Source organism: Somniosus microcephalus, chromosome 14 (assembly GCF_052327205.1).
Source record: "Somniosus microcephalus isolate GS21.2 chromosome 14, FLI_Smic_1.0, whole genome shotgun sequence".
Classification (NCBI taxonomy): Eukaryota; Metazoa; Chordata; class Chondrichthyes; order Squaliformes; family Somniosidae; genus Somniosus; species Somniosus microcephalus.
Genome location: NC_141000.1, coordinates 100,862,785 through 101,005,755, shown reverse-complemented (window position 1 = coordinate 101,005,755; position 142,971 = coordinate 100,862,785). Strand labels below are relative to the sequence as shown.

The following is a 142,971-nucleotide window of genomic DNA, read 5'->3' as shown; positions in this document are numbered from 1 at the left end:
AAGGGGCTGCTCTTTCAAAACTGAGATGAGGAGAAACTTCTTCACTCAGAGGGTGGTAGGTTTGTGGAATTTGCTGCCCCAGAAAGCTGTGGAAGCTACATCATTAAATAAATTTAAAACGGAAATAGATAGTTTCCTAGAAGTAAAGGGAATTAAGGGTTACGGGGAGCGGGCAGGAAATTGGACATGAGTCTAGGTTCGGAATGGTCATGGCCCTGTGGGTAGTGGAGTGGGCCCAGGGGCCGTGTAGCCTGGTTCTGCTCCTACTGTGTTCTAATTCTGTGTTAGATTTCAGGAGATGGTTTTATTCCTGTTCCTGGCTGGGGTGGAGATCGCCTTTACAGAAGGTAAGTACTGTAGAAAATATAGGGACAGAGTGATCTCCTGGAAGAATTTCGATCGCCTAGATGGGTCGGAGAGGAATTTCCCAGATTTTTTTCTCCCAAATTGGCCATTGGGTCTTTATCTGGTTTTTCGCCTCTCCTGGGAGATCACATGGGTTCGGGTGGATGCAGAGTGATAGAAGATTTGAGGTTAGGATCAGATCAGCCATGATCTTATTGAATGGTGGAGCAGGCTCGAGGGGCCGATTGGCCTACTCCTGCTCCTATTTCTTATGTTCTTATGTTCTTATGCTGAAGGGCTTCTGAGACGTTCCAAGATGGCCACCTAGATTTGAGGCAGGTCGGTGGTAATTGTAGACCCACCATGTAAGATATATTGGGAGATCAGTTTGAGGCCAGGTTAGGAATACAACTTTGCAGACATTTGTCAACCTGACCAAAGAAATTGTTTATGGAAAAGCATCCAACATGAACTACTATTCTGATGATACTGGACACCATGAGGACTGAAATTCTTGTTTACAGTGATTTGGTGAGAAGGTAACTGATTTGATACATTCCCAGCATTTTTTGTAAAATGTGGTAGAATACCACTTTTTATTCATTTTTTTGCTAAAATTGCTTAACAAAAACTTCAGCCTCCATGTCCCCATTGCATAAGGAAATACATATATATATAGACTCATGAGGGCTTAAAGATCTATCCTGGTGATAAGCTGGTTAGAATTAATAGAATTGCATGGTGAACAACTACAATTGTTTTCCCCTTTTCTTCCCTTCTCTACTACCTTTTGTGTGCATTTAGGAGAAGGTTGTTGGCTACTGTATGTCCTGTTTTACAGGTCAGCTATATTCTTCATATCTAGTGTGCACTCTTAATATGGATCAATTGACACAACATCTCATTTTTCTCCATTGTATGACATATCCTGTAGAAGCTATTGGACAATCAGCATGTGACTGCTATGTTGCCGCATTCCATCCCTGTCCTCGGGTTCCGTGAAGATCTAAAAAGCACATATACTGTAAATCTGAAAAGACAGAAAATGCTGGAAATGTATAGCAAGTCAGGCAGTGTCTGAATGAGAAAGAGAGAGTAATGTTTGAGCCTCCATCAGAACATGGAGGATCACACCTGAAATGTTAAATTATCTGGCCCTGAAAATCTGTGATCGTCGTGGCAGACCCGGGTTGCAAATGGGGGGCACAGTTTGGAGTGGGACTGGTTACATTCGAGTCTCCACCCCATTTGAACAACTTCAGGGTTTCCTGAGGGCGGGCTGTTCCTGCATCTGCCCCCTTTGAAACCTGGCATCACACAAGGAGGCAGGACTGGAAGGATGATGACACCTGCAAAAATTCCTGCCAGGCCCACCTCTGGTGCTCCAAACGTACACCTGCATGAAGCAAATGTGAAGAGTGAAGCCAGTGATTGCCAAGCTGTATTGCTGATGTGGCACCATGCTGTGGGTTCAATGCCTAGTGTGTGAGAGTACAGGCGCTTCTTTCTTTTGAGTCAACCCTACTTTGGCATGCTTCCTCAGTCCAGAGAACTTCTTCCTCATTTGCTCCCACAACCAATGAGCTAGCAGGCTAGCCATCTCCTGTAATGCTAGCTGTACACTAATTCAGGTGGGAGGATTCCCCTCAGCCCCTGAAAATTTGCATCTTTCTCTGCTGTCCCTCCTAGCAGGCTTTCTTTGGTGAAGTGGGCATTTCTTCCATTCGCTCTAGACACGAATTTTAATAAATGGAGCTGTTTTCATTACAACGGGAGAGATTAAGGGGCGATTTGATAGAGGTGTTTAAAATTATGAATAATGGGATAGAGTAGATAGAAACAGACCGTTTCCAGTGATTGAGCAATCTCCAGTGATTGAGCAGTCACGAGCAATGAGACATAGATATAAGATTAAATGTAAGAGATTTAGGACAGAGAGCAGGTGAAACATTTCTACAGGACTGTGTGACTTGTGATTTGGTGGCAGTAATGCACAGCCCATTCCTGGTGAGAAGTGTGAGAAATTGCATAACATTAAGCTTTATTTTCATATTTGCTCTACAGAGAGCCGGCACGGACTCGATGGGCCAAATGGCCTCCTTCTGTGCTGTTATGACTCTATATGGTAACATCTGTTTCTGGAGAGACATTACGATTAGGTTCTTCATCTAATTTTCAAACCCCCCATTGCCCATTCTGCAACAACTGCTGCCAGCAGTGGTGATTGGAAAATCTATCCTTGTGTATACAACATTTATTCTGGCATAAAATTGCTCTTGAATCCAATGACTGCTGGGATGAATTTTGGAACCAGTTTCCAATACTTCTATTTGGTTGGTTCGTTAGGTTTACATGGTAGATTTTGGCATCTTTACTGGGTCTCCCCTGAGTAGAGTTCCAAGTGTAAATGGAACTAGTGTACTAAACGTAGTCAGGAACTCAAGTGTCTGCACATTTGAAAAATAGCAATAATTATACCCATGAAGCTCTGAGTATAATCAGACCAGTTTCACTCAAACAGCTCACATAGAATAACATATTCTAGCCAAATGACAGATGACAGGATCTATTAATATATCTTCCTCCAGCACAATTTTTAAAATAAATCCAAGGCTAATATTGTCCTACAGTTCTGTTTAAATTATTTAATTTTTATGTAAATAGTATTTTCCATGGGCCAAAAGAAAAGCAAAATTTGTGTCTTTTCTCTTCATGTAATTGTCTCTTTGCTTGTCTCCCACTCCTTAATTCTTTCTGTTTTCCTGTTAAACTTTATAACTCTTTCCCCCTCACTCTTTGTTGTTTTCTGCCTCTGCCTCTATGATTCTGAAATAGTTTCTCTTGTTGTTGTCTGTGTTGTTGTATCTGTCTGTCTCTGAGACTTACTTATTATCTGGTGCTTTCTATAAATCTACCCTTCCATTTGTTTCCTTCCTCTCTGTTCTGCATGTGTCCCATTTTCTGACCTTCCCTCTTATTTTGGGCGTTTCTACCTTTTGAATTTGATATGTTTTTTTAAGGGGCAGGTTGCATTTTAGGAGCAGTTAGTATGCACGGAAGCCCAAGAGAAATCACAACAACTTTTTTGCGCATTACTGAGGAGCAAAGAAAGCACATTAAGGGGCACTGAGCTGTTAGGTTCTACATAAGTAGACCAATAAAGTAGAAGGCAAGTAAACCATGACTGTGGGACAAGGGGTAAAAAAAAAAACAACATTGAGCACAGATCATGCATGTGCAGAGATATAGAAAACATCAAAACCCAAAATCCAGCTCAAACATTAAAGCACTGGAAACAGCAGAAGGTGAGCCTGAGGCCGCTGAGAGAGGAGAGGCCTGTATGAGGTGATGTTGTTGGGAGCATTATTAAAAGGATGTCAAGGCCATAGAGAAAGTGCAGAAGAGATTTACTAAGATGATACCAGGGATGAGCGGCTTTAGTTATGAGGGGAGACTCTTTTCAATAGAACAAAGAAAGTTAAGAGAAGATCTGATAGAGGCGTTCAAGACTGTGGGGTTTAGATAGGTAAATAGGCAAAAACTGTTTCCACTGGTCAATGAGACAGTAACTAGGATGCATGAATTTAAGGTAATCACCAACAGAATGAAGGATAAGGTTCAGAGAAATTTTGTTTACACAGAGAATTATTAGAAAATGGAATGCCCTACCAGAAACAATGATGGAAACAGAATCCAGAACAGGTTTTAAAAAGGAAGTGGAAAATATTTGAAGGACAATATAAAAGGCTCTGAGGAAAAGGGGTGAGATGGGACTAGCATCAGTGCAAGGGGCCTCTTTCTGTATTGTAAAACACTATGAATGAGGTAAGAACGTTTTCCATGTCCGCTTCTGGCCTTTGCACCAGGTCTATGCTCATATCAATGGCCATATAGGTTGCTAGGTGCTTTGCAGTAAAGGTAATCAAGTGTAAAGGGCCTCGTAAGATGATTTAGCCCATTTCTGGTCTGTTTTCTTTTTTTTACATCATCGGGAACCGACATACATAAGTAAAGAAGGACCCCGCCAGCTTTGGGGCAGATGTCCTTGCCGCCTGCTGAGTGAACAGGTTAAAATTCGGAATTGCTTCCGATGGCACAAAATGTTTGCAAAAACTGTAGCCTACACAATACAGCTAGACAGAAAATCATGGCCAGAATGAATTGGGCCCAAAACATGCCTGAAGCCCGCTTGCCCAATTTTCTGATCCCCATGCACCCTCTCTGTCCTGGCACAACTGATTAGAAAATCCACGTTATGGGCAGTGGGAGCGTATTTAGTGTAAGCCCAGTGCTGATTCAATTTACTGTGAGAAGTTAGTGTGAAGAGAGTACAAACACCTCCCCCATCTCTTCTTTCTTTTCCTGGTGATAGTTTAAAGCTTTGTGTTGTAACTGATATAGTAAAATGATTTGATTTACTCCTGGCACTGCCCATAGGGTAAAGGTGATTCCTCAGATACCATCAATTTTGACTTTTACAACAGTTTAGGTTTCACATACTGCAAAGCAAGGCATTTGTGGAATTCTGCTTCTATATAATCCTGTTCAGTCCTGCATGTAATGTTTGGGAGGAAAAAAAACTAATAGAAAGTCATCTAGAATTACTTAGTATGAAATGTACCTTTACAGCAACTGTTAAAGGGGGCTTTGAAAGGGGTTTCTCCTTATTTGAAGTTGTATGTGGCTATTTCTTTGTTGTTCTTGATATTGGATCTAAACATACTGTATAAGGTTCACACTGAGCAACTGTTTTGGGTGTAGGAATGCCATGCTGAAAATATGCTTGACAAACCACACTGCCCAGATTATAGTCAGCAATTTAAAAAAAAAAAAACCCCAAAGTATTTGGGAAAAATATATTTATAATCCACATGGGCTGACTTACAAAAAATTAAAAATGATATCTTTATGAAGAACATCCCTGAAGGTTCAGTCAGTGACTACACTGCACAGAGTGTATATAACAGGAAGGCCCTGGCTTTGATATCTGGGCTGATCTCCAACAGGCAAACGCTAGGGACTCTACAGTTGGCCTCAGTGCCCCTAGGTATGGTACATAATGCGAGTGTGCATAAAACTAAAACCTAAAAACTAATATTAATAGATGACAACTTAACGCATTTTTGTGACATTCCTCTGTCTGCTGTTTTAACACAGATGTTACTCTGTTTATTTCAAATGGGCAGAAACCTCTGGTACAATAGCAGACGAAGAAATGTTATAGAAACACAGTAAACATTTGTCCACTAATATCACCAACAATAACTTCTAGCTTCACAAAACCTAGAATTCCATAGATATATAGTACATTTGATAAGTATTACAGACCAGCACAGACACAGTGGACCGAATGGCCTCTTGTGCCGTAAACAACAACAACTTGTATTTATATAGCACCTTTAACATAGTAAAACGTCCCAAGGCACTTCACAGGAGCATTATCAGACAAAAAATTTGACACACAGCCATATGAGGAGAAATTAGGGCAGGTGACCAAAAGCTTGGTCAAAGAGGTAGGTTTTAAGGAGCGTCTTAAAGGAGGAACGAGAGGTAGCGAGGTGGAGAGGTTTAGGCAGGGAATTCCAGAGCTTAGGGCCCAGGCAACAGAAGGCACAGCCACCAAAGGTTGAGCGATTATGATCAGGGGGCCTCAAGAGGGCAGAATTAGAGGTGCGCAGATATCTCGGGGGGGGGGGGGTTGTGGGGCTGAAGGAGATTACAGAGCGAGGGAGGGGCGAAGCCATGGAGGGATTTGAAAACGAGGATGAGAATTTTGTAATCGAGGCGTTGCTTAACCGGGAGCCAATGTAGGTCAGCGAGCACAGGGGCGATGGGTGAACGGGACTTGGTGCAAGTTAGGACACGGGCAGCCATGTTTTGGATGACCTCAAGTTTACGTAGGGTAGGAGGTAAGAGGCCAGCCAGGAGTGCATTGGAATAGTAAAGTCTAGAGGTAACAAAGGCATGGATGAGGGTTTCAGCAGCGGATGAGCTGAGGCAGGGGCAGAGACGGGCGATGATACAGAGGTGGAAATAGGTGGTCTTAGTTATGCCGCAGATATGTGGTCGGAAGCTCATTTCAGGGTCAAATATGACACCAAGGTTGCGAACAGTGTGGTTCAACCTCAGACAGATGTTAGGGAGAGGGATGGAGTCAATGGCTAGGGAACGGAGTTTGTGATGATTGATTAGTTCAGGAATTAATTTTCAATTGCAGTTTTGCTGCAAACTAGATCACTTGAACTGTACCATTGGGTCATGCTCATTAAATACAATAGAAGGCAGTAATGTGAGATGTTGGTGAGTGTTGTGAACAGATACACTAACAGACTGCACCACAAAGTAGTAGCGCAGAGTTTGATGTCTGCCATTCTCTTCACAAGGATTCTACCAGGCCATCTGGGAAAATCAGTGACTGCACAAGAGTTGAAGCACTTCCCCACAGGGAAGAAGCAAATCGATTGACACACACAACTCTAGCAACCAGTTAGACAGCGGAGAACCAGAGAACAGGTTGCACATTCAGCCTCTGAGCAAGACAAATGGTGCACAGTACAAGTGGGAGGGGAAAAGTAAAAATAACCACAGAGAAATGAGGAAGAGAATTGAAAAAGAAGATTTGAAAAATAAAAGATAAATATCCTGTCTGACCTTGTTGCCCTTCTGTGTCATAATAGCAGACATGGATTGGCTGTACTGTGATTAGTGACACAGCTCAGTGACTGCCTTTACAATTCCTTGCCTGTAAGTAATCAAAGCAGGTTTGTGAAAAATGTTGCCATTGCCTGAAGCTCATTGACAGCTGAGGTGCAGCCAGGGCAGCAGTACTGTTACTTTTTTTTTTACAATCCTCAAAACAAAGACAAATCCACTAATATTTAGATATTCTGCAACCCAGAACTTAATCTGTGGCTGGCTTTAGCCTGATATTTTACTAGTTTGAGCAACATCTTCAATTTATTCGTCCTTATTGTACCCAGAATTGGCAAGAAGGAGTCAATTTGACCTCAGCTTGCAAAAACAAAACCTACAACAGCTGGCCAATGTTCATTTGAAGTTTATTAACTTCAGTGTAGCCACAGGTCATTTTGACGAGGTGGGTCATACGCCAGACAACACACTGTTCGCGGTTCAGGAAATGCTTTAACTTGCAGAATTCGGAGTTCATCGAGGTCAAGTAACGAATGCAATCAGGGTATCGTTTAACATAAACCAAATTGTGTTTTGACACAGATTTTTACATTACAGGGAAAACTGTTGCCTCTACACTGTAAGGAAAAGAATGACAAAACTTGGAAAGGTCACTGGAGACCAATGTTTCAATGAAGAGCTGATCTTAACTTATGAAAAGAGGCTAATAGGCCAATTTCACTGTACAGTTTGCTTTGGCACTTTAGTTTTGACATAAACTTTGCTGTATAATGATGTCATAGAATCATCGAATGATACAGCACAGAAGGGGCCATTCGGCCTGTCACCTGAATTGCATGCAGGCAAGAGGTGCGAGACCACTGACTGCACTTTAGTCCATTTAATGGGACAGCGGGTGAGGATATTAAACGGCCTCTGCATTGACTTTAAAATCTGTAGCTTTGCGGCGATTAGTGCAGCAGAACCTTCCAACAGGATCGCTGGAGGTCAACATAGAAGCCACGCTTTTACAATCCCAGCAAAAATGGGGTTGAGCTGCACCAAAGTACAGGGGAATCTGCGCCTGTAGTTCAGGGAGCAACAGTGCCAAATTTAACGATATAAGCCAGGCCCCCTCGTTTGAACAGGATACGGGCAATGGTCATCATCATCAGCGACCACTCGAATTCAAGTATGGTATGTCCTTCATCAGTCATCTACTTGTGGGTCTTCAGGTGACTGTGGAGGCCAATCCGAGATCCACAGACTCTACTACAATGTGGGCATGTAAGACTATTGGTAGTGACTGGAGTATGGGTCTTCTTAAGTTGTTGTCTCTCCTTACGGCGCTGGCATTTATCCTCAGCGGCACGCTGGAGATTCTTTTCATGTAGTGCGGCACCGTTGTGGATGCATTTTCTCCAATTGTCTCTGTCCAGTGTGATTTCCTCCCAGTTATTAATATCGATATGGAACTTTTTAAGAATTACTTTGATGTTATCTTTGTAACGCTTCTTTTGACCACCAGGAGACCTCTGCCCTTCCTTCAACTGGGAGTACAGAACCTGTTTTGGGAGACGTGAGTCTGACATGCGAATGACATGTCCAATCCATCGGAGTTGATGCTGCATGATGAGCGTAGTGATGCTGTAGATATTGGCCTCTTCAAATATACTCCAGTTGGTACGCTTGTCCTCCCAGCTGACCCTCAAGATTTTGCGTAGAGAGCGTTGGTGGTATTGCTCTAAGGCAACGGTAAAGCTTGCTCAGACAGCTTGGCCTGCTGCACGCACGGCTGAGGATTGCAAAATTCAAAGAGAAAGTAGCTTTTAAAGGGCTTGCAGCTTGTCAAAAAAGGAGAAGTTGTGGTGGTGACAGAATACCGCCAAATCGTTCCCGGTGGCACAGCACAGAGACATGCGGGCAGCAGTGCTCCCTTTGATGCTGCCCTGCTGCAGAAGGGGTACTAAAGGCGGATGGACCTATGAATTCTTTAGCTTCTCTCTCTGGGGTAATTTATTCTGCAAGTTGTCGCTACCATTCCTTTTGGGACTTTTTCTGTTCTTGCTATGCTATCAAATAACCAGCAGTGGCCACTGTATTCATGCCCTGGAACTCAAAGCTTTGCTCTATTATTCACTCCTGTCAGCAATGTGATGCTACTTTAAAATCTTGCCCTTCCTTCTGCTGACTAATGCCAGGTCTGATTTGGAGCTCTGGACTGCCTTTACATTTGTATCCTCTCCTGTACAATTTTGCACAAGTTTCTATTGATTGGTCTTCCTGCAGCCTCTGGCACTGGCTCTGTCAAAGTTGGTGGGGTCAGGTCGGTGGGGCAGGGGCGGGGGTTCCTTAATTTAAAATGTGACGTGGGCACCCACCAGGAATCCTGGCATGGTGTGTTGCTTTGGGTGTGGGGGGGGGGTGGGCAGCAGGGGTTGGTTTAATCTCCGTTAGGAAAGAAATTATACTTGCCATCTTCGGCCAACAATCCCAGCAACTGACCATCACCCTGACCCCATCAAGCCCAGCAACTGACCATCACCCTGACCCCATCAATCCCAGTAACTGACCATCACCCTGACCCCATCAATCCCAGCAACTGACCATCACCCTGACCCCATCAATCCCAGCAACTGACCATCACCCTGACCCTATCAATCCCAGTAACTGACCATCACCCTGACCCCATCAATCCCAGCAACTGACCATCACCCTGACCCCATCAATCCCAGCAACTGACCATCACCCTGACCCCATCAATCCCAGCAACTGACCATCACCCTGACCCCATCAATCCCAGTAACTGACCATCACCCTGACCCCATCAATCCCAGCAACTGACCATTGCCCTGACCCCATCAATCCCAGTAACTGACCATCACCCTGACCCCATCAATCCCAGCAACTGACCATCACCCTGACCCCATCAATCCCAGTAACTGACCATTGCCCTGACCCCATCAATCCCAGTAACTGACCATCACCCTGACCCCATCAATCCCAGTAACTGACCATTGCCCTGACCCCATCAATCCCAGTAACTGACCATCACCCTGACCCCATCAATCCCAGCAACTGACCATCACCCTGACCCCATCAATCCCAGTAACTGACCATCACCCTGCCCCAGCAATCCCAGCAACTGACCATCACGCTGACCCCATCAATCCCAGCAACTGACCATCACCCTGCCCCAGCAACCCCAGCAACTGACCATCACCCTGACCCCATCAATCCCAGTAACTGACCATCACCCTGCCCCAGCAATCCCAGCAACTGACCATCACCCTGACCCCATCAATCCCAGTAACTGACCATCACCCTGCCCCAGCAATCCCAGCAACTGACCATCACCCTGACCCCATCAATCCCAGTAACTGACCATCACGCTGACCCCATCAATCCCAGCAACTGACCATAACCCTGACCCCATCAATCCCAGCAACTGACCATCACCCTGACCCCATCAATCCCAGTAACTGACCATCACCCTGACCCCATCAATCCCAGCAACTGACCATCACCCTGACCCTATCAATCCCAGTAACTGACCATCACCCTGACCCCATCAATCCCAGCAACTGACCATCACCCTGACCCTATCAATCCCAGTAACTGACCATCACCCTGACCCCATCAATCCCAGCAACTGACCATCACCCTGACCCCATCAATCCCAGCAACTGACCATCACCCTGACCCCATCAATCCCAGTAACTGACCATTGCCCTGACCCCATCAATCCCAGTAACTGACCATTGCCCTGACCCCATCAATCCCAGTAACTGACCATCACCCTGACCCCATCAATCCCAGCAACTGACCATCACCCTGACCCCATCAATCCCAGTAACTGACCATCACCCTGACCCCATCAATCCCAGTAACTGACCATCACGCTGACCCCATCAATCCCAGCAACTGACCATAACCCTGACCCCATCAATCCCAGCAACTGACCATCACCCTGACCCCATCAATCCCAGTAACTGACCATCACCCTGACCCCATCAATCCCAGCAACTGACCATCACCCTGACCCTATCAATCCCAGTAACTGACCATCACCCTGACCCCATCAATCCCAGCAACTGACCATCACCCTGACCCCATCAATCCCAGCAACTGACCATCACCCTGACCCCATCAATCCCAGTAACTGACCATCACCCTGACCCCATCAATCCCAGCAACTGACCATCACCCTGACCCTATCAATCCCAGTAACTGACCATCACCCTGACCCCATCAATCCCAGCAACTGACCATCACCCTGACCCCATCAATCCCAGCAACTGACCATCACCCTGACCCCATCAATCCCAGTAACTGACCATTGCCCTGACCCCATCAATCCCAGTAACTGACCATCACCCTGACCCCATCAATCCCAGTAACTGACCATTGCCCTGACCCCATCAATCCCAGTAACTGACCATTGCCCTGACCCCATCAATCCCAGTAACTGACCATCACCCTACCACAATAATCTCAGTAACTGACCATCACCCTGCCCCAGCAATCCCAGCAACTGACCATCACCCTGCCCCCATCAATCTCAGCAACTGACCATCACCCTGCCCCAGCAATCCCAGCAACTGACCATCACACTGACCCCAGCAATCCCAGCAACTGACCATCACCCTGCCCCAGCAATCCCAGCAACTGACCATCACACTGACCCCAGCAATCCCAGCAACTGACCATCACCCTGCCCCAGCAATCCCAGCAACTGACTTATCACCCTGCATTTTCACATCACCGGCCTCTCGTTCACCAGGCTGATCATCACTGAGTGAGACCAGGATTACCAGCTGTTTCAGTGGAGGAAGTGAGCCTCACCTGGAGGTCCAGGCCAGCACCCTAAGCGGGCCAAACAATTTGCTGAAAATCTGTCTCCTGGTCAGGGATCTAGACCACAATGCTGGCTTGGACCTCCAGGTGAGGCTCACTTCCTCCACTGAAACAGCTGGTAATCCTGGTCTCACTCAGTGATGATCAGCCTGGTGAATGAGAGGCCGGTGATGTGGAAATGCTCAACATTGAGTGTCCCCCACCCCACCCCTCTTATACAACTGGGCTTGACCGGGGCTGGCCCTGCGGAGATTCTGACAGAGGGACGAGACCTTCCGTATCCAGGTCACAGTCTAAATTGGGGCCCTTCTACCATACTCCAGAGTACAACAGAAGTGTGCCGCGAGGAAAATCCCCAAATAAATGATGTTAATTTGTATACTGAAACCTCTTACAAGATACCTACAATAATCCCAACCAGCATTCTACATTCACAATAGAAAATTGCTTCACTATCGATCCCTCGTCTCATGTCAGCCCAGGTGGGGGAATTACCTTGACTGAGAGTATGCTGGCTTAACTACTTTAAATAAACAATCTTTTCTATTTTTAAATAGCCCCAGGAGAGATAAATGTGAACGAATTATCAAAAGAAAACCTCAGAACTGAGTTCTAAATAAAATTTACAAGGGGGCAGATGAAATTCATACAGGCAAGTATAAGATTTTACACACTGGAAGTAAACATGGGAACATAATGTATGATGGGGAGAGGCTGAAAGATATCTGAAAGTGATAGAACACTAACCACGTCCAATCATTACAGAGTAGCGGTTAACAAAGGAAGCAGAGTGTTGAGCTATATTACCAAATCAATAGAATTTAAAACTGAAATGATCATCTTTAAATTGTGCAAGGCTCTGGTCAGGCCATACCTTTCATACTGCATTTGGTTCTGGCTATCAAGGCATAAGGCAACCATCCAAATTTTAGAAGCAGTGAAGAGAAAGGCCATAAAGCTAGTCAGAAGAACTGGTTATAAAAATTTGGACTTCTGCACCTTGAAAAGAGATGTATGAGAGGGGACATTATAGAATACATAAGATACTTGGCGGAATCCAGAGAGTTACTCCTGAACACTATTTTAAGTTGAATCATGATAAAGGTATAAATTGGGAAATGGCAAGTTCATGACTGATGTCAGGAACTAAAGGAAGAGTGATTAATAACCAGGCCTCCTTCTGTGCCGTTATGACTCTAATATGACTCTATGGGTGAAAAATGGAGTTGTGCCCCCTTTGGGGCGCTAACTTCGCCAGCCCCAAAAAATTAGCACCCCCGCAACCGAAATTGAGTGGTAGCACCCCAAGAGGGAAGCGGGGTGCTACTGGAAACGCCCCGCCTCCCTCTTGGGGCGCTGCGAGGGAATATCACGGCGCTACGTGCCGCGGTATTGCAGGCCTTCCTCCCCTTCTTAAAGGGGAGGGGCCTTGCACAGCTCGTCCCAGGGCCCATCTGGGACCGGGAGTGCCGGCAAAAGAGCCCGGCACTCAAGAGAAATGCCGGGCTCATGGAGCGCAGCTGGCACTCCGCGGGGGGGTGGGTAAGGAGGCTGTGGACAGCAGCGGAGGCAGGTGGCCAGCAACAAAAATGGCCGCCCGGCATCTCGCCTTTAAACAGAGCCGCCCCTGCCGCAGGTAGGCCCCCCTGACCCCGTCGGACATAGCGTCCAGCAGTAAGTCAGGGGGCACTACCAAAGATCGTGGCCCGGGCCCGAGTGGGGCGCTGCGCACAACAATGATGTAATCGCTGGCAGCGCAGCATTAACAGTTAGCGCCACTGCTAACCTCCCGCTGAATTTCGCGTGAGGCGCTGGCAGCGCCGCGACCGGGCGTGAGTTGCTTTGCGCCCCATTAGCGCCCTCTTAGGTAGAGTAGTGAAAACAAAAACTCATTTAAGAGGCAGTTAGATGCTGTGATTGCAGGTTTCTATGGAAGAATGAGCTAGATGGGCCAAATGGCTTCCCCCATAAGATCACAAGATAGTTACAGATGAGGAAGACCATTTAACCCATCTAAATGCATCCTTCCAGCAAGAGCTTACAGCGTCCATTTTTTTCTTAGAGACTTCCAATATTTTCACCTCTACACTCTATCTGAAAATCTATTCCACATGTTGATCGCACTCTTTTTTAAATCATCATTCACAGGATGTGGACATCGCCAGCAAAGTCTGCATTTATTGTCCTAATGAAGGTGTTGGTGAGCCATCTTCTATGAATACAACTGAGTGGCTTACGAGGGCAGTTAAGAGTCAACCACATTGCTGTGGGTCTGGAATCACATATAGGCCAGACCAGGTAAGGACGGCAGATTTCCTTCCCTAAAGGACATTAGTGAACCAGATGGGTTTTTACAACAATTTGGTAGTTTCATGGTCACCATTACTGATACCAGCTTTTTATTCCAGATTTATTTAATTAACTGAATTTAAATTCCCCAGCTGCTGTGGTGGGATTGTGAACTTATGTCTCCAGATCGTTAGTCCAGGTCTCTGGATTACTAGACCAGTAACATAACCACTATGCTACCGTACCCATATGAAGATGTCACTGAGCGGCTGCAGGACACTCTGAGGGGGGAGGGTGAACAGCCAGAGGTCATTGTCCATATTGGTACCAACGACATAGGCAGAAAGAGGGATGAGGTCCTGCAGGCAGAGTTTAGGGAGCTAGGAGAGAAATTAAAAAGCAGGATCTCAAAGGTAGTCATCTCCGGATTACTCCCAGTGCCACATGCTAGTGAGTACAGGAATAGGAGAATAGAACAGATGAATGCGTGGCTGGAGAGATGGTGCAGGAGGGAGAGCTTTAGATTCCTGAGGCATTGAGACTGTTTCTGGGGAAGGTGGGACCTGTACAAGCCAGACAGGTTACACCGCAACAGAGCCGGGACCAATATTCTCACAGAGAGGTTTGTTAGTGCTGTTGGGGAGGGTTTAAACTAGCTTGGCAGGGGGATGGGCAACAGCATATAGGAGTAGAAAAGAGGAATAAGGTGCATAAAAGAGTGAGTGTGTTGGATAGTACTAGAGAAGAAAGTAGTACTAAAGGCGGAAGTAGTACCGTATTAGATAGGAGCAGACTAAGAAAGACTACGAAAATTTCAAAAATGGGTTTAGAATGCGTGTACGTAAACGCACAAAGTGTGGTGAATAAAGTTGGTGAGCTACAAGCACAATTAGCCGTGTGGCAATATGATGTTGTGGCAATAACGGAAACGTGGCTTAAAAACGGTGAGGACTGAGCACTTAATATTCAAGGGTACAAGGTGTTCAGAAAAGATAGGGAAGGAAAAAGGGGAGGTGGGGTGGCAGTGCTGATTAAGGAAGACATTGTAGTGTTGGAAAGGGAGGATGTTCTTGAGGGGACAAGGGCAGAATCCATTTGGTTAGAGTAGAGGAGCAAAAAGGGTACGTTAACGCTATTGGGGGTATTCTACCGACCTCCAAATAGTGAGAGGGAGGTAGAGGAGCAAATCTGCAGGGAAATCGCAGAGATATGCAAGAGCTATAGAGTGGTGATATTGGGGGACTTTAAATTACTCAAATATCGATTGGGATAATGCTAGGGTAAAGGGAAAGGAGGGGGAGGAATTTCTGAAATGTGTTCAGGAGAATTTTCTTGACCAGTATGTTCTTGGCCCAACTAGGAAGGAGGCATTGCTGGATCTGGTGCTGGGGAATGAGGTAGGCCAGGTCGACCAAGTATCTGTGGGAGAATACTTGGGTACGAGTGATCATCATATCATAAGATTTAGATTAGCAATGGAGAGGAGCAAGGAACAATCTAGAATGGAACTTCTAAACTGGAATAGGGCTAACTTCAATGGGATGCGAAAGGATATAGCCAGGGTAAAATGGAACCAAAGACTGACAAGAAAAACTGCAACGGAACAATGGGTGATCTTTAAGGAGGAGATGTTCCAAGTATAGGCTAGGTACATTCCAACAAGAGGGAAGGGTAAGGGAACCAAAGCAAGGGTTCCTTGGATGACGAGGGAGATAGAGAAGATGATGAAATAAAAAAAGAGGGTGTATGATGCATGTCAGGTGAATTCTGCAAGGAAGAACTAGACCAAATACAATAATTTGAGAGGGGATGTGAAGATGAAAATAAGATTGGCAAAGAGAATATGAGAATAGAATGGCGGTTAACATAAAAGGGAGCCCAAAAAATTTCTACCGGCATGTAAACAGTAAACGGGTAATAAGAGATGGGGTGGGGCCTATTAGAGACAAAGAAGGTGATATATGCTTAGAGGCGCAGGGCAAGGCTAGAATACTCAATGAATACTTTGTATCGGTGTTTACTAAGGAGGTGGATGCTGACAAAATATCGGTAGAAGTGGAAAAGGTAGAAGCAATGGAGGGGTGAAAATTGATAGACAGGATGTACTAGAAAGGCTGGGTATGCTTAGAGTGGACAAGTCACCTGGTCCAGATGGCTTGCATCCCGGGTTGCTAAGGGAATTGGGGGAGGAGATAGCAGAAGGGCTTGCCATAATTTTCCAATCTTCCCTAGAGGCGGGATAGGTACCTGAGGATTGGAAAATGGTAAATGTGACACCATTGTTCAAGAAAGGGTGTAAGGACAATCCTAGTAACTACAGGCCGGTCAGTTTAACATCAGTGGTGGGTAAAGTTTCAGAAACAATAATCAAGAGAAAAATTAATGGGCACTTGGAGAGGTTTAAGCTAATTAAGGAGAGCCAACATGGATTTGTAAAAGGCAGATCATGTTTGACTAAGCTAATTGAATTTTTTGATGAAGTAACAGAGAGGATTGATGAAGGGAATGCAATGGATGTTGTCTACATGGATTTTCGGAAGGCGTTTGATAAAGTACCACATAGAAGGCTGGTTAACAAAATTGAGGCTCATGGAATAGGTGGGTCAATGGCAGCTTGGATAAGGAATTGACTTAAGGACAGAAAACAATGAGTTGTGGTAAATGGCTGTTTTTTAGACTGGAGGATGGTAGACAGTGGTGTTCCCCAAGGGTCAGTGCTGGGGCCACTGCTTTTTTTGATATATATAAATGACCTGGATATTGGAATACAGAGTAGAATCTCTAAATTTTCCCATGACACCAAACTTGTGGGTTTGGCAAACAGTGAGGATGATATCTATTGACTGCAACATGACATAGAAAGGCTAGCTGAATGGGCAGACAAATGGCAGATGGAATTTAATACAGAGAAGTGTGAGGTGATGCATTTTGGCAGAAGGAACAGGGAGAGGCAATATACACTTAATGGCACAGTTTTAAAGAGTGTGCAGGGACAGAGGGACCTGGGAGTTAATGTGCATAGGTCCCTGAAGGTGGCGGGACATATTGAGAGAGTGGTTAGCAAAGCATGTGGGATCTTGGGCTTCATAAATAGAGGTATTGAGTACAAAAGTAGAGAAGTTATGCTGAACCTTTATAAAGCGCTGGCTAGGCCACAACTGGAGTATTGCATCCAGTTCTGGTCACCACACTTTAGGAAGGATGTGAAGGCCCTTGAGAGGGTGCAGAGGAGATTTACCAGAATGGTTCCGGGAATGGGGGATCTTAGCTACAAGTATAGGTTGGAGAAGCTGGATTTGTTTTCATTAGAGCAAAGGAGGTTGAGGGGTGATTTGATAGAGCTGTACAAGATTATGACGGGTTTGGATAGGCTAGACGGGGAAAGGCTGTTCCCACTAGTTGATGGTACAAGGATTAGGGGACACAGATTTAAGGTTTTGGGCAAGAGATACAGGGGGATGTGAGGAAAAACTTTTTTACACAACGAGTGCTGAGGACCTGGAACTCGCTGCCGACGGAAGTGGTGGAAGCGGAAACACTCAATGTTTTCAAGGGGAGACTGGATAGGCGCTTGAGGGAAATAAACTTGCAGGGCTACGGGGATAGAGCGGGGGAATGGGACTGACTGGATTGCTCCACAGAGAGCCAGCACGGACTCAATGGGCCGAATGGCCTCCTTCCGTGCTGTTATGAATCTATGGTTCTATGAATTTCCTCATATCGGTTCTAAATTGACCTTTTACTAGCTTGAACCTGTGGCCACTTGTCCTACTCTTGCAATTTAATTTAAATTGTTAATTTGGATTTTCCTTTTTCATTTCCATAATGATCTAATATACCTCTGAGCAGTGCGCTGATTGATTTGACCAAGGCTTCCTCTATCTCTTTTGGCTACACCGTTAAACATTCTATTGGTTTTGTTGATTGCTGCTCTGCATTGGTTGGACCCGTTGAGCATCTAGTCTACTAAGACTCCGCGATCTCTTTCAGTTTCATCCTCTTTGTACTTATCTTTGCGATCTTTTGATGCAGGGTCCCACCCAAAACATTAACCTGTCTTCTACTCTTTTAGATGTTGAGCAACTTGCTGTGTGCTTCAAACGTTTTCTGTTATTAAAACCTTTAAACACGCGAGGCTACACATTACTGTTGGTAATAATAGTGGATGAATGGTTAATGTATTTGAATGACACTCCTCCATCCACTATTGAGTGGTGTTAACCATTTAAAATTAAAGCAGTTATTACCTGCATTAAAATATCAGACAGAGGAATGACATACGAACACATTACATATTCATCTATTATTATCATCAACAGTAATTTTTAGCCTATATTGCTCTTCTGAGTCTGTCAAAAAGGCTTATTTTCTTGTACTGGAAATAAAGGCACTCTGCAATCATTAAGGAAAAGTCCACAAAAAAACTGGTTTGCAGGAACATGTACAGGGAGCGGAATTTCATGCTCTGAAGTGGATGGGACTGATTGGCTCCAGTCTGGTGGCTGCAGTCTATTATATTCTGTATGGTACAAAGCACCATATGTACTCTTTAAGCTTACAACAGCTTATCAATGCTTTTCTGTTGGCTCACAGCAGGTGGGAGCAAACCTGCACTGGAGGAGGGCCTGTTAATCGAATATCTGGGGAGGCCATGCTGGACAGCCCATGCATTCAGAAACTGGAGCACGGTGAAGCTGAGGACCTCCCCTTCAGCTAGGGACTAGTACCAAGCTTCTCCTATTACGTCTTTCACTTCCTAATTGCTCACTCACTCATTTACTGTCACTCAAGCACAACGGTGTGCCAGGCAGTATTGCCATGTGAGTATTATATGAAAGAGTGTCTTGCAAGCACCAAACTAACATTTTTTTCCTTTTCTATTTCCCTGGGTGAGCTATCAGAAACAGGTATAGCTCCCACATCTGCCAAAGAAGCCAGCACATTATAACATCCTGCATTACTCACTCCACCTGCCTCGAGCATCACCCTGGGTGACTTAGATTGTGCATTTGAGGAGGATGTACTCCTGAAGTACTGAGCATGAATGAGAAGGAACAAGTAGGGATGCTGGAATCTGCTAGCTGGAGGGCCAGCTTGCATCCTTCCTCAGCTGCACCCCCTAGGGATGTGAACTTCACAGAGACTGCTTATAAAAGAACAGGATTGCCTATCGCAGTCATTTGAGTCTTGTGTGTAAAAGTCCCCGCAAGATCTGGTTGTAAGTGGTGAGCAATCCACTAGTTGAATCTGTGCAGTGGTGCAAGAAGGTTTCTTGGCCCTGCAGTCCACTGTGGAGCACACAATAACAACAGGGGCATCTGTAGCAGAGCCTCCAGTGGCAAAGGTCCTAGGGCCAGTTGGAGAATCTCTTTGTAAATGCTCTGGCTGCTGCTATAAAGTCATAAACTCCAATCTGCAACAGGCTATCTTGCCCAACATCAACATGCTAGGGAATGGGATCGAGAGAACATTAGCTCCACTAACCTCATTGCTGACCAGATTTTCTCCCATACATGCTGAAGCAGTGTCCAGCAGCAAGGACATGGCTGGAGTAAGCTTTGGTGAGGCAGATGTCTCTGAAAGTGACACCAAGTATGGAATATGCAACCCCACCTCGCCCGTTGACTACCATACAAATGACAGTAGATGTGCCAGAAAATGGGCAGGTCCAGCCATCCACTGCAGAAGGAAGTATAGATCCACCTGAATCTCCCTGAATGCTGCAACCAGCTAATGTGCTTACTGTTTCCACTGAGAAATGACTTCCAGAAACTCACAGATTAAGAGTTTGAAGTCATATTATTCCTGGCTACATTGGTGGTTCTGCAAGGACTTTGTCTTGATGACTATCCACATCCTGTTCTGGCCTTGATTGAGGTTGTTTTCCTCCTCTTCTATGATTAGGTTTCTTTACGAAACAATGTTATACAGCATGCACTAAAGAATGATGGCGACCCTGCTGGGGATGTACTGTAAGGTGCACTCAATCTTTTGAGGCATTTCAAACGTTGCTTCAACATCTCTATGGTATGCTCTATAATGATCTTGGTATGTGCCTCATTTTATCTGCACTCAACTTGTTTCTGTGGCTGATGCAAGCGGGTCATTTATCATGTCTGAAGATGGTCATCTTTGGTCTCTGAGAAGCCAGTCTTGTTGTTTGCCTTCAAATAGTGGTGACACAGATGATTGGCTTTGATTGAAAGTATTGTGACATTGAACTGCATGATCTGGTGTTGATAATCACTGACTAACTGAACATTAATGGAACAGAACCCCTTTTAGTTCATGTAGTTGGAAGAATTGTGTGCAGGGGCCTAGATGTTCACATGAATACCATCAATGCTGCATGTTGGGGAATCCAACAATGTGATGAAGTAAGGCAACCCTATCATGCTGCTATTCATGTTCAGTTGGAAAAATGATAAACAAGTTGGTCCTGCTGAACAATGCATCAGTGATCTGTTTGATATATCTGTGTACTGCAAATTGGCTTAGGTTGAAGATGTCCCCTGTAGTGACCTGGAAAACCCCAAAGGCATAGGGTGGTGTTGACCATACCTGTTACTGACAGTGTTGTCGCTGTGATTGAGTTTGTTTGCAGGTCTGCTTGCAATAGATGACATAGCTCTACATAGCTACCTCCCTACTAAACCTTAGGCCAAATTCAGTTCTCCTCAGACAATCCAGGTAGCTGTGCCTGGGACTGTAGAAATGGGTACTTAGTAATGGAAGGTGCAAGCTTGCACCTATGGTCCAATTTGACTTTCCTGGCATCCTTTGTTTGGCCTAGCAAATCAAGCAAAGGAGTAACCACTGAATGCAATCTCCAAAACTTTGAAATCAATTGCAATTCAACAGTTTGTAAGAATCCAGTCTTAAGAAATCTCTTGCATCCACACCTAAATAGAGTGGCCTTTAGCTTCTAGTTTCACTAGAAATGCTGAGCACATAGCTGGTGTACATCATGAACTCTGAGATTTTGAACGTTGATCTATTTGGTTTAAAGATCTAATGAGCCTTTTGTGACTTCAGAGTGAGAGCCAGGAGATGGACAACCAGATCCAACGTTTCTGTTGGTGCATTATTGGAGCAAGGACCTGGTGACTTCATTTGTACTCCAAATTCAAGACCCTGCTTGCCCACTTTACACCAGTAGATCCATTTCTGTCAACCAAAATTTTTACTCTTGTGACTTTCAAACAACTGATCAACTGCAGCACAGTATTAAGCATTAATACATTAGCAAATTATTAATCTCAACCAAGCAACCATTGGGCACAATAACAAGTTAATGGAAAGTATTGGATCCAAGGGAAGATGTGGGGCCTACCTATTTACTACGCAAGGTCAAGGAGACATGTTTGAGCATGGAAGGTACTGTTGAGGTGGAGGATGAAAAAATAAAAATTGTAGTAATGATATTTAGTTTCAAAATGTGTTTCTTGATATAAATCATAATGCTGCTCAGCAGAACCAGAATATGGAGCTACTTTAAAGAACAATATCAATAAACATGCATTGTGTGGCTTTGTGTCAGAAGGTGTACCAGCTCTTCTTGATTGCAAAACACCCAAACAGATTTTGCTGCACTTAATCACACTGCTGTGTAGAGGACAAATTTCATGGACCTTAGCACAGCAGTGACATTGTAAACAGCACGCCCAACAATCTGTGTGTGTTTTTGAAACAGTTTATTTTAAGGTGCTCAGAACGAAGCCATCCTGTTTATATACATGACATTTTAGCATCAAGCTATAGGCGATGGCAATACATTTAATATCAGAATAGAATATTGGCATGAGTACAGCTGATAGAGTCCAGATTGCTCAAGATTAGTTTCTGTGTCGGAACCTTGTGGACATAATTACTGGCTTGAAGACAAATTGGGTAATATTTTCGCTGCCACCTATATGTATAAATTTCAAATACAAAAACTGGACAATAACTGCTTCTTCTACATGGGAGTTATTGTAACCAAATTGAACAGTTTAATGGGCTCTATATACTGGCTTTTAAAATTAGAGAATAAATATAGTTTTATACTTATGCGATGTGGAGAAGAAGCTTACTAAATTATGCATTGAGAATTAAGTTCTTTTTCTATATATGCATCTAAACACTCCAGAGTTTGGAAGACTGTAGATTTGCAGCAGTGCTGCTATCCTCAGTACAGACCAAAAATGAATGGAGTTCACAAAAGGAGATGCCTGACTGAAAACTACAGCTGATTAATTCCAGCAGCTGCATTGTTTCCTACAAGAGACATCATTGAACATCAGCCCTCAGGCACCTCGGCTGTACATCTAAAACACACCCTCAATATAGACAAGTGGTATCTGTTCAATGCCACTGCTGGGACAGAAGGTTTTAATATTTTTATAAACCATTACTTCCCAACCTGTGTTCTGGTTACTTTAAAATGTTTTACAGAAAACGCTATTGTTTTCAGAATTAAAAAAAAAGACAGAAACATTTCAAACTGTTTCGCATACAATTATTATGAATTAATTGTTACGTCGGCAACCCCCACAATTTTGCACACAGAAAGATCTCGCCAACTTCTTCTTCTTCTTCTTAGGCAGTCCCTCGGAACCGAGGATGACTTGCTTCCACACTAAAAATGAGTTCTCAGGTGACTGCTGAGTCCAATGCGGGACCTACAGTCTCTGTCACAGGTGGGGCAGACGGTGGTTGAAGGGGCGGGTGGGTGGGGTGCTTGGGTTGACGTGCGCTCCTTCCGCTGTTTGCGCTTGGCTTCCGCTTGCTCCCGGCGAAGAGACTTGAGATGTTTGGCGCCTTCCCGGATGCTTCTCCTCCACTTTGTGCAGTCTTGGGCCGGGGGTTCCCAGGTGTCGGTGGGGATGTTGCACTTTTTCAAGGAGGTTTTGAGGGTGTCCTTGAAGCATTTCCTCTGCCCACCTGGGGCTCTCTTGCCGTGTTGGAGCTCCGAGTAGAGCGCTTGTTTTGGGAGTCTCGTATCGGGCATGCGGACGATGCGGCCCGTCCATCAGAGCTGATCGAGCGTGGTCAAAGCTTCGATGCTGGGGATGTTGGCCTGAGTGGGAACACTGACGTTGGTGCACCTAAAACAGCAATGAGATGAATGAGCTGTTCATCTGCTGTTAGAGGTCATAGTTGAGGGAGGAATATTGGCCAAGACACTGGGAGAATTCGGTGTTTTTCTTCAAATAGTGCCGTGAGTCCTTAAACATTCACCTGAACAGAGTGAGCCTTGGCTCAACCTCAAGGATGACATCTTCAACAATGCATCAGTCCCCTCACTGGTGCTGGAGAGCACTGAACCTGCAAAATGCTGACTCAGAGCGGAGCCTGTTAACAGTTGAGCCAAGTTGGCTCTTCATAAATATTGTTTTCTCTTTAAAGAAATGTAATTTCTATATGCCCACCCCCCACCCCCACCCCCAATTGCCTATGGTGATTTCAGGCCATTTCATACAATATCAAGTGTGATATTCTGCAGCCTCTCAATCTCTTCTCCCTAGGCAGTCCCTCGCAACCGAGGATGACTTGCTTCCACATTAAAAATGAGTTCTCGGGTGACTGATGAGTCCAATGAGGGACCTACAGTCTCTGTCACAGGTGGGGCAGACGGTGGTTGAAGGGGCGGGTGGGGTGCTTGGGTTGACGTGCGCTCCTTCCGCTGTTTGTGCTTGCCTCTCAATATGCCCAAATTAGTATATCATTCTAGAATCAGCAGAACACTAACAAAAAGTTACAAAGAATTACACTAATAAACAGAGGAAAAGATGGCCCTAATAACAACAGAAAATGCTGGAAAAACTCAGCAGGCCAGGCAACATCCGCGGAGAGAGAAATAGAGTCAATGTTTCAGGTCGAAACCCTTCGTCAAGACTGCCAGTCTTGACAAAGGGTTTTGACCTAAAACGTTGACTCTATTTCTCTCTCCACACCTGGCCTGCTGAGTTTTTCCAGCATTTTCTGTTGTTATTTCGGATTTCCAGCATCCGCAGTATTTTTCTATCGTAAAAGATGGCCCTAGATGGTCAGAAGTTTTGAAAAAAGGACCCAGCACTGCTGGAACTGCCTGAAATAGTAAGATTTTCCCCCAATAATTCTCCCATGCTAGTGAAATCTATTGAACTTTCTATTTTACCCAATATTACGTGATACGGACACACGAACCCCTGTCATAACGAAAACATATTTTTGTGTATGTCCACATAATGTGGTGATGAGGTCTGTTAATATTCCATGATTTTAGAAAATGTGAAAGAAGAATTCGATGGCACCCTTATGCAGCTACGAGCCAATTAAGCGGCGCTTCACCCGGGAATAAATGTTTAATCAAACGAGGCCCTTAATCAGCGTGACCGACTCAAAAGAGGTGCCCTGGTGAGCATGGCAAGAGGCAAAACAGCAGGGGGCAAGTGCCGGCGGCAGACAGAAAAGAAAGCGGCGAGGGTGAGATTAAAAAAGGGGGTAGATAGAAGAAATAAAGGGGACAAAGTAAAATGTTGGGGAACACTGAGTGTAGGCAGCTTAAAACAGAAAGGAAAATGTATAACAAAGTGAGGGGAGACTCGGAAAAACAAAGCAAGAAAAGAGCCAACAAAGTGAAGGGCAGAAAAAGAAATGGGGGGAAAAATAGAGTGACCATACAAGGCACAAACTCAAGAGAAAGGGGGAGAGACAACAGAGTGAGCAACGGCAAACCAGAAGAGAGAAACTAGAGATGAGGGCGAGAAAAAACAAAACAAAAAATCAGGAGAAAGGGGGGAGAGAATACTCACAGGGACAAAGTAAGACTTAGTAAAAAGGGACAGACACTTTAGAGGACAGCACACGTTAGATAATAGATTCGGGATACATACGGTGATAGACAAGATGAAATGCATTTAAACGCCGACAGAAAGGTAAAAAAATGATGAATGATTCCCCTCCTTCCCCCAAGAAAATTGGAGATACAGCGGCAAAAGGAGAAACCGGGGGGGGGGGGGGGGGGGGAGTTCGGCGCTGTTTTGGAAGAGGATGAGGGGGGAGAAAAAGAACAGATGATGTTGAATTGGTTCAACATAAGAAGGAAAATAAAAAGAGTTTTAAAGGTGTAATATTTGGAGGAGACTTTCTACTTCAACGAAGAAGCAGAAATCAGCAAGAGGTTTACTGGATGAAAAAGCAGAGAGATTTCAAAGGAAGCAGATTAAAGACTAGGCTGGTGGAAAGGTGCAATTAATAAAAGGTGGGCCACGGCAGGAAAGAATAATCAAATGTGAGAGAGAGAAGGCAAAAAAAACACAACTAAAAACACAACTCCGGAGAGACGAATCATTCCTCTTCTCGTTTACAAGAGGAAGAGGCCAGGATCGCTCCCGCCTTCCAGAAATCTGAGAAGTTTCAAAGATTAAATCAGCAGTCCCGTTTTTCCCCTTCCTGCAGCTCAGTGTGTGTGTGAGAGAGAGCGCGCTCCAATGACTGAAACTGACCAGAAATGTACAAGATGTTTCGCCACGCAGCGTCGCATCTGTTCCCGAAGGATCAGATGGGAATAATGGAATCGAACTGAAAAGAAAAATCCCCTAACGAGTATCTTCCTGAGACGGGAACCAGTAAATAAGTGCTGGTATCGAACTGAACGGCGAATGAGCTGGTGGGTGGGTGGGGGTGGATATCGGAAGACTTGCTGTTGTCTGAAAGTTGACTCATTACTTTGCCGACAGACTTTTGAAGCCCCCTGTGACTGCCCCGCTAACAGGAAGTACTGTAGTGCTGTCGGAATGAAGATCTGCATTTGACATGAGCTGTTAACCGCCTCAGATGTAAACATTGCAGGGACGTGGGGGAAAAAAGGAATTTGTTTGACTAAATGACTTTTTTTGCCAGTAAGTGGAAAGTGACTGGAAACTTCCCCCCAGGGCGCGTTCCATCAATTCGCTTTGTTGCGTGGATGTTGTTTTTTGCGTCTAATGCTGGATTACTGTTAGTCAGCGTTGGAAATCGGCGGTGATTATTTATCTTGTCTTGTCAGTGTTGACTTCGCTTCTCCCTTTCTGATCGCGGCTCCTTCCCGGCTGGAGGAGGGCAAGTCAAGACATTTCCCAGCCCCAGGATGCCAGCAGCCGCCGGGGAGAGCCCAGACCATCCCGCGCCGGGAGAGCTCCCCGTTCCCAACTCGGAAATTTACCTTCCACTTTCCGTGGCCCACGTTGCTCGAGAATCGATCCGGAATTTCCACCACACGAAGCGGGTGGGGAGCTATCTGATTGGGAGGAAGTTAGGAGAAGGATCTTTCGCCAAAGTTAGAGAAGGATTGCACGTCCTGACTGGTGAAAAGGTAATTTCCTTTCTCGGTTCGAATTTTTAGTTTTACGTTCACGTGGATCCTTGTTCGGCAATTGGCTGAAACACTGGGGAAAGGTTTAAAAAAGAAAAACGACGTGTGTTTCACACCAGTAAAGAAAATCCAGACAAATACCAATGTTTCTAGAATTTTAGTTTAATGGCGGGACGATTATAGTACGTGAAATAAATTCCTCTTCACGTATTTCCTCAAAAAATGTGGGAAATACAGAACATCTGTCAGCATCTGGAGGAAGACAGGTTAACGTTTGGGATGGACACCAGTGGTCAGAGGTGTGTTAACCTGGGATGGACACCCTCGGTCAGAGGTGTGTTAACCTGGGATAGACATCCTCAGTCAGAGGTGTGTTAACCTGGGATAGACACCCCCCCCCCCCCCCCCCCGGTCAGAGGTGTGTTAACCTGGAATGGACATTGGTCAGAGGTGTGTTAACCTGGGATGGACACCCCCGGTCAGAGGTGTGTTAACCTGGGATAGACACCCTCAGTCAGAGGTGTGTTAACCTAGGATGGACACCCCCGGTCAGAGGTGTGTTAACCTGGGATGGACACCCACGGTCAGAGGTGTGTTAACCTGGGATAGACACCCTCAGTCAGAGGTGTGTTAACCTGGGATGGACACCCTCGGTCAGAGGTGTGTTAACCTGGGATGGACACCCTCGGTCAGAGGTGTGTTAACCTGGGATGGACACCCTCGGTCAGAGGTGTGTTAACCTGGGATGGACACCCTCGGTCAGAGGTGTGTTAACCTGGGATGGACACCCCTGGTCAGAGGTGTGTTAACCTGGGATGGACACCCCTGGTCAGAGGTGTGTTAACCTGGGATGGACACCCTCGGTCAGCAATGTGTTAACCTGGGATGGACACCCCCGGTCAGAGGTGTGTTAACCTGGGTTGGACACCCTTGGTCAAAGGTGTGTTAACCTGGGATTGACATTGGTCAGAGGTGTGTTAACATCGGATAGACATTGGTCAGAGATGTGTTAACCTGGGGTGGACACCCTCGGTTAGAGGTGTGTTAACCTGGGATGGACATTGGTCAGAAGTGTGTTAACCTGGGATAGACACCCTCGGTCAGAGGCGTGTAAACCTGGGATGGACACCCTCGGTCAGAGGCGTGTTAACCTGGGATGGACACCCTCGGTCAGAGGCGTGTTAACCTGGGATGGACACCCTCGGTCAGAGGCGTGTTAACCTGGGATGGACACCCTCGGTCAGAGGCGTGTTAACCTGGGATGGACACCCTCGGTCAGAGGCGTGTTAACCTGGGATGGACACCCTCGGTCAGAGGCGTGTTAACCTGGGATGGACACCCTCGGTCAGAGGCGTGTTAACCTGGGATGGACACCCTCGGTCAGAGGCGTGTTAACCTGGGATGGACACACTCGGTCAGAGGCGTGTTAACCTGGGATGGACACCCTCGGTCAGAGGCGTGTTAACCTGGGATGGACACCCTCGGTCAGAAGCGTGTTAACCTGGGATGGACACCCTCGGTCAGAGGCGTGTAAACCTGGGATGGACACACTCGGTCAGAGGCGTGTTAACCTGGGATGGACACCCTCGGTCAGAAGCGTGTTAACCTGGGATGGACACCCTCGGTCAGAGGCGTGTAAACCTGGGATGGACACCCTCGGTCAGAGGCGTGTTAACCTGGGATGGACACCCTCGGTCAGAGGCGTGTTAACCTGGGATGGACACCCTCGGTCAGAGGCGTGTTAACCTGGGATGGACACCCTCGGTCAGAGGCGTGTTAACCTGGGATGGACACCCTCGGTCAGAGGCGTGTTAACCTGGGATGGACACCCTCGGTCAGAGGCGTGTTAACCTGGGATGGACACCCTCGGTCAGAGGCGTGTTAACCTGGGATGGACACCCTCGGTCAGAGGCGTGTTAACCTGAGATGGACACCCTCGGTCAGAGGAATGTTAACCTGGGATTGACATTGGTCAGAGGTGTGTTAACCTGGGATTGACATTGGTCAGAGGTGTGTTAACCTGGGATAGACATTGGTCAGAGGTGTGTTAACCTGGGGTGGACACCCTCGGTTAGAGGTGTGTTAACCTGGGATGGACATTGGTCAGAGGTGTGTTAACCTGTGATGGACACCCTCGGTCAGAGGTGTGTTAACCTGGGATGGACATTGGTCAGAAGTGTGTTAACCTGGGATGGACACCCCCGGTCAGAGGTGTGTTAACCTGGGATGGACACCCTCGGTCAGAGGTGTGTTAACCTGGGATGGACACCCTCGGTCAGAGGTGTGTTAACCTGGGATGGACACCCCTGGTCAGAGGTGTGTTAACCTGGGTTGGACACCCTTGGTCAGAGGTGTGTTAACCTGGGATTGACATTGGTCAGAGGTGTGTTAACATGGGATAGACATTGGTCAGAGATGTGTTAACCTGGGGTGGACACCCTCGGTTAGAGGCGTGTTAACCTGGGATGGACACCCTCGGTCAGAGGCGTGTAAACCTGGGATGGACACCCTCGGTCAGAGGCGTGTTAACCTGGGATGGACACCCTCGGTCAGAGGCGTGTTAACCTGGGATGGACACCCTCGGTCAGAGGCGTGTTAACCTGGGATGGACACCCTCGGTCAGAGGCGTGTTAACCTGGGATGGACACCCTCGGTCAGAGGCGTGTTAACCTGGGATGGACACCCTCGGTCAGAGGCGTGTTAACCTGGGATGGACACACTCGGTCAGAGGTGTGTTAACCTGAGATGGACACCCTCGGTCAGAGGAATGTTAACCTGGGATTGACATTGGTCAGAGGTGTGTTAACCTGGGATTGACATTGGTCAGAGGTGTGTTAACCTGGGATAGACATTGGTCAGAGGTGTGTTAACCTGGGGTGGACACCCTCGGTTAGAGGTGTGTTAACCTGGGATGGACATTGGTCAGAGGTGTGTTAACCTGTGATGGACACCCTCGGTCAGAGGTGTGTTAACCTGGGATGGACATTGGTCAGAAGTGTGTTAACCTGGGATGGACACCCCCGGTCAGAGGTGTGTTAACCTGGGATGGTCACCCTCGGTCAGAGGTGTGTTAACCTGGGATGGACACCCTCGGTCAGAGGTGTGTTAACCTGTGATGGTCACCTTCGGTCAGAGGTGTGTAAACCTGGGATGGACTTTGGTCAGAGGTGTGTTAACCTGGGATGGACACCCTCGGTCAGAGGTGTGTTAACCTGTGATGGACACCTTCGGTCAGAGATGTGTAAACATGGGATGGACACCCTTGGTCAGAGGTGTGTTAACCTGGGATGGACACCCTCAGTCAGAGGTGTGTTAACATAGGATGGACACCCTCGGTCAGAGGTGTGTTAACCTCTGATGGACACCCTCGGTCAGAGGTGTGTTAACCTGTGATGGACACCTTCGGTCAGAGGTGTGTAAACATGGGATGGACATTGGTCAGAGGTGTGTAAACATGGGATAGACATTGGTCAGGGGTGTGTTAATCTGCGATGGACATTGGTCAGAGGTGTGTAAACATAGGATGGACACCCTCGGTCAGAGGTGTGTTAACCTGGGATGGACACCCTCGGTCAGAGGTGTGTTAGCCTGGGATGGACACCCTCGGTCAGAGGTGTGTTAACCTGGGATGGACACCCTCGGTCAGAGGTGTGTTAACCTGGGATAAACATTGGTCAGGGGTGTGTTAACCTGGGATGGACACCCTCGGTCAGAGGTGTGTTAACCTGGGATGGACATTGGTCAGAGGTGTGTTAACCTGGGATGGACACCCTCGGTCAGAGGTGTGTTAACCTGGGATGGACATTGGTCAGAGGTGTGTTAACCTGGGATGGACACCCTCGGTCAGAGGTGTGTTAACCTGGGATGGACACCCTCGGTCAGAGGTGTGTTAACCTGTGATGGACACCTTCGGTCAGAGGTGTGTAAACATGGGATGGACACCCTTGGTCAGAGGTGTGTAAACATGGGATAGACATTGGTCAGAGGTGTATTAATCTGCGATGGACATTGGTCAGAGGTGTGTAAACATAGGATGGACACCCTTGGTCAGAGGTGTGTTAACCTGGGATGGACATTGGTCAGAGGTGTGTTAACCTGGGATGGACACCCTTGGTCAGAGGTGTGTTAACCTGGGATGGACATTGGTCAGAGGTGTGTTAACCTGGTATGGACATCGGTCAGAAGTGTGTAAACATGGGATAGACATTGGTCAGAGGTGTGTTAATCTGTGATGGACATTGGTCAGAGGTGTGTAAACATAGGATGGACACCCTCGGTCAGAGGTGTGTTAACCTGGGATGGACACCCCCGGTCAGAGTTGTGTTAACCTGGGATGGACACCCCCGGTCAGAGGTGTGTTAACCTGGGATGGACACCCCCGGTCAGAGGTGTGTTAGCCTGGGATGGACACCCCCGGTCAGAGGTGTGTTAGCCTGGGATGGACACCCCCGGTCAGAGGTGTGTTAGCCTGGGATGGACACCCCCGGTCAGAGGTGTGTTAGCCTGGGATGGACACCCCCGGTCAGAGGTGTGTTAGCCTGGGATGGACACCCCCGGTCAGAGGTGTGTTAGCCTGGGATGGACACCCCCGTTCAGAGGTGTGTTAGCCTGGGATGGACACCCTCGGTCAGTGGTGTGTTAACCTGGGATGGACACCCTCGGTCAGAGGTGTGTTAGCCTGGGATGGACACCCTCGGTCAGAGGTGTGTTAGCCCATCCTTTTGCTTTTAAGATAATGATGGACCTGCTGTGTACTTCCAGTCTTTTCTGATTTCCAGTATTGAGTTATTTTTTTCTTCTTATCTCAATTTCTTCCACTCCCTGTGGACCTCACGGAGGTCTGGGTCATGGATTTAGTCATCTTCTCTCTATTTGCTAACAGAAAGTGTTAAGATAATCGACTTCAGTGCTTTTTTTTAGCCTGAGAGAGGGCACTTTCTGACTCCCAAGTCCTGCACCCCCATCATTGTGGCTCAAAGCCATCAAACCTTGCCCATTGGGGCATCAATGTAATACTTAGCCATCATTCCAGGAAAGTTCCAGCTTTGATCCTGCTTCCTGCTGAGTAAGTTAATCAAAGCCAAAATACAGTGAGGGAGCAACAGTTGATTGGCTCCATGGCTCGGGAGAAGAAAAGAATTAGCCATGGTTCCTGTCCCTGATTGATATTCAGTGGCCTCTGCTGAAAAATGTGCATGTTTGGGTATTAGGAGAAGAGAAGGTCAGGATTGTGCCTGACAGTCAAATAGCTTGCCCTCAAGCAATCACTTGGTCAGGCTCACAAATGGCCATATTTTACAAGATACTAGAGGGAAATTACCACTTGTGGTACTGTACCTCGGAATGTTCCCACCTTCAGTAGAACAGGGAGGAAAACCAGGCAAAAAAGGAAGAAAATCACTGAGACAGAAAACTGAGTTTGAATGACAATCAAGGATCAATACCTTGGCTGCCAGTGTTGGAGTTCAGTACTCATTTTAGCAGCCATGCTCAACTCATTTCCACTATCTTCGTGTAATTAGCATCAAGAGATGGTTGAACTACTAATAAATTGGGTGAAACTGATTGAATTGAAAGGGCTGTTGTCACTGTGTCTAGAATTTTTAGATAGTAATTTCCTGGCACAGCCTGCTTGGAACTCAACTCAAAGGCTGTCATTTTTGGCATGTTTGCACTCCAGTGCATGCTTAATGCAGTCATTTCCCTTTATTAGTTTTGTTTGTGTTAGGTTAAAACAAAAAACAAATAACCAATTATCTCATTGTGCACACAATCTTTTTACAAATCTAATTAATTCTTTGCCACTTGATGGTGTCCCTTAGTTTGGGGTATATATAGTTCTGTATATTTTTAGTCCAAGTCTAGACTGGCATGAGTTGTAATAACAGTGTTCAGTTCGAAATATTCATTCTGCGCAAAATCCAAACATTGCCTCAACCAAGCTAACAACTTCAACTCGGCTAACATTGACCTGATTCCCCTGGTGAGCTTCACCAATCTTTACGGTCAGGTTGTTGGTGGAAAGGGAGAGGCAAACCAACTTGGGGAAGGGGCTCCTGAAACATATGAGCATGCCTTCTGAAGTACCAGCCCAGAAGCAGCATTCTCCATAGTGTAAGATCACAAGGCTGCAAAATGATCTCATCTCACTCTTCTGACGGAGGAGGATAGCACAGGCCGTGGATGGTTATAGAGGGGGAAAAACAGACTTTGGACATTTTCCCATTAAAATAGAAAATGTTACAGCAGCCTTTGTCATAGTCTAAAGAGGACATTACACTCTCAGTATCTACTTACAAAAAACACCTGCTCCCAAGCAGTGACAACAACAACAACATGCATTAACGCTGTAAAACAAGGTGCTTCACAGGAGCGTTATCAAACAAAATTTGATATGGAGCCACGTAAAGAATTACTGGGACAGATGACCAAGATTTTGCTCAAAGAGGCTGGTTTTAAGTAGCATCTTAAAGGAGGATAGAGAGGCGGGGAGATTTAAAAGAAAAAGACTTGCATTTATATAGCGCCTTTCATGACCTCAGGACATCCCAAAGTTCTTTACAGCCAATTAAGTACTTTTGAAGTGTAGTCACTGTTGTAATGTAGAAAGCACGGCAGCCAATTTGTGCACAACAAGCTCCCACAAACAGCATAAGAATATAAGGAGCAGGAGTAGGCCATTCGGCCCTGAGCCTGCTCCGCCATTCTATAAGATCATGGCTGATCTGATCCTGGCCTCAACTCCACTTTTCTGCCTGTTCTCCATAACCCTAGACTCCCCTGTAGTTCAAAATTCTGTCTATCTCAGCCTTGAACATGTCTCAGCCTCCACAGCTCTCTGGAGTAGAGAATTCCAAAGATTCACGACCCTCTGAGAGAAGAAATTCCTCCTCATCCCCATCTTAAATGGGCGAACCCTTATTCTGAAACTATGCTCCCTAGTTCTAGATTCCCCCACGAGGGGAAACATCCTTTCAGTATCTACCCTGTCAAGCCCCGTCAAAATCTTATATGTTTCAATAAGATCACCTCTCATTCTTCTAAACTCCAATGAGTATAGGCCCTACCTGCTCAAGCTTTCCTCATAAGACAACCCCTTCATCCCAGGAATCAACCTCGTGAACCTTCTCTGAACTGCCTCCAATGCAAGTATATCCCTCCTTAAATAAGGAGACCAAAACTGTACGCAGTACTCCAGGTGTGATCTCACCAATGCCCTGTACAGTTGTATCAAGACTTCTCTACTTTTATACTCCATCCCCCTTTGCAATAAAGGCCAACATTCTATTTGCCTTCCTAATTACTTGCTGTACCTGCATGCTAACTTTTTGTGTTTCATGTACAAGGACCCCCAGATCCCTCTGTACCGCAGCATTCTGTAGTCTCTTTCCATTTAAATAATATTTTGCTTTTCTATTCCTACCAAAGTGGATAACCTCACATTTTCCCATATTATACTCTATCTGCCAAATTTTTGACCACTCACTTAACCTATCTATGTTGCTTTGCAGACTCTTTTGTGTCCTCCTCATAACTTACTTTCCCACTTATCTTTGTATCATCAGCAAATTTGGCTACAGTACACTAGGTCCCTTCATCCAAGTCATTAATATAGATTGTAAATAGTTGCGGCCCCAGCACTGATCCCTGTGGCACCCTACTAGTTACAGTTTGCCAACCGGAAAATGACCCATTTATCCCGACTCTCTTTTCTGTTAGTTAGCCAATTCGCTATCCATGCTAATATATTACCTCCAACACCATGAGCTTTTATCTTGTGCAGTAACCTTTTATGTGGCACCTTATCGAATGCCTTTTGGAAATCCAAATACATGACATCTATTGGTTCCCCTTTATCCACCCTGCTCGTTACATCCTCAAAGTACTCTAGTAAATTTGTCAAACACGATTTCCCTTTCATAAAACCATGGTGACTCTGCTTGATTGTATTATGATTTTCTAAATGTCCTGCTACTACTTCCTTAATAATGGATTCCAGCATTTTCCCCAATGACAGATGTTAAGCTAACTGGTCTATAGTTTCCTGCTTTCTGTCTTGCTCCTTTCTTGAATATGGCGTTACATTTGTGGTTTTCCAATCCACTGGGACCTTTCCAAAGTCTAGGGAATTTTGGAAGATTACAACCAATGCATTCACTATCTCTGCAGCCACTTCTTTTAAGACCCTAGGATGCAGGCCATCAGATCCAGTGGACTTGTCAGCCTTTAGTCCCATTAGTTTGCCTAGTACTTTTTCTCTAGTGGTAGTGATTGTTCCCTTTTGCCCCTTGATTTTCCACTATTATTGGGATGCTTTTAGTGTCTTCTACCGTGAAGACAGATACAAAATATTTGTTCAAAGTCTCTGCCATTTCCTTGTTTCCCCATTATTAATTTCCCAGTCTCATCCTCTAAGGAACCAACGTTTACTTTATCTACTCTCTTCCTTTTTATATACTTGTAGAAGCTCTTACTGTCTGTTTTTATATTTCTTGCTAGTTTACTCTCAATCTATTTTCTCCCTCTTTATTAATTTTTTAGTCATCCTTTGCAAGTTTCTAAAAATTTCCCAATTTCTGGCCTACCACTAATCTTTGCAACATTGTATACCTTCTCTTTCAATTTGATACCCTCCTTAACTTCCTTAGTAAGCCACGGATGGTTCCTCCTTCTCGTAGAGTCTTTCTTTCTCACTGGAATATATCTTTGTTGAGAGTTATGAAATATCTTTTTAAAAGTCTGCCACTGTTTATCTATCGTCTTACCTTTTAATCTATTTTCCCAGTCCACTTTAGCCAACTCTGTCTTTATACCCTTGTAATTGCCTTTACTTAAGTTTAAGACATTAGTTTCAGACCCAAGTTTCTCACCCTCAAACTGAATGTGAAATTCTATCATGTTATGATCACTCTTCCCTAGAGGATCCTTTACTATGGATCATTAATTAATTCTGTATCATTACACATTACCAGATCTAAAATAGCCTGTTCCCTGGTTGGTTCCACAACGTATTGTTCTAAGCAATGCAATACTTACTAGATACTCTGTTTTGTGATGTAGATTAAGAGACAAATATTGGCCAGGACACCTAGGGAGGGAACTCCAATGGTGGAGCGATTAAAATCAGAGCTGTGCAAGAAGCCAGAATTGGAGGAGCGCAGAGATCTCGGAGGGTTGTAGGGCTAGAGGAAGTTATAGAGATAGGGAGGGGTGAGCCAATATCAGTCAGCAAGCACAGGGGTGATGGATGAACGGGACTTAGTGCGAGTTCGGATAAAAGCAGCATAGTTTTGGATGAGCTCCAGTTTACGGAGGATGCAAGGTGGGAAGTTGGCCAGGAGAGCATTGGAATAGCATGGTAGAATACTGGGCCTGAATCTGCAGTTGGAGGCTTCCCGCAGGTGGATGCCTCCAAACCGCAATAAATCTAATAATAATAATAATAATAATTTGCCTGCGTAGAGGTCCACGTATCCCGGGGTGCATGTGGTTCGCAAATAGACCAACTCTCCGCCAGCGGATGTCCATTTCCCGGGGATGCGGAGGATCTGTGAAGAAGGTTCTTGACAGATCGCAAGTTCCGGGTTTTTGCGCATGTACAGCCCATGCGTAAAACCCGGAACTTGCAAGGCACTTATGGCCACATACGCAATCATAGGCCACGGAAAATCCAGGCCACTGATTTGAAAGTTTCTGCTTGTGATTGGTTACCCACATGCAGAGTTTTGATCTCAACCAAGCTACCATATAATGGGGCTGAATGGAAACCAGGCACTTCGTTAGAGGGAGCAAAGAAGGAAGGGAGCCATTCTTGAAGTCTCATGTACTTTATATTTCAGAATAGCATTAGCCTTGCACCATCTCTTAATGTGTGTCAATCTCTCCTGCCTTCCATCCTATCACAGACCTTCCCTTTTGTTCTTTCATTCCCTCCCCCCTTTCCCTGTCCCTGCACTTGCTTAGAAACCTGTTCGATCTCCAGCTTTTTCCAGTTCTGACGAAGGGTCATCGACCTGAAACGTTAACTCTGTTTCTCTCTCCACAGATGCTGCTTGACCTGCTGAGATTTCCAGCATCCGCAGTATTTTGCTTTTGTACTAGCATTAGCAGGAAACTGGTACCAGCTTGCACTGCCCTTGGACACAGATGGTAGATTAAATTGCTGGGACAGGTTGCAAAAATTTAGTTTGTATCACCTCAAGTTTCGAAGGTTGAGAGGTGATCTAATCGAGATGTTTAAAATGATAAAGAGATTTGATAGGGTAGATACAGAGAAACTATTTCCTCTGGTGGAGGAACCTAAAAGAAGGGGAGGGACGTAATCTTAAAATTAGATCTAGGCCAATTAGGAGTGAAATTAGCAAGCATTTTTTTACGCAAAGTGTCATAAATCGCAACTTCTACAAGAAGTAACTCAGGAAGTACTACTGAACGGCCAGCTGAGGGCGCCGTCTGAGGAGTATAAATACTCGGGCGTGGGCCCAACTTGGCCAGAGACAATCTAGAAACAGGAAGCTAGTGACTACTAACTAGACCTCCATGTTTTGTTACAAGTCGATTAAAGCCTTGCTTTATGTACAACCAAGTGCGTAGTGAGTCTTTATTACGTCAATTTAATTGACTTGCTATCGTCTCCACGCCTTGGGTGATTCGGAACAACCAGCTGCAACTCGAACTGCAGAAAGGGACTTGGGCAAGAAACTGATCCATCATGGAAAAACTCCTTAGACCCGCTCGTCTCGACCTGGACCCGAATGCATGCACCTGCGGCAGCGAAGGTACGGAAGCATTGGTTTCGTACCTTTAGCAACTTTCTTGAAGAATGTGGGGCGGATGCCCCTAATAAGTTACGAATGCTTATTAACTACGTATCCTCTCATGTGTATGATTATATTGAGGACTGTATAGACTACGACGCTGCTATCCAAATTTTACAGCAGCTATATGTCAAGTCCCCGAATGAAATCTTTGCTCGACACCTACTGGCCACAACTCAGCAGCAGCCTGGGGAATCACTCGATGAATTCCTCCAGAAACTTCGCAGGCTCAGCAAAGATTGTAACCTTAAAGCGGTTACAGCTGAACAGTATCAAGAGGAACTAATCCGCGATTCCTTTATCAATGGGATTGCGTCCCCTTTTATACGTCAGCGCCTGCTGGAAAATAAAACCCTCAATTTACAGGCTGCTTATGACCAGGCGTGTTCCCTGGACTTGGCCAAGAAGAATGCAGACACTTATCTCCCACCACGTGCACGGGCGGCAGCTATCACCTTTAATGAGTCTTTCGATAGGTCTCGGGTGGATGCCCCTGCTGATGATGACTCTACTCTAACGGACAATGACCCTACCCTAGAGGCCTTTGCTGATGACGACCCCACCCTAGCAGCATCCTGGCAATCAGGAAGAAAGTGTTTCTTTTGTGGAGGTACGTTCCATTACAGAAAATTTTGCCCGGCTCGTAATGCGACCTGCAATCATTGCAGCAAGAAAGGACACTTTTCCAAGGTATGCCAGTCACGGGCCTCTGCTAACAAGAAAGACCGCTCCTCTAAAGTATACCGGTCGAGAGCTCCTGTTAACTTCACAGCTGCTATCTATGGAGCTGCTCCTCCCCCAAGAACCACTGCTAAGGCTACAGCTGCCGAAGGAAAAATTACCCCTCCTCCCATCACAGCTGTTTTTCTCCAAAGTTTGTCCCATGCAGCCATGAAGGTTTCAGTAAATGGGCACACTCTAAGCGCACTAATCGACTCCTGCAGCTCTGACAGCTTCATTAGTAAGCGGGCTGTCAGCAGGTTAAAACTGCGCATTTATCCCTCGGACAGGGAGATTGCAATGGCTCTGACGACTCTGACCACCAATTCTTCTGGCTTCTGTCTTGTCAACCTCATCAATGGTCGCACGTATCCCTCCACCCGGCTCGGAGTACTCGAAAATTTATGTAGCGATGTGCTTCTGGGACAGGACTTCCAGAAGCAGCACAAAAGACTCACTTTTGAGTTTGGAGGGTCGAAGCCGGAGCTTACCATTTCTAAGGTGCCGTTTTGTGCGCTCTCGGCGGCCTTACTCAGTGAGCCCTCCCTGTTTGTCAATCTCTCCCCCCGCTGTAAACCCATAGCCACCAAATCGCGGCGCTTTAGCCAAGACGACCGAGCATTTGTCGAGGCAGAAATCTCTCGCCTTTAACTGACGGGCTCAAGTCGTTGTTGTGAAAAACCCTTTAAAACAACATAAGAAACGTCTGTGTATTGATTATTCGCAGACTATTAATCAATATACCGATCTGGATGCCTACCCGCTACCACGCATAGATGACATGGTCAACAACCTTGCCAAATACAAGGTATTTTCAACCTTCGATTTAAAGAGCGCGTACCACCAGGTACCGCTGAAAGACTCTGACAAAAAGTATACGGCCTTTGAGGCCAATGGTCGGCTTTATCAGTTTCGTCGCCTTCCATTTGGGGTCACCAATGGGGTGGCCGTCTTCCAACGGGCAATGGATGGCCTAGTCTGGCAAGAGAACTTGACGGATACCTTTCCGTATTTAGACAATATCACTATTGCCGGCCATGATCAAAAGGAGCATGTCGCCAATCTTCAGAGATTTTTTGACGTTCTCCGTCGTCGCCACGTAACGTTAAACAAATCCAAATCGGTGAAATCGGTGCCATCAGTGAACATTCTCGGCTACTGGGTGGGCAACGGTGTTATTAAACCAGACCCAGAGCGACTTCGTCCACTTCAGGAGCTCCCTCCCCCTACAAATCTCGGCTCTCTTCGTCGGGCACTTGGCATGTTTGCTTATTACGCAAAGTGGCTACCTCACTTCTCTGATAAAATACAGCCCCTGCTTCATGTGAAGTCTTTTCCATTGGAAGCAACGGCTATTTCTGCCTTCAACCTCCTCAAACGACAGCTGGAGAAAGCCACGCTTCGCTCCATTGACGAAAACCTTCCTTTTGTGGTCGAATGCGATGCATCGGAGGTGCCGATCTCGGCTACCTTGAATCAAGGTGGTCGACCCGTGGCATTCCTATCCAGAACCTTACAGGGTAGCGAGCACCATTACCCCCCGTCGAGAAGGAGGCTACAGCCATCATCGAGGCTGTACACCAATGGAGTTATTTTCTTGCTCGGCGTCATTTCACGCTCATAACTGACCAGCGCTCCGTGGCCTTCATGTTGGATAACCGGAAGCGCACGAAAATCAAAAATAATAAAATTCAACTCTGGAGGATGGAGCCGGCCGCCTTTGGATATACTATCCGTTACCGACCCGGCAAACAGAATGTGGCCCCAGGTACCTTCACACGGGCATTTTGCTCTTCAATGCCAACGTCGACTCTGGTGGATATGCATATGGACTTATGCCATCCTGGCGTTACCCGTATGTTGCACTTACCATTCTCAATGGAGGATGTAAAGAAAACATGCTCCTCCTGTAGGATTTGTGCAGAATTGAAACCACAATTCTTCCGCCCATCAGATGACTTACTCATACATGCAATGCAGCCTATGCAGAGGCTCAGCATAGACTTTAAAGGGCCATTGCCTTCGTCGATGCGGAACACCTACCTACTTACGATGGTAGAATAGTATTCACGCTTTCCCTTTGCCTTCCCCTGTCCTAATATGCTTACCTCTATGGTAATTAAATGCCTTGATCAGGTCTTTTCCCTTTGTGGGACGGCCAATTTTATCCACACGGATCGGGGTCCCTCCTTTATGTCGAGTGAACTTAAAAGTTATCTCTCCCAACGGGGAATCGCCTCGAGTAAGATGACACCATATCACCCAATCGGCAATGGACAGGTTGAACGATACAATGCCATCATCTGGAACGCTGTCCGTCTGGCACTGAGGTTACGCAACCTACCAGACCAACAGTGGGAAACTGTGCTCCCTGACGTGTTACACTCTATCAGGTCTCTTCTCTCCACATCCACTAATGTCACACCTCATGAGCGATTCTTCAAGTTCCGGCGTCGCTCTACACATGGGACATCTCTAACGTCATGGTTGGTGGCTCCAGGCCCTGTGCTACTCCGGAGGTTCATCTGGTCTGCCAAGAACGACCCTCTTGTTGACGAGGTGGAGTTAACAGAGGTAAACCCCACGTATGCGCATGTGCGGTACCCTGATGGCCGGGAGTCCACCGTCTCGCTCAGAGATCTGGCTCCCTGCCCAACCGGTCACACGGGCCCGAACGATGAAGGATCCCACGACGATGATGTCAACACTCCGCACCCCTATGAAGATGACGCCCTACCTGGGACATCGAGGGATCTGCCGGCAGTGCTACCGGATCAACTCAGGGAGCCGAACACTCCCCGTAGGATGGCCACCCGAAATCAGGACGCCGGACAATCTCTGGCTACGACCCAGGATGAGGCCAGCTCTGCGCCTGTGGGGACCCGCACCCGGAGTCATGATATTCCCAGGCCTCCACAGGACGATCAAGACGACGTGGACTCTACCGACTTACCGGTACGGGCCAAGCGACCCAGGGACCAGGACACGGTCCGGGGAGATGTGCCTTCCGGTCACAAGCAGAAAGCTAAACGACTACGGCTATTTTTGGTCCGCCTAGTCCGTTAAAGGAAGACTGGACTTCCAAACCTTTTAGGGAGGAAGAATGTCATAAATCGCAACTTCTACAAGAAGTAACTCAGGAAGTACTACTGGACGGCCAGCTGAGGGCACCGTCCGAGGAGTATAAATACTCGGGCGAGGGCCCAACTTGGCCAGAGACAATCTGGAAACAGGAAGCTAGTGACTACTAACTAGACCTCCATGTTTTGTTACAAGTCAATTAAAGCCTTGCTTTATGTACAACCAAGTGTGTAGTGAGTCTTTATTACGTCACAAAGGGTAGTGGAAATCTGGAGCTCTCATCCCCAAAACGGCTGTGGATGCTAGGTTGATTGAAATTTTCTAGACTTGAGATTAATAGAGTTTTGTTAGATAAGGGTATCGAGGGATATGGAACAAAGGCGGGCAAATGGAGTTGAGATACAGATCAGCCATGCTCTAATAGAATGGCAGAACAGGATCAAGGGGCTTAATGGCTTACTCCGGTTCCTATGTTCCTTTATTCCTTTCCAAGGCTGACACCTAATGATTATTTTTCTAGAGCAGAGAAGAATCATGCTGGCGGCAAATGCGCCACGATTACTTCAGTTACAATAGGGGTAGAAAAGAGCAGGCGTGAAACAGATAAAAGCAGTTGGGTTGGCTACGAAGATATTTTTGGCTGATACTTTGCTTCTTCCTCCTGATAAAATCACTTTGTAGTCCAAAGAAGGTAGCTTTATTAACAGGAGGCAAAACTGCAAATGGACGGAATTGCTTTCAAACCTACTTCTGTCATGCAAATGAGATAAAATATCATTTTGGATGGTCTCATCCCAGCAGCAGTGGGCATGACTTTACATCAAAAAGACTTGGCATTAAAGTGGCAATCTCACTTTTGCCACTACAATGGCCCCTATAGTATCTATGAATGCAGCATTGACCTAGTAGGAGTTGCTTTTCTGAGACTGGGATGAAACGTGTTAGTAATGTTTTTGTAATTGTTCACCTTCAACAGGCTATGGCCACTGAGATACTATATCCACTGGTGACCCCTTGCACAGTTGACCTTCAACACATGTTAAATGTGCCTTCTTGCAATCAAGTTCTAGCTTGTTTTCAAATCGTGACATGATCAGATATCAGTCCAAGCCAACTGATAGCAGTACACAGCACATTCACTTCTTTGGCGAGCAGAGAACTATGAAAATCTTTAGTCAGTCAGAACTATAACTTCCTTCTATTAAATCCTATGTCCTTCAGAACTAGGTGAGTTTGGATGAAATACAAAATGGCCACCAGTGACCCTATAAACTTGTTACGATCACAGTCAAAAGTCCCAGAATCTGTAAAACATGTTTTGAGAAATGGATGCATTCAGTGTTGTTGCCAGAATTATTCAATGTGTTGGACCTGATAGACTAAAGAAAAAAATTACCGTAAGCCAATAATGCTTTAATATTGTACAATACACAACTTGTGTGATACTTTTAATTCACTACAAAATTGTTACCATCAGTCACAGATCTGTAATCACCAATACTTCACTTAGTACAACAATATATAATTCAAAGTGCACTCTCCAGACTCTGTAATTGTACTGCTGGGTGTTTTCCACAGCTCAAGTGCACATAGTACAGGAAACTCTTTGGTATCCGGCACCGACGGGACCGGCGTGTTGCTGGTTGATCAAAAACTCCGGATGACGGAGAGGGTTATCTACCGAGGCTATTTTTAAACAAAGAAAAATAAAAAAAATCAAGAAATATGCAGTATACAGTAATTGGGTACGCACCTACAGAATGTTGTGTTAAATGGATGGTGGAAGATGCTTGATTAAGTACAGTACTGCCAGTTGAGGGTAATGCAATGCAATGACTACCAGCAGCGTGGGAGACACACAGTACCCCTGTAAAATGGCGGATCAGAAGAGACTACCGGCAGCGCGGGAGAGTCAGACTCCTGTTATTGAGGTGTTCTGACTTCCGACAGCGCCAAGAAGCCGAGTAGTGGCAGTTTGGAGAACTACCCCCATTGACTAACTCGGCCACCGCGGGAGACTCGGACTCTGCAACATTGCCGGTTATTGAGGTGTTGTTTTCGGAGTGAGAATTTTGCCGGTTAATAGAGAATTCCGGATTTAGTTGCCGTTTAAATGAGAGTTTCCTGTATGAACATTTCATACACTCATAAAATCCAAGTGACAACATGGCATACTTTTTATTATCTTTCCAAAAGGAATTAACTAGTCAGTTGGCTACACACACAGGCTGGAGTGCTATCCACTGCTGAGCATTAATCATAACTTCTGTAAACTGTTAGGTGGCCGTGAAAGTCATTGATAAGAAGAAAGCCAAAAAAGACTCCTATGTAACAAAGAACCTGCGAAGAGAAGGGCAGATTCACCAAATGATCAGACATCCGAATATTACACAGCTTTTGGACATATTAGAAACAGAGAACAGCTACTACTTGGTAATGGAGCTCTGCACAGGAGGCAACTTAATGCACAAAATGTATGACAGAAAGATATTGGAAGAAGCAGAGGCACGCCGATACATCAGGCAGCTCACTCTAGCAGTGGAGCATCTACACCGGGCAGGAGTGGTCCACAGGTAGGTAGGTGAAGGTGTGTGTGTGTGTGTGTGTGTGTGTGTGTTGCACAACTGTTATTTTAATAGTTCTATGTTCTTCTATTTGGTCTCAACAACTAATTATGACCTTATAAAACAGCCCAACAAGATGGCATCATTATAGAGCGCTGAAACCATCATGATGCCTACCATGAATGCACATTTGCCTAGTGGTTCTGTACTTAACAACAAAAAGACATGCCACAACTTGAAAATATATCAACATAAATACCTTGAAACTGCCAGTGGGATGATGGAAGGGCTTTCAGTCTATTTTCTGTCATCACTGTTACAGTTGTTTAACGAAAGTAGAATATAAATGGAGATGTGATAAAGGAAATTTTGAATGCATAGCATGATAAACATCTTTACTCAACAAGTGATCATATTTGGAATAACCTGCCAAACAAGGTAATGGAAACAAAAACATTCAGGTTATTCAAAAATACATGGTGATGGTGTGATGTTGCTGTTGTGATGGGAAAGTTAATCTTCAATGGACTGAATGGCTTTTTTTCTGATATGTTTTCTTAAATGATTTGTTAAATCATTGTTTGTGCAATATGGCACTAAAATAACTTGGCAGAAGTTGTAACATCTACCTTTACTTTTTGTATATTTAAACAATTTTGTATTTTGAATGAATGATTTACATTTAGGAATATCCTCATTCTCAATTTAAAACCAATTGTAATTCCAACTTTTTTCATGATATTCTGATATGATTAATCAAATTTATTCTAGCGAGCATTCAATGTGTTTGCCATTTCCAAGAGGTGTGGTGAAATTGTTTGATATTTGTGGAAATGTAGTGTTTATTGCCTGTTCAATATTTCAAGAAGGAATTGCTACTAAATTGACGCTACAAAGATATAAAATATCTTCATTTGATTTTTCTGGAGCATTTTACAGCATTTTAGAAATCTGTTCGTAGCCTAGGGGAAAAAAAAATATTTATTGCTTTCAAATCATAGAAACACATGGAATGTACAGGACCAGAAAATAGAATTTTGGCCCATCTGACTAGTTCCAAAACAAATACTCTCAATGCAATAATAAGGCTATCAATTGTCAGTTCAAAATTTTAACTATAAAATTATAATATAGGAATGGAAAATACAGTCTATCTGGCTAGACCCAATAACCAATGCTTCTCAATAGCTCACTTCCTCAAATATCTATCGAATTCTTGCTTCAGTCTTTCCACACTTATCTGCCTCCACTGCCTCCTTCAGCAGCTCTTTGCATATTTTCATAACTCTTGGTGTAAAGAGGTTAAGTCTAAACTGTCTGTACATCTTTACTTTTCAAAGCTTGAGCAAGTATCCCCTGATTCGAGAGTTTGTGGTAATTTCATACATGTTACGGAACTAATTCTGATTATCTAGACTATAAAGCAGATGTTACTAAAAATAGCTTCTCTTCCTTTTTTTTCTCCTTTACTGAAGATCATGACACATTCTGGCTGCCGGGCGTGCTCCACTACCTCACTCGGTAGCCATTCTTTATGTGTACGTGTAGACAATGAGTGTTGATAGACTATTCAACTTTGGGGAAGGAGTAAAGGGCACAGGGGATATAACCATGAGGTGCAGTGGGGAGAAGATGGTTAGATAAGCAGCTGGGGCTAACTCAGCAACAGACAAAGGTGGAGAAGTATGACTGCAATAAGTTTCAGAACTTTGGAAACCTAAATATGCTCTTTTAACCTAAAGCTAAGTGGGCATCGCAGCCAGTCTGCATCCTGTGCTCATTCAACATCCATATTGATGCACTTTTCAGCAAGAGTCTCTGGATTGCAACCAGGAGTGGGCAACTTGGTTGATTTTTTTCCCCCTTCGCATTGAGGCAATTTATAGGCAATTTATACTAGCTTAGATTAACATGCTCGGGATAGTCATAGAGTTATACAGCACAGAAAGAGGCCCTTCAGCCCATCATGTCCGTGCCGGCCATCAAGCCCTGTCTATTCTAATCCCATTTTCCAGCACTTGGTCCGTAGCCTTGTATGCTATGGCATTTCAAGTGCTCATCTAAATGCTTCTTGAATGTTGTGAGGGTTCCTGCCTCTACCACCCTTTCAGGCAGTGAGTTCCAGATTCCAACCACCCTCTGGGTGAAAAAGTTTTTCCTCAAATCCCCTCTAAACCTCCTGCCCCTTACCTTGAAACTATGCCCCTTGGTTATTGACCCCTCTACTAAGGAGAAAAGTTCCTTTCTATCTACCCTATCTATGCCCCTCATAATTTTGTACACCTCAATCAGGTCCCCCTTCAGCCTTCTCTGCTCTAAGGAAAACAACCCCAGCCTGTCCAGTCTCTCTTCATAGCTGAAGCGCTCCAGCCCAGGTAACATCCTGGTGAATCTCCTCTGCATCCTCTCCAATGCAATCACATCCTTCCTATAGTGTGGTGACCAGAACTGCACACAGTATTCCAGCTGTGGCCTAACTAGCGTTTTGTACAGCTCCATCATAACCTCCCTGCTCTTATAATCTATGCCTCGGCTAATGAAGGCAAGTACCCCATATGCCTTTTTAACCACCTTATCTACCTGTCCTGCTGCCTTCAGGGATCTATGTACATGCACACCAAGGTCCCTCTGATCCTCTGTCCTTCCTAGGGCCCTACCATTCATTGTGTATTCCCTTGCCTTGTTAGTCCTCCCAAAATGCATCACCTCACACTTTTCAGGGTTAAATTCCATTTGCCACTGTTCTGCCCATCTAACCAACCCGTCTATATCGTCCTGTAGCCTGAGGCTTCCCTCCTCACTATTTACCACTCCACCAATTTTCATGTCATCTGCGAACTTACCGATCATACCTCCTACATTCATATCTAAATCATTAATGTACATAATAATATACATAATAAGAGTAGAAAAATCAGGGATTTGAACAATTGAAGCTCATACTTTAAAATGAGCATGAGGAAAATTACACATACTGTAGTTACTGAACAAACCATCATTATAACAAGTGCTATACTGAAGGATAAACACAACCTATCAAGTAACTATTTTTATTGTACTTTTCTCACAGACTGCTCATCTTACTTTGGCCAGTAAGAATCCATAACACTGTAATACTTTTCTACAAAGCTGATACTCACACACGGGCCAAAACAATGTCAAGCTATTTCCTAGAATCCAGTTTATATTAGGACTTAAAATAACTGCATTTTAATTTATTCTGGGATTACAATCGGAGCTTGGAAGTGACAATGGAGTAGCCATTTATTGCAGTCGCAAACCGTACATACCTGCGCTGCTCCGAAGCTGCCACACCAGAGAGTTTGCCGCACACCTGCAAGAGGAAGTTCCTCTGTGCACCAATTGGTTAATGCATTTGCATCAATTCCCTGTGTGCACTTTTTTTGTAACTAATTAATTAACTTCTGAGTTGAATAGCGCACACAAGAATTTGAAGCGAGCACATTAACCAGTACACTAAAAACAGCATACAGGGGAATTTTAACCCTTGGTCTGGTACAAAATCTCTGGACCTTCAGGCAGTACGCTGAGCCATTTTGTTCGGCCTGACTGCCTGCCTCTCTTCCGCGGCTATGTTCGCGCCCGGGTGGCCCTGGAGATGGAGCACGCAGTGTCCTACGGCACGCTTGAGGCCTTCCGCGACCGGTGGGCGCCGCAGCCAATCAAAATTTAATTTAATTTGTTAAGTTTTACTTAATGTTTTATTAAGTTACAGAATTTTTGTTTAATCACCCAAACCAGAAGAATACACTGAGCCATTGGAAGTGCATCAATGACGATTTACAATGTGTTGCTGTAAAATAGTACTTCAGAGGAATAGAATGAAGATATTTTTCATTTCTTTGTAACCAGCAATGCCTAATTTACCAAAAACAACACTAACAGTTCCCCAGAGGAACACTGCACATTTAGTAGGCAGTAAACACCCCACACAGTGTTCAACAGCTTTATTCACATTTTGTAACAGTACTGACCTTGAGCAATTACATATTTTTAGAGTAACTTCTTCACTTTGACACCAACTCTCTTCCTCTTCCAAAAGTGTGATAATTTTTTTCAATAATTCCTCACTCTCTCAGTTCAAAGTTATTTCTATGTAACAGAAGGTTTTCTGAATGAATTCTTGAATTTCTTTTTTTTTTGCAGAGATTTGAAGATTGAAAACCTTTTACTTGACGAAAAGAACAATATAAAATTAATAGGTATGCTCAGTCAACATGTGTTCCGAGCTGGGAGGAGATAGATGTTTTGCAATTTTTCTGGGTAGTTGGTTCACTGAAATAGAGATTTGGAAGGGAATACTGTGCTGTGACATTAAAAAGGTTGGAAAGGAAACCTCAAATACTAAATGTGTGAAATATGAACAGAAAATGCTGGGAAGGCAGGGCGGGTCAGTCAGTGTTTGAAGGAGAAAAGATCCATTAATGTTTTGGATGAGACCTTTGTCTTGAGAAGAAGTTCACACCCAAAATGTTAACCTGCCTTTTCTCTTTCAGATTCTGAGCACCCTGTTGTGTATTTCAGCATTTTCTGTTTTTCTTAATTTGAGTTGTTAAAGAGTAAACCGTGAAATAAGAAATCTATTCAGGGAGAATGACCAAAATTCTGAGATTAGTAACAAAATGTTGAATGGGATACTAAACATGAAAGGTAAACTGTTGGTTATGGATACAATTTTTATCTACATAACGATATTCACTGCACTACAAATGTCATTCATTCTGGGAAGTGTTTGAGATATATTGACATTGGGGAGTTATATAAATGCATGGTATTACAATGAATTCTGAAAGAGAAATAGTAAGAAACAGAAATGTTAAATTTTAGCAATACAGTCTACTGCTGTTAATTCAAAGTACTTAATTTGGAATTACTGGATAATAAATTTTAATTCAATTGCTTAATTCAAATTCTTGGATAATTCAAATTTCTGGGGCAATGACTTCAAAATAGGAATAGATTGAAACAGAAATGTTGTTGAACATGGAAATTGCATTCTCTTCATTGTAGCGGGATGTGTATAGTGCTGGACATTTAAGATGAAAGGGTGTCAACTGACAAGACTGAGAAAATGAAATATTTTTCCTTTGATGTGTGCATTTGTGAAAGACTGTTTAAATGTTATTTAGGAAAGGAAAATTCTTCCAGCATAAATCACAGTATTGTGATACTGAAAACGATTGTACAAGTTTGCCTTCATCTTGATATTCCTTCCCTTGGATTCACCAGATTTCGGATTGAGTAACTGTGCTGGTATTTTGGGTTATTCTGATCCTTTCAGCACTCAGTGTGGGAGTCCGGCCTACGCAGCTCCGGAGCTTTTAGCACGCAAGAAATACGGTCCCAAAGTGGATATATGGTCAATGTAAGTGCATTACTGGTGACTAAATCGGGTTTAAAAAATGCACATTCAATGAAAGCAAACATCTTCAACTTGTCTTATCTTGCTCTTTAATAATACTGTATCCTTATGTTGACTGACCTTTTAAAGTGCGGTCTTTTGAACTCGTTTTATTTTGAACATCACAATATCACTGCATTAGTGATTTTTTTCCCCCAGACAAATTATGTTTGCAGTAACTTTTCTGATGTATGATATTTCCCAAATCACATTTTGCACAGTGACAACAGTTAAGGCTAGCCCAGCTCAATTTGCATGGTATTCCTAGTGATCGAAATCTTCCACTTAGAAACCACAAACCAACTTCAAGGTCAAAAGATGGGGGATTTTTTATTTTGAGCTAATGTCGGAATAAAGAACTCCCGGGTTGTGTTCATGTGACTGGCTGTTGCAGTTCAGCTGCAGATTTGCAACTAATGTGAGTTTGCAGTTGCAGTATAGATGGGGGAAAGGGAGGGGGGAAAGGGAGTAATAGTTCCACCCATTATATGATGGCACATCTGCTAATACTTCATTTTTTAATTTTTTTAGTGGCGTGAATACCTATGCAATGCTGACTGGCACCTTACCGTTCACAGTGGAGCCATTCAGCCTGAGAGCTTTGCACCAGAAAATGGTGGATAAAGACCTTAATCCCCTACCCGCCCATCTCTCATCAGGTAATAACAGATCCAGGATTTTATGATATGACAGAAGATCCATGCAGCTGTTTGATGCACGTTACTAAGGGACCAATCGCCTCAGCACTTTTAAAGGGCGACCGCAACAGGAAATCCGATTACAAACTTTAGTTTCATCTACAGTCACTGTATTGGCATAATGTACATTCCTGAGCTCCGTGTATGTGCAATATATTATTTCAAAAGTGCCCGCATTCGCTTCCGTGTGCTTTATCAAGACAGTGTATGTATTTTTCAGACTTTAATTATAATTATTTCATGTGCAGTTTTTAATGCAGATGTTTCTGGGAACAATTTCCCCAGGTAGAGCGGGTGAGCAGTCAATCTGCTGCCAGGCCCCTGTCAATGATGCTCTTCAACTGATATGGAGGGAAGAGAGCAAGCTGGGCTAGAGAGGTGCTTGGGGCAAATCTAACAAAAATACAAGTATCTTCTGGAGTAATGATGACACAACATACTTTCATTTGAAAATAACATGAAAAAATGTATTTTACATTTTTTTTTGCAATGATTTTCTCCCGTCCTCTTCCCTCCTCTCTCGAAGGCAGTAGCTCCTTGCTGGGATATGATCTTGCAAGCACCAGTATCTGTTTCAGTGCCCATTAGGCCCTGAGTGTTGACAGTCTATTTAACCATGGGGGGATTGCAACCCAGCTCAATCCTGTCCTCACCTGGTGTCCACACCCACATACTTTCAGGAAGGGTCACTTGATCGTGCGCAGGTACCCTGGCTAATTTTCTTCTCCCTAATGCAGGAGGGCTGAGGCCAATTGTAGAACTTCCAAATATTGCTTGGCATAAGGCCAGGTAATTTAGCATAGACTGGGAATGAACTTGGGACCTTCCTGGTCTGAGTGGCTCAGCTACTCACTAAATATACTCGTTGAAGTATTAGGGGAGCTAACATGGTATTTTTAATAGGAAATGGCCTAACTCACTTATTGAGTCATGAGTACACTGTGCACGTTCAATGGCACAGCATTTGTGATTAATCAAGGGCTAACCATAGTAGCAATTATGGTGGCAATTATGCAGCAGGCTGATGTGAATCAATAGAAGGGCCAATGGAAAATAGGTAAGCTGCCCTTCTTTGTTGCCTGCTTGGAGCATATTTTCTGAGGAAGATAAATGTCGTGGGTCAAAAGTTGAAACTCATTTCCATACATTTCGTGATTTTCAGCACATGGAACTCCCATGTCAAGCACCTAACAATTCAAAATAATTTAATCACATCTTAGGGCAATGTAAGAGCCCCGTTTCCAAGTTGGATTGAATCCAGGAACAAGTAAACACAGAAAAGAAACACAACCCAGACAAATATCAGGACCACTGTGGTTTTGCATGTTGCAGGGGATCTCATTCTCTATCACTGTTCATTTCTACTTTGTGCATGCTTTAATCAAGGGTAGTCACTAAGCCTTTAATGAGGTCCACAATCTGAGCATTAACGTGCTTGAGAGCCACTTTCACAGACCGATCATAAACCAACTCTACATACCTACTTTACTTTGGTTTTGTGTTTTTAAACACATTGGCTTGGATTTTGCCAATGGGGAGCTTTTGGAGGCGGGACTCCCACTTGTCGGGTTTCAGTCCCACCTCCATCGACTTGTGGCCAACCCACGCTATTTTCCCTTGATTGACCTTGTTAAGCCCGCCCAGCAGGCTTAGCAGGCCAATTAAGGGAAAGCCGGTTGCAGAGAACGTCAACGTATGACGTTTCATCTGTCAATGTCATCGTTTGACAGCTCTGTGAAGCTGTCAAACAGTGACATTCTCTGTAGTTTGATGAGTTCTTGATTTCAAGACCTCATCAAAACATCTTTCTTTTGTAGAAATTAGATGGTTGTTGCATTGGAGAATGCAACGGCCATCTGTCATCTCTGCCGTGGAGGTGTGAGACTCTCCGCATACCCACCGATTGAAGCCTGCAGGAAGAAACAAAGGTAAGTACACTTTTTCTAACACTTTGCACTTAACTCAGATACTCACCTCTCCACACTTGCACCCATCACTCCCCTCCACAGCACACTTTTGGACCCCTCTGACCCCCGCAGACCCACTACTCGCCTCGGTAACCCTGGTGGGTTTTGGAGCCTTCGGGAAGCCCGCACTTGTGAGGGCAAAAAGGGGATAAGCCTATTTTCTGCCTGTTAACTACCTGTTAACAGGCAGTTAAGTGGCTTTAATCCCTTCCCGCCTCCAAGGAGACGGGACCCGGCGCAGGACGGCTACCCGCCTCCTGGCAAGATGGCATGGAGGCGGGTTGGGCACCCACCCCCAAATTCTGCCATTTTCCTGGCAGTCCTGCCTCCAAACCCGCCTCCCCAGGGCTGGCAAAATCCAGCCCGTTGCTTTATTCTCCTGCCTCTTCCTATAATTTTGGCTATAGTAACATGGCTGTAAAGCCAGCCCTACTAACACATGAAGTAGAAGGCCTGCTGAGGGCCACAGGTGACGAGAAGATATGTTGCCAATCCACTGCTTCAACTCCTACCATAGTGATGGGAAGTAATATTTTTCAATGATGGTAAAAAAAAATTTCTAAACAATTCTTGAAATTTGAAAAATATCCATTCTGATTTAGCATTTCCCCTTTTTAATATCCAGTTCAAAACATTCGTTGTCCCATAGGGTTGTACAGGTCAGGCAGCATCTATAGAGAGAGAGAATCAGAGTTAACGTTTTAGGTTGATGACCCTTCGTCAGAACTGGAAAAAGTTGGAGATGTAACAGGTGCAACACTTGCTTAAAAACCTGTTATATCTCCAACTTTTTCCAGTTCTGACGAAGGGTCATCGACCTGAAACGTTAACTCTGTTTCTCTCTGTACAGATGCTGCCTGACTGGCTAAGTATTTCCAGCATTTTCTGTTTTTATTTCAGATTTCCAGCATCTGCAGTATTTTGCTTTTGCATCACTATAATCCAATGCTGCTGTTGAATTAGCTGCTAGAAGGTGCATGGCTATGAGAAGAGCTTTTCCTTATCTTAACATTGAATCATGGCAATTACAGCACAGGAGGAGGTCATTTATGTATCGAATTGCCATCACCTCTTTCAGGTGGCCTGACTGAAATTGTGAGGTCGCCATAAGGAGAGATTTCCCTTGGTCACAAAGATTTCCCATATTTGTTATTTCTACCAAAAATTGTAAATGTGTTTATTTTTTACAATTTTACTGGTAATGGCGAACATAGGACATCTTTTCACTTTGCTTACAATTTCACTAACGTATAGTGATCAGAGGAGAGTATTTCCTAATGTGGGAAACCTTGTATGCCAACCAGGATTCTACCACTTTGTGACACAAATCATTAGAACCAGTGCCCTATACCATAGCGATGCCAGACCACTTACAAATTTAATGTTGAAATAGCACGACAAAATGTCATCCAATACTATGAAATTCATTGCAACTAATAGGCCTTATTTTATGGTAGGTGAGTCATGGCAGCTGTTATCAGTTTCAGCAACTGGTACAATGCGGAACATACTGGAGCACTGTCATAATGAGTCGTGTCAAGCCTGACTACAAATAACATGATCCCACTGTATCTGGAGTCTGTTTTAAATTTATGTCACTTTCGTTTCTCAATGTGTTAAACAAAGCAAAGTGGATCCAGATATGGAGTAATAATCCTTGTCAAACCACTTTTTTTTTAAAGGTTCATATGTTATGGATTTTTTAATGTTATCTTTTAGGAACTTTGTTATGATTTAGAAATGTAACTGCGGAAGAGGAATGAAGTACAGGTCATCATAGCAAATTTTAAAAGCTTATATTTTTAATGCGTTACTTAAGCTGTGGCTGTAATTTTACTACGATGCCAGTTGCTTTAGAGTAACTGGTTTCTTTCTCGGCAGTAGTAGACTCCCATGATGACACCCCAATTGAATGCAGCCCTCCCCACTACATTAATTTTACATGTTTGTGAACATGCAGATACACACAGGGTATTGCATTAATAAAAGTCACCCCCCTTCACCATCTCAGTGGGGGGGGGGGGGGACATTGGCAAAGAGCTATCTTCCTCCAAGATGACTTTCTGTTTTCATAGCCCAGGTTGCTCTTTGCCTTCTCTAATCTCCAAGTTAAAGGAGGATGGAGTGGAGGCAGGAAGTCAGCAGAGATGGGACTACAGAGAGGGAAACATGTTGAAAGTATTTCCTTGTACTGTGACCTTCCCCTTTAACAAAATAGTTCTCTTAAGTGGTGTTGGTGCTATTTTTAATGTTGCTAAATAAAAATATACCAAAATATATCTTTTTAAGGAATGAATCGAGCTTAGATATGCCTTCCTTAATATATAGATGCCAGCTTAATTTAGAATTTTAACTTGACTTTTTCATTTTTTTAATTTATTTGTATGCCTGATCTGTGTGTGTTCATGCACAACATTAAGAAAGCCTTAAAAATTGCGCTCTGGCATAAGGTTTAAAAAAAAATTAATGTCTGAATTGGTTTGCGTGGAAAGGCAAATCTGCAAATAGTGCAGCTAAAACAAAAGTCACAAGCAATTAAAATGGGCCACGTGTTTTAAAATAGCAGGGAAAGGCTAAAATAGCACCCGTATTTTATGTGACAGACGTGTCTGCACTGGTACTTACAAAGTTGAAAATCAAGTAATAGTTACAACACAAGAATGTAGGACCAGGACAGGGTTGTTGAAGCTCATTTGCTCATTCTACCATTTAGGGCTCTTTCAGTACTCTTACTGATAGTGTTTTAATTCCCTTCCTGTCAGAAGGCCAAATCCCTTTATTTCCTGTTGAATCGGGAATCACTTCATTTCCTTTTCATTAAAATAAGGAATATGCTTCTGTCCCATCTTTCCTTATTTTTTTTGCTATAATAATAGTCAGCTGTGGCTCAGTTGGTAGCCCACTCACCTCTGAGTCAGAAGGTCATGGGTTCAAGTCCCACTCCTTGAGCACATAAATCTAGGCTGACACTCCAGTGCAGTGCTGAGGGAGTGCTGCACTGTCGGAGGTGCCATCTATCGGATGAGACGTTAAACCGAGGCCCCGTCTGCTCTCTCGGGTGGACGTAAAAGATCCCATGGCACTATTTCGAAGAAGAGCAGGGGAGTTATCCCCGGTATCCTGGCCAATATTTATCCCTCAACCAACATAACAAAAACAGATTATCTGGTCATTATCACATTGCTGTTTGTGGGACCATGCTGTGCGCAAATTGGCTGCCACATTTCCACGTTACAACAGTGACTTCTAAAGTACTTCATTGGCTGTAAAGCGCTTTGAGACGTCTGGTGGTCATGAAAGGCGCTATATAAATGCAAGTCTTTCTTTCTTTCATAATAAGGATGGAGTGGTGGCATGGTGTATTTGCACATGAAAACGCAATTACCTCAAGCTATATAACATAGGTTTGACCCTCTGGCCTGAGCAGCGGTGCTGTGGGAGGCTACCCGAAAAGGCCAGGTTCTTTCTCACAGGGAAAGAGGAGCTATCCACAGGCATACACTGGCTTAGGGCAGCATTGATAGAGGCTTGGGAAGAAAAATTGCCTGTCTTACCTCACAGCAGCATTTAGTGAACAGCAGGGCAAAGCAGGAGAGGGGAAAAAAGGGAGGAAAAGAGAGAATTTTACTCTCAAATAAAAACACAACACTGTAATACTCAGCTTTCAAAATCTACTGAAAACTATTTTTGACAATATTGTAACTCAGGGTTAATAATGTTCAAATCTGACAAATGAACTGTGGGAAGTTTCCTTTGTATACTTTATACAATATAATATTAGTTATTATTCTTTGCTTCTTATGTGAATTTTCAGATGAAAATTGATAACCTTATATATTTAATACATTGCAGAAATAGAAATGTAACCAACTGATATATTTTTATAATTTTAACCGAAGATTAATTTGTATATTTTAGGCTGCAACACTCTGTTTAATCATAGGCTGGGTTTGGAACAAGCTTCTGTTAACATTAAATTAATGTAAACCAGGCGGCTGCTTTAAAACCCTACTGAAAACAAAATGAGGCCTCAGTTTGGAATGAAGTCCTGTCACAGATTGAGAGCAATCATTTAAAGATGTCAAATATAGGCTTCGGTGAGGTTTTTTTGTGTAAACTATACAATATCTAATACTTTAGCATTTTTTATCTGCTTAGAGAGAGATATGTATTTATATTGCACTGAGATCAATGATTGCTATAGTATAATTTTCATTATTTTTCTAGCTGCTGTTAACTTTCTGCGGTCCTTACTTGAGCCTGACCCTATTAAACGGCCCAACATCCAGCAGGTACTGGCTGATCTCTGGCTGAACGACAAACACCCGGGGACACCTACGTGCAGCAGTGTTTACCCAAACCGGTAAGGTGTAATGAGCCACTGTCGACCGGCAGGATTAGGCTTCCTTTCCCACAGCAGCAGGCGTTCTGTCGGGTGATTATGGAGCAGCATTTGAGGGCGGTCCTAACGAATCCAAGTGCTCTCCTGGCTGGAGGAGGGAACGTGCAGAAGGGGCAAAATAGCGAGAGAAATGTCCGCTCTGGATGCATCATGTACTGTTCTCCAGCTGATGCAGCAGGCAGGCCGTCTGCTCTCAGTGATCTGCCATCGTCATTCTTGAGCCAGTCACTAGAAGGTGCGCAAGAGAAATCCGTGGTGTTTCACCCTATAATTTTCCTTGTGGGGAACTGCATAGTTGCTGTTTGCCACTTCTGAAGATGGCATGGCCAAGATCAAGAACTCAGCCTATAGTGAACTGCAGATACAAGTTTATGTTCTATCATGGTTTAACAGTAAATTGGAATATTGATACCCTGCATCATCTATAGGAAGGATACATATATTCAAAGGCAGCCAACTGCATTTTCATGGGCTCTTTATTTTTTTTAGTACATCAACTGCAGATTCAATCACAAGTATAGCGAGGCACATAAATAGAGAGGGAAGTCCATGCCATGACATGAAATCAGAGGCAGGACCTTCAGCTATTTAATCACAGTTGTAATGGTTTCCCACTGGATTAGTATCTGCCGCTGGTGTAGCATTTAAGAGAGCTGAGGTGGTTTGGTTTCTAGCAATCACTACAGCAAAAGGTTAGTGTCGATACAGTGTGGCGTCCTTCATTGTGCCTATTGATGGATTTGTGTTGCACAAACAGAAAGTGCTGCAAGTAGAAATGCCCAGCCCTTCGTAGTCAGAACAGATCGTGGCCTGCAGTGGCCCTCAGTACTGAAAGCAGATATTTATGTTTGCTGGTGGCAGTGCTTTGCCTGAGGTGAGGTCCCCATGCTGCAAGAGTGTTGTCATTGTTGTATCGTAGCACTGCCACAGAGTTGGGACTGCCCCTAGTGCCAGTGCTGTGACATAAGCTACAGTCTACATGTTTCATTTCATTAGTATGTTGTGTTATCCCCTCCAGCATTTCACCTGGTTATAACTGGCAGAAAGCTGGACTGTTATAATGAGGTGAAGCATACTTCAACACTTAGTGAGGAGTTCTTGGTTGTGATATTTAATGCACCAGGTTTCCCAAAAAGTTGGTGGAGTGCTTCTGCCATTCTCCCAAGATAGGTATTTGCATAGAAGGTGGACTAAAGGTAATGCAGTGGTGAATTTTCACACTCATACTATTTATACCTGTGTCTTTAACCAGCATGTGTATTTATTTAGTTGAACAACAGGGATGAGTTATACATGAGAACAAACAATTTTATTAAAGGACGTGATTCCAGGTTCAGTCTTTCGGTCGAACCGTTCTATAATGTTCTATATGAGTGCAAGTTCGTCACTGACTTTAAAAGAAAAAATGATTAAAAAAAAAATATGTAGTGTAAGAGCTGAATTTTAATCTGCAGGAGCGGCTGGGTTTGGGTGCGGGTGGGCGGGGGGGGGGGGTTAAAACCAGGGAAATAGACAGTGTGTTGGGAAACCAACTCCAACCCGCCAACTTCCGCATTTCACTGGAGCGTGTTAGGCTGCGTGTGTGCCCAACCCCCTCAGTAGAAGGGTTGCCAATTAACATATGTTAATTGCTCAATTCGAGCGATATTGACACACTCTTTTGACTTTAACATCGGGTCCACGGGTTTCCCAGGCTTCCTGAAACTCGCCAGTGAAAGCAAGGTGAGTACACAGTGGCAATTGAGGGGGCTCAGTCAATCTCCGGGAATTATGCCAATAAATACTCAGTACTCACAGCTGCTTTCTTACCCGCTAGTGGGAAAGAGTTTGCTCACAGTACCTTTGCTGAGAGGTTGGTTACTTTCTACACTTTGGAGGTTTACTCTATCACGTCAGGATGGGGGGTCGCTTATGCTGCATTAGATTGGACCTCAGATGAGGACCAAGGTGACCAGCAACAACATCTGCAGCCTGCTGGTCGTCGACCTGTAGCTGCACACCAGCAGAGAGGTGACCAGCAGCGAGGGGACCAGCAGAGAGGGGACCAGCAGAGAGGTACAGCTCGCAGGAGGCACTACCCACGAAACAGTGTCTATAGGCAGAAGCTCAGTTTCCTTGACATATCTGGACACCAGTGTCTCAGGAGGCTCAGGATGTCACGTCAGGTGGTGGCAGACATCTGTAGCCTCCTAGAAGAAGACCTGCTGACTGCTTGATCTGGTGTCCATACATTACCAGTGTCTGTCAAAGTCACCACTGCTGTCAATTTTTTTGCCTCCGCATCCTTCCAGGGCTCTGCTGCAGACATATCCAGGATCTCCCAGTCAGCCGCCCACAAATGCATAAGACGGGTCACTGATGGGTTGTTTGCCAGAGCCGGCAATTATGTCAATTTTGCCTGCGATAATGCCAGTCAGAATGAATGGGCGCTTGGCTTTGCGGCTCTGGCTGGCTTCCTGTAGGTGCAGGGCTCCATTGACTGCACACACATGGCAATCCGGGCACCCCCAGAACAACCGGGAATATTTGTCAACCGCAAGGGCTTCCACTCCATCAATGTGCAGCTGGTGTGCAACCACAAAAAGATGTTTATTCAGGTGTGCATGAGATTCCCGGACAGTTGCCATGATGCTTTTGTCCAAGCTCCCTGATCTCTTTGGACCTGGACGCAGACTTAAGGGGTGGCTGTTAGGCAACAAGGGATACCACTGCAAACTTGGCTCATGACACTCGTCAGAAACCCGACCACTGAAGCCCAATAGTGCGACAGTGAATTCCATAACACCACCAGATGCATGACTGAACAGGCCATCGGCATGCTGAAGATGCGCTTCAGGTGCCTCGACCGATCTGGAGCTGCCCTTCAGTACGTGCCGGCCAGGGTCTCTAGAATGGTCGTGGTTTGCCATGCACTGAACAACATTGCGCAACAGCGAGGCTTGGACCTGCAGGAGGAACAAGGAGAAAAGCTCAGATCCTCCTCGGATGATTTGGAGGGGGAGGAGGAGGAAGAAGAGCAGGGTGATGAGGGCAGTGCACCCCCAGCTGCCAGGGATGCCCTTATTAATGCACGGTTCACTAGGTTGCACTAGTGGACCCATGTCACCAGAAAATGCAATGGCCACTCTTCCCCCTTCCCACCCAATGCCACTGACACAAAGCAGTCCTGCAACCAAGCAACCACTCCTTGAACAATCCCCCATTGGTCCCCATCAATTCACGTCTTCACATTCATCGTCAAACAAGTTACCACGCTCCTGCTGCTTACCTCCTTCGCAACCTCCAACCACGCCTTCTTTGTCTCAGCAGCTGTCTTCTTCCCCCCATTGCTGGGGAAGAGTGTCTTTCTCTTACTCCTCACAGCCCCCAGCAGCACATCCGGGGAGATGTCAGTGAAACAGGGCGCAGCCTTTGCCCGTCTGGACTCCATTCTGACACTTGCTTTTCTTTTCTTTCCTTGCCAACTCCAAACTCCTTCAACTTGCAGGCTTGGATTGTCCCTTTAAGCACTGGAGTTGAGATCACGTCCTGCGGGTCCACAATACGCCCGCTGCCATTGATTGGATAGGAACCCCGGAAGTAAAATCATAATGAGGTGGCTGAGTTAAAAAGTCGCTGAACTTAATTCCGGGTTTCCCACGCGCTATCGTTACCACCTGCTCCCCACTCCCAGCGCGTCACAAAATTTAAATTGGGGCCTAAATCTTTCTTGACATCTGTGGGCTTTAGTAGGGGACCGTGGTAGTTCACTAGAGTCAGAGGCTTTATTGAACTGCTCTATGGCCTGCTGTAAGATTTTAATATAAGCAGTTATGGAAAACTACTAGTTCACATCACTAACTGTACACTGTTGGTAGGGAGTCATGAGTTTGTGCCTCAAAGTGTAGAACTCCTTCTACGGAAGTGATTCTGCAATGTATTAAACCCGCTAGTGCACCAAATTTGCCCTCTTTTGTTAAAAAAGAAAACAGGCTTGCATTCCTATAGCACCTTTCATGACATCAGGATGCCCCAAAGTGAATTACTGTCAATTAAGTACTTTTTGAAGTGTAGTCACTGTTCTAATGTAGAATACAGGGCAGCCAATTTGCACACAGCAAGGTCCCACAAACAGCAATGTGATGATGACCAGATAAATCTCTTTTTTAGTGATGTTGGTTGGTGGATAAATATTATCTAGGAAACCGGGGAGAACTCCCCTTCTCTTCAAAATAGTACCATGGGATCTTTTATGTCCACCTGAGAGGGCAGATGGGGCCTCGGTTTAACGTCTCATCCGAAGGACGCCAACTCCGATGGTGTGGCACTTCCTCAGCACTGCAATGGAGTGTCGACCTAGATTTTTGTGCTCAAGTCTCTGGAGTGGAGCTTAACCCCACAACCTTCTAACTTAGAGGCGAGAGTGCTCCCACTGCGCCATGGCTGAGACCCAATTGAGAGGACAGGCTATAAGACAATATTCAGTTCTTTCTAAGTCAGGTACTCATCCATAATTTGCTGCCCGTGGACCTTCCCCATTGTCAGTAGAAGACCTGTAAAGCCAACAGTAGAAGACCCACAAGAAGATCCGTGGCATCTGGAGGCACTGGTGTTGTCTCATTTATATTGCAGCGCTGCTGTCAGAGGCTGTAATCTAAATGGAGCATCTGTTTGTGCTTAACATATTTTTAATTAAAAACAAATAGAAGAATTCAAGACGGACACCTTTCTGTAATTGAATAACAAGCCCAACCTTGTTGCTCATATGTATTGCAGCACAGAAGGTGTGTGGGAGTTAGATCTGAGAATTCAAATCAAGTCGCTCTGGAGGTGGGAGTATTCACTTTAAATTAAGATCAGAGAGGATTAACAGCAGACTGCATGATGGAACAATGTATTAGACGTCCAATACACTGTGGCAGGATAGAGAGCCACAGGGAAAATTGGATTCTGAGCCACACTTGCACATTGACTCAAGAGCAGATTTTGGCAGAGGTCTGGGAGCAGGTCATTGTTATCGCACTCAGGGAACGTTGCATAGTGCAAAAAAGTACTAGAAAGGGAGTGGGGAGCATAAAAATACTGTAACAGTGGAAAAATATATGCAGACAATTTTCAACTGTTCAGTTAGAACCAATCCAAATATACCACTGTCCGATTATGATGATGACAGGCAGTGACATCAACCTGCCATCAGCAATGGAAACATTCTAACCTCAGTCAATGTAGTGAAAGGAATGACTGAAATCTAACAACAACCTTGTGCAAAATGCTTAGTATAGTTAGGGGCAGAGCTACTATTTATAGACAGTGTTAAAATGTATCAGCCAGATTTAAAGGTGATCAATCAGCCGTTATAGATGAAGATGCTGTCACAAGAATTTTATAGAATTATTTATCAAACAAAAGAATGATTATGCCATAAAAAGCTGGTATTACCAGCTCCTACCAGCACTTTCAAAAATAAGATAGTGTTATTATTGCATACCCATACAGTGATGTCTAACAACATATTCTGCATCAGTCAAAGATCAAACGCTATAAATTGCTGTTAGCAATTAAAGTGGATATTGGGAAGACCGAACCCATTATTTTCGGTCCCCACCACAAACTCCGTTCCCTAGCCACTGACTCCATCCCTCTCCCTAGCAACTGTCTGAGGCTGAACCAGACTGTGCGCAACCTTGGTGTCATATTTGACCCCGAGATGAGCTTCTGACCACGTATCTGCACCATCACTAAGACCGTCTATTTCCACCTCCGTAATATCGCCCGACTCCGCCCCTGCCTCAGTTCATCTGCTGCTGAAACCCTCATCCATGCCTTTGTTACCTCTAGATTTGACTATTCCAATGCACTCCTGGCCAGCCTCCCACGTTCTACCCTCCCTAAACTTGAAGTCATCCAAAACTCTGCTGCCGTGTCCTAACTCGCACCATGTCCCGTTCACCATCACCCCTGTGCTCACTGACCTACATTAGCTCCCGGTTAAGCAACGCCTCGAATGTGAAATTCTCATCCTTGTATTCAACTCTCTCCATAGCCTTGCCCCTCCCTATCACTGTAATCTTCTCCAACCCTCCGAGATATCTGCGCTCCTTCAATTCGTGCCTCTTGAGCGTCCCCGATTTTAATCGCTCCACCATTGGCGGCTGTACCGTCAGCTGCCAAGGCCCTACGCTCTGGAATTCCCTCCCATAACCTCCCCACCTCTCATTCTTCCTTTAAGACTCCCTCTTTGACCAAGCTTTTGGTCATCTGCCCTAATATCTCTTTGTGGCTCGGAGTCAAATTTTGTTTGATAATCGCTCCTGTGAAGCGTCTTGGGTTGTCTTACTATGTTAAAGGTGCTACGTAAATGCAAGTTGTTGTTGTTGGATGAATGTTTAATCTGTTCATCCGACGTTGTCTATCAGAGATATTAACCAATTTAAAACAATTGGATTAATGCTTCTGTTACAATGTTATACAACAATGAAGAGCCAAGAATAAATTCTGACCTGATGAAACAGAGCCTCGTTGACGTACGCTATATTCTAAATCCCAGTTATTATAGATATATTTTTAACTTTAATATCCAGTTTGTTACTAATGAGGAGGACAAGTGGTTTCTTGTGGCAAAGTAATTTGCTATTGATCAGATCTGGTAGAATTTTTGCAGCCTCTAGGTTTTTTGATGCAAGATTGTAGTATCCAGGCAGCAAACTGTGTTACACACAATTTAATTCACAGGACTTTGTTTGTGAGATGTCACAGTGCACCACATCAAATGCTTTAGTATTGAGCAATGTCTGTCGACAATCCCAATAATTACTTCACTGACTGACAGTCTGGTTGTTCAATACTTTGCTGCCCTAACCCACTTGCGTTATGGAATGTACGGTGCAGGTTTTCACACTCGTCGTTGTTTACACAGTCAGTTTCAGGTTTCTACTGGAATTCTTGGGGAAGGGGGAAAAAAACCGCAGTGAGGAGGCGGATCATCACCTAGTGCCCAGCTCATGAGCACGAAAGGCAGAAATCTACGCTCGCAGTTGGGAATTCAGGGAGAGAGTAACAACAAATATAGTGGGGTATCGGGGAGAAGGGTGTGGAATATAAGAATCAATGCTGAAGACCTTCTCAAATGAAAATGATTCAGTTTATTCATGCTTCATTCATTTCCGTATTATTTGTATTTGGGTGCTGCAGAGTTTTTGAACTGAGATCCATTCTGCCTGTCTGTGCGTACTTTCTGTTTACAAAATCTTCGACCCGTCGTCATGTTTTTGTCACACATTTTAGTCAACTTTTCCATTATAAACCTCTATGTCCACATTTATAATGAAAACTGCTGGTACAAACTTGTCATGTGGTAATTACTGTTCAGGAATGGGTGTTTTTACTTATACATTGAAATGTTATTCCACAAGATAAATAGGATTCAAAGGCATTTAGTGGCTTTCATAGGAATTAAGCAAAAAATGATAACTATTATTACCAACAATTACACATGGACAATGATAATAATTACACATGTACGCAGGGTCACACTTAGGATACCAGAGAATTCACCGCGTCACAGATTTTGAGCTCCAGGGGATTGGCTGGCCAAGCCTTTTGGAATTCTGAAGTATCTATTCTAACACCCCTTTCTTGTATTTCGGCTACATGAGAATCCTCATGTTTCAAAGTATTACCTCATGCAGTTAGCTGCAATAACTCCAGTTTTAACAGAAATCACTGCCCACACTCTATCATGGTGTCCTTGGAGGAGTTAATCCCCAGGAGGACAGCTGAAATATCTGAGACGGGGAAAAAGAAAGCTTGTAGCTGAATACTTATCAGCCAAAGTCTCTGTCTGGCAGCATTTACTTCCTGCTGAACATTTCACTAGAAATGAAACTGATATTTATAACCTTCTAACAGAAACTCACTTAAAAGCAAAAGTTAATGGCCTGTAATTTGTGGTCAGTGGCGAAGCAAATCTGTTTGCCGCTGGCCCGAAGTAAGTTTTTTTAAATTCGTTTATGGGATGTGGGCATCGCTGGCGAGGCCAGCATTTATTGCCCATCCCTAATCGCCCTTGAGAAGGTGGTGGTGAGCCTCCTTCTTGAACCGCTGCAGTCCGTGTGGTGAAGACACTCCCACAGTGCTGTTAGGTAGGGAGTTCCAGGATTTTGACCCTGTGACGATGAAGGAACGGCGATATACTTCTAAGTCAGGATGGTGTGTGACTTGGAGGGGAACTTGGAGGTGGTGGTGTTCCCATGCGCCTGCTGCTCTTGTCCTTCTAGGTGGAAGAGGTTGCGGGTTTGGGAGGTGCTGCCGAAGAAGCCTTGGCGAGTTGCTGCAGGGCATCTTGTAGATGGTGCACACTGCAGCCACGGTGCGCCGGTGGTGGAGGGAGTGAATGTTTAAGGGGGTGGATGGGGTGCCAATCAAGCGGGCTGCTTTGTCCTGGATGGTGTTGAGCTTCCTGAGTGTTGTTGGAGCTGCACTCATCCAGGCAAGTGGAGAGTATTCCATCACACTCCTGACTTGTGCCTTGTAGATAGTGGAAAGGCTTTGGGGAGTCAGGAGGTGAGACACTCGCCACAGAATTCCCAGCCTCTGACCTGCTCTTGTTCCCACAAAGATCTGGCGAGCTCTGTGGTGAGAAGTTCGGCTTTTCCGACCTGCAGCTGAAATCAACGTAGTACAGTGGGTATCCCATAGTGCAAGCTGCTGTGATGTTAACAAGCTGTCTAAGCAACCAATCACAATGTAGAATTCTCACATACCTAGTTCCAGGAAATAGAAAGCACTAATAATAAATCACTTTAAAAAATTTTTACAGAGAGCAAAATAACTTTTTTTTACCTACACTGGGTTAAGGTAGAAGCTGAAATACCATGAATAATCATTAAAAAATATTATTTTATTAATTTTAAAATCTATTAATTTTTAACTTAATGGAGAAATTTGACGTTGCACCAATATAAAATTAGATTTCAGGACCAGAACAGTTATTTATCAGTAGTTATTACTCACATCACCGTTAAAAGCCCAGTTATACCTCATTTGAATGGGTCTAACTTTCTATGGGGTTTCTAACAGCGATATTTGTTCGGAAAAGGGGAAGTTTTCGTCAGATCAGTGATTTCACTGATTGCCAGCTTGGGGGGCGGGGGGGGGTGGTCCTGTGGAGGAACAGTGAACGACAGACCGCAACTTCAGGATTTCAGCATTAGACTGCTCATGCGCTAAATCCTGAAGTTGCGGTCAGTTTCAAAGACGAAACGACGGCGAATGCTACCAGTTAACTGTCATCGGGACTGCAAGTTCTGGCCAATATAAAAAATGTGACTGTTGCCTTACAATTACACCCTCTCAGCAGTGGTGGCGCTGTAGAGCTTCAGATTTGCATCTTCCAGCTGCACACCTGTACTGCAGAGAAACTCCTACTCTCCAACCATCTGCTTTCCAAATTGCTCTAAGTTGTGGTCTGAAATCAAATGAAATCAGAGCACTATATAAAAGTAAGGACAGAAGGTATGATGCTAAAATAGAGTCTGCATGACATGTGCGCACCATGGTTCAATATCTTCCAGCCAGAAACCACACTTCACCTGAAGACCACACACTGGGTCCTGACTCCTGTGCGCAATGCCATTGGAGATCAACTAATATGTGTCTACATTTACAAGTTAGCACTCCTGATGTAGAGCCTTGCTTGTGGGAGGGCAGATTTGACAATCGAGTACGGAGATCAGCATGCTCAATTTGTGCCCAACTGTCTGATTTATCCTTCTCTCAAGCAAAACTCTCTGTTGCGAATGCTGACTTGTAGAATTCACCCAATTAAAGTTTGCGGTTTAGCCGTTTGTCCATCACATTTTGTTACAGATGCAAAACAATCTTCAAACAAAGAGAAACAAAATCAGTCTTAGCATGGAGCCTGATATCTAGAGTTACAACTGCCCTCTGACCTCAACAGTTTATAAGTAGCTACAATTCCTGGATTCGCCAACTTACAGCAGTGGCCTTAGAGGAACAGGCCAGGTGAGCAGTTACATGTCACAACCGTGCCTCCGACTTGTGGCCTGTGAGCAATGCCACGGGCGATCCATTTGTGAATTGGAAAAAAAAGTTGAAACCGTGCAAATAGAAAAGTAAAATCATTTAAATCTGAAATTGGATTCAGAGAGCCAAAAATATTGAGTTAGAAATCAAAATCTAAATAATCGTCTCAATCCTATTACAATGGGCAGACCAATCAATTAGGTGACAATTAGATAACGTAGGAACACACTGTTGGTACAGCCTGCTGCTTACGTTGCCCTGTAAGAACGATATGTTGTGGCAATTGTTAGATCCGTGATTCTGAGAGTATGCTGTTTTTCAATAACCACACGGCTGCTGTAACTTAACAATAAACAGGTATTTACTGGAGGAGGGTAGTCTCAAGACTGGGGGTACAGAGGCATGCGCAAGGCTTATATACAGGTGTGGTCACTGCCGGTACTACAGTATACAGGAGCTGTAAAAGTAGTTCTGTCTTAAAGGTACATACACTACAATTCCTCCCCTTTTAGATTAGTAGTACCCCTAATATTCAAATGACAATTAACACTTTAACATGTACATTAAACAACAATAGTCCATTTATAGATTCAGTCTTTGGGGTGGCTTCCTGACCCTTTCGGGATAGCGCCTTTCCTGAGGTTCTTGTTCTTGGTGCAGAGGCAATTCTGGCCCCTTTTCATCGGGTAGTTCATCGGGTTCCACTGCTACTGGTTCTGAGGTAGATGCTACCGGTATGTCGGGTTCATCCTCAGGTACTCGAGACATGGGGTTGACTCGTTCCTGTGACGCTAAGATCTGATCGACGTGGCGTCTCACAATGTTCTCCCTGACATCCACTGTGTACATTAATGGCCCCTGCCTTGTGCATATCGTTCCGGGTTGCCATTTCTCTGTTCGATAGTCACGGGCCAAGACTGGTTGTCCTACATTGAAGCTCCTTGTCGGCTTCTCGTTGATGTGCTGGAATTGTTTGTCCTCAACATTTCTTCGCACATTTGGTCTGAGCAAGTCCAGACGAGATCTCAACCTTCGGTTAAAGAACATCATGGCCGGGGTCTGGTTGGTAACTGCATGTGTCGCGTTTCGGTAGGCTAATAAGAAATTGTCCACCTTATGCTGTAGTGGAATTTCATCGTTGCACATGGCCTTTACCACCTTCTTAAAGGTTTGTATGAACCTCTCAGCCAATCCATTTGTGGCTGGATGATACGGGGCGGATGTGTAATGCCTTACCCCATTCCTTCTCAGAAATTTTCGAAACTCTTCGGACACAAACTGTGGTCCATTATCAGACCAAATCTGCTCTGGCAAACCGTTTCTGGCAAATATGGTCCGTAGGACTGCAATCGTTTTCTCTGTAGTGGTTGAGGACATTTTTATCACCTCAGGCCACTTCGAATGAGCATCCACTGCTATTAAGAACATTGAGTCCATGAATGGACCAGCGAAATCAATATGCACCCGTTGCCATGGAGAGGAGGGCCACTCCCATGGGTGTAGAGGGGCATGTGGTGGTGCATTTTGGACCTTCTGGCATCCTGAGCAGCTCTTAGTAAGGTCTTCGATTTGTTGATCGATTCCCGGCCACCACACATAAGCCCTAGCAAGGCTTTTCATTTTCACTCCCCCCAGATGACCTTCATGTAGCTCATTTAGCACTCTCTCCCTTAACTTGGGTGGAATCACCACCACACATCATTGTCCCCTGGCATACTGACAGCTGTTCTCTTCTGGATGAGAATGCTGGCAACAGTGAGTTGCCATGTGTTGGCCATCCCCTCACCGTCAAATCATATACCCGAGACAGCGTCGGATCATTGCGGGTCTCCTTCTCTATATCCGCATTCGTTACTGGCAATCGTTCAATTATTGACGAATAAAATATCTCGATAGGGTCCACTGCTGGTGCTTCCTCCACAGTAGGCAGTGGCAGGCGTGATAGCCCATCAGCGTTCCCATGCTGTTTCGTGCCTTTATATTCTATTTCATATTGATTCGCCCCTAGAAACAGTGACCATCTTTGTAACCGTTGTGCAGTCATCACTGGAACGCCCTTCTTAGGATTAAAGATGGAGACAAGTGGTTGGTGGTCAGTCAGCAAGATGAACTTCTGCCCATGCAGATAGTGGTTGAATTTTTTTACTCCCCATACTAGGCTGAGGGCCTCCCTGTCAATCTGGGCATAGTTGCGCTCGGCTGAGGTTAGTGACCGAGACGCAAAGGCTACTGGCCTCTCCGACCCGTCTGGGAATTTGTCCAATACCATAGGGTGATGCATCACATGCCAAACGAATTGGTAGTGCTGGGTTGAAATGGGCCAACACCTCTTTTGATGTGATCAATTCTTTACACTTCTGGAAAGCTCGTCTACGTTCGTCATTCCACTTCCATGGTACCCCTGTTTGCAGTAGGGTGTTCAGTGGGTGTAATACCGTGGACAAATTTGGTATGAACTTGTGGTAGTAGTTTACCAGCCCGAGGAACGACCTCAGTTGTGACACATTTTCCGGTGCTGGAGCCTTGACTACTGCCTCAATCCTTTCAGGGGACTTATGTAACCCCTCTTCATCGATGACGTGGCCACAATACGAGATCTGTTTCTGGAAAAACTCGCACTTGTGGCGATTAGCTCGTAGCCCATACTCCTTTAATCTGGTGAGCACCTTCTCCAAGTTGGCGAGGTGATCACTGTCATTTTCGCCCGTGACCAGGATGTCGTCCAAATAACACTGGGTCCCTGGAATCCCTTGCAGGACTTGATCCATTGCCCTTTGCCAGATAGCCGGAGCTGAGGCTACCCCGAACACCAGCTGGTTGTATTGATAGAGACCTTTATGAGTGTTAATCGTAAGGTATTGTTTTGAAGCTTCTTCTACCTCCATTTGCAAGTACGCCTGTGCTAGATCAATTTTGGTGAAGCGTTTACCTCCAGATAGCGAGGCGAAAATATCCTCAATTCGTGGAAGCAGATATTGTACCGTGTGAAGGACTGGGTTCACTGTCACCTTAAAATCCCCACAGATGCGGACCTTCTTTGGTTCCCCAGGCGTATTACTCAACGACCTCTTCATTACAGGAACGATGGGTGTAGCCCACTCGCTCCAGTCCACTTTGGACAGTACTCCTGAACGTTCCAACCCTTCCAGCTCTGCTTCGACAGCTGGTCTGATCGCATAAGGCACTGGTCTGGCCTTAAGAAACTTTGGGCTTGCATTTTCCTCTATTTTAATCATTGCTGTTATGCCTTTTAGTGTTCCGAGTCCCTCCTGGAACACTTCTTTTGCGTCAGTTAACATTTTTGACAGTCGTCCAGGTGTGACGTCGTCATCCTTTTTGGCCTCACCCTTCAGTGCCTGTATGGAATGCCAATTTAATTGTATCTTCCGGATCCATTCACGTCCTAGCAGTGGTGGTCCTCCATCTGGCAATACATATATATCCATTTTAGGTATTTCCTGGCCTTTATATATCACTTTCACCCTTATTTTTCCTTTGGGGTAGACTTTTTGCCCCGTGTACGTCTTCAAGACAATCTCTGAAGCTTTCAAGGGTATATGTGAAAATAGCCGCTTGTAGTCCCTTTGGTTTATGACTGTTAGGGCTGATCCTGTGTCCAATTCCATTTTCACTTGGACTCCATCTATCTTGAGTGTAACGCAGATAGTCTGGTGATCCTCCATTTTGGTTACCTTATGTAGTTTCAGACAACCCAGCTCCTTGCTTCCGGAGTCTGTGTCACTTTTCTGTTCGTCTGAACCACTGTCCATCACCTGGTGTACCTTTTTGTACTTCTCCTGTGGAGATTTCTTACTGTTGGTTTTCTTCCCAGACCTGCAGACTCTTGCTATGTGTCCTGCTTTTCCACACTGTCTGCACACTTGGTCCTTGAACCAACAATCCTTCTGGTCATGTGTTGTTCTGCCGCAGCAATAGCACTTCCCTGTTCCATAGGACATTTCATTGGTGCCATATTCTTGCGGTCTCCGTTGTATCTCTGCAGCGCCCCTTGCGGCTGCTTCGTGTGATACTGCCATACTGAAAGCCTTGTCCAGCGTAAGATCCTTTTCTGATAGAAGCCGTTTCTGGGTTCCTTCACTTTGTAGCCCACACACAAACTTGTCCCTTAACGTATCTGCTAGTCCCGCTCCAAACTGGCAGTGTTTCGATAGCTTGCGCAGTTCCGTTAGGTTCTCAGCATTGCTTTCGTCTTTGTGTTGGTTCCTTTTATGGAACTTAAATCGTTCTGCTATCAGCAGCGGTGTGGGGTTTAAGTGGTCCTGTAGGATTTCTACTATGCTTTCGAAATTCTTGTTCACCGGCTTCTCTGGGGTTATTAGATTTCGCAGTAACCCATAAGTTTTTGCACCCATGGAATTTAACAAAACCAGTGCCTTCCTAGCATCTGGCACTTCATTCGCCCTGCAGTACACCTCAATACGTTCCACATATGTCGCCCAATCTTCGACTTCATTGTCGAACGTAGAGATACTACCACTCTTCGGCATCCCTGGGTGTGATTTAACTGTCAAAAATGGCATCTCCCGCGCTTCCCCTTCTTCTCCGCTGGCACAAAATGGCGTCTCCCGCACTTTCCTTTCTTCCTGTGCTCGCCCTTCTTCTCCGCTGTGGCTTCTAAAAATGGCGTCTCCCGCGCTCTTCCTTCTCCGCGGCTCAATGGCGTCTCCTGCACTCTCCCTTCTTCTCCCCGCGGACACTGTTCAGCCCTTGAGCCCTGGCTGTACTCTGCGCGTTCTTTTTTTCTCTCGACGCCGCTCGGTCCTGAACCCGGCTGTTGCTTTACCCTCTCTCGCTCCGGTTTGTTTTTTTTTCTCGATGCCGCTCGGTTTTCAACCCCCGGCTGCGCCCTGTGCGCTTCACCCTCTGTTTTACCCCGTCGACACTGCTTGGCTTTCTCTCCGCCGTCGGTCGGCTCCAGCCACCGCTGTCCGGGAAGGGTCTGCGCTGGACCTGTCATCAGTCTCTTGCTGATCGTTGTGGCTGGGGAACCAAGCCCGGCTCTCCACAGCCTCCCCTGCGATGTTCACTCTCTGCCGGACAACTGGGCGGTTGCTCGTGGTCGACGCCCGTGTTCCTGGCCTCGACTTTCTTACACCGCCCTCCCGGAGCGAATCCTCGAAGGGAAATGCGGAGTTGCAGGTAGATTCGAATCGACACTCATCGCCACTGTTAGATCCGTGATTCTGAGAGTATGATGTTTTTCAATAACCACACGGATGCTGTAACTTAACAATAAACAGGTATTTACTGGAGGAGGGTAGTCTCAAGACCGGGGGTACAGAGGCATGCGCAAGGCTTATATACAGGTGTGGTCACTGCCAGTACTACAGTATGCAGGAGCTGTAAAAGTAGTTCTGTCTTAAAGGTACATACACTACAGCAATGATTAATTCTTAGCTATAGATGTCTATCTAAAATGTTGACCATTAACGATATTGTTTACCATTGCTGCAAATGTTAGTCAAAAGCATTCGGCAATTAGTTCTAAAATGTGTTTACTCTCCCCTTCTGATATGTTGCAAAGATAGTTGGTAAACGCCCGATGATTTCTACTTATCTAGGCTTCGTCCAGAGGACTTGAATCGGAATGTGCTGCTTCATATGACTGAGAAGCTGGGATACAAACATACTGAGGTGGTAAACACGGTGCTGTCAAACCGGGCCTCCCACACTCTTTCCATCTACTTTCTGCTGAACAGGAAGTTGGATCACTATTTTAAAAGCATTGCGGTAAGTAATGGGCTGAGCAGTGATGTTTTTAGAAAGAATGTTTAAGCTAAGGAATATAAACTGGCAAGAAGTATCTCACAATTATTGTAGTGTATGAACTACTGTAGCTAGTTAAAGCAATAAGTAGCTGAATCATAGAGACCACAAAGGTCCCATTTTTGAACCCCAGTCTGTGCTGAGTCAGCCGATCTCAGATGGGGCATCACAGTTAGCCTTAGAATTTCAGGGCTAATGAAGGGAAAATCAGCCAGCGTTCCTGCTCTTGATTGTTGTCCAGTGATCTCTACTGGAAGTGCAAGTGGTCGGATGCTGGGTAGATAAGGTTGGGCTATGATGCCTCAGCAATACATGTTCTCTAGGCTCGTGCGAACGAAAGAAAGGACATCCCAAAGGGCTTTACAGCCAATCAAGTACTTTTTGAAGTGTAGTCACTGTTGTAATGTAGGAAATGCGGCAGCCAAATTGCGCACAGCAAGGTCTCACGAACAGCAATGTGATAATGACCGGATCGTCTGTTTTAGTGATGTTGGTTGAGGGATAAATATTGCCCACGACACCGGGGAGAACTCCCCTGCCCTTCTTTAGAATAATGCCATGGGATCTTTTACGTCCACCTGAGAGAGCAGCCGTCTCATCCAAAAGACGGCACCTCTGATCAATGTTCCCTCTAATTTTCTTTTGGGTGCGCGACCCATTCAAATTTCCGCGCATGCGCTGCTTTACCATTGTGAAGCCGGCAAGCGGCAAGCACAGGACCTCCAAATCACGCAGCTTAACAGGAGCATTGCCTCTGGCAGTGCAGCACTCCCTCAGTAATGCACTTGAGTGTCAGCCTAGATTTTGTGCTCAAGTATCTGGAGTGAGACTAATGTGAGATAAAAGGTGCTGAGTGCCTGTGGAGGAAGAGGGGGGAAGAAAATTGGTAGAAAAAGGCAGAGAGAAAATAGAATGATACACAAATAAAGAGCAGATGTGTTTTGTAGATGATTTACCACTCGCCATGTGAATTTTTTTTTCTTCCCCTCCGGTTAAGTTTATGTTAAAGTAATAACAATTTGATGGATCCTCTGTGGAGCCCTGTTAGTGTTTCATTTGTTGAGTCAAGCAGACATACTTCAATAAAGTCATCTGTGGAATCCTGTTTGTGCTTTTCCACTTCCAATTATTAATGTCAATATGTTCAGTTTGTTTTCAGACTGATTCTGAGTTGCTTCTTTTCATAGTCATGTTTTTCCTCATAATAGAGTTTTGCAATGCACTATACTTTGATGTTATTTTTAGTGAACCTTTAGATATGGTAAAATGATGTTAGTGACCACGAGACTGTGATATCATTCTACATGTCTTTCGGATGAGACGTTAAACCAAGGCTCCATCTATTCTCTCAGGCAGACATAAAGATCCCATGGCATTATTTTGCAGAAGAGTAGGGGGGTTATCCTGGTGTCCTGACCAATATGTATCCCTTAATCAACATCACAAACAGATTTTCTGATCATTATCACATTGTTGTTTGTGGGAGCTTGCTGTGCGCAAATTTGCTGCTGCGTTTCCTACATTACAACAGTGACTACACTTCAAAAAAGTACTTCATTGGCTGTATAGTGCTTTGGAACATCCGGTGGTTGTGAAAGGTGCTATATAAATGCAAGTCTTTCTTTTCTCTCTATGTAAATCCTTGTTCAAACAGCAACTGTTGACCACACCTTTGAGGGAACTGGCTGGGAGGAACTACCGACACACTAAGCCTGACAGTACAAAAGTTGACTTAACATGCACACTGTTGAAGATCTAAGTTTGCAGAGGTGTTAACATTGGCCCAGAAATTCGGGTCGGGGGCTTCCCGCGGGTGCAAGCCCCCGACCTGCACGTACCTTGCGCGCCGACCGTTGAGCTGTGGGCCCCCGTGGATTTCCGATCCTGGGCCTGCTCCAACTGCCGGCGCGCAGTGCTTGCGTATCCCAGGGACGCAGTTAGTTCAATGCGTCCCCTGGGATGACGTGGGCCATGGGGAGCCAATCGGAGCAGGGAATGCTCCATTCATAAGTTTGACAGGAAGAGCTGTCAAAACTTAGAAATACTACGGGCCCCAAAACATCACTAAATCTTCAAATAATTTTTTTTTTAAATCACATTTTTTAAATAAACTATAAATTACATGAAATAACTATTTTAAACAATAATTTAAATTTTTGAAAAAAATAATTTTATTTTCTAACGGGGTTAAAAATAAACTTACCTTTCTTTAAAGTATTTAAAAATAATAAACCTGTGGAAAAAATGTTTTAATTTTAATTAATTCACCACTTACCTTGTAAAAAGCAGGCCTTATGCCTGCTTTTTAAATGTGTAACTTCTGGAGACTTACCCTCCCGGAGAAACCTGGGAAAAAAACGTAAGTTCGATGCGCACGCGCTGCCTCTCCTGCGCACGCGTTCGACCTCTTAACCCCTGCTTTCAGGGGAACGGAAGTGCCGGTTACCCGCGCATGCGCTGTGCATGCAGGAAACTGGCACTTCCATTGGGCTTACGGGTGAGTACCCCGTGCGTATTCACCCGTGGAGACCCGAAGTTCTGGATTAACTCTGTGTAAATAATTGCATCTCCACTCACACCACTGAGTTCAATGACTCCTCCAATCCAGTTCCTCTACCATCAGCAGTCACTGTTTAAACCAAAAATCAACAGAAGGACAGAATAAAGAAAACTGTTAAAATCATTCTAAGTTCTTTGCAACTTTTTTTTAAACAGGATACTGAGAGTGACGGTCACTATTTAATAGCACCCAATTACTTTGTTGATCTGATACACAGGGCGTGTTTTAAAATAAAAAACCCTTTGAAAGCAATATTAATTCAATTTAAAAAATCACAACCATTTGTAAGAATGTATGGGGATATTTTCCTGGGCTGTTGCCCAGGCGATCAGTGCACCTTGGCACAGACCCAGGAAGATCACCTCTGTATTGTAAATTTTTAAGTAAACAGATAGTGGAGGAAGACTTCCTCTGTGTGTTAAAAAAACTGTCAATGCATTCCTTCTAAACGTGTTCACCATTTCACTACACCAAGTGCACAGAGGAACTCTTCCTCCAATTTTCTCCTGTTAACTCTGTCTTTCCTCTTTTGTAGAAACCAGACTTTGTAGATGGTATTTGCTATAAGAATCTACTGCATCAGTTTGATAAATACAGACTCAAGGAAATACAGGAGGTACAGTGTCTACAGTTTTATCTGATTATATCCTCTGTCGGTGTTTATTTGTACTGGTATTTACATTCTATTACTAATGTTACGTCTAACAGACGGTCACTTTTGGCCAAAGGTGCTACTCTGGTCTAATCCACTCTGAACAGCAAACATCTGTTTCTGTTTCGATTTAAAGTAATCTACTACCTGACGGTCATCAAGTTTAGAATTCCTCTTACTGTTACTTTCAGTTGTTGGAAGCTTAATGCTTCATTTATATTGGAAAACCTCTTCTGCTTGAAGTGGGTCTGTATCTGCTGAGGCTGCCAGTGCTCTGAAATACTGCAGGACAGGTTCGGAACACTGACAGCAATGGAAAACACTCAGCCTGCATGGAGCCAGAGAAAGGGGCAGCCTTTAGCATCCAGGGCTGACTGAGTTGGGTTGCCACCTGAAGCGACTCAATGCTACAAATGTAGATGGCATCAGCAATTCTCTCAAATGTGATGTGATTATCCCCTAGACCAGCCATTTTTACAATCAAATCAGTAAAAAAATAAGTCTGTTTGAGATCATTACTGCAGTGTTTTTTTTCTTCAGATTTTGATTTATATTGTCCATTTGGAGGACGTGTGCCGTGCTTGGGTCTGACCAGTGTGATGAGGAAATAACAATATAATTTAGTTTTTTTTAAAGGTGGCTATTATAAAAAGTGACATTACCACATGAAAAATAAATGTAGTGATAGTGAAAAGAATAAGAAAAGTAACAATAAAAGGCATTATAAGTCAGAGTGAGTGGATCAGTCAGATCACTGCACCCAGAAACATGATATTGGTATAAATCCAGATGGCATAGAGTAAGATAAACTAATTTGATCAGTGACATTTGTTAAGCACTTGCAATATGTACATAAAGCTGTGGCGCACTCAACTTGGGACAGTCTAATGTGCCTGTTGCAGGTGGAGATTCAATATAAGCGGGTTTGATGTAAGCAGTGTCGCCTGTTCATGTTGTGCGTATGACAATGGGGCATTAACTGCCTTGGTGAATGGCTTTTACAACAAAGCCAGATCTGATAAGAACTAGTGTACAGACCTCCAATGTATCTTATAGGTTTGATTTTATTGAAGCTGTGTTCATGTCTAGGACTCGACTTTCTAAAATTCTTGCATTTTTCAGAACACATGGGCTCAAAATGCACTTGTGCCCCAACAGTTTGGTCAGAATTGATTATTTTTGGCTTCATTTGTAGGACATGTTTTATGAACCACTGGTCAGGCTGCTCAGCACCTGGTACTAGTGAGCAGAGCATGCCCAGTATCACTCTCTGACCATTGGTACCTCACAATTGTGTCGGGGTCCTGTGTGGTATATTACAGATAGGCTCTCGCTAGGGTTGTCAACTCTGCTTGAACATATTCCTGGATGTTTCATCACATGACCTCCAACCGGCCCGCCCCCACGCTCCCGCCATTGGTCGCCCAGCATGACCATTCTTTCAGCACCAATTGGAAAGCGAACAGACTCTTCGTTACCCGATTGGATGATGCTTGACTGTCAGTCAAACAGCCTTTTTCTCCCATCTCCAATCTTTTTATAACCAATAAATGAAAGTGTTCAAAGAAAATGAAAAAAAACACAATGGCCTAGAAATTCAGTATAGCCACTTTTGGGGCGGTAAAGTCGGGCGGGCGCTAAAGTTAGCGCCCGCCGGAAAGTGGAGGCCACTTCGCCGAAATTCAGTAGCTTTGGCCAAGGAGTTTGGGCGAGCGCTGAAACTTGTGTTGCACTCCTATCTTTAGGCGCTAAGCCGGCGGTGCGGACTGATAACGCCGAGGCCGGGCGCAGCGCAGGTGCGGTCATGTTTTGATTGACAGCAGACACCCTGACGCCGGCCAGCTCTTAAAGGGGGAAGGGTCGACTTTGTCTGCAGCCACGCCCTGGATAGTGGAGCCCTGCAGCTAGGCCTGAACACTGCTGGTGGACCCAAATAGCGCCTGAAGCCATGCAGAAGGCCCGTGAACGAGCGCAGCGCTTCTCAGAGCATGCTTTGAGGGTGCTGCTTAGGGGGTTGGAAAAGAACAGAGAGATCTTGTGCCCGGACAGTGGCAAGAAGGCTCCCAGGAGGCAGTACAGGAGAGCCTGGAGGGAAATCGCCCTGAGGGTGTCAGCCAACAGCGATGTCCCCAGGACTGCTGACCAATGCCGCAAGAAGTTCAACGACCTCAGTCGGTTGGTCAGGGTGAGTACCCTTTCCAGTGTCCTCCTCATCCTTGCATGTGCACCTCACATTATGGGCAAAGGGACCTCAAAGGCCTAATGGCCAGCCCTCCTCCCGCAGCTATGGCACTGGCATGATCATCAATAGCACTCTCTGCACTTAACACACTGGCCAAGCTATTCGACCCTGGGAGGCAGTGCACACAACAACAGGGCACCACACTGTACTTAGAGGCCGTCCTTTCTCTTGCAGGCCAAGCTGGCGCGTAATTTGAAGAGCCAGACTGTCACCGAGGGAGGCCATCCCCAGTTCCAGCAGCTCAGTCAGCTGGAGGAGAGCGTGGCTCGACTCATGCGTGGCCGGGTGACTGGCCCCGTTGCTATTGGAGATGCCGACCCTGTGCTGGGACCCAATGGTAAGGACATGACTGTTTGGACCTCTCTGGTTCCCCTTGCGCTTCAGATCTACATCCTTTGCCACTGTCCCACCAGTGCGCATAATGGCACCACTCATGCCTCCCTCGCTGATGCCCTGTCCTCACTCTAAAGCTACTCTTGTGCCTTCCTGCTTTCAGCTGGTGAGGAGGAGGTCCCTGAAGCTGAGAGTGCCAGTCCCTCGGAAGAGGAGGACGACGAGGACCAAGAGGAAGGCGGCACATCGGGGGAACCCTCATCCGCGCCAGGGGATGGCAATGGAGGGGACACGTCTTGCCTGGAGGAGAGCCAGGGGGAAGTGTTGCAGGGGGGTGTAGCTCCTGGGCCCAGTGGCATCCAGGCACGCGGGAAGGGTCGGGCAGCACGGCTGCCTTCTCCCCAGAGGGGGGAAGTGTTGCAGGGGAGGGCAGTTGCTGGGCCCAGTGGCGTCCAGGCACGCGGGAAGGGTCAGGCAGCTCGGCGGCCTTCTCCCCAGAGGGAGAGTCCGCCCTCCAGTCCGGAGACGGTCCTCGCCCAGGATGAAATGTCCGCGGCCTCGGAGCGGCGCCACAACGAGTTCATGGGGGTTGTGGGACAGTTGCCTCAGGCCATTGAGTCCCTGGCTCATAGTGTGGCCAATTTCAGGGACTCACAGGCCAGGGGTGTCGAGCAACTCGTGGCAGCACAGGCCAGGGGTGTCAAGCAACTCGCGGCAGCACAGGCCAGGGGTGTCGACCAACTCGCAGCAGCACAGGACGCGAGTCGCGAGTTCATGAGTGGTGCCGTCCAGACACTGATGCGGGCACAGACCAGGGCAGTTCGCACACTCACTTCTGCCACACTCGCTGTGTCACAGAAGCATCGCCAGGGCACCCGCCGCCCTGCTGCAGCACAGCGGTCTGGCCTTCACCAGATTGCTGCGCTTGCTGCAGTGCCAGGCCGGCCGAGTGCCAGTGTCTCTGGCGACCAGCGAGCGCCTGGCATCAGCCAGCTTGCCCCCATTGCTGCAGCTGCCACTGCCACTCTCCCAGCCAAGGTGCGACGAGCTGCTGGAGAGACTGATGCTGGCCAGCCACAGCTGCAGCAGTCAGCAGCCGGCCCCTCCAGGTCCGGACCTCGTCTAGGCCGACCCCCAAGGGCATCTGCCGTCACGCATTGTGCCCCTCAGGAGCCTTCCCCCAGCCTTGCAACACCCACAGGGCCCAGGTTGAGGCGGAGCAACAGGTCGGGCAGGGGCCGGAGAAGCCTGCACAAGGACTCGCCCTCTCGGCACACCAAGTAGAGTGTGTTGCCAACTGTTTTTTTTATATGGGGGTGTTTGTGTTCTGGAGGGGGGGGGCTTATTTTGGTAAGGCCGAGGATGAAGGCCAATTGGAAGGACAATTTTTGTTATTCCTCCCCAGGTTGTGGGAGTGAGATATGTTTTTGACTGTTTTTTGGGGGTCTTGTCTGTTTTTCTGTTTCATGTGGGAAGGGCCCTGAGTTTGTTAAATAAAGCTTTTTATTTATTCAGCTTGTCCAGGTGTCATGTTTCAAGTGGTTGTTGCGTTAACCGGCTGAGGGCTTGCGGAGCGGCTGCATTCAGGTGCGTTCATTGCCTCAAGCCATTCCCTGACAGGGGGCCTAGAAGTGTCGTTCAATAAGCCGCCGGCGGACGGCCCTTGGACCTTGTGGCTCCCTCCTGGGCTGGTATTCCTCCTCCTCCTCCTCATGGTCCTCCTGCTCGTCCTCCTGAGGTGGTGGTCCAACGCGAGATGGCAGTGCCTGAGTCTTGCGGATAGCCAGGTTGTGCAGCATGCAGCAAACGACGACGAGCTGGGAGACTCTATCCGGCGAATACTGTAGAGATCCGCCGGAACGATCCAGGCAGCGGAACCGTTGCTTGAGGACGCCAATCATTTGCTCTATGATGTTCCTTGTGGCTTGATGGCTTTCGTTGTATGCCTCCTCCGCAGGGGTCCTGGGCACGCGGAGCGGGGTCATGAGCCATGTACACAAAGGGTAGCCCTTGTTCCCAATAAGCCATCCCCTTGGTGGAGGCTGTGCCTCGAACATGTCAGCCACAGTAGTCTGGCGCAGGATAAATGCATCGTGGCTGCTTCCTGGAAAGCGGGCATTGACAGCTAGGATGCGCTGCCTGTGGTCACACACCAGCTGTACATTGAGGGAATGGTAGCCCTTCCGGTTGCGGTAATCCTCGGCATTGTCGATAGGTACCCGCATAGCCACATGCGTGCAGTCAATGGCGCCCTGCACCATGGGGAAGTCGGCGATCCTGGCAAATCCGACTGCACGCTGCTCCTGCCTCTCTAGGGTCATGGGGAAGGAGATGAATTGGTGTCTCCTTGCGAAAAGGGCATCGGTGACCTGCTGGATGCAGCGATGCACGGCGAACTGGGAGATGTTCGCTATGTCCCCAGCAGCGGCTTGGAAGTAGCCGCTTGCATAAAAGTTCAGAGCCACCGTGACCTTCACTTCCACCGACAGAGACGTCCTGCACATCAGCTGTGGACGCAGATCTCTGTGAAGCAGCTGGCAGATCTCTGCAACCACCTCCCTTCTGAAGCGCAGCCTCTTAACACAATGCGCGGCAGTCATGGTGAGATAGGACACCTGCTGCCGGTATTCCCTGAGTGGGTAAGGCCTACGTTGCCGACGCCTGATGGCCCCTCTGCGTCTAGGCATGGCTGGCCCTCTCACACAGCGTCTGCGAGCCCTTCGCACATAACGCTGGAACTGAGGGTTGGAACCCCATGCAGCCCCCATAATAAACTTGCAAACAGTGAAATCACAATGAGTCTAATTTCCAAGCTCTGGCCAGAAGCCAAAAATACCTCTCCTATGTTGTCCCAAATCAGTAAGGTCTGTTCCTTGGTCTCTGTCCAGAAATCCAAAGCACTAAAGTTATTGCAGCAAAATGGCTGGCCTTTATAGTTCAGTCTAAGTGCCCTTTAATTAGCGCACCCCGAGGCCCGCAGGGCCTCTGCTGCGTTCCAGTTCACAGTTCTTAACAGCGCCACGCCCACATTGGGCGGGCGCCACTGAATTTCCGGTTTGGGGCGCACAAACAGCGTTGCACGACAAAATGACGTCATAAGCTGCGCGCGCAGCTGAGCGGGCGCAAACACTTTGCGCCGGTGCTAAATGTCAACTGAAGTTGGGCGTAGGCGCAGATCGGACTGCGCCCGGGCGCTAAGTGCCTAGCACTGGAAATCTACCCCTCTTAAGGCGTTAACGGCTGGCGAACGCTACTGGATTTCTAGGCCATAGTTTTTAGTGCTCCTTTGATTTTTCTCCTGGGTTGTTCAGAAGTGGTGTTCAGGAGATTCATTGTTAATTCATGGAGACACCAGGACAACCCTGGAGGGTTGGCAACCCTAGTTCCCTTCTGTAAGTGCCTGGCGCCTGGGTTGCCCATTGTGGCGGCAACAACCAAAATTGCAGCGGAATGATGCAGGAACAGGGAGGTAAGGGTATAGCTGCAATTTTCGGGGTATTACTGCCAGGATGAGGGAGTGAAAATCAGGGCTGACTACCTTACAACATGCTTTTTGAAAAAGGCTCTTGCACATCACATAATTAATGGGCCATATTTTGCGACCCCTATGGGTGCATACGAGGTGCGCACACGCCCATAGGGGATGCGCAAGTTCCAGGTTTAGGCATGCGAAGTGCATACGCTAAAACCCGGAACTTGCGATCTGTCAAGAATATTCCGCACGTACGGAACTCTCATAAGTATGAATGGGGATTCCCTTCTTTTATTGATTGGGCCAGCCCACGTGATCCCAGGAGTGCTTACGAACCGCATGCGCCCCTGGGATACGTGGGCCTCTGCCTGCGCGTACCCGGAGAGGCCCAGGATGGCATGCCTCTGTATCTCCTGGGCCACCAGGTAAACGCGTAGATATAGAGTCATACAGAAGGAGGTCATTCGGCCCATCGAGTCCATGCCGGCTCTCTGTGGAGCAATCCAGTCAGTCCCATTCCCCCGCTCTATCCCCGTAGCCCTGCAAGTTTATTTCCCTCAAGTGCCTATCCAGTCTCCCCTTCAAAACATTGAGTGTCTCCGCTTCCACCACAGCGAATTCCAGGTCATCACCACTCGCTGCGTAAAAAGTTTTTCCTCACATCCCCCCGTATCTCTTGCCCAAAACCTTAAATCTGTATCCCCTAATTTTCCAGTTCGGAGGCATCCGCCCGCGGGAAACCTCCAATCGCCAATGTTTATTCGTTGTTTTTGAAAACAATTCAATCCTTACTGTTTTGCAGTGCAGATTGCTCCACCTGTTGTGATGTTAACTGTGTCCACTATCTACTTACATAGGGTTCTGGGCACTAACAGAAAGCTGTCTTTTACTTGCTTTGCTGAATAGACTGACCCCTTTGTCCAGTCACCATCAAGTTTGCCTGAAGCAGTTCGACAAACGTTTGCAGCTGCCACGTGCTCTTTAGTCTGGATAATTTCTGTTTTTAAGGATTTGGCCTGAAGAGTCAACTCTTTCTTTTGCTCAAAGTCGTCTCAAATGTTTATGGGATTCCGATAAAGAGCAGCTGTGCTTTAGTTTCATGTTCCTGTGCTTTAAATTTCATGTTCAATTCCTTGAGACAAACCTCCTGATGAAGGAACTGTTTCATCTCCCCAGCTGGATTGTCTGGAGCCTCTGAAAGCAACCCAGGCTTTTCCCAAAAGCTCAATCCATAGTACAATCAGGCACAACTGGGTGTTTTGCTGAGACTGATGTAATTGCTAACACACGTGCCAATCTAGATAACTAGTACAAGCTGACTAACAGCTTTAAAAGAAAAGCTGACATAGGCCCCAAAAAGCTGACAATTCAAGAATGGCCCTGATTAAAAGCCTATGACATTTCAAAACAAGTAGTTACGTGGGTGTGTAACTTAAGCTCTGGGTGTGCCTAACATTCCTTCACTTGTACAGAAGAAGAAATAAAGAAAAGTAAATTAAACCCTAAAGGGGGGAATTACAAAAGTTGAAAGGGGTCCAGGGACATTCTTCCGTGGAAAATGTTGAATTTTTACATTAAAAATGATGCGTTCTAGTTAATTTTATACTTTACAACTGATAGCTTTTTAATCTTAAAAAAAGGGAGTAACAAAATGATATTTGGATTTATAATAGATAGCCAAACCAGTATTTCCCCAAAATATCTTGGCAAAATCTCTTTTCATTAACACATTAACCCCAAGTTCAGAGAGGCATTCTACCCCTCTGGCCCCAGTTTACAGAGACACCATACCCCATCTAACTCCCTACCCTTTCCTAAACTCTCTCTCCTTCTCTAGCCCTCCCAGTTTATAATGGCAGTCTTCTCTCTCATCCACCGTCAATTCATCACACTACTTGTCTTTCCCCTCCAACTCGGCTCAAGCTTGTACTCCCTCACTTTATGCTGGTATTACCCCTCCAGCGGTTCATGCTGATCTCTCCCCATCCCCCCCTCCCCCCACCGATCAGACGTAACAAAGTAACACAATGCACAACCCTCTGTTGATGGCTGCTGAAGTCGGGGGGTGGGGTGGGTTGCACGAAGTGGCTGTGAGGACGGTGGCCTTTTTGGCCATTCCGAAGCATTATCCTCACAATTCAGCAATGCAGCATGCCTGGAAGGAGGTGGAGGCGGGCTGCAGGCTGCAGATGACCATTGACGTCATTGGTAGTGCCAGCCCTATGCTGCATGTTGGCTGCAGGTGTCTCTGCAGCAGAAGATGACGCAACTCTGCATCTGGCTCTTTAGTCCAAGGTCTGTGGAGATGGTTTACCATTGCTGTCTAGCAGGTATGAGTGGGCCTGCAAATATGCTTGGTGGCATCTCAGCAGATGTGGTCAATCAGGCTATGTTGACCACACAGACCACATATGTTGATTATCATAGAATGCCTTCTTTCATGCAGCACCAATTGCACCACAGAATACTGAGATTGGCGTACTTTTGAAGACCCATCCCATACAGGAAACTTTCGATTTACCGGCTCCTAAATAACCGGAAATCTCAGTTAACCGGCAAAATTCAGGAGTAGGTTCAGGTAAGTTTTACTTCATATTGTACTTGCCTTCCTCGATCTCTTGCTGTGCAAGGGTGTGGCTGCAGCTGTTGCTAAGCTACAGAGATGCTTGGAACTTGTGGCCATTGTTCTGCACTTGTTGCTAAGCAACAGGGTTTGTTGCTTTATACGGAGCTGTCAGCTCTCCGTATCTTTTACTGTAGCTTTCAGTTGTCCGGAATTTTTGATGAACCGGCACCACATCGGTCCCGTCGGTGCCGGATAAAAAAAAGTTTCCTGTATTAAGTTTACAGGCCTTCATATATCATATTTGGGCCATTTGCTCAGCTGTCACAGACCCCCTTGGGAATGGGAGCCGATGCACTATTCTGACAAACAAAAGATGTGCACCTCTGTCCATAGATGATGGTACCAGTGGGTGGGTACGGAACACCTCAGGTGCAGCCTGACCTGTGTGGCATTCCTCTGTTGGTCCTCATTTTCTTTCTCCAAAAACCTCAGATATAGGGGGCTTCCTATTAGGAACCCCAATATGACAGTAATGGGACTGTGGGGCATCAGAGCAAAATCTAAGGGGGGAATTTGAACCTAAAAAAAGGGGTGGGTTTTGTGTCGGGTGGGAAGTTAAAGTGTTAAAAATCTGAATCCCGACCACAACCCGCCTCCAAACCACCCACTCCCTGTTTTAACGGAGGCGAGACAGGGGGTGGGTCATCTATTTAAATATTATAATGAGGCTGGGAGTCTCTGCTTTAACCTCCATTTTGAATTTAATGTTAGCTGGTCAGGTTTTGCAGGACTCGTGAAACCTGCCAGCTAATGCAAGGCGAGGATTGCTGGATCCAGGAGGTAAGTGCCTTTACACTTACCTCATGGGTCCAGAGTCCCTACCTAACACAGCCCCCATGATTGGAGCCCCCTCACCACAAGGCCTCCGATTCGCTCCCCCTCCAGGCCTCCGCCCCCCCCCCCACCCCCGATCCTCACCCGACCACACACCCCATCCCCCCATGCTGGTCCTGGCTCTCGATCTACACCCGACTCCTTCCCCTCACCCGCTTCCCCCCTCCCCCCCATGCTGGTCCCGGCCCCCGATCCTCAGGGGACCCCCCGCCCCTACATGCGCTGATGCCGGCCCACTCCACGCTCCTCTGGCTGGCTCCCCCCCCCCCCCCAATGCGATCCCTCCCTCCCTCCTCTCTGCTGCCTAGTACCACAGGCCTACCTGCCTGGAGCCAGCCAGCCTCTCAATCTGGCTGCCTGTGGATAGGAAACAGAGGTTTCCCATGCAAACCACGCCCTGCCGTTAAATTCGTCAGGGCCTGCGGGAAACCCCTCTCCCAGGTTTCCTGACCGCTTCGAGCACCCCCTGCTCCCAACCCGCCTTCCCCATTAAAATTCAGCCCTAAGTGTCAGCAGAAAAATAACTAAAATCAGTTGAAAGCTGCTTAGTGAATCTTTTTATTGAGCTCTTTAAATTTACTTCAGTATACAGCTCAGCGCTTGGCAACCTTGCATGTCCAGTTTATATGGCCATAAAAAGCATGAATTAAGGTAACTGGCAAAAGAAGCAGAGCTGAGATGAGGGAAATCTTTTTTACGCAGCGAGTTGCTGTGATCTGGAATGCGCTGCCTGAAAGGGCGGTGGAAGCAGCTTCAATAATAACTTTCAAAAGGGAATTGGATAAATACTTGAAGGGGAAAATTGCAAGGCTATGGGGAAAGAGCAGGGAAGTGGGACTAATTGGATAGCTCTTTCAAAGAGCTGGCACAGGCACGATGGGCTGAATGGACTCATTCTGTACTGTATCATTCTATGATTCTATGAATGTAGGATGAAAGGATATCATCCTGCATAATTTTAACATTACAATCACGCTCTCACCTGTTTCAGGTGGGTGCTTCCCACCCTGTTTGTTTCTGTGGTAAAAATACAAGTTAATTGTAAGGTTATAGACCTCCGCCTGACCTTATGAATCAGTTTGCGTTTCTTCAGTCTGTTGTTGCAGTGTGCGGAATGCTTGGAACAACCGGTAGTAGTCGGGAATAACAAGTCAGGAATAATTAGTCTGAAATAACTAGTCAGGAATAATGCAAATCCAAAACAGTTTGTTATGGAAAAAGTCTGATACAGCTCTTGCATTTCAGACTTTTTCCCAAAATCCATTCTCCCAAATGTTACTTAGATTAAGCTATTTTGTAAATATTTCTCCTGATTTACCTATAAATGATGTGATAACATAATTGGACAGTGATGTCACAATGTATACCGACTTACACTAATTGGGCTTTCTTTCCTGATTTGATTTGTGTCGACGGTGATGCAGCCCTTTTTCAGTAGTAGTAGATCAAAGGCTTTATGGAAGTGCTCAAATAATTAAAAACGTACCTGCGAGTTATATTTTTGACAAGTACATGCAGTGCCCTTGGGAACAGGACTGGCATCAGTCTTGTTCTGTGTAGGCGACTCCTGCATTTGTCTCCTCTGCCCTGCTGTTCTCTCAAGAGAGCTGCCAAATATCTGGACTTTTTACCCTTTCCCTGCAGTGCTTCCCCTCTGATGCTGCATGTGGCACAGGCTGTAGCCTCCACCCCATCATCCAGGCACCATAATCAGACCCGCCTTCTACATTACATTCCTTTTTCTTGTGTTTTCAATTTTCTGTATATTTTGCTGCATACAAATACACAATTATCAAATAAAACTACTTCCATACTTCGTGTAATTTCACTTGTATTCATAAATGTTTAAAATCTGATGTTATTCTATAATAGTTCTACATTTGTGTGTCTTCCTCTGTTGCTTTTTTCCTCTTTCTTTTCTGTTTATTTGCTGTTTCTAGCCCCTTACAAATCCCCTGGGCAATCTTGAGAATTCCTATCTTGCATAATTTTTTAACCAGAAAATAATACCTCTAGAGAAAGAAGCACTGCCAGTCACTTATAAGCACTGCTGCGGTGCTGTCAGATCTCAGAATAATGTTACCCTGGTAACATCAACCACTAAACTGCTGCTGTTGACTCCTGGACAAAACAAAACCTGTTGTGATCTTCAGAAACCCATGGTAGTTGCTCTATTCTGAGCCCTTGAATTAACTTTCAAGGTTAAGGAGGTGAGGAATAAAAGGTAGTGGGGGCAAAATTGGGTTGCGCCCCCGCACCCAAAATTCACTGGTAGCGCCCCAAGAGGGTGGCAGGCACTACTGGAAGCACCCCTTGGGAGTTAATATCGTGGCGCTACGTGCCTCAGCGCGGTACTGCAGGCCTTCCTCCCCTTATTAAAGGGGAGGGGCCTAGCACAGCGCGACCTGGGCCGCAGGTAGGCCCCCTTGACCCTGTTGGACATTGCGTCTGGCGGTAAGTCAGGGGGTGCTACCGAAGATCGTGGCCAGGGCGCGAGCAGGGCGCTGCGCACAGCGATGACGTCATCGCCAGAGGCGCAGTGCCGTGGGGTGCTAACGGTTACCACTGCCGCTAACCTCCCGCTGAATTTCGCCCGGGCGCTAGTTGCTTTGCGCCCCGTTAGCGCCCTCTTAGGGTGCTAATGTGAGGCGCAAATCAGCCGACTCTTTCCCCCAGTGCCTTTTATTACTGTATAATTTCTTTGCAAAATCTCTTTTCATTTATAACTTTTGCCTCCATAGGAAAAGAAGGTCAAGGACCCAGAGAGAAGAGTGGAGCTTATCCAGAAACCTTTCATGAGAAAAGTAGAGAAAGGTTTTGGTGTTTCTAAACAGTCCCCATGTTTTGCAGCTGCTTTAAACCCCAGTAAAGCTGCGCTGAAGGAGAGAAAGGTTCCCAAGGCAGAGAGAGGTAAGTCTAATATAGAGGTAATAACAGAAAATGTTGGAAACACTCAGCAGGTCAGGCAGCATCTGTGGAGAGAGATACAGTTAGTGTTTCAGGTCGATGGCCTTTTGTCAGAACATCGATGTTGAAACATGTTTCAACTTTGGCTACAATATTTAAACATTTTTTTTGCAATGTTGAAGTATTTGTGTTGAGTGAAAGTGCACAAGGCTGGAAATAGCCCATCAGCCTCTGGAAAGAGAAGAGGCAGGTTAATCTTTCTGGTGTAGATCCTTCAGCAGAACGGATGAAGGTTTTATTCCCAAAACAGTAACCTATGCTTACAGATGCCAACAGACCTGATATATGTAGTTCCAACATTTTCTGTTTTTATTTCAGATTTCCAACATTTGGAGATTGTTATTTGTCAATTTGGTACTTTCAGTTGTGTGTTTGTCCTAAGCTAGGCAGACAAACCTTTTGCCTCAAATCATTTGCTGGACAATAGCAGTGATGAATTGATGACTGACCTCCCCTTATCTCGAAGGTGTAATCATCCTGCCCAGTTGCATTCAATCACTTTATACTTGAGTCCTGTACGCCTTAGTTATTCCACACCTTACGAATGATTTCAAAGTCAGAATTCAGTATCTATTTTTAGTCACTGTGCTCTATTTCATAGTTGTCCTCTGCAAAGATGGAGAGTTTGCTTGAAAATTATTATAAAATCCTTTAAAATAATTGAACAAACTACTGTACTTACAATTCCTAGGTACATTCCCACAAGGGGGAAAGGGAGGGCAACCAAAGCCAGAGCTCCCTGGATGACGAAGGAGTTGGAGAGTAGGTTGAAGCAGAAAAAGGGGGCGTATGACAGATGTCAGCTTGATAATACAAGGGAGAATCAGGCGGGTTATAAAAAGTACAGAGGAGAAGTGGAAAAGGAAATACAGGAAACTCTTTATTATCTGGCACCAACGGGACCGGCGTGGTGCCGGTTTATCAAAAAGTCCGGATTACAGAGAGGTATAGTTTAAAAGGTACGAGAGCTCCGTACACAGCAACAAATCCAGGCTTCCCTGTTGCTTAGCAACATGTGCAGGAACTCCGGCCACAGACCAAGCGTCCCTGTTGCTTAGCAACAAGTGCACGAACCTCAGTTACACAGCCACAGATCCAGGAACTGCCACTAATATGAAGTAAAACTTACCTGAACCTACTCCTGAATTTTGCTGGTCAACAGAGAGTTTCCTGTAAGAGGGGCAAAGAGACAGTACGAGAATAGATTGGCAGCTAACATAAAAGGGAATCCAAAGGTGGTCTTTAGGCATATTAACAGTAAAAGGGTTGTCAGAGGAGCGGTGGGGCTGATTAGGGACCACAATGGAGATCTATTGGTGGAGGCAGAAGGCATGGCTGAGGTACTAATTGAGTATTTTGCATCAGTGTTTACCAAGGAAGAGGACATTGCCAAAGCTATGGTAAACAAAGAGGTTGCCGGGATACTGGATGAGATAAAAATAGATAAAGAGGAGGTGCTAGAAAGGCTGGCAGTACTTAAAGTGGATAAGTCACCCGGTCCGGATGATGCATCTTAGGTGGCTGAGGGAAGCAAGGTTAGAAATTGCGGAGCTGCCGGCCACAATCTTCCAATCCCCCTTAGATACAGGGGTGGTGCCAAAGGACTGGAGGATTGCAAATGTTACACCCTTGTTCAAAAAAGGGGAGAAGGATAAACGTGGCAATTACAGGCCTGTCAGTTTAGCATCGGTGGTGGGGAAGTTTTTAGAAACAATAACCTGGGAGAAAATTAACAGCCACTTGGACAAGCATGGACTAATAAAGGAGAGCCGGCGCGGATTTGTTAAGGGCAAATCATGTTTGACTAACTTGATTGACTTTTTTGATGAGGTAACAGAGGGTGGATGAGGGCAGCGCAGTTGATGTGCATATGGACTTTCAAAAGGCATTTAATAAAGTACCACATATTAGGCTTGTTAGCAAAATTGAAGCCCATAGGATAAAAGGGGCAGTAGCAGCATGGATACAAAATTGGCTAAGGGACAGAAAATAGAGAGTTGTGGTGAATGGCTGCTTTTCAGGCTGGAGGGAGGTATACAGTGGAGTTCCCCAAGGTTCAATGCTAGGACCACTGCTGTTTTTGATATACACTAATGACTTGGACTTGGGGGTACCGGGCACAATTTTGAAATTTGCAGATGACACGAAACATGGAAGTGTAATAAACACTGAGGAATATAGTAATCGACTTCAAGAGGAAATAGACAGGCTGGTGGAATGGGCGGACATATGGCAGATGAAATTCAACGCAGAAAAGTGTGAGGTGATACATTTTGGTAGGAAGAATAAGGAGAGACAATACATGCTAAATGGAAGAAGGGAGACACCTGGGGGTGTTGGTGCACAAATCTCTGGAGGTGGCAGGACAGGTTAACAAAGCAGTTATTAAAGCATATGGGATCCTAGGTTTTATAAACAGAGGCACAGAGTACAAAAGCCAGGAAGTTATACTAAACCTATATAAAACACTAGTTCGGCCTCAGCTGGAATATGTCTCCAATTCTGGGCACCACACTTTAGGAAGGACATGAAGGCTTTGGAGAGGGTACAGAAGAGATTTACTAGAATGGTTCCGGGGATAAAGGACTACAGTTACGTGGATAGACTCGAGAAGCTGAGGTTGTTCTCCATAGAGCAGAGAAGGCTAAGAGGAGATTTGATAGAGGTGTTTAAAATCATGAAGGGTTTAAATAGAGTAAATAAAGAGAGACTGGTTCCAATGGCTGAAGGGTCAAAATCAAGAGGACACAGATTTAACGTGATTGGCAAAAGTACCAGAGGTGACATGAGGAAAACTTTTTTACGCAACAAGTGGTTAGGAAATACTTGAAGGAGAAAAAATTGCAGGGATATGGGGAAAGAGCGGGGGAGTGGGACTAACTGGATTGCTCTTCGAAAGAGCCGGCGCAGACTCGATGGGCCGAGTAGCCTCCGTCTGTGCTGTACTATTCTATGATTCCATACTGACTATAAAATATAACCTGGAAATTACATTGTGCAATTATTATTATACAAATACTTAACCCTTTCATAACAATGTTTTGTTGTCTGCTGTTTTAATGACGACTTTAGCCATTTTAAATAAACAGGTTACTGTCTCAATTAAACCAGCAGACACAGGAATTTAATACAAAGGTATTAAGCATTCATATAATAATGACATTTGTGTAATTTCCATGCATATATTTTTGAAATGTGAGACAGATATTGGCATTGCAGAATATCTGAAAGATTTTCCGCTGTATGTTCTATGGTGATTGCAAAATTTCTGAGAGAAATAAGTCATTTAAAAGTGCCACTGTTGTCAGGAAATCTGAAGTCTCAAACTCTGTTTTAACCTTCTCTCTACAGGGCTGACGCTGGAACCTTGCCTTCCTGTTGTACCTACCCCAGCTGGTGGAGCTACAGGCAGCAAGAATGGGTGTGTCAACTCACGCTCCTTGGAGTACTTGGAAATGCAACGTCCTCTCCCCAGGACCCCTATGCCTATCAGACAGCATGACTCTCAGCCACTGGACATTGCGAGCTCAAAACGAGGAATAAAAGATATATATCCCATTGTGAACAGTGGGTATCCTCCTTGTATGGGGCAAGATCGAATCGAACTAGTTCCTCAGCATAGAGGCCTGGGACCTGCAGGGATTATCTCTTACACATCCAATGAACAGACTGCAGCTTCAGTTCAGCAGCACGAGTGCGTAAGACCTGTGAAACTTCTGAGTCACCCCACTCACACCGTTCCGATGTATGAAGAAAAGAAAGATGTAATAAGACCCCAGATGGTATCCCATATCCCGACTGTTTCCAATAATACGAAATCCAATGAACTGGGCAATCCTTATCTGGTTAAAAGCAGGGGCAAGTTCCCGATGATGGGCATTGGACAGATGTTAAGAAAACGGAACCAAACGTTACAATTAAGGACGGACAGGCCCATAGACGTGAGTGGCCCCGAGTTACCCAAATCAAATATTATACAGAAGATACTGTGTACTGCTGGCAGTCTTCAACCCCAGTGTTGATTTTACTACTGAGCCACAACTAGACTTAGATGTGATTTAGCTCTCTGGGACACACACGCCAAGTTTGCGAAATTACTCATTCAATACACTATATTTTTTTTCTTTTCTATGATTTTTTTTTCGTAAAGTCTCTCAGGAACTAAGTGTAGAAAATATTTAACCTAATATTAGAATGCTAAGCTAATTTGGATCTTTATGTCACAAGGCCAAGAATTTGGTCAGGCGTCAGTGCAATTTAAAAGTAACACAAAGTTGAACCATTCTGTGTACAATAACCTTGCCCAGTCAGACATTAAAAAGCGCAGAGAAACTGTGACTGACGGAGCTTTGTTTGTTGAACCATTTTCATTCGGCGATTGTGAACCTTTGTAATTCATGCTGAAGTATTTTACATACCACACAACCATTCATCAAAGGATAGAAGATTATATTGCACCTGTATTTAATGCTTTACTCATATATGTGGTATTCTCTTACTGATGCCGAATTGTCTGCATTCTTCTCAAGCAATTGTGTATTTTAGTGACTCTTTAGTGAGAAGGTGAGAGATTTAACAAAAAAAATCGAAGAGATTATCAAACTCTGGTCAAACACTCTGAGAAATTGGTATATACCATTTAATGCTAATACATTGTTTACAAATATTTTTTTTTATATAAAACTGCTTGATTTAAACAGATTTTGCATTCAGTAAATTTTTTCAAAAAAGGTCTCCGTTAACGACATATAGGACATTTCTCTGAAAAATCAAGGCATCTCAATATTTACCGAAATTGTGTATAATTTTACATAAGACACGCTATAAGTTTCATTTTTTCTTGTATAATGGAATTTTACAAAGATACGTTCTAAAGCTTAGTAGATTGTATTGGTTAGAATAGAGCTGCAGTTACACTGTACTACTGGCCTGAGACAAGTCCTAGCTGTAGTGTGTGAAGTGTAGCCGACAAGAGCCGTACTACATTGCAAGCTGTGCTTGGCTGCAAATTGCACTCTGTCCACCTGGAGCGAACGCTGCACATTCATGCCTACTTGCGTACATAAAGAAAGAAAGACTTACATTTATATAGCGCCTTTCGCGACCACCGGACGTCTCAAAGCGCTTTACAGCCAATGAAGTACTTTTGGAGTAAAAACAGAAAATGCTGGAGAAACTCAGCAGGTCAGGCAGCATCTGTGAAGAGCGAAACAGAGTTAACGTTTCAGGTCGATGACCTTCCGTCAGAACTGGAAAAAAGCAGGAAATGGAACAGATTTTTAAGCAAGTGAAGAGACTGGGAAAGGGGGGAGGGGATGAAAGAACAAAAGGGAAAGTCTGTGATAGGATGGAAGGCGGGAGAGATTAAGAGACATTAAGAGATATTCAAGGCAAAAGGAGATGGTAATGGGACAGGTTAAGAAACAAAGGAGGGAAAAATTCAGTATCACCCCGTTTGGGCGCCATTATTGGCCGTGCGCAAAGTTTAGCGCCTGGCGCTAATTATCGCCTCTGATGGCAAACTTGGCTTTGATCGCCCCTGGAGGTGATTGGAGCGCTAAATCAGGCGCTTCACACCTGTCTTAAGATGCTAAGTCCGAGGAGCGAGGCGCTACCTCAGAGCGCTGGCGAAGCAAGGAAGGGCAAATCAAAATAAACCTGCAAAGTGCTGCTCAGTACTCAAAACTCCTTCACACAGCGTTGAATCTCTCCAGAAGTGTCTCTCTCTCTCAGAATGCGTGGTGCAAAAATGTCGCCAACAAAAAAAGGCAGGAAGCGGTCGCCTTTAAATAGCGCTCCCCCAGTCCCTTTCTGACTGCAAAACGCTCCCCTCAACCTGTCGTTGCTAGTGGCAGACGGTAAGGCAGGGGGTGCCACTCAATATCTGGTCCGGGGTGCTACCGGGGCATTGCGCACTCGACTGACATCACGATCTGCCGGCGCAGGAGATCGTGGCGGTAGTGTTTAGCACCGCCACAAAATGTCTAGTTAATTTCATGAGTGGCGCAAACATCGTCGCGCCCGGGCGCTAGTTGCTTTGCGCCCCATTAGCGTCCTCTTAAGGCACTAACGGGAGGCGCAAACAACTGAATTTTTCCCCCAAAGGATGGCTCTAGATGAAGTGTAAATTGTGCTGGCAGAATGAAAGACAGCTGCCATGTGGGGGAGAAGAAAAAAAAAGACAAAAAGTGTGGATAAAAAAAATATATATTATATATATGATAGGGGCCAAGGTTATGATCTGAAATTGTTGAACTCTATGTTGAGTCCGGAAGGCTGTAAAGTGCCTAATCGAAAGATGAGGTGCTGTTCCTGGAGATTACGCTGAGCTTCCGTGGAACAATGCAAGAGGTCGAGGACGGTGAGGTCTGAGTGGGAATGGAGTGGTGAATTAAAATGACAGGCGACCGGAAGCTCGGGGTCCCCCTTACGGACTGAACAGAGGTGTTCCGCAAAGTGGTCACCCAATCTGCGTTTGGTCTCCCCAATGTAGAGGAGACCACATCATGAGCAGCGAATACAATATACTAAATTGCGAAAAGTACAAGTAAATCGCTGTTTCACCTGGAAGGGGTGTTTCGGGCCCTGGACAGTGGGAAGAAGGGAGGTATAAGGGCATGTGTTGCATCTCCTGCGCTTGCACGGGAAGGTGCTGGGCGAAGGGGAAGGGGTGTTGGGGGTGATAGCGGAGTGGACAAGGGTGTCGCGGAGTACTTTTGGAGTGTAACCACTGTTGTAATGTGGGATAGTGATAAATCAGTACTGACCAGGTGCAGCTGTGAGCGCCCACTTCCTCATAACATTTGAAGGATTCTGCAGCAAGTATGCAAAGTGCTCAGGGCTCCAATACACTCTGTGAACACTATTTGAACCAAACTTCACCCTGGATTGGAGTTATACTCCACCCAGTGCCAAGTCCAAGTCATGTAAGATATTCATAGAAATTACAATGTGGAAACAGACTGTTAGACCCAACCAGTCGGTGTTGGTGTTTATCCTCCACGCGAACAGTAGTCCTGTGCCAGTCCTGTTCACATATCCCCACTTCGCCACCTATCTCACCTACTCTTGTATGTTGACTTGAGGAGCGATTTTTAACCCTTACCTGCCTGGCGGAAACCGGGCAGCCGGGAGGTTAAAACTGCCTGTGGGACTCCCCATCCAACGTCCCGGACCGATCCTGCAGGCTACGATTTTAACAGGCTCGTCTGAGCAGGCGAGAAGGACACCTGCTAGAAACCAGCTGTCCAACCCATATTTAAATGTGCAGCTTGGCCTCTGATGACATCGTCAGGGCCCGACTGCTATTTTAACCATGGGCCTATGTGGGGAAGCGGTTGTGGCTTTCCCGCCAGGTCAACCTGGTGGAAAGAGGGGCACAAGAGGTCCAAAGAGATAAGTTTCTGAAGTGCTTTTTACTCTCCTTGAAGCGCAGGAAGAGCAGGAGGGCCCCACAATGGAAGTTTAGGCCTCCTCTGCCTCCGGCCACTCCCCCCGCCAATCACTAAGCCCTCCTAAAATCCACTCCCCGTGACATTCCTGAGTGTCAGGGACAGCTTCCTGCCGCTCGACATTGTGCTCCTGCTTGTCGGCCAGCTGCCCCTTTCCTGGGCCTCACATTATCGAGGTTATGGCCGTTTGTCACCTGCCTTGGCCCCCACCTGCCTGAATCTCGCCCCGAGTTAAAATTGGCTATGGTCTCTGTTTCAATCATTAACTCCAGTAGTGCATTCCACTGCCTCACAAACCTCTGTGTAAAAAAAAATCTCTTTAACCTTATGGAGGAAAAATTCGGTTGCATTGCGCCTCCTGTTAGTGCCCTAAGAGGGCACTAATGGGGCGCAAAGCAATTAGCACCCGGGCGCGGCAATGCTTGCGCTGCTCGCAAAATTGACCAGACATTTTGCGGCGGCGCTAAACACTACCACCACGATCTCCTGCACCCACAGATCGTGACATCAGTCGCGCGTGCAACGCCCCAGACCGTATATTGAGTGGCAACCCCTGCCTTACTGCCTGCCACTAGCAATGACAGGTTGAGGGGAGCATTTTGCAGTCAGGAAGGGACTGGGGGAGTGCTTTTTAAAGGCGACTGCTTCCTGCCTTTTTTTGTCAGTGACATTTTTGGATCACATTCTGCGAGAGCGAAAGAGACTTCTGGAGAGATTCAACGCTGTGTGAAGGAGTTTTGGGTACTGAGCAGCACTTTGCAGGTTCATTTTGATTTGATCTTCCTTGCATCGATTTAGAAGAGACTACGGGGGCTGCACTCTGAGATCTTTCCCTGGGTCTCGCCATTGTTCTTTCTAGCAGATTTGATGTACAGGTCTCTCCAGGTTGAGATTCAAGGCTGCAATGAGCAGGGTGTGGATGGAGAGCAAGATCAACCCTCCCGTTTAAAAACTGGCCGGCGCCAGTGTGTCTGTGTTCCATTGCTGACGGACATCACATGAGCTTCGCCAGCACTCCAAGTTAGCGCCTCACTCCTTGAGAGGTGTGCAGTGCCTGATTTAGCGCTCCAATCACCTCCAGGGGCGATAGAAGCCAAGTTTGCAGTCGGAGGCGATAATTAGCGCCAGGTGCTAAACTTTGCGCCCGGCTGATAATTGTGCCCCAAATGGGGCGATACCGAATTTCTCCCCCATTTCTATAATTTTCTTGTTCTAGACCCCTCAACCACTGGAAGCAGTCTGTTTCTTAATTACCTTGCCCTATTCCTTCATAATTTTAAACCTTTTTATCAAATCATCTTATAATCTTCTGCATTTTAATGAAACAGCCCCAATTTTTCAAGTTTTTCTTTGTATTTGTATTACCTCATTTCAGGCAACATCCTAGTGAAATAAAAACAGAAAATGCTGGAATTACTCAGCCGGTCAGGCAGCATCTGTAGAGAGAGAAACAGAGTATTAACGTTCCAGGCCCTTCGTCATCGACCTGAAACGTTAACTCGGTTTCTCTCTCCACAGATGCTGCCTGACCTGCTGAGTCATTCCAGCATTTTCTGTTTTTATTTCAGATTTCCAGCATCTGCAGTATTTTGCTTTTGTAACATCCTAGTGAATCTGTGCTGTACCCTCTCCATTGTCTCAATATTATTTCGATAGTTTGGAGCCCAAAACTGTGCACGGTACTAAAAATGGGCGTTTAAACTGTTTCTCCATGGTTTCTACCAATTTTCCACCAAAGTTACTGCAGGACATCAAGAGAACCCATCGAAAGTTAGGGGCGTGATCTTTATGGCAGCAAGCCAGATCAAAAGTTCCCTTTTGGGTTCTGGCGAAGGAACTAAGCCCGTAACTTTAACCTGTCATTCCCTTTTCGGGTGCTGTTGGATCTGCTGTGTGGCGCCAGAATATTCTGTTTTTATTTAAAATTTCCAGCATTTGTTTTTCTTTTTATCAAATGTTCTTTACAGTGTTGTATACAATGCATGACATAATACAGTAATCAGCTGTCTACATACAGACTGGCAGACATGCATTGTTTATCAATAGTATTTCAGCGAGGAGCCAGTCTATTTACTGGTCTGAGGATTTAATTAACAAGAGTCCTCAGCTACAATATTTAACTAAGGGGTGAAAAAAACCTCTAATCTGAATCACTTGTTTTTTTCTAATGCAACCCCAGTCTCAGTTTGCAGGAGATCCTGCCTCATACATGCCACAGTTTGTTTGAACCAGTGATGCTCCCCTTAGTTGGCACTTGTTAGAATTTGTTGTTTGTTCTGACATTGGGAACCCTAATGTCATTCGATTGGTTCAGACAAAATAGACTGTTTACACCAGGCATCCTTGGCTGCAAGCAATCGCTCTGTTTATTTTAGTCATTCACGGGGTGTGTGCGTTGCCTGGCAATGCCAGCATTTATTGCCCATCCCTAATTGCCCTTTGATACAACTGAGTGGCTTGCTAGGCCATTTCAGAGGGCAGTTAAGAGTCAACCGCATTGCTGTGGGTCTGGAGTCACATATAGGCCAGACCGGGTAAGGACGGCAGATTTCCTTCCCTAAAGGACATTAGTGAACCAGTTGGGTTTTCACAGCAATCCAGTAGTTTCATGGTCACTAGCTTTTTTTAAAATGCCAGATTTATTTAATTAACTGAATTTAAATTCCCCAGCTGCTGCCGTGGTGGGATATGAACTCACATCTCTGGATCATTAGTCCCGGCCTCTGGATTAATAGCCCAGTAATATAACCACTGGGCTACCGTACCCTATATTCACAATAGAAAATTGTTTCACTATCAGATGCCTCGATATCCCATATTGCAGTGGGTCTGGAGCCACATACAGACCAGACTGGGTAAGGACGGCAGATTTCCTTCCCTAAAGGACATTAGTGAACCAGATGGCATTTTACAGCAATCTGGTAGTTTCATGGTCACCATTACTGACACTAGCTTTTTTTAAATTCCAGATTTATTTAATTAACTGAATTTAAATTCTCTAGCTGTTATAGTGGGATTTGAAGTCATGTCTTGACAAAGGGTTTCGACCTGAAACGTTGACTCTATTTCTCTCTCCACGGATGTTGCCTGGCCTGCTGAGTTTTTCCAGCATTTTCTGTTGTTAGTCCAAATCATTAGTCCAGGCCTCTGGTTTACTAGTCCAGTAACATAACCACTGTGCTACCCTACCCGTGGCTCTAGAAAGTGACTGGGGTAGATCTTGACTTTGTGCACTAGAGTAAAATGGGTGAAAGTGAGTTGGCAGCCCATTTTACATCTCTCCTGATTTTTATTTCCCTTGAAGTCAATGGCAATAAAAATTGGGAGATGTAAAACAGGCTGGCGACTCGCTATCACCCATTTTACACTAGCGCACAAAGTCATAGGGGGCGATTTTCCCAGCCCTGAGGAGGTGGGTTTGGAGGTGGGACAGTTGGTAAAATGACAAAAAGTGAGTGCGGGTTCGGAACCCACCTCCAACCCACCTCTGCGCAACTTTGCCGGAGGCGGGCTTCACGAGTGCGGTTCAGTCCCTACAGATAGGCAGTTAAGACCCTTAACAAGCGCTTAAGGGCCACTGTAATTCTATTTTGCCAGGCCTTTGATATTTTGACACATTTACAGCGTGTTGCACGCCACTCCTAAACCACGCCAGCTAATCCTGGCGGGTTGACAAGTGAGTGGCCTCCTCACAGCTGCAGCTCTACCATAAAAATGGAGCTTTCAACAGGGATGAGTTGCAGGTGGCAGAACTTTTGTTGCACAGGTCTTTGAGCACTTTTTCCAGGCCTACTGAAGTTGGAAGTGGTGCAACTGAGATCTATCTACTTTGGGACCTCCTGGGAAAACCCTCTCCCCACTTGGACTGAGTGCTTTCCCAACGGAGGTATCTACCAGCAGCGTGGGAAACATTTATTTCCTTTCATCATGGACCTCAGATTCGGATGAGGAGCAGCCACAGCAGCAGCAGAACCAGGCAGAACAGCAGCAGGAGCGCCAACCTCCTGCTCACCCACCTGATGCTGCACAGGGCAGAAGGAGCCAGCGCATGGCAGCACGTCGCCGCAGGAGATACCCTCATCTCAGCATTTACAGGCCGAGGAGCAGCTTCCTCAACATGAGTGAGCAGCAGTGCCAAAGGAGGCTGAGACTTTCGCGAGAGGTAGTCGCTGACATCTGCTCAATGCTGCACCAACACCTGGAGCCCAGAGGAGCGGGTGGACACCCCTTACCAGTGGCTGTCAAAGTCACCACCGCACTCAACTTTTTTGGTTCAGGCTCCTTCCAGGGATCATCAGCAGACATCAGCGGCATCTCCCAGTCGGCCGCCCACAGTTGCATTACGCAGTTTACCAATGCCCTCTTCGCAAAGGCGCACAATTATATTAACTTTTCAATTGATCAAGCAAGTATAACCGTGCGTGTGGTTGGGTTTGCAAATATGGCAGGCTTGCCAATGGTGCAGGGTGTCATATACTGCACACATGTGGCCCTGAGGGCACCCCATCACAACCCAGCTATTTTTGTCAACCACAAGGGCTTCCACTCCCTCAATGTACAGCTGGTGTGTAACCACAAGAAGGGGATTTTGCATGTTTGCACCAAATACTGTGGCAGTTGCCATGCCTTGTTCATCCTGCGGCAGTCTAGTGTGCCACCGCTCTTCAATCCGCCAAACCAACTTAACGGATGGCTACTTGGAGACAAGGGCTACCCCCTGAAGACGTGGCTAATGACGCCAATCGGGAGGCCAGCGAACAAAGCTGAGGAGCGCTACAACGCCAGCCACAATTCAACCAGGTCCATCATCAAACAAACCATCGGCTTGCTGAATGTGCGATTCAGATGCCTTGACAGATCAGGTGGAGCCCTGCAGTACTCAGCAGCCAGGGTCTCTAGAATGGTCATGGTCTGCTGTGCACTGTACAACATCACACAGCATCGTGGCTTGCAGCTTCCTGAGGAGCAAGTGGCTCAGTACATAGCCTCCTCAGATGAGGACGAGGATGAGGAGGAGACATTGCTGCCTGAAATGCAAGGGATGCACTCATCCTGGCCAGATTTGCTTAGGTTGTCCATTCTAGCACATGTGCTTGGCTCCTTCTTAGCACAAGATACACAATGAACATGACTCTCTGGCTTCCTCTCACTCTGACCACCAACCTGACCAAGCAAGTCTCGCTGAGGCCGCAATGTGGAACTTCCAAAACCGAAATCACAGAGGCCATAACGCCAACAGTTTGCCATTACCAGAGTTTAATACATTCACAAAGGGATGGCATTTAATTATTACGTGCTCCTACCTGGTGCTTCCCCTGTGGCTTCAGCAGAAGTGGAGGCCCCTTGCTCACTTTCATGCTGCTCCTGCTTCGACACCTTTGGCGTGTGTCCTCTGGGTTTACGAGCCTGTGAGGGTTCGCCAAAAGTCTGCTCCTCCTGCGGCTGTGCAGGGGTTGAGATGCCGATCTCAGTTGGGTGTGGACTCGGGTGGGGCTCTGACCGAGGGCTCCGCAGTGGCATGATCATGTGAGTGCTTGGCAAGGGGCCCCCACTTCCTTATTCTCTGCCATTAACATCCCTCTCATGGGTTAGCCCCACCTCAGCGCTAGCAAGTGGCTTGAGAGCACCTTGCTGCACATCAGGGGGACCATGAGGACCCATGTCTGCACTGGCAATTCCTACTGCTGAGGACTTCCATGAAGCTCTGGTCTCTCTGATCAATAGCTGGCCATCGCTCCTCCAGAGATGTCAGTCTATTCTGAACATTGACCATGTTTTCAACACTCTGGTGACTTATCTCCTCCATGGCCCTGGCCATCGTCTGCAGAGAGGCAGCCATCGATACCACGGAGGTAGACATTGCTTCCACGGAGCTAGCCAACCTTTCCGAGGAGATGCGCTCATGTGCCAGTGACTCCACAAAGGTTCTGCTCATATTCGAGTTGGATTCCGCCATCCTCTCCACACACGCAGTGACCCTGGAGACAAAATTTGTCAGAGACTCCTGCACCTGTTCCTGGAGTTCCAGCACCGCTCTCCTTCTGGGTGGACCTGGAGGCACAGGGTCCACATGCAGCTGAGCAGAACTAGGGGAGTCCTGCGACCTCCGACGAGGACTCTCCACTGCTGTCCCTGTCTCCACCAACTGCTGATGCTCACTTGTGAGCTGTGATACACCAGGTGACAACACTACTCTATGTCCCGAAGGTCCCACCAAGGTGTGCGTATCTGCACTGGTGCTGGGTGTACTTACATCTGCTGATGCTGTGCCCTCAGAGGTTGCAGGTTCCTCTGAGGAGTCTTGTGGCTCAGGCTCTTCCTCCTGGACAGTGTGGAGGGGGGCTGTCGATGGTCCTGTGGGGGAGTAAAGGAATGAGTTAGAGATGTTACGGTAGTGTGGCATGTACATGCAATAGCACATATGATCAATTGCCATTCTATAAATGTTCATTCGCAGCCATTCTAGTGACTCCCGCAATGTAAAAGAGAGAGATGCAAAACTATTCTGTCACCAGCTTGCTCTGCTGCGCCCGTCTGTCCATCCCCCACTTCCACCTCCACCTCAGTGCCAACGATTTCCAGGGCCGCCTCTTCAGCATTGGACAAATGGGCGAGGGAAGGTGGCCCTCCTCCAGTCTTCACCCTTTCCCTTTTATTGTGGGCTCTCTTTTCCTGCAATGAGGGAGACAAGTGGAGTTTGAGTGAGAATGAAGGAGTGAGTGTAGAGAGTCCAGAGCACAGATGCTTAGAAGGAGACAAAAATGGAGTGAGGTTCCATTTCCAAGGGCCCTCCCTGTGTGTTGTTAGTCGTTGTCATTGCATAACATTGATAGGGGGTGTGAGGGCAGTATAGTCGAATAGTGAAGTGATTGTGTTCCTAGAGTGAGAGGGATGGTTAAGGGTGCAAGGGTTGTAAGGGTAAAGTGGGATGTGTAGGAGGAGTTTGACAATGCAGAGTGCTGGTGATGAGAGGAGAAGGGAAGCAGAATGAGGGTCAAGCTGATGGTCTACTCACTTTGGCTGATCTTACAAGGTCATTCAACCTCTTGCGGCACTGCAGCCATGTTCTGCTGCACACAGACCTGGAGGTTACATCCAGTGACAGCTGCACCCAGACAGCCTTGGTTTGTTTGGGAGGCTTCTTCCTCCCAGATGAGGGGAAGAGCACCTCCTTGCTAGCTCTCACCCCCTCAACCAGAATACTCAGAGACTCATCGGAGAACCTCGGGGAGGCCTTGACTCTCGAGTTGGCCATCTCTCCGCAGCACTAAAGTATTCAGCAGCCACAAAGCAGCAGTGAAATGAGCCAAGGCAGCAAGCAGCCCTTAAATAAGTGATGTCAGCAGAGGTGAGTTTCAGCCCAAAAAGAGTAATTGGCCCAGGGGAACCCATATGCCAGAATTAATTGAGCAATTAAGGGAAAATCCCAACTTTTTCCCACCTGACAGTGGAGGCGGGTTCGGAACCTGCCCACCTCCAAACCCACTCCCAACCCGCCTCCAATGGGAAAATCGCCCCCAAGATCTACAGTGAGTGAATGAGAGAGTATCACTAACAAAGTTTAGACTTTGTGCCTTTTGCATGCTTTTTATTTCTTTTCTTTAAAGAAGAAGAATATCTTGAACTGAATTCCAGCACCCAGCGAGCTAAGCAAACCCATGCAGAGTTTACCTTCAATGATCACCTAACTCCTTACAGGGCTTGCAATTAAACTGTGCATAACTCATCGGTAATGCTTGCAAAGTTCCTCATTTGTAAGGCCTCTGCTGCTATGATTCATGTCTTTTTTGCTCCTGACCAAATATTTTGATATTGAAACTCTCTTTTCTGTAAACACAAGCCATCCTTACACGGCACATGATCCGAATGGCATGTCGGAAAATAGAATAAAATGTTGTAGCACCTTGGGCTTGAGCAGGACCGATTATGCTGCTGTGTGCACTATAACAGCAGCCACGCTACCATCTGAGGCTCACCCAGCCACTGGCTTCACCTGTGAAGGAAAGTCTCTCCTCGGCCTCCTGTTTGCTCCGAGTGGGCCATCCCTGCTCTTGGGGTCAATGTTGTATCCAGAGCAGACTAAAAGTGAAAATACGATAGCAAAATACTGCAGATGCTGGAAATCCGAAATAACAACAGAAAATGCTGGAAAAACTCAGCAGGCCAGGCAACATCCGTGGAGAGAAAATAGAGTCAACGTTTCGGGTGAAAACCCCTTTGTCAAGACTAAAGAAGCACAGGAAATGAAATGGATTAAGAGGCCAGGCTGTTCTCTCCCAGCCTGGCCTCTTAATCCATTTCATTTCCTGTGCTTCTTTAGTCTTGACAAAGGGGTTTTCACCCAAAACGTTGACTCTATTTTCTCTCCACGGATGTTGCCTGGCCTGCTGAGTTTTTCCAGCATTTTCTGTTGTTATTTATAAAAGTGAATATAGTTCTTCTCCTGCAGAAGAGAAAGTCGCCTAAATTAAATTCTGTTTAATGCAAATTGCTTTCTGAAATAACTTGCAAGGTGAATTTTAATGGGCTAGTAACACTGCGGTGTTTGCACAGATGTAACTTTAAAACTACATCGCAGCAATTTAAAGCCTTCAGTATGATGAGGATGTGCTGTTGAATTTTGACAAGCAGTGTGCGACCCCCTGAGGGGGATTGACACTGCTTTGGTTTTGCACCAGCTGCAATATAACCGAACTGCTGTGAAGTAAATGTAAAACATTCACTTTTAATTTTTTTTGACGTTAGAAAAGTGACGATTTTTCCATCAGCTGCTCAGAGATATTAAAAAGTATCTGTCTGTTGGACAGTGACAAGTGGAACATATAAATGTAATTCAGCATTGCTGGTTCCACAACACTCTAAACAGGCCAACAAGAACAACTATTTTCATTTATGTAGCACCTTTAACATTGGAAAACATCCCAAGGTGCTTCACAGGAGCGATTATCAAATCAAATTTGACACTGAGCCGCAGAAGGAGATATTAGGACGGGCGACCAAAAGCTTGGCCAAAGAGGTAGGTTTCAGGGAGTGTTTTTAAAGGAGGAAAGAGAGGTAGTGAAGTGAAATGGTTTAGGTAGGAAATTCCAGGCCTTAGGGCCTTGGCAACTGAATGGTGGAGCGATTAAAATCAGGGATTCACAAGAGACCAGAATTGGAGGAGTGCAGAGATCTCGGAGGGTTGTAGGGAGGGAGGAGGTTAGAGGGATGGGGAGGGTGAGGCCGTGGAGAGATTTAAGAACAAAAACGTATTCACATCACATTAATAGCCGTGCATATAATTTTACCTGTTCTGTCCCACCCCTTGAGTGTAGCACACCTCTTTTACAGTGTGCTATGAATGAAGATCGGAAACTTTCAGTAGCTAGGTATCATGATACCTTTTGGTTTTTTTAAGTAGTGCACACATGACTCTGAAGTCACCAGATTAGTGAAGGAGTCACCAACAACAACAACAACAACATCTTGTATTTATAAAGCGCCTTTAATGTAGTAAAACGTCCCAAGGCGCTTCACAGGAGCGTTACCAAACAAAATTTGACACTGAGGCACATAAGGATAAATTAGAGCAGACGACCAGAAGCTTGGACAAAGAGGAAGGTTTTAAGGACCATCTTAAAGGAGAAAAAAGGGGTAGGGAGGTGGAGAGGTTTAGGGAGGGAATTCCAGAGCTGAGGGCCCAGGCAGCTGAAGGCACGGCCACCAATGGTGGAGCGATTAAAATTGGGAATGCTCAAGAGGCCAGAGTTGGAGGAGCGCAGATGTCTTGGAGGGTTGTAGGGCTGGAGGAAATTACAGAGATAGGAAGGGGTGAGGCCATGGAGGGATTTGAAAACTAGGATGAGAATTTTAAAATCGAGGCTGTACTTAACTGGGAGCCAATGTAGGTCAGTGAGCTCAGGGCTGATGTGTGAACGGGACTTGATGAGAGTTAGGACACGGGCAGCAGAGTTTTGGATGACCTCAAGTTTACGGAGGGTAGAAAATGGGAGACCAGCCAGGAGTGTGTTGGAATAGTCAAGTCTAGAAGTAACAAAGGAATGGATGAGGGTTTCAGCAGCAGATGAGCTGAGGCAGGGGTGGAGTTGGGTGATGTTATGGAGGTGGAAATAGGCAGTCTTAGTGATGGCGCAGATAGGTGGATGGAAGCTCATCTCAGGGTCTAATATGACACTGAGTTAGTGGATGAGAGATGTTGTCTACCTGGGGTTTCAGAAAACTTTGATAAGGTACCTCACAAAAGGCTTGTGGAGCTTGTGGTCATCTGCTGTGGTGGGATGAGAATTGGCTGAATGCCCGCAGGCAGAAAGTGGTTGTCAATTGGTTTTGGATCTGCATGGAGTTACCAGCGGTGTCCCACAGAGATCGGCGTTAGGGCCTTTGTTATTTATTATTTTCATTAATGATCTAGATGTAGGTGTTGGGGGATTGATCAGCACAGTGTGGATAATACCAAGATATGTGCGAGAGTTAGGACTGTAGAGGATGCTCAATTACTGCCAGCAGATCTAGATGTGCTGGGGATTGGGCCTATGTTCGGCAATTGATGTTTAACTTGGAGAAGTGTAATGTCATGCACATGGACCGGTCAAATGCTAAACATACATACACCCAACAGGGAAAAGAATTAAAGCCAGTGGTGAAAGAGAATGTTTTAGTGCATCAATCTTTAAAGGTCCATGACCAATGCCATGAAGCTATAGCTAAAGCAAACAGGATTCTAGGGGGAATTCAAAGCATAATCCATTATAAAACAAAGCATACCATTTTGTCCTTGTACAAGTTCTTGGTCAGGCCTCAATTAGAATACTGCACCCAGTTTTGGTGACCTCATACGATGGGGGACATTGAGACTTTGGAAAGGAAGGCCACAAGATTAATTCTCAGTTTAAAGCAACTCAGATAGGCTCAACGAGCTGGGTCTCTGTACTTCAGAGAAGTGTAGACTTAGGGGTGATTTGATCGAGGCTTATAAAATAATAAGGGGACTAGATTGTGTTCATGTGGACCAATTGCTTCAACTGATTAGGGAGGACCAGGGGTCACGCTTACAAGTTATATAAGAGCAGATCCAGGTTGAGTGTTAGGTGGTTCTTCTTTACGCCTAGAACAGTGGACCAGGTTGCCAACTCATGTGTTAATTAGCTATAAAATGAAGATGGACATTTGAAGCTCTTGAAAAAATGTATTTGTGAAAAATGTAATTGGGATAAACATACACTCACATTCTAGCCACAACCTCTGATAATCCAAATGGCTGCTCTGCAAGCAAGTATTTATGATATGCAAGCAAAACAAATTCTGAAGAATTGGCACTTTTAAATCCGGCTGTACAATGTGACTCAAATCCCTGATCACTTCTCACCCTGAACTATGTGTCAGACTCCCTCAGTAATTCACAGCAGGCTCATCAGCATTTGTAAAGGGAAAAGACAGTCTATAGTCTCGGGTGTGGACTCGGGGCAGTTCCCAGCATTTATGGTTTCTTTTTATTTATTTAGTTTTGTAAACTGGTGTCTTATGTAAAAGACCACGAGAAGTCAACCAGTCTCGCATATCTCTTGTGCAATTCTTTTCGGCATATTTTATTCCAGTCTTAAATGGGTTTGCATCAATTTAAATATGTTGGCAAAATATTGTGTGACTCAAAACAGCACCAACGCTGCGTATTCGGTTATTGCCTATTGTCTGATTTTTACTAGACGTAAAATGACAAAACAGTGTGTCATATTTCCTAATGTCATTAAAATAACTTGGAATAAGTGATATGTTTTCTTTCGTATAAAGATAGGCAAAATGTGGCTAAATATCTCATATTAATATGACGATGTGGTAAAAAGACTTCGGGCAAGCTTTTCCTTCCTGTTTTTGGGTGGTATCATGGCAGGGCGGGAGAGAGAAAATTGGCCAAGGAGCCGTACACCTGGCTTCCGGCTGGACCCCGCCACTTCCGGAATATTCCACCAGAATTGACAGCAGGCACTGAATATGTCCACTCATACTGGTGAACTCAAATAGGATTAAAATGAAGGATATACGTCAGCCCATGTGTTTTCCTTCATTAACGCCTCAGCAGTGCTGGGTGTTAGGAATGCTGTTGTGTTCCAGCATCCAGCATTGCAAAGGAGGCAGACAGAGGTTTTTAAAAATATTTTAATGGTCCATGTGTCAAAAAGTGCAAACGATTGAAGGGCAATGGATTGAAATCAAGGCACTGTGCTGAATTTCAAACTTTAAAAAATAACACTGACCCCTTCAGATACCCCTGGAAAACCGCTGCTGCAAGTGCTGAGACCAGAAGCAGCAGCATTCCCCTCCCCCTCAGTGTCAGCTGTGGCTCACTGGGTAGCACACTCGCCTCTGAGTCAGAAGGTTGGGGGTCAAGTCCCACTCCAGAGACTTGAGCACAAGAATCTAGGCTGACACTGCAGTGCTGGAGCACAAGAATCTAGGCTGACACTCTAGTGCAGTGCTGAGGGAGTGCCGCACTTTCGGAGGTACCATCTTTTGGATGAGATGTTAAACCGAGGCCCCCATCTGCTCTCTCAGGTGGACATAAAAGATTCCATGGCACTATTTCGAAGAAGAGTAGGGGAGTTATCCCTGGTGTCCTGGCCAATACTTCTTCCTCAACCAACATAACCAAAACAGATTATCTGGTCATTATCACATTGCTGTTAGTGGGAGCTTGCTGTGTACAAATTGGCTGTTTCCCACATTACAACAGTGACTCTACTTCATTGGCTGCAAAGTGCTTTGAGACGTCCGGTGGTTGTGAAAGGTGCTATATAAACGCAAGTCTTTCTTTCTTTCAAAGGTAGGGTTGCCAACTCTGGTTAGAGATATTCCTGGCGCTGACCTCATACCTCCTCGCCCTCACACTCCCGAGGTCGCCCAACACGTCTATCTTTGTGGCGTGTCACATTCCCACCCCAACTGGAAAGTGATCAGACTCTTCGTTACCCAATTGGATGATTCTTGACTGTTGGTCAAACACGCTCTTTTTTCCCCATCTCCAATATTTTTATTAACTAATAAATTAAAGTGTTCAAAGAAAATGAAAAAACCCCCCACCATTTTTTAAAATGCCCCTATCATTTTTCTCCTGGGTTGTTTGCAGCAGTGTCCTGGAGGTTCACCTTTAATTCCTGGACAATCCTGGAAGGCTGGCAACCTTACTCAGAGGTGGGTTCCCTGTTGCAACAAGAGCTCTTGCTAAGAGCCTGCCCACCAGTATTTAAATGAACTGGCCCAGGAAAATCTCCCCCCCCAAAAACCCCCCGTCAGCCTCGGGAGCCACAGGCAAGTGCGAAGCTCATTCCGCTGCAGTGTCAGCAGCGTTATCACAGTGGAAGAAAGTGTGCGCCCTTATATCTTGTGATACCAATTAGCAAAGCAAAATGCTCAGTCGAAAAAAGAAACTGGCTCAGTAATTAACAATAGTGTCACACAATAACCAGAACTTAGTCGCATTCCGAGAGGTGGTGTGACTGGAACTGGTTGGAGATAAGGTCACTGGAAGACCCACTGCAGTGGGATTAAATTCAAGCCTTGACTGTTTTAGATATAACTGTACAGTTCTGTTCACTGACTGATGGCTTTGAACTTTGGGTTGCCACAAGGAAGGTCAAAATGACCTCAAACTGTGTGCTTCCCCCAGAGCATAGAATTAACCCATAAGCTTCGAGAGCCTCAGGAAAAAGATAGATAAGAATTATGATGTAACAGAGAACAGATGTGCTCAATTGTAAAATCAAACAAAACATTAAATTCATATAACTGAGCTGATTTTTATGCATTGTGTAATTCAGTCTTGAATAGCTCAGAACGGGTGCAATTCTAGCTTGAAATATAAGGTATTAATATAAGGTACTAATAGCATACAATTTTCCCGGGTCAGCTCTTTGCATATTTATGTTATTCACAGCTTTGGGTGCAGCTTAGGCTTGTAACGAGGACAATACACTGAATGATGGAGGCTTCCATCTTCTTCCAGGCATGCTGCAAAGTTGTTCTGGACTAATACGCACGCTAAATATAGAAACAGCTTTCATTTACATAGCATCATTCACGACCTCAGGACATCCCAACATGCTTCACAGGCAGTCAAGCACTTTTGAAGTATAGCCACTGTTGTAACATAAGGGAACACAGCAGGCAATTTGCACACAGCAAAGTCCCACAAATACCTATGAAATAAACAACCATGTGATCTATTTTTTGGCGGTGTTGGTTGAGGGGTAAATGTTGGCCATGACACCAGGAGAACTTCACTGCTCTTGATCATAGAAACATAGAAACATAGAAGATAGGAGCAGGAGTAGGCCATTCGGCCCCTCGAGCCTGCTCCGCCATTCAATGAGATCATGGTTGATCATCCAAATTCAGTACCCTGTCCCTGCTTTCTCCCCATACCCCTTGATCCCTTTAGCCTTAAGAAATATATCCAACTCCTTCTTGAATATATTTAATGAATTGGCCTCAACTGCCTTCTGTGGTAGAGAATTCCACAGGTTCACCACTCTCTGGGTGAAGAAATTCCTCCTCATTTCTGTCCTAAATGGCTTACCCCTTATCCTTAGATTGTGACCCCTGGTTCTGGACTCCCCAACCATCGGGAACATCCTTCCTGCATCTAGTCTGTCCAGTCCTGTCAGAATTTTATAAGTTTCAATGAGATCCCCTCTCATTCTTCTAAACTCCAGCGAGTACAAGCCCAATCGACCCAATCTCTCCTCATACATCATTCCTGCCATCCCAGGTATCAGCCTGGTGAATCTTCGCTGCACTCCTTCCATGGCAAGAACATCCTTCCTCAGATAAGGCGACCAAAACTGCACACAATACTCAAGCTGTGGTCTCACCAAGGCCCTGTACAACTGCAGCAAGACATCCTTGTTCCTGTCGCTCTCGCTACGAAGGCCAACATACCACTTGCCTTCTTAACCGCCTGCTGCACCTGCATGCTTACCTTCAGCGACTGGTGCACAAGGACACCCAGGTCTCGTTGCACTTCCCCTTCTCCCAATCTATTGCCATTCAGATAATAATCTGCCTTCCTGTTTTTGACACCAAAGTGGATAACCTCACATTTTATCCACGTTATATTGCATCTGCTATGCTTCTGCCCAATCACCCAACCTGTCCAAATCATCCTGGAGTTTCTCAGCATCCTCTTCACCGCACACACGCCCACCCAGCTTTGTGTCAAATAATGCCATGGGATCTTTTACATCTATCAAGGGTTTAATATCTCATCTGAAGGATGCCACCTTTGACAGTGCACCGCTCCCTCAGTAGTGCACTGGGGTGTTGGTCTAGATTCTGTGCTGAAGTCTCTGGAATGGGGCTTGAACCCATGAGATTCTAACTCAGAGGCAAGAGTGCTACCACTGAGCCAAGGCTTTATAGTTATTCTAGTCTTTACATATCATTTTGTGCCATCCAATCTGCTGTCACAGAATCCCTTGGGAATTGAATGATCTGCATGCACTAATCCACTGAAAAAGTGAAGTCATCCATGCCTTTGTTATCTCTAGACTTGACTATTCCAATGCACACCTGGCTGGCTTCCCATCTTCCACCCTTCATAAACTTAAGGTTATCCAAAACTCTGCTGCCCGTATCTTAACTCACACTAAGTCCTGTTCACCCATCTCCCCTGTGCTTGCTGGCCTACATTGGCTCCCGGTTAAGCACAGCCTCGATTTAAAAATTCTCATCTTAGTTTTCAAATCCTTCCATGGCCTCGCCCCTCCCTATCTCTGTAATCTCCTCCAGCCCCTTCGAGATACCTGCACTCCTCCAATTTTGGCCTCATATGCATCCCCGATTTTAATCACTCCACCATTGGCGGCCATGCCTTCAGCTGCCGAGGCCCTCAGCTCTGGAATTCCCTCCCTAAACCTCTCCACCTCTCTACCTCTCTTTCCTCCTTTAAGACGCTCCCTGAAACCTACCTCTTTGACCAAGCTTTTGGTCATCTGCCCTAATATCTCCTTATGTGGCTCGGTGTCAAATTTTGTTTTATAACACTCCTGTGAAGTGCCTTGGGACATTTTGCTACGTTAAAGGCGTTATATAAATGCAAGTTGTTGTTGTTAGGTGCGGTTGTGATTTATCTGACGAGAGGGGGCAGAACACCTCTGGTACAGCCTGCCTGACCTGCCTGGTTATTATCCCTTAGCTGGTCATCCTCCTTCATAAAAGATCAGATATAGGGGGATTCCCATTAGGAAGCCCAATTGGTGGTTGTAATGGAACTGTAGGGGAAAAAAGCGGCAGCAGAACAGTTGCCACAAAGGCGCCTGAAACCATAGGGGGCAGCAGGAAAATAAAGAAAAAATGTGCAGAATCAGCCTTAAAACTGTCCAATGAATTTTCTTCTGATGCTCTTTAAGTGAATTGCCCGTATACCGCTGATACTGGCGTTTCAGTCATTTCCAGTTCCCACTGGCAGCTGCCTCTTTAATTATTTCTCAATCATGGGTACATTATACTGGATATGGAATTGGTAGATTTTTAAAAAAAGAATTAGGTTCAGACAATCACGGAGGCTCCTTCACTGAACCTGAGGAGTCAGGGAGATTATCTAATTGTTTCTCTTATTTTGTATTTCTAGCAGAGCCAGAAAGGAATGCTCCTTTAAATTCAACAAATCTGTTTCGTTTCACTGTGGCACAGATAATATCTTCAGTGAAAGATCAAGCAACTGATTACGAACCAACATCTGTGGGCTATCAGTCCAACCTGTCTTCCCATCTGTTTTCTTCTTGACACTTTTACTACAGCTCTCAAATATTACCTTTAAACCTAGCCAAACTCACAATCATCATTAAAACATGAAAAATGACAACAGCATTTTGAGAGCCCTGCTACTCCAATGGAAAACAAAAGTTGATTATCATGCACTACATCAGTAGCTTTCAAACTTTGCTCTGTCCCCAGCGACCTCCTGTAAACATCATTACACTTCTGGGGACTCTCACCCGAACTTCCAAACGCTGTGCTACACGTATCACTTTGAATGTAGAAAGCAAGAAACATTTAATCAAAGTTAAAAAGACTAAGATGAATACTGCAGCTGTTCTATTAATATGTCAAAGATTTCTGAAGTCATTTTTCTTGTGATTGGTGTGATCCACAAAATATATTATATTTTATGGCTATTGTACTTTACTTGAGTCATTATGAATAGTAACTTGTGTTTTTACCATGATGTCTCAATTTTAAGTAAAGGGTTTTTGAAATTTAAAATAATTAAACATACTTCAGAAGAAAAAATAGGGGCATATTAAATGGTAGGGGATAAGAACATGGCAGAATTTTGCATATTTTGCTTTAGTCTTTAGTCTTTATGATGGGGGAGGATAAAACAACAATAACTGGTATTTATATAGCACCTTTAATGTAAAAAATAATACCCTGGGCACTTCACAGAGGTGTAATCACAAAAAAATGAATGCCGAGCCAAAGAGGCTGAAATCTTGCTCAAACGGATGGTTTTGAGGAGGGTATTAAAAGAGACGAGGCAGGTTGTGAGGCTGAGAGCTTACATAGAATTACAGCAAAGAAACAGGCCATTCGGCCCAACCAGTCCATTTATGCTTTAAGCGAGCCCCCTCCCATCCTTCCTCATCTAACTCTATCAACATAACCCTCTATTCCCTTCTCCCTCATATGCTTATCTAGCCTTCCCTTAAATGCATCTATACTATTCGCCTCAACCCTCCCTGTGGTAGCGAGTTCCACATTCTCACCACTCTCTGGGTAAAGAAGTTTCTTCTGAATTCCCTATTTGATTTCTTGGTGACTATCTTATATTGATGGCCTTTAGTTTTGCTCTTCCCCACAAGTGGAAACATTCTCTCTGTATCTACTCTATCAAGACCTATCATAATTTTAAAGATCTCTATTAGGTCACCCCTCAGCCATCTCTTTTCAAGAGAATAGAGACCCAAGCCTGTTCATCTTTTCCTGATATGTAAAACCTGGCATTTCTGGTATCATCCTTGTAAATCGTTTTTGCACCCTCTCCAGTGCCTCTATATCCTTTTCTAACATGGCAACCAGAACTGTACACAGTACTCCAAGTGTGGTCTAACCAAGGTTTGATACATGTTTAGCATAACTTCTCTGCTTTTCAATTCAATCCCTCTAGAAATAAACCTGAGTGCTTGGTTTGCTTTAGGGAAGGATTTCCAGAGCATAGGACTTAGACAGCTGAAGACTTGGCCACCAATGATGGGTAAAGGGAGGGGTGGAATGCACAAGCAACCACACTCGGAAGAATGTAAGAGTTCTGGGGGTGGGGGGTGTTGTAGGGCTGGAGGAGGTTCAGCCTCCTGGGAGTTCCAGGAATTTGACCCAGCAACGATGAAGGAACAGCGATATATTTTCAAGTTAGGATGGTGTGTAACTTGGAGATGAGGGTGTCCCCATACACCTGCTACACTTGCCCTTTTAAGTGGTGGAGGCCACGAGTTTAGGAAGTTCTGCCAAAGAAGCCTTGACAGTTTGCTGCAGAGCACCTTGTAGATAGTACACACCGCAGTCACGGTACGCCAATGGTGAATGTTTAGGTCAGTGAATGAGGTACTGTTCAAAGAGACTGCTTTGCCCTGGATGGTGTCGAGCTTCTTGAGTGTGGTTGCAGCTGTGCCCATCCAGGTAAGTGGAGAGTATGCTACCACACTGCTGACTTGTGCCTTGTAGATTGAGGAGACGCTTTAAGGAGTTAGGAGCAATGCTCCCTTTAAGCTGCGTGGCCGAGCGGCACTCCAGGGATCTCGCGCTTGCTGGCTTTTCAATACAAAAATCGTACATGCATTAAAGGGGCCGTGTGGCACCAAACAAAATAAGAGGGAGGCGTGGCATCAAAATATGCAAAATAAGCAGCCTTTGACCTGCTCTGGTAGTCACAGGCAGAGGGAATTAAAATTGGGTGGTCAGCAGTTTAGTGGGGCATGGAGTCAAGGGAGCAGGAGGTAGGTTTCATGCCCAAGGTGAGCTTGGAGAATGCATAAGGGAAACTTGGAGAGAAAAGAGAGAGGGTCAGAGCTTGCGTAGAGGGGAGCCTGGCCAGAGGTTTGGTTTGGTGGGTAAGGTGAAGAAGGTGAAACAGCTGTAGCTGCTGAAGGAAAATGGATTCACTTTTTATCACAAAGAAACCCTTGCACTTGGTTGAGGCAGAGGGGACAGGAGAGAGGGGATTAAGGAGATGGTTGCTAGTGGAGAAAAGAAGCCAGGGTTATCTTTGCTTTTTAGAATGATCCTGGAGCAGTGGGTGGTTTTGGCAGAGAAGAGTGAGATTCGATAGTGCTTGATGCAGTTCAGCCAGATGCGGTGCTGAATGGCTCAAGCAGTTGTGCAGCAGATAGGCTCAAGTCTACTCCCTATGAATTAGAGGGAGTGAAGATGGAGACTGTACCAAGGTGAATGACCAGGATGGGAGAAACTAAACGTTTTACTGGGGACAATGGCATCAAAGGTGAGGAGAGAGGGAGTGGGTGAGCAGATCGACAGCTGCAGAAGTATCTGCAGAAGTGGCAAATGGAGAGCCAAGAGCTAGACAGTTGGTAACTTGGAAGTGCAGTTGTAAGTGACCCGGGGCAGAGTTTTTTTTTCGTGGGACAGATGCAATAAGAAGGAGGTTTTGAAGGGGGTTGGGTGGTGTAGATGGTGAGGGATACAAGGAAGTTGGTCATGATTGAGACCATGGAAATAAAGAGGCCATGTGAGATGGCAAGGCCGAGCGAGTGGCTGTGAATATGAGTAGGGGAGTTTATATGGAGGTAGGGATTTAGGGAAGACAGGAGGGCAGTGAAATAAGAGGGAAGAGGGCAAGTTGAGATGGAGCATGAAATCACCGAGGATGAGTTCTTGTTCAGTGCAGAGGCTGAGAGTGGAAAGCAGGAGGATATCTTGGTGAGAATCTTGGGGTGCAGCTTGGGGAGGCGATAGAGAATGAGGATTTTAAAGGAATGGCGACTGCAGTGGAACAAGGTGAGGTGCTTTAAGAAGGAGAGGGTACAAGAGGATAATGGAGAGAGACCAAGGTGTGATTTGATGATCATTTTCCAGCAACCCTGGCCAACAGCCTTTAGTTATTTTGGATTTCCAGCATCCGCAGTATTTTGCTATCATTGTAGTAGCCTTTAAGGGCTACTATTTTGCTATTACCCATTCCTTTTTGCCTTTGGCAAGCCCCATTATCAGGCCTAATATAATGTTCTAATATTTCTTTATGGAATCTCATATCTGTATCAGCACTGTAGCCACTTTAATTTGGGTACTGCAGCTGCCATACTAAAAGAGATTTGGTCAGCGTCAGTTATTCAGTATTGGAGTGAATCCACATCACTGGCTAGTATGCAAACGGCCACTTCAAAGGGGAGATGAATCACCTCTGTCTTGGTAGACCACTTAAATGAGTGTCAAATACGCATAGGTGACAGAAACAGATAATATTGATTAGCTGGCTGTGAGAAGAAGGCAGATCTAATCATTTGTGATCATTTGCTTCATCAGGGGTCCTGCAAGCAAGGCTATCAGAGCTTCCCTGATCTGAAAGAGGCTGTAGGACTGGAGACAGGTTTCTGGGGATCCCGCCTGATCGCTTTGAACCCTACAGTGATTGCCAAAGGTACCTTTCCTCTGTTCCGGTTTGGTCTTTAAATGAAAGGAGGTATAATTGGGGTGCCATATCGAGGGCTCTTTTGTATCTACCCGGTTAGGCAATCAAAGGAATTGGGGCTAGTGGAAACATTCTGTGACCATCCAGTGTCGTGTAAAAGCTTTTTCTCATTGATATCTTTGCCATGTTATGAGAATTAAAAAAGTCTTGATATGTTTTTATTATCTTTGAAACGGCTTGAAAGCACTGGTGAGAAATCAGGTATTCTTTTACAATGGTGCCCTTGCTTCAGTTTAATTTTAATTGGTAAACCCGATTTGTAGTTTATAGCCTGCGATGTATGATTTGTCAGAGTATTATTTGTCTTGTCAGTCAGGGAGATCAGGCTACAGTGGTAATCTGTATTATGGCCATTGTTAGTTTTATCAGTAAAAAAGGGGTCATTGTTCGCCCTGCAGACGCTATCCCGTTTTACTTCAGGCACAAGATCACGTTTCAGTTTATAAGGAGCGCGGTCCTGACTGCGAAAGTGCTTTGACATGGAAAGAAAAAAGTGATCTGGATTGTGCCCAAATCATCATAATAAGGTTCGACAGATTTTCTGGAGTTTTGCTTGATTACCTTCGGGAGACATGGAGGAACGAAGCAGAAGTATTTCTCTGGAGACTGAATAGAGCCATGATAGAATGCATTGTACATGGTTGATGGAAGGGAGCATGCTTGATCAGATGAACACAACAGGCTTTTCTTAATCTATGTTTTGAAATATTTACAAACTTTGAAATAAGCTAGTGGTTTCAAGTCTGTCAACAGAAAATGGCTGCTTTTGTCTATACTGTGCTGGCAGGAAACTGGCCACTTAAACAAATTTTCATTTACTATCTTGACATTCGTAAGATTTTTGGCTTCACATATACTCCAGATGTTGGAAATTTCCAAAACTAGTTGTAATTTTAAAAATTGTCAACCAATCTACTGGTTCCACGAACAGCAAATGACCACTTATTGGCCAGTGTGTACACACCCGTAGGGACATCGGAAATGCCGGTTTCAGGCATGCGCTGAAAACCGGCATTTCCGATCAAGAATGACAGATTGGACGCCTGCCCTAGAGAAGGGCCTCTGCGGGGGGGGAGTTCCGCTTTCTGGAGAATCTCCGCCTGCTGAAAATCTTACGTAAGGCCTGTTTTTACCAGCATAAGAGTTGAAAAAAAGTTTAAAAAGTAAATTTTTTTCACTCATTTTAATTTTAAAATGCTTTTAAAAAAGGTAAGTTTATTGTTAGCCCTGTAAAAAACTAAAATTATTATTTTTTCAAAAAATTAAATTTTTGTTTAAAATATTTAATTTAATGTAACTTTAAATCAATTTAAAAACATGATGGTTTTTAAAAAATGTATTTAATGTTTTAGTGTGTTTTTGGGGTGATCGCTGTATCGTTTTGTATTTGGGTTCAATGACGACACATTCATGAAAGAGAATGTCTTTTAATCTAAAGTATTACAACTCTGTTAACAGCATTACAGGAGACATCATGTTAGAGATCCATCTAAAACAAAACTAAAACTAAACTGCTTGTCTCTCACATGCCCTCTGCTGGTCAGGCATAAATAATCAAACAGGCAAATATGCTGGTAAGGCATCATAATCAAACAGGCAAATACCATCACTATTTGCTGATATCATTACATCTCCCTTTCTTAAAACAAAAGTATTTTACTTTTATCTAACAACATGTTTTCTTTGTATTACTCTGCATTTTAACTGTAACACTTAATGAACTTACATTATCATTATCATTATCAAGGTTTTTTAACCTTGTTTTGTGTGTTCACATGGTAAATACACTAGAACTTGAAGAGAGAATAAGATAACATTACTTCCTTCTATAACAAGAGTCCTTAAACTTGCTCAATGAGTCTCTCAGGAGGCTTCACGTGTCTTGAGGATTTTCTGATTGATTGTCCTTGAATCTGAGTTGTTGCCTCAGATGATGGTTTCTCAGCTGTGTGATCAGGTTGTTCAACAGTATCAGTCTTTTGACCTGCTGTGTGATCAGGTTGTTCAACAGTATCAGTCTTTTGACTTGCTGTGGCTGGTCTCATGAGAAGATCCCGACGATTTCTTCTCAGAACAGCACCCTCATCTGTCTGAATGGTGTATGATCTTGGTTGGACTTCACTCAGGACAGTTCCCTTCTGAGTCCATATGTTTGTTTTGTCTTTGAACCTTACTTGGTCACCAGTGTGGAGTTCAGGTAGGTTTTGTGTTCCTCTGTCATAGTAGTACTTTTGCTTTTCTTTCTGTTGTTCTTTGAACTTCCTCACTTTCTCCCCCTCTTTTGTTTTCAGGAGGTTCTCCGGGATGGGTAGGTTTGACCTTAGCAGACGTCCCATAAGGAGTTGGGCTGGTGACATACCACACTCGAGCGGCGTTGTGCGGTATACAAGCATGCTCTGGTAGAAGTCAGTTCCACTATCTTTTGCCTTGTATATCAGTCTTTTCACTGTCTGGACTGATTTTTCCACTAGACCATTGGACTGTGGAAAGTGAGGACTTGATGTTGTGTGGACAAAGTCCCACTCTTTGGCAAAGTGTCAGAAACTTGCATTGTAAAACTGGGGTCCGTTGTCTGTGAAGACCTCGCTTGCCACGCCATGTCTGGAGAATATGGCTTTCATACATGTTATCACAGCATCTGCAGTGGTGGTGTACAGTCTACACACCTCTGGATACAGGGAGTAATAGTCTGTGACTACAAGATAGTCCTTCCCTTGACATACGAACAGGTCAGCGCCTACCTTCTGGTAAGGCCTGCCTGGCGCTGGGTGTGGCTTTAGTGGTTCTACCGGATTGCTTGCTCGATATTTCAGGCATATTGTGCAGTTTGACACCTCATTTGTCACATCTTGGTTGATTCGTGGCCAGTACATCACCTCTTGTGCTCTTTTCTTACACTTTTCGGTTCCCAGATGTCCTCCATGGATCCTTTTTAGCATCTCTTTTCTCAGACTCTTTGGGATAACTATTTTACTTCCTTTGTAGATGATGTCTTCGACCACTGATAGTTCCGCCCTGCAGTTCCAGTACTCTGCCATGTCAGGTGAGCAGTCTTGCTTCATGTTGGGCCATCCATCCAAGATGCTTTTCCTCAGTCGTCTCATTGTTTCATCTTTGTTTGTCTCAGTCTTTATGAGCTCCATTTTTGCATCTGCTATGGGCAGTGCACTTGTGATCATGTCCACGTAGGCGTTCACTTTTTCATCCATTTTGGTGTTTGCGGGCTCACTTGGGTCAACAGCTCTGGACAACATGTCTGCTGTATACATCAGCTTACCCGGTGTGTATGCAACATTCGGTGTATAGCGTTGCAGCCTGATCATCATTCTTTGTATTCTAAGCGGACAGCTATTTAGTGGCTTTTGGAACAATGCAATCAAGGGCTTATGGTCAGTCTCTACACTGATTGCTTGTCCTGCCACAAACTGGTGAAATCTTTCACAGGCGTATGTGATGCTGAGCAGCTCCTTTTCTATTTGAGCATATCGCGTCTCCGCGTCTGTCATTGAGCGCGATGCATATGCAATAGGTTGCCAGTAGTCATATTTTTGCAGAAGAACGGCACCGAGCCCACTCTGTGATGCATCTGATGATATCTTGATGGGTCTCGCTGGGTCATAAAACCTCAGAACTGGTTCCTCTGTGAGCAGTTTCTTTAGATCGCTCCATGACTTCTCATGCTCATGATTCCATTCCCATTCTATGTTCTTTTCAGTTAGTTTTCTCAGTGGCGCCATCTTTTCTGAGAGGTTGGATATGAATTTACCCATGTAGTTAATCATTCCATTAAACCTCTGCACGTCCTTTTTGCATTGTGGCTTTGGCATATTCTCAATGGCAGACACCTTTCTGGGATCTGGTCTGATACCCTCACTGCTAAGGATATCTCCCACGAATGTCAGTTCTGTCACCCCGAGCTGGCATTTCTCTCTATTCAGCTTCAGGTTTGTTTTCCTTGTTGCTTCCAGCACTTTTTTCAGTCTCTCGTCATGCTCAGTTCTCGTGGTTCCCCATACTATGATGTCATCCATTGATGTATCAACTCCCTCCAGGTGCTCATAGATCATATGGATTGTTTTGTGATACACTTCAGGAGCTGAGGCAATGCCAAATGGTAACCTTAGGAATCTGTATCTGCCAAATGGACTGTTGAACGTGCACAGTCTTGAACTTGCCTCGTCCAGTTTCATCTGCCAAAATCCTGATGATGCATCTAACTTGCTGAAATACTTTGCATTTGCAAACTGTGACATGATTTCCTCATGTGTAGGAAGCTTGAAGTGCTCTCTCTTTATTGCTCTGTTTAGATCACTTGGATCCAGGCAAATTCTGAGCTTTCCATTCTTTTTGTCCACAACGACGAGGGAACTCACCCACTCAGTTGGCTCATCTATCTTCTGAATCACGTTCAGGCTTTCCATCCTGTCCAACTCTGCCTTCAGTTGCTTTCGAAGAGCAAACGGAGCTTTTCTGCATGGATGTATGACCGTTGGCATACTTTTATCTACTCTGATCGTGTGTTCTCCTGGAAGGCAGCCTAGACCCTGAAATAGGTCGTTGTACTCTTTCATGAGTTCATCATAGACTGTCTCTCCTTCGCTTTCCACAACGAGGACTCTCTTTACCAGGTTCAGTCTCTCACAGGCTATTAAACCTAGTATGGCTTGCACATCCTTTGGCACCACAATTAATGCTAGCGTGTGCTCTTTGTCCTTGTGTGTCACTTTGACAATGCATCTTCCTTTCACTGGTATATCAGTACCTGAGTATCCTGTCACTTTCACTTTTATTCCATGTATCTTTGGTCTGGGTCTAATTTTCTTAAAATCAGTCTCTGATATCACATTAACTTGTGCTCCAGTATCCAATTTAAATGGAATGTGTATGTCATTCACTTTTAGTGTCAACATCCAGTCTCTTTTTTCTTTTTTGTTTTCAGACACAACATCCACATAGAGCTCCTCTATCCCGCTTTCATCTACTGCATGGACCTTGCTTTGTTGCGCTTGGTTCTTACAGCAACGGGCATAATGGTTGTTTTTGTTGCAACTATTGCATGTTTTACCATATGCTGGACACTTTTTTGGTGGATGCTGTGTACCGCATCGACTACATGACTTTCGATTGCCCCTTACATGTTTGTTCGCTGGCCACGCCTCTTCTTTCACATTGGCGCTCTTTTTGTTAAACCGTTTGTGTCCGTTCTTTCTCACTGCATCCACATTGCAGCTACTGTCACTGAACAGCTCCTTTGCCTGTGACTTCACAGTCTCTGTAGCCCTACACAGTGCTATGGCTTTTCCCAGGTCTAGATTTTGCTCTCTTAGCAGTCTTTCCCTTAGACCATTATCTGGAATACCACACACCAGTCTGTCTTTTATCAGCGAGTCTGTCAGTCCCCCAAATTCACACGTTTTGCTTCAGTTTCTCAGTTCAGTCACATACTGATCAATAGTCTCTCCCGTTTTCTGTACACATGTGAAAAATCTGTGCCTCTCAAACATCACGTTACGTTTAGGTATGCAGTAGGCCTCAAACTGTTACATTATTTTATCCAGCTTCATTTTGTCTCCATCAGCAGCGAATGTGAAGTTATTATACACCTCCAGCGCTTCATCACCCACGACATGTAAGAACACTGACGCTTTCATTTTATCACTTTTCTCGTCAGCTCCGATTGCTGCTAAATACAACTCCAAACGTTGTTTGAACCTCCTCCAATTTTCAGCCACATTACCTGTCAACTGAAGCTTCGCCGGTGGGTGTAATCCTACCATTTTTCACTTCGTTAGCTATTCTCCAAAGCTAAGTAACAATGTTCTCTTTTGGCTTGCTAATATGTGGAGAGCTGATTTAACTTCAGATTTTTCCTCTTCATCTCTTTCAATCACTTCTTCTGACACCATGTATTGATTTCTATGTGGGTTCAATGACGACACATTCATGAAAGAGAATGTCTTTTAATCTAAAGTATTACAACTCTGTTAACAGCATTACAGGAGACATCATGTTAGAGATCCATCTAAAACAAAACTAAAACTAAACTGCTTGTCTCTCACATGCCCTCTGCTGGTCAGGCATAAATAATCAAACAGGCAAATATGCTGGTAAGGCATCATAATCAAACAGGCAAATACCATCACTATTTGCTGATATCATTACAATCGCCATTCATATATTTGACAGGTCTATCTGTCAAAAGTATGAAGGGAGATTCCCTTCTCCTATTGGCTGGCCTGGCCCATGTGATCCCAGGGATGCTTGCGAACTGCCTGCGCCCCTGGGATACCTGGGCCCTGCGCATTTCAACTTTGGTGAGGCCCAGGAGCGGAAGTGTCTGGACTTCGGGAGCCCTCAGGTAAGTTCGTAGTTTTTTTTCCGATAGGAGGCATCTGCACGCAGGAAGCCTCCTATCGGAAATTATGGGCCAATATGTTTTTGGTGGAGTTAGTTGAAGGACAACTGTTGGCCAGGAGATTGGAAGACCTCCCTGCTCTTCTTTGAATAGTGCCATGGAATCTTTCACACCTACCTGAAGAAGCAAATGGTGTTATGTATTGTGTGTTCTCCTCCCACCTGTGGTGGCGCTGTCACAGGAGATAAATGGTTGGGTATTCTCTCGGTTAAGTTTAGCTCTCTTTGTTCGGAACTTGCCAGAACTTCCTTTCCTTCCAATAAAGCACTTCATGTTTGAATCTCTGAGTTCTGAGTCCTAAATTGTGTCTAGGTAGAAAGGTACCGACACAACAAATGGGGCCTTAGTTTAACATCTCATCTGAAAAATGATACCTCCGATGATGCATCACTCACTTAGTACTGCATTGAAGCATCTACTTAGATCATGTACTCAGGTTCTGGATTGAGCCTTGAACCTAAAACCTTCGAACTCAGAGGAGAGACTGATACCTACTGAGCTAAGTTGACACAAGCACATGTACGGTAAATTGTTCAATTATGAATGTCATATCACTGGGAGTATTATTACAATTGTATCCATGGTCATAGACAGTGAGTTTTAAATTGTAAATATTCCTTCCAAATGCTATCCCATCTCTTGTGTGCATTCTAGGAGGGGTCCAGGAGTATGTCCTTTCCAGAAAATTTTATATTTTACATTTAAAGTGGTGAATTCTGAAAAAAATTAAAACACATTTTGCTTAACAATTTTAATTTACTGGATTCATTTTCAAATTATGAGGTTAGTCACAATATTTACTCTAATTTTTTTTTCGTGCTCGGTCCCTTTAAATTCGCTGTGCCGGCATGGCCACGTATCTTTTCCATCGGCAGCAGCTGGCCTGCGTGCGATCTCCCGATCGATGCGCGGCCGCCAACCCGCGCAGCTTAGGGGGAAACGTTGTTAGTCCCCACCTTGAATCAAATATTCAGAGTTATACAGAGGCAGGGACTTCTTTTGTCACTAGACTGAATGCATCGCTCACTTAGATCATGTACTCAGGTTCTGGATTGAGCTTTGAACCTAAAACCTTCTAACTCAGAGGAGAGACTGATACCTACTGAGCTAAGTTGACACAAGCACATGTACGGTAAATTGTTCAATTATGAATGTCATAGCACTGGGAGTATTATTACAATTGTGTCCATGGTCATAGACAGTGAATTTTAAATTTCACTGGGGCATAACACAGTATGGACACAATTATTATGAGATCAAAGACTGAGTTTACTGCCCATTTTCTTGAGCAATAAAAAGCGCCTGTAGGTGAGAGATATCTGGACAAGTCTTATATTAACAATAAGGGCCTCAAACTTACTGATTTTGTTGTCCTTTAAGTTTGAATCCTTGATCTGCCATGGAGGGGATTAAAATAAACAAATAAAGTGAAATAAGTACCAAGGGTTGCTGAGTTTCTCTCCTGCGGTTATAACTTACAACCATGAAAGAAATTTTTAAAACTGGACAACTGGCAAACAGCACCTTTAAAAATCTGTTAGTACAAAATAGGGTTCTAATCCAGAATGCTTTCCTCTTTAAATTTTAAAACTTATTTTCGCTCAGTTGCCGAAGATGAAAGCAAGATTTTTTTTAAATTAAAAATCCCAGTGTGACAAATTGATCTGATTTGTACCCTGCTCTTTGGGTCCACAGGGCCTCTGCCTCCTATCAGCTACAGCAGCAGGAACAGCTTTGCTGCCCTCAGGGAAGAATGTGTACAGTTGCATACACTTGTCTACACCAATGATCATGGCCATCTGTTCACTGAACTGAAATGCACAGAAAGCATTTACAGCTGACAGCTGACAATCAAAGGTAAATTACAGGGCTGCAATAGAGCGTCAGATAATGAATGTCGTAAAAGTAAGTTAGAACCAAGATTTGATTATACCTTTAAACTCATTTCTGGGCAGTGACTGTCTTTTTTTAAAAATAATGTTTTCGGATATTTCACTTTGTTACACACCGTGGGGCTGATGTTCAATTTTGTCCAGCCGACTGGCAGAGCTTTCCGGCTGCCCGGAGGAGGCCTGAGCCATTTTGAGCTCAGGCTTCACTTATATCCCGCCAGCATGCCCCAAACAGTCGTCCCAGTACAGCTTGCTGACTCCAACCCAGCTCAATAACAGTGGCTCAAATGGACGGAAAATTGTAGTTATGCAGCCGTAAATTTTCCAAAAGCTGTCCGCTGCATGCAGGGCACTACTGGTAGTATGGGGCCTCCATCTCTGTAACCTCCTCCAGCCCCTACATCCCTCCCAGATCTCTGCGTTCCTCCAATTCTGGCCTCTTGCGTATCCCCGATTTTAATCGTTCCACCATTGGTGGCCGTGCCTTCAGCTGCCTAGGCCCTAAGCTCTGGAATTCCCTGCCTAAACCTCTCCACCTCCCTACCTCTCTCTCCTTCTTTAAGACGCTTCTTAAAACCTACCTCTTTGACCAAGCTTTTGGCCACCTGTCCCAATATATGCGGCTCAGTTTCACGTTTTGTTTGATAACACTCCTGTGAAGCACCTTGGGAGGTTTTACTACATTAAAGTTGCTGTTGTTGGTAGTGTCGAAACTTCACCGCTCTGATAAATGATGACTGTAAACCAAAAGGTGACCTGATCACTGGAGATCTGTGACAATCAATGAAAGTACAGGGAACATTTCATGTGGTGTTTGTAGTCTTGAAATGGGGAGGTGTTCGTGCAGAATTATCACCGAGCACAAGTCTTGGTGGGCTTTCAAACACTAGGAGATGCAACACATGCCCTTATACCTCCCCCCTTCCCACTGTCCAGGGCCCCAAGCACCCCTTCCAGGTGAAACAGCGATTTACTTGTCCTTCTTGCAATCTAGTATACTGTATTCGCTGCTCACGATGTGGTCTCCTCTACATTGGGGAGACCAAACGCAGAGTGGGTGACCGCTTTGCGGAACACCTCCGTTCAGTCCGTAAGGGTGACCCCAAGCTTCCGGTCACCTGTCATTTCAATTCACTGTTCCATTCCCACTCAGACCTCACCGTCTGTGGCCTCTTGCATTGTTCCACGGAAGCTCAGCGTAAACTCGAGGAACAGCACCTCATCTTCCGATTAGGCACTTTCCAGCCTTCCGGACTCAATATCGAATTCAACAATTTCAGATCATAACCTCGGCCCTATTATATTTTCATATTTTTTATCCACACTTTTGGTTTGTGCCTTTTCCTTTTTTCTCTCTCTCCCACACGGCAGCTGTCTCTCACTCTGCCAGCGCATTTCACACTTCATCTAGAGCCACTGTTTGTTTCTTTACCTGTCCTATTACTATCTCGTCTCACCTTGAATATCTCTTAATGTCTCTTCTTTCATCCCCTCCCCCATTTCCCAGCCCCCAAACTGCCTTTTAATCTGTTTCATTTCCTGCCTTTTTTTCTCAGTCCTGACGAAGGGTTTCGACCCGAAACGTTGACTCTGTTTCTCTCTCCACGGATGTTGCCTGGCCTGCTGAGTTTTTCCAGCGTTTTCTGTTGTTATTTTGGATTTCCAGCATCCGCAGTATTTTGCTATCACATTTACACTTGTGACTTGCCAGCAGCCTTGGGCTAGGTGATGGTTCTGTAGCTTGCCTCATACAGAACTACAAAGCCACAGTCTATATAATACCTAATTATGTAGGTATTCAGTAAGAAAGTCAGTGCTGTAGTTGCAAATCAGCATCTGGCATCCTTTACTGTTCTGTTGCTGGAAACATATGGAGATGATCAGAAAGCCACTCTGGTGTCAGGCTGGGTCCATATTTATACTGCAGCCAGACTGTTACCGTACAGATTTGAAACATATGATCTGAGGGGTAAGGGTTCATATCATCTTTAAAATGGGGTGTTTCCCTGCCAAATTCACCCCATCTTGGAGTTGAATGCAGGTGTGCAGTACAGATAAAAATGAATGTCCGATATAGATGGTTAATTTGAAAAAAATTACTTTTAATTTTGATTTTTTTTCTCAAGCCTAGGAAAAATATACCATATAAATACTGTACAGCTCTCGAGATTTGAACTGCGAACCAAATTCTACATTTTTAAGTTTGAATAGTATGAAAACGGATCTCTACAAACAGAAAGATATAAAGGTCTGGATCTGTTGGAGTCAAATTATCTTTTATAAATCAGGTTTCAGACTTTGAACGGTCTTTCGAAGTGCTTTCTGGGGACCTAATCACATTGAAATGGGAAGGGGGGGTGGTTAGTGCAGGATTACCACCAGGCAATGGTCTTGGTGGGCTTTCTGACAGTATCTCCACTGTGCGGAGCTGGCCTCCTGGCGTATCTAAGTGGAATGAGTGGCTTAAGTAGCCAAATTGTTGAGTTTTATTTGTTTGCTTCTCTCATTTTGTCTCTAATCTCTGTTTTGTGATTACAAAGGTACGTACACACAAGGAAGCAAAGGCTGGCAGTGAGAGTCAAGGCAGTAAATGAATCAAGTGATTGCTGATTATGTTGTAAAAGCACAGGACCCGGAGCTGGGTTTGGTTTTGAATGTCAGCACAATCTCAGCATTAGACCTCTGCTTAGTATCTATGTCATCCATTTTCAAGCAGCTATTAGATTATACATATCATATCCCAATAAGTGTTTTAGATTTATTACTGAAAGTTTGAGTTCCCCGGTCAGGCTTTTCCATTTTGCATTGCAACCATTGGGAATTGAAGTTTGTGAATTGAGCAGATGGGAGTAATACAGATTAAAGTGGCACTAGAAGGTATGCAGCATTGCTGATTGCTATAATGGGAGTAGTATATAGAACAGTTTAGATTGCAGTATAATGGTAGTGTACAAATATCGTACTTTCTCTACTTTTAGATACAAGAAGGCAAACTCTGAAAGCACAATTTACTGCATGTACTGTACATCTGTTTAGGTTCTGATGTTAAAAAGTATTTTTGTTCTGTTTTTCAGGTATTTGGAAATAGTATAACAGCAAAAATTGCTTACTTTCTGCCCTTTTTATACCTTTATCAACCCATGTTCAAAGTGCTTTTAGTTGAGATGGAAAATACTCTGTCCCTCAAACGGCAATGAGTAACGTGTTTTTTTCTCTGGTGTTGATTGAGGGAGGCCAGGATATTGGGAGAGCTCCATACTCTTCTTCAAGTAGTGCCATGGGATTGATTACATCCGCCTGAACAGGCAAACGAGATCTCAGTTTAATATCTCACCCAAAGGATGACATTTCCGACATTGTAGTTCTTCCTTCGTACTGCACTGGAGTGTCAATATAGATATTGCATTTGAGTCTGGATATGGAACCTGAACCCACTACTTACTGATCCAGAAGGCAAGAGTGCTACCAACTCAAACAAGCTGACCTACTATACATTACAACTGAGAGCACCTCATAGCTCACCGGAGGAATGACCATGTCATATGGTACTGTGCCAGACATACCGGGATGGTCTCACATTGAATTTCTAATCCATGTTAAATTAGCAGTTCTCTGCATTAGGTGTGCTACAGTTGGTCTCAGCATCCTCAGGACTAGGGAGAAAAAAAATTAGTCATGGTTCCTACTCCTTATTGTTATCCAGTGAGCCTTTGGTGGCAAATGTGTTTGTGGATGTCCAGTAAAGGTGAATCCAGCTTGGCTGTGATGCCTCATGGTCATATAGCTTGCTGACACAATCATCTAGGCTGATATATGAAGAATGGCCCCTTGGATAAGGTGCCCAAGGACTGCTGGTTCCAAGAAATTAGAAAAAAAATGTACAATTGATATCAGTATAATGGGCCGGATATTCCGATCCCTACGGGTGGGTACGTGCGGTGTACCCACTCGTGGGGACATCGGAAATGCCGCTTTCAGGCATGCACTGCACATGTGCTGGAAACCAGCATTTCCGATCTGTCAAGAAAGCTCTTGACAGATCCTCCGGCTGCCCGGGAGAAGGGCCTCTGCGGGAGGATAGTTATGCTTTTTGGAGACCCTCCGCCCGCAGAAAACCCTTACAATTCTTATGCCTGGTAAAAGCAGGTGTAAGGCCTGCTTTTACCAGGATAAGAGTTGAAAAAAGTTTTGTTAAAAAAATTTCCACTGATTTATCATTTAAAAATACTTTAAAAAAGGTACGTTTATTTTTAGCCCCATAAAAAACTTTAATTATTTTTTTCAAAAATTTAAAGTTTTGTTTAAAATAGTTAATTTATTGTACTTTCAAGTCATTTTAAAAATGGGATTTAAAAAAAAATTATTTAAAGTTTTACAGTGTTTTGGGGGTGATCTCCATTCATATATTTGACAGGTCTTCCTGTCAAATGTATGAAGGGAGATTTCCTTCTGTGATTGGCTCCCCATGGCCCACGTGATCCCAGGGATGCTGCGAACTACCTGCGCCCCTGGGATACGTGGGCCCTGCGCACCTTCAGTTTGGAGAGGCCCAGCATCGGAATTGTGCACCTCCCGGGAGCCCTCCGGTAAGGACGCAGATTTTTCCAGATCGCAGTCATCCACCTGCGGGAGGCCTGCGATCGGAATATCTGGGCCATAGAGTTTCCACTATGTGTTGAATTGCACGTTGTAATCTGATTGGGCATGCCCTCATTAGGCATATTGAAATTTTGAAACTATTTCCTCCCTGCATTGAAGGAGCAGTAATGGGGAACTAAAAGTTCATAAGTAAGTTATGGTAAGAAAATAAATTTGGTGGCCATGCTCTAGGGTGGAGTTTTGTGCCTCATAGCAGAAACATCACTTCAAACAAGTTACAGTGCCACTGCATTTATATTGGTTCTCTAATTCTGGCCTCTTGAGGATGCCTGATTATAATCGGTCAACCATTGGTGGCCGTGCCTTCTGTTGCCTAGGCCCTAAGCTCTGGAATTCCCTGCCTAAAGCTCTCCGCCTCGCTACCTCTCGTTCTTCCTTTAAGACGCTCCTTAAAACCTACCTCTTTGACCAAGCTTTTGGTCACCTGCCCTAATTTCTCCTTATGTGGCTAAGTGTCAAATTTTTTTCTTATAATACTCCTGTGAAGCGCCTTGAGATGTTTTACTACGTTAAAGGCGCTATATAAATACAAGTTGTTGTTGTTGTTGTGCTCCCTCATTAGTGGTGCACCTGAAACCTACTGTACAACAACAAAGGAGGGCAAGTGGGGTGTAGAACAAGGAACTAAAATTGATATATAATCAACAAGCCACAAAAAAATATTTGTGGAAAAAGTTCTGTTTTTACAACAACAACTTGCATTTACATAGCACCTTTAATGTAGTAAAACGTCCCAAGACACTTCACAGGAACGTTATCAAACAAAATTTGACACCGAGTCACATAAGGAGATATTAGGACAGGTGACTAAAAGCTTGCTCAAAGAGGTAGGTTTTAAGGAGCGTCTTAAAAGGAGGAGTGGTGGCGAGATTTAGGGAGGGAATTCCAGAGCTTAGGGTTTAGACAGCTGAAGGCACGGCCGCCAATAGTAGGATGATGGAAATTGAGGAGGCACAAGAGGCCAGAATTGGTGGAACACAGAGTTCTCGGAGGGTTGTAGGTCTGGAGGAGGTTACAGAGATAGGGAGGGGTGAACACGAGGATGAGAATTTTAAAATTGTGGCATTGCTGGACCAATGTAGGTCAGTGAGAAATAGGAGGGGGCCAAGGATAGATCCTTGGTGGACTCCAGAGGTAACAGTGAGGAAGTGGGAAAAGAAGCCATTGCAGGAAGATGCAGATTAATTTTAATGCATTTTACTATTTATACATTTCTCTTCTTCTTCCATTTTCCAGTTATTTATCTCCTTGTTATATGCCCCACTCATAGACCATTCTCTGCCCAAAAGGGCATGCAGACAATGTTCTCCTTGGCCTCTGCCAACATTCCCATTAATGGGCTACTTGTTGGCGATGACTAGCCCATCGACATCCCTCCTTGGAGGGAAATGACTTACCTCCAGTCAGACTTTTATCTCCTCTCCCCCATAACAGTAGCAATTGGGAATTTACAGCTTGAGGAACCAGGAGCACAAACCCGAATCGTACCGGTCCACCATATGACACACAATACCCCAAGCAATGGCCTACAAGCACTTTGCAGTTTTACTGTTGCATCACTTGCTTTTATTGCTGTGGCTCAATGGGTAGCCCACTCACCTCTGAGTCAGAAGGTTGTGGGTTCAAGTCCTACTCCAGGGACTTGAGCACATAAAGCTAGGCTGACACTGCAGTGCAGTGCTGAGGGAGTGCTGCACTGTCAGAAGTGCCATCTTTCGGATGAGACGTTAAACCGAGGCCTCGTCTGCTCTCTCAGGTGGACGTAAAGGGATCCCCCGGCACTATTTCGAAGAAGAGCAGGGGAGTTATCCCCGCTGTCCTGGCCAATATTTAACCCTCAATCCACGTAACAAAAACAGATTATCTGGTCATCATCACATTGCTGTTTGTGGGACCTCGCTGTGCGCAAATTGGCTGCTGCGTTTCCCACATTACAACAGTGACTATGCTTCAAAAAGTACTTCATTGGCTGTAAAGCGCTTTGAGATATCCAGTGGTCATGAAAGGCGCTATATAAATGCAAGTCTTTTTTCTTTCTCTTATGACAAACCCAAAGTAAATATGGTAGGTCCGATAAATACACCATTAATCAGCACAAGGATTAATATATGGCTTTCTCTGTCTGGAATTATGTAAAACTATATTATATCCTAAAGAATTTTAAAGCAGCTCTATCATCTTGCAGAAAAAGTCTTACAAGACAGAAACTGGTATTCAGCTTGTTTATGGAGTTTGTATAATATTTAACAACAACAACAACTTGTATTTATATAGCACCTTTAATGTAATAAAACGTCCCAAGGTGCTTCACAGGAGCGCTATCAAAAAAAATGAAATTTGACACCGAGCCATATAAGTTTATGTTAAGGCAGGTGACCAAAAGCTTGGTCAAAGAGGTAGGTTTTAAGGAGTGTCTTAAAGGAGGAAAGAGAGGTAGCGAGGCGGAGAGGTTTAGTGAACTGCTTATGTGTGTGGATGGCTTTAAAGTCTGGATCATATGTTTATAAAAATTCAGAAACTTGCAGCAAACTCTGAAGATGTGTAACTTAAAAATATGTTTGTAACTCTGTGTTCCACAGCACAGTATAACAATTGGTTCTATTTGGTAGGGCGATGTGCAGCTTTTGCTGAGACGAATATAGGTTAAAATGACTCAGAAAGTCTGAAGGGACATTATTCTTCCTAGTTTTGGAAAAAAACTATAAAAATAGATTAAAATGGCATGAATCCCTAAGGAACTACTGAACAATTGGGTGTGTAAGATTTATTTTAAAGAAAAGAAGAAAGACACATTTATATAGCACCTAATTGCATTGCTCGGAAAAGTCTCAAAGCACTTCATGAACTGTAATTTGCTTTGAAGTGAATAATTGTTGTTACGAAGGCCAAGGCAACAACTATTTTCGTACAACAAGCTTGTATAAATAGCAAGAAATGACCAGCTTTTGGTGGTGCTGGTGACTGGTCAGGAATGAATGTTGGCCATGATACCAGAACTCCCTGCTCTTTTTCAAGTAGTACCATAGAATCTTTAAAACACACCCAAACAAGGCGAAGGGCGTCAGTTTAACTTCTACAAAGGACAGCACCCCTGACAATGCAGCACTCCCTCAGCAATGCAGTGGGGTGTCCGGCTAGATTATGTGCTCAAGTCATAGAATCATATAGCACAGAAGGAGGCCATTCGGCCCATCGTTCCTGTGCTGGGATGGGATGGGAAGTCAAATGAGAAATCTGAAAAGGAAACACTGATTTTTCTGTAGTCTAAGAATACATTTATGAGGTAGAGATGGGAACTTGAAATATGTGTGACTCTATGTTTTGAGAGAAGGGAGGGAGGGATGTGGAGGAATAATGGTTTTGTGAAGGTATAGTTAACACGTTGCCCTACACATAATTTTCAAGTTAGTTAATTTTTTCCTTCTTTTTTTGGTTCATTTAGATTACATTGAAAGTGGAAAACAAAATTCAATCAAAATAATATGCTTGTCTTGGCTTCATCCCAAAGTTCAAGTTATTTTGAATACATTTCACTGAAAAATGGTGGTGCTGCTGCAGAATTTGTTTATCATTAGTCTTCAAACTGCTGCCTGATAATAGCACAACCAGTGTAGAGTGGTAAGGCTTGAGACAGCCATCTGGTCTAATGACTAGCCTTCTGCTTCACAATTTAGCCGTAAATGGCAGCTAATGAAGAGGCAAGCTTATCTGTAATGCTGACATTTCAGTAACATGTTTACTTTTCACATTTGTCATTAACTTCCCTGCGACCATCTGTCCATTTTGCAAACATGAGTGGACTTTCTCACTTTTGAGTGTTTCAGACTATTCTAGTAAAAACAATCGAAGCAAAGGGAGTTAGTACAGCACTCGAAAGCTGAAAAGGACTATAGCAGACAGGCCCACGTGACTTCTGGTAGGATAATCGCACACACAAACGACTCATTTATGTCAAAATAAAAAGAAAAACCCCCCCACAAATGCTGGAAATACAGAAAACACTACAAAAACACAGCAGGCCAGCATCTGTAAAGAGAAAAGACACGTTACAGTATGTTATTAATTTATGTCCTTATTTCAATTGTACAAAATTTATTATGTACATTGATGACCACATCTACTTAAAATAAGGCCATTATAATTTGCTAACTGAAAATAAACATACACTTGCAAAGTCTGGTGCCATCAGTAATGATTTGGCTGCAAGGAACACGTTCCTGATAACAGATGACCCCTATAGTTTTAGAAAACTGTCTTGGAAATTTTCAATTCAATACCATAACTTTCTCTCCTGCCTTCCTAACACGCATTACGTATTTATGTACCTCTCCTTCCTTCAACAAATCCGAGCATATGGTTCTCACAGGCTTTGCGAGATGTTTTCTGCTTTCATTTAATGGCAACAAAGGCAGAGATGAAAGTTATAACTGGCAAAAGATTTCTATTTTACGGCCCAAAAAAAGTGTGATTTTTCTTTCCCTAAAAAATCGTCAGTTGCCTGTTAAGGTCTTATTAATGAGCTTTTTACCATTTTCCCACTTGGGAACATTAAAATGTCCAGGTAGCAATTAGCTCACCACTCAACCAGAATTAATTCAGTGATGGAGCAGCTGCATTCTACAGCACGTGGCCTTTATTGCAATTGTTACGTCAATTGGGTCAGTGTTGTTGCTAGGAGAAAGTTTTCAGGGAGCAGTGGGCTCCACCAGAGAGTAAGCCCTCCATGCCACCAATTACCATTGAACTTTTAAGCTGCGTTACTCATCATCAACAGCGACTTGCATTGACATGGTGCCTTCAACACAGAAAACAGCCCCAAGGTGCTACTCAGAGCCCAAATGAGAAATAAATAGACGCTGAGCCAAAGGAGGAGATGCGGTCTCCTCTACACTGGGGAGACCAAACGCAGATTGGGTGACCGCTTTGTGGAACACCTCCGTTCAGTCCGAAAGGGTGATCCCGAGCTTCCGGTCGCCTGTCATTTTAATTCACCGCTCCACTCCCACTCTGACCTCTCCGCCCTCGGCCTCTTACACTGTTCCAATGAAGCTCAATGTAAGCTCAAGGAACAGCACCTCATCTTTCAATTAGGCACTTTACAGCCTTCTGGACTCAACATCGAGTTCAACAATTTCAGATCATAACCTCTGCCCCTAACTTTTTTTTCCCATTTTTTTTCTCTCTCTCACGTGGCAGCTGTCGATCATTCAGCCATTGCCATTTACACTTTATCTAGAGCCATCTTTTGTTTCTTAACTTGTCCCATTACCATCTCCTTTTGCCTTGCACCATCATCCCTTTTGTCTCTTAATCTCTCCTGCCTTCCATCCTATCACAGACCTTCCCTTTTGTTCTTTCCTCCCCTCCCCCCTTTTCCCAGCCCCTACACTTGCTTAAAAACCGGTTCCATCTCCAGCTTTTTCCAGTTCTGACGAAGGGTCATCGACCTGAAACGCTAACTCGGTTTCTCTCTCCACAGATGCTGCCTGACCTGCTGAGTATTTCCAGCAGTTTCTGTTTTTATTTAAGGAGATATTAGGAGTAACTGAAGAGGTGAAAGAGGTGGGCTTTTGGAAGGGTCTCAAAGGAGAAAAGGGAGGTACAGAGGAGGACAAAGACAATGGCTTTGATTAGCAATCTTTAACTGAAGAAAAATATGGCTCATCCCAGATGAGCATAAAGGACAAAGATAGGAGCGGAGTAAAAGTTGGGGCCAGGCCAATTTTACGAGCCTGAGATGTGATTTAGCAAAAGTAGACTGGAAACAGCTACTTGAAGGTAAATCAGTGTCAGAGCAGTGGGAGATATTCAAGGAGGAGATAGTGAGGGTTCAGAGCAAATATGTTCCCACAAAGGAAAAGGTGGGACTCCCAAACATAAGAACATAAGACGTAGGAGCAGGAGTAGGTCATTTGGCCCCTCGAGCCTGCTCCGCCATTCAATAAGATCATGGCTGATCTGATCTTGGCCTCAACTCCACTTCCCTGCCCGCTCCCCATAACCCTTGACTCCCTTACCTTTCAAAGATCTGTCAATCTCCACCTTAAATATATTCAATGACCCAGCCTCCACAGCTCTCTGGGGCAGAGAATTCCACAGATTCACGACCCTCTGAGAGAAGAATTTCCTCCTCATCTCCGTTTTAAATGGGCGACATTGTAGTCAAGGAGGAGGAGTGTGAAATATTAGATGAGAAAATATAGTGAGAGAGAAAGTATTTAGGGGTTTAGCATCTTTGAAAGTAAATAAATCGCCAGGCCCGGATGAAGTATATCCCAGGCTGTTAAGAGAAGCAAGGGAGAAAATAGCAGAGGCCCTGACCATCATTTTTCAATCCTCTCTGGCTACAGGTGTGGTGCCGGAGAACTGGAGCACTGCTAACGTTGTACCGTTGTTTAAAAAGAGAGAAAGGGATAGACCGAGTAATTACAGGCCAGTCAGCCTAGCCTCAGTGGTGGGCAAAATGTTGGAAAAATTTCTGAGGGACAGTATTAATCATCATTTAGAAAGACACGGATTAATCAGGGACAGTCAGCATGGATTTGTTAAGGGAAGGTCGTGTCTGACGAACTTGATTGAATTTTTTGAGGAGTTAACAAGGAGGGTTGATGAGGGTAGTATGTTTGATGTAGTCTAAATGGATTTTAGCAAGGCTTTTGACAAGGTCCCATATGGCAGGCTGGTCAGTAAATGTAAAAACCCATGGGATCCAAAGGAAAGTGGCAAGTTGGATTCAAAATTGGCTCAGTGGCAGGAAGCAAAGGTCGATGGATATTTTTGTGACCAGGAAAGCTGTTTCCAGTGGGGTCCCCCAGTGTTCAGTACTAGGTCCCTTGCTTTTTGTTGTATACATCAATGATTTCGACTTCAATGTCGGGTGCATGATTAAAAAGTTTGCAGATGATACAATATAGAAATAGGTCGAATAGGTCAAATGGCCTCCTTCTGTGTCGTAAATTTCTATGATTCTATGAAGAGTGGATGTTGAACAAGCAGCCTGACAACACAGAGGCAATGGAGGGGTTGAGACGTGGTTCTGGGTGCTCTTGATTATGGATTTTCTAACATCAAGAGTTGGATTATTTTGCCATAAACCACATTTATGTCAAACATTAATGTGATAAAATAACATTTTGCTTAAAGGCTGCTGACATGACCCATGGTGACTTATGAGGTATAATCAGCACTAACATTAAGTTTGAGTATCTCACTGAACATATCTGATCACTCATGAGACCATACAGGAGATATAAATACTGGATAATGCTCACAGCATGTCAATGTCTGTATGTCAGCAAAGTATCTGGAGATCCTCCTGCAGAGGTTTTTAAAAAATAACTGATACAATTTTCTAAAAAAAAATGTTGCTTCCCTTCCCTTCAATGGCTTAGTCTAAACTATGACCTGTGCTTTGTGCTAAATTAACTGAAATCAGCCAGGGCAGTGATGGGGCTGCACTGTTGGCCACAGAGGGAGCCATTGAGCAGCACTAACACTGCTGTGGAGTTCGATGTCTGTGGACTTTGGCCTTCTGAAAAACACAATGGCCCAGATATTCCGATCGCAGGCTTCCCGCGGGCGGAGGACTGCGATCTGGAAAAATCTGCACCCTTATCTGAGGGCTCCCGGGAGGCGCAGAGTTCCGCTGCTGGGTCTCTCCAAACTGCCAGTGTGCAGGGCTCACGTATCCCAGAGGCGCAGGTAGTTCACAGCGTCCCTGGGATCACGTGGGCCATGGGAAGCCAATCACAGAAGGGAATCTCCCTTCATACATTTGACAGGAAGACCTGTCAAATATATAAATGGAGATCACCCCCAAAACATAGTAAAACTTTAAATAAATTTTTAAAAATCACATTTTTAAAATGACTTGAAAGTACAAATAAATTAACTATTTTAAACAAAAGTTTAAAATTTTGAAAAAAAATTGTTAAGTCTGTGTGTCCCAGTTATGCTTATTATAAATCACTGGACACAGACTACAAGAATAACTTTAACAGGTCTTTACTATTCGGAGGTCAGGGCTGAACTGCCCAGCAAATCCCTACACAACACTTATATACCGGTGTGGTCACCACCGGTATTACAGTATACAGCAGCCAAGAGAAAGTAGTACATCTCTTAAGGTAGTTCTCTTAAGGTGGAACAGGTTACATACACCACAATCCTCCCTTTTTAGCTTAACAGTTATATCCCCATTTAACATAACATAATAACATATATATATACAACTTCATGCAAAACAGTTCAAAGATTCAGTCTCTGAGGAGGCCTCCTGATTCGAGTTGGATAACGCCTTTCAGGGGTCTCTGATTCTCGTTGCTGGGGTGACTCATCTAGTTGGTCTCTTATGGATTGGACATCATCATCAGGTACATTCACTTCTGAGGTAGATGCTTCAGGTTCATTAACTTCTTCCACGGTTGTCTCTGCCGTAACCATGGGTTCGACCCTTGTTCTCGATTCTACCAGTTGGTCAGCATGACGCCGTATTACATTTTCACCAATATCTACCGTGTACATCAGGGGTCCTTGTCTGGCCCGAATTGTTCCAGATTGCCATTTCTCGTTTTTATAGTCCCGGGCTAACACTGGTTGTCCTATTTCGAAACTCCGAGTGGTCTTGTTATTTATATGCTGGAACTGTTTGTTTTCAACTTCCCTCCGCACATTTGGTTTTAACAAGTCCAACCTGGACCGCAACCTCCTGTTATAGAACATCATGGCAGGACTTTGGTTTGTCACTGCATGAGTGGCGTTTCGATATGCCAGTAGGAATTTGTCCACCTTGTGTTGTAGTGGAATCTGATCTTTGCTCATGGCCTTTATTGCTTTTTTGAACGTTTGTACAAATCTCTCGGCCAACCCGTTTGTAGCCGGATGATATGGGGCAGAGGCATAATGTTTCACCCCATTCTTCTTCATGAATTTCTGGAATTCTTCTGACACGAACTGCAGTCCGTTGTCTGAACATATTTGTTCTGGCAATCCATTTCTTGCAAATATCGTTCTTAGCACCGCGATCATCTTTTCCGAGGTAGTGGTAGTCATCTTAATCACTTCTGGCCATTTAGAATGTGCGTCCACCGCAATTAAAAACATAGAGTCCATGAATGGACCAGCAAAGTCAATATGTACACGTTGCCATGGGGTTGAAGGCCATTCCCATGGATGCAGCGGTGCAATCGGAGGTGCATTTTGCACTTTTTGGCACCCTGAGCAGCTTTTCGTCAGATCCTCTATCTGTTGGTCGATACCCGGCCACCACACATAAGCCCTAGCAAGGCTTTTCATCTTGACTCCCCCCAGATGACCTTCATGCAGTTCCTTTAGAACTCTCTCTCTTAACTTAGGAGGAATAATCACCCTTGTTCCATACATCAATGTTCCTTGACAGACGGACAGCTGTTCTCGTCTTGCTGAGAATGCCGGTAACAGTGGATCAGCATGTGCTGGCCATCCCTTCACTGTCACTTCGTAGACCCGGGACAGTGTCGGGTCGTTCCTGGTTTCTCTTTCAATACTTGCATTGGTGACTGGTAAACATTCGATGATGGTCGAGTGAAATAACTCAACAGGGTCAACCGTCGGTGCCTCCTCCTCTGTAGGTAGTGGCAGGCACGACAGCCCATCAGCATTACCATGCTGCTTTGTACCTTTGAATTCGATCTGATATTGATGTGCCCCTAGGAAAAGGGACCATCTCTGGAGTCTCTGTGCTGTCATCACCGAAACACCCTTCTTAGGGTTAAAAATGGATACCAACGGCTGGTGGTCTGTCAGAAGCGTAAACTTTTGGCCCTGCAGGTAATGATTAAACTTCTTTACTCCCCACACAAGGCTGAGAGCCTCCCTATCTATCTGAGCATAGTTGCGCTCAGTGGAGGTCAATGATCTGGATGCGAATGCAACTGGCCTCTCCAGGCCATTTGGCAACTTGTGTGAGAGTACTGCCCCAATACCATATGGAGAAGCATCACAAGCCAAACGAATAGGCAGCGTTGGGTTGAAGTGAGCCAACACTTCCTCTGAGGTGATCAATGCCTTGCTTTTGCGAAAGGCCCTCTTACAGTCCTCGCTCCACTTCCATGGTACTCCCTTCTGCAAAAGAGCGTTCAGCGGGTGCAGCACCGTGGATAAATTTGGCAGAAACTTATGGTAATAGTTAACCAAGCCTAGGAACGACCTCAACTGGGATACATTATCCGGAGCGGGAGCCTTCACAACAGCTTCGATCTTGTCAGGAGACTTATGAAGCCCCTCCTGGTCAATGACATGACCACAGTACGAGATCCGCTTCTGAAAGAACTCACATTTCTGGCGATTAACTCGAAGTCCATATTCTTTCAATCTGGTGAGCACCAGTTCCAAATTTGCAAGGTGTTCCTCGTCATCATCTCCTGCAATCAGAATATTGTCCAGGTAACATTGTGTGCCTGGAATTCCCTGTAATACCTGCTCCATGGCCCTCTGCCAAATTGCTGGAGCCGATGCCACTCCAAAAACCAGTCTATTATACCGGTACAAGCCTCTATGCGTGTTGATCGTGAGATACTGGCGTGACTCTTCCTCAACTTCCATCTGTAAGTACGCCTGTGCCAGGTCTATCTTGGTGAAGTGTTTCCCGCCAGACAACGAAGCGAAGATATCCTCAATCCGCGGAAGCGGATACTGCACTGTGTGAAGCACAGTGATCTTGAAATCTCCACGGATGCGAACCTTCCCCGGTTCCCCCGGCTTGTTGCTCGATGAACGCTTCATGACGGGGACAATGGGCGTGGCCCACTCACTCCAGTCTACCTTAGACAGTACTCCTGAACGTTCTAGCCCTTCCAGCTCAGCTTCCACAGCAGGTCGTATCGCATAAGGTACCGGTCTGGCTTTGAAAAATTTCGGGTTTGCATGTTCTTCAACCTTGATGTTTGCCGTAATTCCTCTCAGTGTTCCCAGTCCCTGTTGGAACACCTCTTTAGCATCGTCCAATATTCTGGACAATCGTTTAGGTTTGACATCTTTTTTACCGGAATCTACCGTTAGTGCTTTTAAGGAATGCCAGTCCATATTTATTTTCCTAATCCACTCCCGTCCCAGTAGTGGTGGACCTCCCTCAGGTAGCACATATAAGTCCATTCCTCGGCTTTCTTTGCCCTTGTGGACCACCTTTACCTCTATCTTCCCGATGGGGTATACTCTTTGCCCCGTGTATGTTTTCAATACAATCTCCATATCCCGTAGGGGAATATGTGGGAATAACCTTTTGTAATCTTGCTTATTCATGACCGTCAATGCCGATCCAGTGTCCAATTCCATCTTCACTTGGACTCCTGCTATCTGAAATGTGACCCAGATTGTTTGGAGGTCTGCTTCATTCCCAACATTGTGTACTCTTAGACTACCCAGTTCATTACTGCTGGAGTCTGAATTTGACTTCTGTTCATTCGAACTGTTCTCTGTCACCTTGTGTACCTTTTTGTACTTTTCCTGCGGTGACTTTTTGTTGCTGGTCTTCTTTCCTGACCGGCATACTTTAGCTATGTGACCAAGCCTGCCACATTTTCTGCATTCCTGATTTTTGAACCAGCACTGGTTCTGATCGTGCGTTGTCTTTCCACAACGATAACATTTTACTGTACCCAAGACCATTTGATTGGTGCTGAGTTCCGGTGACCATAGCTGCATTTCCGCAGTGCCTCTCGCTGCGGCTTCGTGCGATGCTGCAATAGTGACAGCTTTATCAAGCGTAAGATCATTCTCCTCAAGCAGTCGCTTTTGTGTTCCTTCTTTTAACAATCCACACACAAATTTATCTCTCAGCGCATCTGCTAGTCCTGTTCCAAACTGACAGTACTTTGATAGCTTACGCAGTTCAATTAAAAATTCAGCGTTGCTTTCGTCTTTCAGCTGCATTCTTCTGTAAAATTTAAATCGTTCCGCTATCATCAGCGGCGTGGGGTTTAAATGATTTTTCAGGACAGTAACAATATTCGCGAAAGTCTGATCCGCCGGTTTATCTGGTGATAGAAGGTGCTTCAATAGCCCGTATGTCTTCGCACCCATTGAGCTTAATAAGGTTAGTGCTTTCTCATCATCTGGTACCTTATTTGCTTTACAATAAACTCCCATGCGTTCTACATACGTGGTCCAATCTTCGATATCGCTATCAAAGGTATTAATGTTCCCATGTTTAGGCATCCTTGCAAGTTTTTAAATTTTTCTTTTTTTCAAAATGGCGGCTTCCCGCGCTTGTCTTCTTCCCCCACCTACTAAAATGGCGGCTTCCCGCGCTTGGCGGTCTTTCCCGCGCTCGTCTTCTTCCCCCGCCGACTACAATGGCGGATTCCCGCGTTTGCCTTCTTCCCCCGCTGGCTGCAATGGCGATTGCCGTGCTGCTGCCGTTCTCGCCTCCCCAGCGGTTCTCAATTCCCCGACGCTGCTTTTACTCCCCCGCGGTTCCCGTGGGCATTCACGCTTCCCCTGCTGTTGCGCCTCTCAGCCCCGCATGCAGCCCGGTCCTTTACACCGGCTGCGTTTGAGTTCTCCGCGGCTCTCATGCCTTAAGCTGCCCCAGTCGCTGCGCCTCTCGGCCTCGATTGCAGCCCGGCCCTTTTCACCGGCCGTGGTCGGGTTCTCCGCCCTTTTTCCTCCGTTTTCCCTCCCCCACTCCACAGTCAACGCGGCCGACTTTCTGCTCGTGTCGCTGATCGGCTCACCCACCACCGTGGTAGAAGGGATGATCACTGCCTGTCGCTGATGGAGGGCTTCGTGGTCAGAATTTTTCTTTTTAACCCGGGTTCTCGATGCCTCCCGTGCGATGGTGCTCAGCAGGATGATGAGGGCAGATGCCTCTTCTCGACGCCCGTTCTGAGGACGAAGCTGCCTTGGATGTAAAACTGCCGCAGGGTAAGATCGGACTCGTCGCCACTGTTAAGTCTGTGTGTCCCAGTTATGCTTATTATAAATCACTGGACACAGACCACAAGAATAACTTTAACAGGTCTTTACTATTCGGAGGTCAGGGCTGAACTGCCCAGCAAATCCCTACACAACACTTATATACCGGTGTGGTCACCACCGGTATTACAGTATACAGCAGCCAAGAGAAAGTAGTACATCTCTTAAGGTAGTTCTCTTAAGGTGGAACAGGTTACATACACCACAAAAATAATTAAAGTTTTTTACGGCAATCGGAATATCTGTCCCAATAGGCAGAACTTTCAACTTTAACAGGGTGTGGTGTAAAAGTAGCGGTAATGGATCGGCCACCTGTTATACAGACCGCCCAATTTTCCAGTCAGGATGTGGATGAGCACGGCGGTGCAATTAGGATGTGCAAAAGTTGTGTTGGTGGAATAAATATCATTAAAAAGAATGCTTCATTAAAGAATGCAATGGTTAGGGTTAGAGTTTCTTTCATACTGTACAAAATTATTTACTACATGACAAACACAAATCTGCCATTTGAAGGCAAAAATAAGGATTTTGAAAAGTGTACAGTCTGGATTTTATGTGCTAGGCTTGTGCTACCTGTAACTGTGGAGATTTGAGCGCCGGACAGCTGTGCTTGTTTTCTCAGCTCAGGCAGCAGACCTGTCCCCATCTCCATTGGGACACATGAGAAAGTACAGAGCTGTTTCACAGAGCGACAGATGTCAGGGTGGAGGGGTTATCTCTGATCATCCGCTCTCAGGACTTCCCAATGGTGCCTGCAGAAAAGGACGTAGAATTCTGGAAGGTTGGCAGCACAGAAGTTTCACTATACGATGAGGGAAAAATGAAAGAAAAAGATGAGAGAAATAGAATGAAAGAATGGAAATATTAAAGAGCAAAATGAAAAGAGCAGATAAATACTTTGTAAATAAATGTACTACAGACCCTAAACCTTTGGGCCCAGATTAAATTAAATTTGTACGATAGTAAACAGACTGTACTTACATTGCGTGTATGTAAATTATGAGTTATAACATTTTCCTCACATGTTGAAGAAGCTAAAACAACACTATTTTACAAAACACTTTACAATGCATGTGACAAAAATTGATAAATGATATGCAACTTTGGGAGTTTTTTTGAAAGGGTATGAATTTTTCCCCAGCACTGCCATGTAACCTCTCTCTGGGCCTCTGCTTTTATTGCTCCGAGCCAGGCACTAGGAATGGAGTCAACAGCTGGCCCGAGAGGCTGAAGGCAAAACCTTATTCAATGTGTACATTAAAGATAAAAAAAAATTCTAAAAGCAACTTACTAAAATATGCAAT

The 142,971-nt window shown here is 45.1% G+C and overlaps 1 protein-coding gene across 1 annotated transcript; it reads left to right on the top strand.

The window, feature by feature from the left end:
* Positions 1-25,383: 25,383 nt before the first annotated feature.
* hunk (hormonally up-regulated Neu-associated kinase) lies at positions 25,384-92,299 on the top strand. The gene is made up of 10 exons (XM_086007051.1): positions 25,384-26,437; positions 43,336-43,628; positions 47,787-47,842; positions 48,870-49,005; positions 49,573-49,700; positions 55,934-56,069; positions 71,714-71,882; positions 75,014-75,094; positions 87,379-87,547; positions 90,956-92,299. Exons 1-10 carry the CDS (start codon positions 26,213-26,215, stop codon positions 91,624-91,626), a joined length of 2,064 nt encoding a protein of 687 aa, XP_085863177.1. The 5' UTR covers positions 25,384-26,212; the 3' UTR covers positions 91,627-92,299.
* Positions 92,300-142,971: the final 50,672 nt, after the last annotated feature.

Bases quoted from the DNA above. Each gene is read 5' to 3' on its own strand.
- hunk (XM_086007051.1), top strand. From the start codon at position 26,213: ATGCCAGCAGCCGCCGGGGAGAGCCCAGACCATCCCGCGCCGGGAGAG. The intron at 56,070-71,713 runs GTAAGGTGTAAT...CTACTTATCTAG, and splicing joins AGCAGTGTTTACCCAAACCG to GCTTCGTCCAGAGGACTTGA. The intron at 75,095-87,378 runs GTACAGTGTCTA...TTGCCTCCATAG, and splicing joins GACTCAAGGAAATACAGGAG to GAAAAGAAGGTCAAGGACCC.